This window comes from Sparus aurata, chromosome 7 (genome assembly GCF_900880675.1).
Source record: "Sparus aurata chromosome 7, fSpaAur1.1, whole genome shotgun sequence".
Taxonomy (NCBI): Eukaryota; Metazoa; Chordata; class Actinopteri; order Spariformes; family Sparidae; genus Sparus; species Sparus aurata.
Window position 1 is genome coordinate 25,935,232 of NC_044193.1, and position 121,997 is coordinate 26,057,228.

The 121,997-nt window shown below is 42.9% G+C and overlaps 2 protein-coding genes across 5 annotated transcripts; both read right to left on the bottom strand.

Moving 5' to 3' along the window:
• Positions 1-20,509: 20,509 nt before the first annotated feature.
• Positions 20,510-28,322, bottom strand: LOC115584549 (uncharacterized). 3 transcript variants are annotated; one of them, XM_030422035.1, is made up of 26 exons: positions 28,207-28,322; positions 27,744-27,986; positions 27,230-27,418; positions 26,944-27,125; positions 26,708-26,831; positions 26,461-26,571; positions 26,238-26,318; positions 26,019-26,146; positions 25,717-25,915; positions 25,203-25,391; positions 24,928-25,109; positions 24,692-24,815; positions 24,445-24,555; positions 24,222-24,302; positions 24,003-24,130; positions 23,699-23,897; positions 23,183-23,371; positions 22,907-23,088; positions 22,671-22,794; positions 22,424-22,534; positions 22,201-22,281; positions 21,982-22,109; positions 21,632-21,859; positions 21,318-21,434; positions 21,105-21,166; positions 20,510-21,017 (listed from the first exon to the last, which is right to left on the bottom strand). In XM_030422035.1, exons 1-26 carry the CDS (start codon positions 28,300-28,302, stop codon positions 20,914-20,916), a joined length of 3,693 nt encoding a protein of 1,230 aa, XP_030277895.1. In that variant the 5' UTR covers positions 28,303-28,322; the 3' UTR covers positions 20,510-20,913. The 3 variants fall into 3 exon arrangements, with proteins under 3 accessions (XP_030277895.1, XP_030277894.1, XP_030277896.1); XM_030422034.1 differs by having other exon boundaries at positions 20,510-21,020; XM_030422036.1 differs by having other exon boundaries at positions 20,510-21,020; positions 27,731-27,986.
• A 13,251-nt stretch (positions 28,323-41,573) lies between these two features.
• tafa5l (TAFA chemokine like family member 5, like) lies at positions 41,574-104,037 on the bottom strand. Of its 2 annotated transcripts, none has more exons than XM_030423644.1 (5): positions 102,602-104,037; positions 86,233-86,382; positions 67,856-67,983; positions 47,157-47,204; positions 41,574-43,392 (listed from the first exon to the last, which is right to left on the bottom strand). In XM_030423644.1, exons 1-4 carry the CDS (start codon positions 102,696-102,698, stop codon positions 47,181-47,183), a joined length of 399 nt encoding a protein of 132 aa, XP_030279504.1. In that variant the 5' UTR covers positions 102,699-104,037; the 3' UTR covers positions 41,574-43,392; positions 47,157-47,180. The 2 variants fall into 2 exon arrangements, with proteins under 2 accessions (XP_030279504.1, XP_030279503.1); XM_030423643.1 differs by having other exon boundaries at positions 47,161-47,204; positions 102,602-104,032.
• Between the last annotated feature and the right edge of the window lie 17,960 nt (positions 104,038-121,997).

Genomic DNA, 121,997 nt, shown 5'->3' on the forward strand with positions numbered 1-121,997 from the left:
ACAAATATATTTCTGACTCCACATTCCATCTCTGGTGTCCTCCACTACAATGCAAATGAATGGGTATGGGTAACATGATCAGTTAGTTTACACAACTTGGTTAGGGCTTCATATTCTGATATTCATTCATATAAATTGATCATGCATAAAGTAGTCCCATACACTGGGGAAAAAAAGGAAGATGGTGAGAAGAATTGGGAATCTGGGAGGGTTGGAGGGAGGCGAAAGATAAGAACATGAGTAGACATTACATGCCTGAGACCCTTAAAATTATGATTTACTAATATAACATTTAATTAAGCAGTGATACGCGCTGTTGGCTGTTTAGGACAAATAAACAAGAAAGGTAAGCACAATAAATGATTCCCTGTGCATTACTTTTTGAATGATATGGCGAGCCTCTATGAAGTTGTGATTTATGGTGGCATGGTATGAGTAGCATACGGGAAAAAAAAAAGAAATCACTTTTGTGTCCCCTCCGAATCCTGACATCGGATCTGCACCCCTGATTGGGATAAGCAGATATTCAAATTTAGGTACCGGGAAAAAAGCAGATCTTACCGTACTGGTTGCAAGATAGTAAAGTCTATGGGATTATCATTTGAAATTGAGTAACTACATTACTACACTGTGTTGTGGTATATTTAAAGTTGCCTCACATCGTGTGGGAAGGTGGGAGAGTGCATTTGCAAAATCAACCAATTAGTCCTCGTGCGTGAAGTCTTCTCACTTATGAAAGAGAAAAACAGCCACTTCCGCTGTGGTTCTCTCGGACCGCCACAAACCAGCAAGTGTTTTCTGTCCTCAAGCTTCAGATAACTGTAATGACACAATTGTGGTTCGGCCCGCCTCAGTAAGGACAAGACAAGCAGGAGACTAATGACTTAAGTTATTCTATTAAGTAATTGCTTTTTGAAATGTGATTGCACTATGGTATAGTATTGACTATAAAGTGATAGCGTTTTTCAAGTAACTTTCTCAACTCTGACAGACGAAGAAACATCTTGAATCTCTCTCGCTCGCACACATACACACACCACGTAACCTCATGTAGACACAAACACAGAGCAACAGGAAGCTTGTCTGAGTCTGGAGGAAGACCTGCCATGACTGCTGGGGGCTTTAATCAGCGTCTGACAGGAGGAGGTGAAGCAGCTCCTCTAATTGACTATAGACAGCATCTCTGCATTCAGGGCTGCTGCTGCTGCGGCCTCCAACACGCAGCATTGATCTGATGGAGAACATTGTCTGTCTCTTACTTACCCTCTTTCTTCATCCATCTGTTCTTCATTCCTCTCGGTTCCCCCTCCTCTCTCTTTCTTTCATGCAGTGCCCCTCCTCTCTTCCTCCTTTCACTCTGCTAATCACTCCTTCCCTCCGTCTCCCTCGCTGCCGTCCTTTCTCTCCTCCTCATCAACATATTCCACTATGAGGGATCTGAGCCAAGCCTTAAAGACAGATGGATGATGATGAATGGCGAGGCGAACCAGAGCTCTCTCCCTCCGTCTTATTCTTTCTCTCTTTCCTCCTTTTCTTTTCACATGGTCTTGACTTTGTTTTCTTTGATGCGCTTTTGAAGCTAATGAGAACGCGCCTATGGGACGGAGATGATGTGCTTTCAAATGATTAGGGCCAAAAGCTACTTCCTTAGCCATCGAACATCAATAGAACAAAGCCAGCCGGACCCAAACAGCATTGGGATTGAAAAAAAGGAGAAAAAAAAATGTTCCACTCAGATGTCGGTTAAGAACCCTCTTGTGGAAAACCAATGAGGGGCAGTCGCCTACTTGTTAGAGTGTCCACCCCTCCAGTCCTCTTTACTTCCTTATGATAACGATGTGATTCTGCTTGGATTCAAGGGGTTGTGGAGGATAAAGATCTGTGAGAAGAGTGACATGTAGCTTTTGCCTTTGAAGGAACACAGATGAGGCCTTTTGGGAAATCCCCCAAGGACCCAAGATGGACTCCCCTTGGTCTCAATTATACCAGCCTCCACTTCGTTCCCCCTCTACAGTCTCTATCTTTCCCTGCATGACATTGCGGTGCTCCCTTGTAGCACCGCAGGACAGTTCTGTCCTTCACCTTTTGATCCAGGCCAGATCAAACGCCAGCTGCTCTTTGATGATAGCGGAGATGGTGGTAGTGCTAAGGATCCCGGGGCATCGGCTCCCCCTTGGTTTATCACTGGAAAACCCTAACAACCTGTAGCAGCAGGCCTGCAGTTATGCTGTTGACAGGTCCTGGCGGGAGGCACCATAAATAATGTCTGTCTAGCTGTGTTGATGCAAGATGGGAATGTACATTTCGCTTGCTGTTACACTTCCAGGCATGTTTGAGGAGTTGCTCTGCTGGGCTCTGCTGTTTTGTTGGTGGTGGAGCCATGCCGTTTATGATTTTCTAATGAGTGCCCAAGGTTTGAGCCGAACCCATGGAATCTCACAGAGTAAAGTCCTGGCTAATGCAGTAGGTCTGAAAAGTCCTGTTTGTACTTTGAGGTAACAATAGCCTTTTTAGATAGAAAAGGCGGCACATTTGCTCCAAGGTAAGGACGGCAATGTGCGGCCCCGTCTTTCTAAAACGGAGGCGCAATATTCCTCCTTTTTCAAAAGCCGCCTCTGAGGTAGGCGTAAACATGTGACATGACGTGAAGCTCGAAGTTGGGCTGTGAGCCGTGACAATGAATGTGTCTTCAAAATAAGAGCTTTACATTGCACACCATTGGAGTTTAGAATTGGGTTCAGCGGGGGACTTTTAATTTGAAAGTAGCGACCGTTCCTAGCTTGTCGCTACAACAACAAGCGGACAACAAAGACAGCTACAGAGACCGAGGAGACACTAGCGGATCTCAGTGGCTGTCCAGTTACTCATCTTAATGTCTGCAGATGAAGTAATGGACTGACTGTTGTGATCAGCTGTTTCTTGATTTTAAAACTCCCCGGCTGTGGGTCGCACAACAGTGCAGGTCATAGACACCTCCGCCTATCTTATGAAGAGGCCGGCACATTGACGCCTCTGATTTAGATAGCACGCGAGGCGGAAATAAGTGTACCCTCCGAGGCGGAAAATCAGCGGACCAAAACAGACCCCCAATTTGCCGGCCTCTGTCTAAAACCGCGGACCTAGCCGCCAAAAGGACGGGCAAATTGGCGGCTTGCTGCCCTGTCTAAAAACGGCTAATGGCTTCTGCACGCATGAACCAGCCTGATATTCTGAGGAGTACAGCTGCGACTAACGATGATTGTCATTTTTAATTCATGCATTCCTCTTTTTAGCCAAATTAGTGGCGTTCTTTTATGGATGTCAATATCTTTCAGTTGGTCGGTCGGCCAGCCTGGGACTTCGGTCCTGACAGAAATAACTGAAAAACTATTGGATGCATTGTCCTGAAATGTTCCTCAATGGATGAATCCTACTGACTTTGCTGACTCCCAGGCCCTTTTTCCTCTCACACCACCATGAGGTGGCTTTAAAGGGGATAGATGGGGTCTTTTGATGTGGGGTTGTATGAGGTACTTATCCCTAGTCGGTGTATTACCCACTGTAGATGATCATCAGCTCTTCCCCTGTGTGGAGAAGCCGCAGGTTGCGCCGGCAGGAAGCTGAGCATTGTACTGTGTAAACTGAACCAGCAGCAACAAATACGACGTTGGTAATCCTACACATAAGCACAGCTGTGTGTGTGGTATCATACAGTGCGCCAGTGCAGTGGTTGAGGGAATGCGGTGCCAAGGCTGCTTGACGACATAAATCACCAAAAATATTCACTTAAACGGATATATGTTTCTCAGGTAAAATACGTGTTGCTGCTGGTAGAGTTTTACAGCAGTACAATGCTCAGTTTCCGTCCGGGGCAATGCGCTGCTTCTCCACACAGGGGAAGGGCTGACGATCATCTACTGCAGGTAATACACTGACTAGGGATAAATGCCTCATACAATTGCACATCAGGAGAACTGAACTATCCCTTCAAATTAAAATGCAACAGCTAATACAACTGAGTTTATGATGGCAATGTTGATCAGTCCACAACTGTTGGACGGACTGCCATGTAATCTTGTACAGATAATCCCTCTGATGAGGATGAATGATGAATCAGTGTGACTCTTTGGTGATCACCTGATATCTAATATGCGCAATAATATATGTGCAACCTGTCAACCTGTACTAGATGGTAGACATTCATGATTCCCAGATGCCACACCCTAATGACTTAGTGGCCCCCTGACATTTCCTCAGTACCACCAGTGGATTGAGATACAGTAGGATGTCTTGGCGAAATGTCTCAACAACTGTTGGAAGGATTACCACGTATTGTTGTAGAGATATTCATGCTCCAGTCAGGATATATTTTAATAATTTTATCCCAGGCACATCGTCATGGCAGAATTTTAATTTGTTCAACACATTGATCTATAAAATATGCACAACTTGCCAACCTAATGATTCACATCAGCTTCAGATGTAGTGTTCTCAAAAATGTTAAAATATTGATGCATATTGATTCACAGTATTTGAAACCGTTTCAATGCTCATTTTTTTAAGTATCAGTACACCAGTACTGGCTTCGTTTTTTTTTCTGCTCTCCTCACAATGTCCTCACAGCTCCACCTCCTCCTGCAGTAAGATGACTTAGGTGGTTATAAGTTATATTTATCTTTTGATTGTAATCCAAAATGTTACACCCTCAATGTTATGTCAACATTTACCTGTTTTTATTGAACATGGTATCGAATATCAATATTTTTAACATATCAAAGTTAAAAAAATATAGTGACCACAGTACTCAGATGTACGTATATTGTTCAGTCCTAACGTGCTAAATCAAGATGTTGAACACTATACTGGCTAAACACTATAAGTACAGCCTCACAGAGCTGATGCCTTAGCTGTATAGCCTTTTTCTAAATTGACCTAAAAAGAGAACCAGCTGATCGAAATCTGTAAATGTTCGGCATGTTTGCTCGACAAATGAAACATTTAGTCAGCTATTAAAATTGTTGATTTTCTGTTGATCTAGTAATTGATTCAGTAGAAAAAAATAAATGAATAAATAAATCAAAAACAGCTCAGTCATTGACTTATCCGTTCTCCATATACAGTGGATGAAGTAAAATTTTTCTTGCCTTATAGTTGTTTGGGACTCTCATTATAAAGTGCTTTAAATTCCAAGGTGTCAAGTTTCAACAGGCTTAGGGCAAACACAACAACAGAAAAAAGTAATTTATGGCATTCAGAAGTGGATGTTTTTATGTTAGTTTTTCGGCTTTAAAAAAGGATCAAAGGATCCAAAGGATGTATTTGAGGATCCAGTGTATGAAAGCCTTTCTGAACCTCGGGACTACAGAATGAGAGTAAGCAGGTTGTCTAAGCTCCTCTAGCTCTTCTTGCTACACACTGCACCTTATCCATACCAGAACTAGAAGTGATATTTTATATACCTATATCACCTGTATTACTGCTGGAAACTAACCATTAATCACCTAAATTACAATGTATTAACCCTCCTGACAAATTGAGGAAGAGATTAGAACGAGCAGTCCGGCTTTCTCACGCAACACACTGAGAGATTTATGACTATTATCCTCATCTAGTCAGACCTTTTCATCACCTCGGGTGCTTACCTTCTCAAGTCCAACTAATACAGCCCTGGATGGTGATATAAAATGATTACGGCTGATATGGACATTTATGGTGCCCACATTCATACACAGAAGAGACACAGATACCTGAAGGTCAAGTGGAAGGAGGGGGGGCAGTCAATTTCAAAGGACCTTTTGTCAAGTCCTTATTGAAATTCATCAATAAAAATGGGCCGCCCTAAGCCTTTTCAGAAATAAAATTGTCATGCTAATTCATTTTGATTGCCACATTGGAATGGCTAAACAAAATGAATGGCGGGGGCCAGATGCGCCCACTGAGGCGTAACTCTGGATATTTCATAGTGAATTACCCTTGATCGACTTGCCCATTGGATCTTGGTGCAAATTCTGATCAAATGCCCAAACGTGTGGAATTCCAATCCCCGCTTTGCTAACTCATTGATTTGCATGCCAAAGAAGAACACATTAGGACCTCGGTGGAAAGCAGCGCTGCTGACTTTTTTTTTTTTTTTTTTTAAATAATCAAAGAACGAAGAGAATTGAAATTTTCATCCAAAGCTTGCACTGCCTTGATAATGTAAATGGAGAAAATTATTCATCCATTTGTGAACCAAACAATGAATATTCCCCCTTATCATTTGCAGAGACCTGCAAACCAAAGCAAAGAGTGATATATTTCATTAGGTTGTTATTCGTGCTGACATTTGTGCTCAAACATATCATTTCAAATATCAATGCGGCAGAGATTCTTAGCTGCTTTCCTGGTTGGGATCGAGTTCAGTGCAAAGTGCATCAAATACATGACGGGTTCTGTCGATTTAAGACCACAGACCGCAGTGCTGAGGAACAGCGAGGAAGGAATAACAAGCGCTCTGTGTTGCATGAGAGACAGGACTCTAGTGGGTGAAGGGGGAGGACACTTTCCAATGAGCCATCTGGACATGGGCCCCCAGGGGACAACGAGCAAAACATGCTGGATCTGTCTGCCTCCATCCTCTCTCTCTATCTATGCATCCATCCATCCATCCATTTCTTTTTATATTTTACTGAGCCATTTGTAGCTACAGAGTCGAATCCCCAAATACCATTTAAGCTGCTTTTTTGTTTTTCCCCATATTGTTTATTTTTCGTGGACCAGGTTTACTGAAAGTGAGCACATTTTCAATGTGCCATTTGTAAAACATGGCCGGAATTGAAAGAACATCAGGGGCAGCATATCACTGGAGTTGCCGAGTCAGTGACTGTAGTAGTTGTGTCAGCAGTTGAGGTAAAAATGCGTGTAGAGCCGGAATATTTTCTGATCCTACTCTGTAAATTAAGGATTTATTATGATCAAAACGGAGGTAATTGTGGAAAGACAAGCCGAGAGTTGAGTGTGAACAAAGCGTTTTTTTTATGATGAGTTAAAAGCTTGTCCTAGTTCTTCCTTCTGTTTCTTCACATTCTGTTGAACATGTTTTGTTTGATGTTTTAAACTTAAATTCTGGTCTTATCTTTCAAACTGCTCTTTTAAGTGATGCCTATTTGCACATTTCGCGAATACGGAGCAACTTTAGCATTCATTTTTAGTAGCACCAGTCCAATATTCAGTCTCTTTTAACTCAGGTTTTGGGCTGCACCAACTCCTGAGGGAAATACATGTGTCTGTAGTAACCCAATGATCTGTTCTGTTGATCAGCTCGTCGCTGACTGTGTCTGTCTGCCGTCTGGTGCTGTAACACACACAGTGATTTTTCTTTTAGAGCTTATGGGCTGAAAAGTAAAGCCGCCTGCTGAGTCACCTCTCTTTATTAATGGAAATACTGAACTGCTTTTGCAGTCAAACAAACAAACAGCCGAGTGTACAGATATCAGCTGTAGCTTACTAGCAATTCAAATATTTACAAAGTGTGTGTCTGACAGCTTAAGTTAAGTTATTTTCCTCTCTCCTTTCTTCTTAATGTCTATATATGTTCAGGTTCTGGATTCACAAAGCCTCAGGAAAGCATCAGTTATCACTCAAATGAAAAAATATTTCTACTTGAGAGCAAGAGTTTAAAGGTGAAACATTTTTCAACCTGAGCAGGAGTGTGTTCACTCCAATCTGTGACCGATACGCACACTGTTCACACCCACTTGCATGGATCTGATTTTCTTAAAGAACTCCAGCAGACCGAAATGCATTGTTTCATTTTCACGAGGAACCAGAAGCTAGTGACAATGAGAAGGTGCGTTCAGGCATTGCGAGAAGAAGACCAGGACATGCCACAGTCGCTCTGGTGCTTCTCAATCCTGAGAGCACTGTTCGCTGCGTAGCCAGAGGGAAGGCCTGGCACCCAGGCTTGATGGAGCACACCACGGCAAAAAAAATACAACCACCAGCAAAGGAGCTTCATTCAGGGCTGGTACGAGCAGGGACTCCTTTTGGGGAGGCATTTTCTGTTGTGCCTTCGTGTGTTTCTTGTTTGTTGAGATGTGAGCTGTATTGCTTCTCTGATATTCTGTCTATATCATTTTTCTCTCAGTTGTCAGTGTTTTCCCAAAAGTTAAACTTGAGGTCTGAAAAGGATGAGGGAAGCTCTGTCAGCAGTGTCCGTAGTTTAAGAGAAGAAATGTCTTCCTTTATCTGTTTAAAACAAACCCGCTCTCAAACCAAAGGCATTTATACCACTGGTGGGAACAAATGACCCTTGTAGAAGAGGGACATCTGGTCATATGATAATTCCGCAGAGGAAACATTAATTAATGTGTCTTTGTGAAGTTGTGTGTCCAAGGTTGGCTTGTTCTGGGATGACCGCTCGGCCTCCTTTGTTCTTTCTGCATGAGTCTAAAAGACGACCAGTGTGGAAGAGATCACTTGAATCACAGTTGAAAGTGAAATCACTCTCAACGGAAGGGTTTTACATTTGGGGGGGGGGGGGGGGGGGGGGGGGTTTGGATTGGGGCGGGGTGGGGCGGTGTGAAGCTTCTGCTGATTGGACTCTCTTGCAGGTCGAGATGATCCGCTGGGTCCTGGTTTTCTTGTGCATGTGGTCCTTTGTTTTCCGAGTCATATATATCTTATTTCTATGATCATTTTCTGTATTGCATTTGTGTTTTCTTCAGATTGGTTTGTAGCTTGTGTTGACATTTGTGAGTCCTGATCAATGGCTGAGAAGTCAGCTCCAAGACCTCGATGAGGTCAAGGAAGGAACATTTATTAATTCATAACATCTTATCATTTAACAGTGTTCTCATCTGATTAACCAGAAGTTGGAACTATTTGAATGCACAAGCCTCTAGGAACCCTTTTGTTTCTCCATCTTCTCCTTGCATGGAGTTTCTTACAAAGACAGTCTTTCAAGTTTAACTTTCAGATCTTTTTTTCGTCATGTGAAATCTGACCAAGAAATGCCTCCTGAAAATGAAATGACACACTTCAGAGAGTTGGTTAACCACTGATTTCTTTACAAATGATTGACGCGGCTAATAACATCTTGACTAAACTGGGCAGGTCCAACCAAATATCACAGAAGAGACTGCAATCCAACTGTGAACAGATGCTTTTTTCCAAACAAATTGAGGGATGAATAACGTGCCTATTAAAAAAAATGACTTTAACCTCCTCTCTGAAGTGTGTTCTTTCATTTCTTTCTGGGAGGAATTTTCTTCAGAAGTCATACGCCGTAGATATGTTGGGTTTTGGTCAGGCATGTGATTTTTTGCGACCCTCCCTCATGCAAATCCGCTTTTTTTGGGGGGGGGGGTAGGACTGCCGGACCGCCATTAACCACCAATAGGTTTTAACAGACCAGGTGTTTATTTGGGACAGGCGTTTAATTCCCTCCTCACAAAAATCCTGGATGAAAATGTCATGAACTCCAGCTTCTCTGTGAAATCTCTGGCACCCTTCTGGGCAATAGTAGTCTTCTGCCAGTGAAGTTGTTGCAGCGGAGGAAACGATTCAGCCAACCAGCACTCGCTGCAAACTCCTCATCTCTGCTGTCACTCACGGTGGCGTACATTTGTTTCACCATCGCCCTGATCATTTTACGGGACACGGGCGTGTCCGTTTGCTGATAACTCATTCCCACATGTTTATCTGAAGCTCCTCGCCAGCCTTCTTCCTCCCTCGAGCAGGCAGCCTGGCCCTGTTGCTGTCCTCCTCGGACAGACGCTGAAGCTCTGTTTTATTTTTTTGCCAATCTCTCACTCTCTTGGGGTCGACAGAGAAACATCTAGCGGCTGCTTCTCCTGAGTTTTCCTCTGCATATTTTAAGACAGAAAGTTTGCTGCACCGGAGTCATGGCGATCATCAGTGTGATGACTGACAGAAAGCAAGCACGATACGAGAAAAAGGCGAAGAAAAAAATTGTGCAGTGTCAGTGGTCACGTCTTCTTCCTTGATGTTTTTAAAAAAAAATAAATTAGACTCGGCATTAATTTGGAACCGGCGGTTATTTACCGAAATAAACACCTGCACCCGGTGCTTAAAGGGGACCACATGATGTGTTTTATAATGTTTTTATGTGTTTAAAGCTGCTTATGTATGTAACGCTGTTACTGTGATGACACATGACAGTTAAATATTGAATCTGTCTATAATAACCACATCCTGACATGTAACTGTGATTTTTGATAATCTAATAATAATAGCAATCATGACAAAAAATTTACAAAGACTGCAGATCAAGATAAGAAGCTGCAACTGGCAGTGAGCTGCTTTCTTTTCTGTTAGCAGTGAAGTGATGTACTCCATGACAGAACATTATAAAATATGATAATGTATAAAATAACATTTAATGGTAAAAAATAAGTACAGTTGCAGTAGACTTCTATTATAAATATGCAGCATATGCAGCATATATAACACATTTACATGTCAGGGTGTAGTTATTATAGACACAGATTCAATATTTAAGAGTCATTTATCATCACAGTAACAGCGTTACATACCAGCCCCCCCCCCCCCCTTTTTTTATCTTTGTCCAATCACATCCCTGTTTAGTGCGTTTCTCCCATGGACTTCAATACAGCTGACGCTACAGTCTGGCACCAAAGCCAGATTCAGCGACGTAATGATCCTTCTGTCCTTTTCCAATGTTCCTTGTTTAGGGACAGGCTCTAGAAGACATCTTGTTAAGATCCAACCAAATTTTTATCACCATTTTTATCACCATATCTATCTTGCTATTGTAGCCTTATTTTGACTATGTACATTTTGACCAACATATTAAATGTTGTTTCTGCATTTGATTTAAGAGATTGTTTATTGTTTTTATTGTAGGCCCATGGTGCCATGAAGTGATTATATACAGTTAATGTGTATTTATGTTGTTTGATGATGAGTGATGTCAGTCTGTAATGTAACACGATGAGTCCACGTGGGTGAGACAACCTAATCGAAATGATTTCCCGTCTTGCTTTGTAGAATAAACCGATGGAGGACTGAAATGGAACATTTTTAGATTCTCCCGATTGCAAGTTAGGAGAGCAGTGTCGTGAAGTTTTAATTTTCCCGATTTTGTCAACTATTCATCTTCTCCTATGCGACTGCGGGTGTGCAAAAGTTTTGATCTGCCAATTAGGACTCACACACCATCTGACTGTGTGAGTTCACTGTGAGGACAGAAATGAGACCAGAGACGCTTCAGCTGCAGTGCGAACACAGCGTCGGACTCGCCGCTCTTATCCATCATTTTACAAGCCATTTCTCCATCACACTCTCTTTGTCTCCCCCTTTCACCCTGTCTCGGTCACCCTCAGGTGTGTCTGTCTCTCTCTGTGTCGTTCAGTTGCAGGATTGGAGGCCCTCGGGATATTGATCGGGCTCAGCTTAATGCTGTCAGACTGATGGGAGACATGTGATTCACAGACGAGATCCTGGCCCTCGTGCACTCAGCCCTCCAACCACACACAAACCAACACGCATGGCATACGTACACACACACCGATACACATTAGGTCACACACAAAGGCAAAAATGTGCACACACTTAAACCACACACATGCACGAATGCACACACACACACACACACACACACACACACACACACACACTCTAAAATCTCATGTTCAGTGGTTAGAGTCAGAGTGGAAATTCTAAAGCATATGGACCAAGTTTTGGTCACTTACACACATACATTTAAAGTATTATGCACACACAGACACACATTCATGCAAATACTGGAAACACACACACACAGACACACAAACCTTTATCCAGGAACAGTTTAGTGCTGTATGTATGTATGTATGTATGTATGTATGTATGTATATATATGTTGTGTTTATATACAAAGAAGTAGCAGGTAGCACAAACAAACACATTTACAGTGTAAACTAACTGTCGTCTCACATCACAGTGTACAATCACACATGCATGGATGACCGCACACACACACATGTTAGGGAGTCAGTAGCCTCTTTCACACTGCTGTTTGCATGCGGGGATCCTGCGCCAATTCTCCGCACCCTCCTCTGTGTGAAAGTTTCGGATGCGGAGAGGGGGGAAATTTCGCTCCGGCGCTGATCCGCCTCTGGAGGTAGTATCAGGGCCGCATTATTGGTGAGCGGTCCCAGTGTGAACGGATAAGCCGGAGGCGCAGAGCAAGGGCGTGTTGGTCGTGCAGTCTAATAACTACACAGGTCCTTCACAGTACTAAATACAGAGGAATGTCCCACAAAGCAACGTTACAGGACCGAACAAAAGTAACGTAGTAACTGTAACTGTCTTTGGCAACTTATATGAGGAAAACAAATACCACAGTTGTCCGTGGAGAAACATCCGTCCTCCTGTCTGTCCTACTGACTCTTCCTCATATTTCTGCTCAAAAAACAGCGTCTGTCACCGGCAAAAATCTTTAACTCACCGAGTGTTTGTGACGAAAATAAATCACCACGACGTCAGCTCTCCAGACCGAGACTTCAGGGAACTTTCCCCCAGAAAACAGCCTCCGTCCCCGCGAGTGAGGGAGTCAGACAGCGTCCTGTTTACTGATGGTGATTATGTATAATTATGTAATTTAGCGCGAAAAACTTAACTCTGTCACTTTCCAGGATGTTTGGTGGGTCAGGATCTCAATCACTACACATTATAACAGCATCCATATGATTATAAACTGTCCGCGGGTTTAGATAGACAAGGGGAACACCTGGGGAAACACCGATGTCATCAACATTACGTGTACCGTCACGCCTCTTTAGGAGCCGCAGCGATGGCTTTCTGTGTGAATTACACACGTGAAGGCGGAGATGCTTCGCTCTGTGTGAATCACCATTGGCGGAGAATTGGCGAACCACCGCTCCAGAGACAATGCGGAGACGCTGTGTAAAAAGGGCTACTGTGTAGCTGTGGTGACTGATCTGACATCATAAGCACATGTGGCCAATAAAAAACCACAGAGACAGAAAGAGATGGGAAATCCGTCACTCTCTCTCTTTCTGTCCCTTGAAGTTTCTCGCTCGGTCTCTCTCTTAATCACTCTCTTTCTCTCTCTCTCTCCGACTCATTTCCTCTGTCTCGCCCTGTGTTTATTTCTGGAGCTTTTATAGTTCCTCTGTGTCCGTTGCCATACGCATCTTTAAAGGTCCCTTATTATGAAAAACACGTTTTCTCTGGTCTCTACATATATAAGCTGGTCCTCCCTGAGCCAACCAACTCCCAGAATGAGGAAAGCAAACAATTCCTGCATGGTCTCTGCAGCCCACCCACTGGTAAAACGGCGCTCCTACAGGCTGTTCAGATTCAGCCCCTGACGTTACGTAACGATAGGAGTCATTATCATAGGCCGGCCTCCTCTGCGCCATGATAGGAGATCCGAGAGGGGGGCGTCCATCCCCGAGGTGAAGTTCGGTGTGTGCAGCGGTAAGCTAGCAGTGTTTCGCAATGTTTTTAGCCTTTATGCTTTTATGTTTTAGTCCCTCATGTTCTTAGCTTCTATGCTTTTTGCCTTATTTTACTGTTTTAGTCTATCAGTTTTTAATCTCCAGTGTTTCCTCATGGGGGCCTGCCAGACTGGGAGTGGTCTCTGGTCTGGCCGCGGGAGGTGCTGTACCGTGGACAGTTCCGGCCCGGGTGACTAGAGGGCTCTGCACCTTGGTGTGGGGCCTCCTGTCTGCCCGGGTTGGGACGGTCTCTGTGGCGGTGCTCCCTGCGGCCTTGGACCAGGATCTCTCCTAGTGTGGTTGGCCCCCCAAAGGTAGCTTCCTCCACGCAACAGGTCTCGCTGCCCAGCCATGTCTCTTTAGTGTCAGCTACTGTATTAGTGGATGTGAGTGTGTGTGTCTGTGTGTCTGCGTGCGTATGTGTGAGTGTGTGTATAAGTGTGTATGTCTCTGTGCATGTCTGTGGGGGTGGGTGGGTTGGGTTCTTTTAATTTTCTTCTCTTGATTTTATTTTGCTGTTTCTCTTTTTCTGCTGTTGTTCGTAAATTTCTGAGGCACTTTGAGATACTTTTTTGTATGAAAAGCGGCATATAAATAAAGATTTATTTGATTTGATTGATTTGAATGTTGTCTAGAGCTAGCTAGACACGCAAATTGCTCTGTTATTGGTTGTATAAATCAACACCAGTGCCTATATTCTATCCCAGTTACAGAACAACAGAAGAGACAGTGGTTGCGTTTCATTTTTAATGACAACAAGCCGGCTACACTTCCTGTTAGCTTGTATGTGTGTGCTAACCACTTTATGTCGACTGCTTCAGTAACGAGGGTCAGTACAAAGCTGGCTTTGCCTCGACACTGACCCTCGTAAAGGATCAGTTCCAACCATACAGGACCCAGCAACTGCACCCGAGCCACAGGTAAGTGTTGCCACGTTTTGATAGTATTTACAGTTGCCTATGAGTATGGTGAAGTCAGCTGGAAATTGGCTAACTAATTAGCTCTGCTTCGGTTCCGCTATGTAATGGCGTTTAAAGCTAGTTTGATATTAATGACATTATGAGGGAACTTGGTTGTCACAGTAAAAAGTCTGGAAACGTGCAGACTGGCAGTCTGGTTGAACTACAGCATCTCGACGAGCCATAGATCCATCCACCGTAAACATTAGCGTATGCTACTACTAGCGTAAGCAGCATCCTCTCCCTGAGAGGGGTGTGTAGCAGGCAAGGCAGGCGTTAACAGACGGAGCTCATTAGCATTTTAAAGGTGCAGGCACAGAAACAGCCTGCTCTCAGTAGAGCTCACTTGAGTGACTTTTAGACAGCTGAAATTCAGGACCACGGATGGGTTTGGGGCAATACATTTCAAATACAGTGATGTTGGACCTCTGAAAGCTGTGTGAAATTGATGAAAAACAGTTTAATATTGGACCTTTAATGTGTGTCTCCAGGTCTGTCTGTTGTTCTCACCAAGTAAGTGTCTCCATCACTCATTTAGGAAAGAGCCACGCAGACATAGTTGGCCACTTGGGCGAAAATGAGAAACAATGTTTCTATTTTTTCAATGCTTAAATATGACCTTGTCTGTGGTTTGGCATGTGAGAATTTAATTGAACACAATATCCAACCGCATTGCAAAAGTACTTAGTGCCTCCTACAGCTAATGTGCATTTTACATCTTTCTTTCAGACTCATATGATATAAGCTATGTGGCAAAGACTTTAAGAAAGGGTAAATGTAGTCCGTACTGGAATCGTAGGTATGACATGTATGAGTCCAGGGAATAATGTCCAGTGACAAAGTACAGAGTACAGAGGGCTGATAGACAGTTTTGTGATATAGTGCATGTCAAACACCTAAAGCTCACTATCTGCAAGGCGTTGTGTCCCTAATTTGAAGAAATTCCCCCCATGTGTTCCTCAGATATAGCAGTCATGAGAATGAAACAGACCTGAGCTCTCTGTGACCATTGACCACCACATTGGAATCAGCTCATCCACCAGTCCGAGTCGATATTTGTGCCAAGGCCGAAGAAAATTGCCACCAGGTGTTCCTGATATATCACGTTCATGAGAATGGGACAGCCGTGACCTTTTGACCTTTGGCCTCCAAATTCAAATCAGTTTATCTTTGTAAATGTTTGTGCCAAATTTGGAGAGATTTCCTGAATGTATTTTTCTGAGATATTGTGTCCACAAGAATGGGATGCACAGACGGATGACTCGAAAATATAATGCCACAGCAATCGCTGGTGTGGAGCCATAGGGACTAAAATGACGAAGGTTTCACAAAAAAAAAAATGTGATCCGGAACACAGAACCTCAAGATGAGGTGCTTAAGCATGAAGACATGATGCAGCTATTGTAATGTGAACACTTCCTCCCCTCCATCTTTACATGTGTCCTTCTTTTCTACTTTCATTCAATTCCCCTTTCCATTCTGCCCTCTATATCTCCTTGCAAAGTCTCGTTTTGGATGGTCTTACAGATTGTTCAAGATGTGTTTGGTCCTGAGTCCACGTAATATTTTTTATTTTCCTAGCAGAGAAGTGCTGGTAGCGCTCTTGGGAACACTTGACAGAAGCTCCCATGCAGCTGCTTAAAACATGCTTTCAATATGTAGAGCGATAAAAGCACGACTCTAAGCAGCAACATTCACACACCTTCTCCCACAAAGGGCTTTTCTGTTTGTGTTATGAAGCTCAGGATAGACAGACACTATCAGACCAAGCTTCTCCTCTGTTTTCTTAGGTACCAGGGTGAAGGGTCCCACCCTACCTTACCCTACTTTACGCTACCTACCACGACACCAGTGCTTCTGATAATTTCAGAGAACTGAGGCGCAACATTGGTGGAGCGTCCTGAAAAAAGGCGCTGTATGCAGCGTTTTGTCTCTACGCTCTGTTCTCATTTGAAGGAAGTGAAGGAAGACGCTCAGAAAGAAAATACGTTATGTGGACACAGGGCCTTAGGAGGAAACTCTAATGTTCTCATAACCAAACAGGTATGTGTGGTGACTGATTACACAGAGCACTGAACCAACAGAGAGAGAGAGCAATATAGTGTGCTTTAAGAAACAAAGGCTAAAAAACAGCACAATTCTTCTTCAAATCAAATCAAATCAATTTTTATTTATACAGCCAAAAATCCCAATCACATTGCCTCGGTGGGCTTTTCAATCTGTGCAGTGAACGACCCCCTCTGTCCTAAGACCCTCAATTTGAGTGAGGAAAATCTTGCCATGTTGAGAAAAAAACCCTTTTAACAGGGGAGAAAAAACCACGGAAGAAACCTCAGGAAGAGCCACAGAGGAGGGATACAGATACAAAAGGACACTAAACACCTCAACCATGCAGCATTCATCCTTCAACATGAATGCTGCATGGCTGAGGTGTTTAGTGTTTGAAGATGTTAAAAGAAGCAAGGGAGGTGAAAAGGAGGCAGATGGTCATTTAGTTATCACTGCTGCCTTCAATGGCTCCTCCTTGAACCGGCACCTTATCGTGGTGGAGGGGTTTGAGCACCCGAATGATCCTAGGAGCTATGTTGTCCGGGGCTTAATGCCCCTGGTAGGGTCTCCCAAGGCAAACAGGTCCTAGGTGACGGGTCAGACTAAGATCGGTTAACTCGCCCCTAATGACAGAAAGAACAACAAGGACGTGCACGTCGCCCGGATTGGTGTCACCGGGGCCCCACCCTGGAGCCAGGCCTGGGGTTGGGGTTCGCAGGCGAGCGCCTGGTGGCGGGACCTGGCCGGGCACAGCCCGTACGAGCAACATGGGCCCGCCCTCCCGTGGGCTCACCACTCACGGGAGGGTTCAGAAGGGGCCGGTGCAGTGGGATATGGGTGGCAGTCGTGGGCGGGGGCCCCGGCGGCCCAATCCCCGGATGGTGACTCTAGCCATGGGGACATGGAATGTCACCTCGCTGGGGGGGAAAGAGCCTGAGCTGGTGCGGGAGGTTGAGCGGTACCGGCTAGAAATAGTCGGGCTCACCTCCACGCACAGTCTGGGCTCTGGAACCCAACTCCTTGAGAGAGCCTGGACTCTCTTCTACTCTGGAGTTGCCCGCGGTGAGAGGCGGCGAGCTGGTGTGGGCTTGCTTATAGCCCCCCAGCTCAGCCGCCATGTGTTGGAGTTCCCCCCGGTGAACGAGAGGGTCGTTTCCCTGCGCCTTCGGGTCGGGGATAGGACTCTCACCGTTGTCTCGGCTTATGGGCCGAACAGCGGTGCAGAGTACCCGGCCTTCTTGGAGTCCCTGGGAGGGGTACTGGAGAGTGCTTCAACCGGGGACTCCGTCGTTCTCCTGGGGGACTTCAACGCCCACGTGGGCGACGACAGTGTTACCTGGAGGGGTGTGATTGGGAGGAACGGCCTCCCCGATCTGAACCCGAGTGGTGTTTTGTTACTGGACTTCTGTGCTAGTCACAGTTTGTCCATAACGAACACCATGTTCAAGCATAAGGGTGTCCATATGTGCACGTGGCACCAGGACACCCTAGGCCGGAGATCAATGATCGACTTTGTGGTCGTGTCATCTGACCTCCGGCCGTATGTCTTGGACACTCGGGTGAAGAGAGGGGCTGAGCTGTCAACTGATCACCACCTGGTGGTGAGTTGGATCCGCTGGCAGGGGAGGAAGCCGGACAGACCTGGCAGACCCAAACGTATCGTGAGGGTCTGCTGGGAACGTCTGGCAGAACCCTCTGCCGGGGAGATCTTTAACTCCCACCTCCGGGAGAGCTTTGACCAGATCCCGAGGGAGGCTGGGGACATTGAGTCCGAATGGACCATGTTCTCCACTTCCATTGTTGACGCGGCTGTCCGGAGCTGTGGCCATAAGGTCTCCGGTGCCTGTCGTGGTGGCAATCCCCGAACCCGGTGGTGGACCCCGGAAGTAAGGGTTGCTGTCAAGCTGAAGAAGGAATCCTACCGAGCCTGGCTGGCCCGGGGGACTCCTGAGGAAGCTGACGGGTACTGGCAGGCCAAGCTTGCGGCAGCACGGGCAGTCTCGGAAGCAAAAACTCGGGTCTGGGAAGAGTTCGGGGAGGCCATGGAGGAGGACTACCGGTCGGCCTCGAAGAAATTCTGGCAAACCATCCGGCGCCTCAGGAGGGGGAAGCAGTCCTCCACCAACACTGTTTACAGTGGAGGTGGGGAGCTGTTGACCTCGACTGGGGACATCGTCGGGCGGTGGAAGGAATACTTCGAGGATCTCCTCAATCCCACTGACACACCTTCCATAGAGGAAGCAGAGGCTGGAGACTCAGAGGTTGACCCATCCATCACCCAAGCCGAAGTCACTGAGGTAGTCCGGAAGCTCCTCGGTGGCAAAGCACCGGGGGTGGATGAGATCCGCCCTGAGTGCCTCAAATCTCTGGATGTTGTGGGGCTGTCTTGGCTGACACGTCTCTGCAGCATCGCGTGGCAGTCGGGGACAGTGCCTCTGGACTGGCAGACTGGGGTAGTGGTCCCCCTATTTAAAAAGGGGGACCGGAGGGTGTGTTCCAACTATCGGGGGATCACACTCCTCAGCCTCCCTGGGAAAGTCTATTCCAGGGTACTGGAGAGGAGAATTTGGCCGATAGTCGAACCTCGGATTCAGGAGGAACAATGCGGTTTTCGTCCTGGCCGTGGAACACTGGACCAGCTTTATACCCTCCGCAGGGTGCGTGAGGGTTCATGGGAGTTTGCCCAACCAGTCCACATGTGTTTTGTGGACTTGGAGAAGGCATTTGACCGTGTCCCTCGTGGCATTCTGTGGGAGGTGCTCCGGGAGTACGGGGTCGGAGGCCCTCTGTCAAGGGCTGTACGGTCCCTGTACAACCGGAGCAGAAGCTTGGTTCGCATTGCCGGCAGTAAGTCAGACCTGTTCCCAGTGCATGTTGGACTCCAGCAGGGCTGCCCTTTGTCACCGGTTCTGTTCATTATTTTTATGGACAGAATTTCTAGGCGCAGCCACGGGCCGGAGGGGATCTGGTTCGGGAGCCACTGGATCTCATCTCTGCTTTTCGCGGATGATGTGGTCTTGTTGGCTCCTTCGAGCCAGGACCTCCAGCATGTCCTGGGGCGGTTTGCAGCCGAGTGTGAAGCGGCTGGGATGTGAATCAGCACCTCCAAATCCGAGGCCATGGTTCTCGACCGGAAAAAGGTGGCTTGCTCCCTCCAGGTGGGAGGAGAGTTCCTGCCTCAAGTGGAGGAGTTTAAGTATCTTGGGGTCTTGTTCACGAGTGAGGGAAGGATGGAGCGTGAGATTGACAGGCGGATCGGTGCAGCGGCCGCAGTAATGCGGTCGTTGTATCGGTCTGTCGTGGTGAAGAGAGAGCTGAGCCGAAAGGCGAAGCTCTCGATTTACCAGTCAATCTACATTCCGACCCTCACCTATGGCCATGAACTTTGGGTCATGACCGAAAGAATAAGATCCCGGATACAAGCGGCCGAAATGAGTTTCCTCCGCAGGGTGGCGGGGCGCTCCCTTAGAGATAGGGTGAAGAGCTCTGTCACCCGGGAGGAGCTCGGAGTAGAGCCGCTGCTCCTCCACATCCAGGGGAGCCAGCTGAGGTGGCTAGGGTATCTGTTTCGGATGCCCCCGGGACGCCTCCCTCGGGAGGTGTTCCTGGCATGTCCCGCTGGGAGGAGACCCCGAGGAAGACCCAGGACACGCTGGTGTGACTATGTCACTCAGCTGGCCTGGGAACGCCTTGGGATCCTCCCGGAAGAGCTGGAGGCAGTGTCTGGGGAGAGGGAAGTCTGGGTGTCCCTGCTTAGGCAGCTGCCCCCGCGACCCGGCCCCGGATAAGCGGACGAAAATGGATGGATGGATGGATGGGCCTTCAATGGACTGGTTAACTTTTTTTTCAGTGTTACAAATGTAACGTCAGGGGAACCAGAGCAACCCGAAGAAAACCTGTTCCAGCCTAGAGAAGACAGAGGAGGACAGAGGAAAACAGAACAGAACTTCTTTTCTGAAGGGAAAAGGAAGGAGATCTTAATTTTGTAAATGCTGCTCCCATAAATGGACTGGTTGGCTTTTTTTTTCAATGTTACAAATGTAACGTCAGGGGAACCACAGCAACCCGGAGAAAACCTGTTCCAGCCTAGAGAAGACAGAGGAGGACTGAGGAAAACAGAACAGAACTTCTTTTCTTTTCAGAACAACCCGGAGAAAACCTGTTCCAGCCTAGAGAGGACAGAAGAAAACAGAACAGAACTTCTGTTCTGCAGAAGGTCTTCCTCATCCAAGGGAAGAAGCATCAAACGTAATTCTTCATCTTCGTCCTGATGTCGTCTGAAAATCAAACGTGAATGAAAAGACATGAAAAGAAGCGAGGGGAAGGTAAAAGGAAGGAGATGTTAATTTTGTAATTGCTGATTCTTTGAGCTGCCTGTTGACCTTTTTTTCATATTACAAATGTAATGACAGGCGAACCAGAGCAACCTGGAGAAAACCTGATGGAAAATTCACACTTCCCTAATCATCATCGTCATCAACACAGCAGAGAAAGGTCTTCCTCATCCAAGACAGGGGCTGTTGGATGCAATTCTTCTTCTTCTTCTTCTGCTTTGTCCCAAGGTCTTCTGAAAATCAAAGGACAGTAAATACAACTCAGCCATAATAAATGCACAACAATTCAGACACAGGTGGAGGAGACTGTTACTTACCATGTGTGATTGACTCTTCAGATATCAAAGACTCTGACGCCTTGTCCAGCCCAGACTGAAAACTAAAGACACACAAAAAGTTAGACGGTTATTTCTCTTATAATCATCACATCTCAAAAGCTGAAAACTAGCTCTAGCTTGTGTGTAGATTTGATTTGGAATTGAGTAAAAGGAAAAGGCAACAGATTTTGATACTATTTTTTATCATCTCACCTAACTGCACTCTCCTGATCTTCATGCAGTGCTGCGTTTTCAGCTGTCTCAGGCTGAACCAGGATCTCGTCTGATGGGAGAATATCAACTGATACCTTGACCTCATCAGTCTGGAATCTAAACGTTCACACACACACACACACACACACACACACACACACACACACACACACAATTATTTTGTTATTGTCATGACATCTTAAGTAATCATATAAACTTCCTCTCATATTTGCTATAATTTCTAGCGAACTGATCAATTTTATCATTTGAGAAATGAGTAATGACCAGAGGAAATATCGCACAGGATATCTCACCTAAATGCACAGTCCCAGTCTTCAAGCTCCAGTGTGTTTTCGGCTAATGCAGGTTTAACCAGGATAACGTCTGATGGGAAAATATGGAAAGCTGGAGTGCTGTCGTCTGGTTGGACGTTAATGCTGGCATCATCCTTCAGAGGCATGGCAGGAGGCTCACGTTCAGATGTCTCATTTAAAGATGTGAAGCTGGAGCTTCCTGATGTCTCGACCTCATCAGTCTGGAAACTAATTGGCGCGCACACACACACACACACACACACATCAAATGATAAGTCATTGCAACAAAGTACCGCCTACAGGACCCACATCACACATCACACATCTCACACGTACACACACACACTTACTTCAGATCGGATTCGGTGATGAATGGGTGTTTGAGGACTTCACTGGGAGTGATCCTATCACCTGGATCCGTTGTCAACAGGGCACGCAAGAGTGCAAGACATGGCTCATACTCATCATCAAAATCCACCTAGTTCAGACAACAAGGGTCAAATCCACCATCAGTCAACTTACATTGATGAGCATGAAAAAAGTCATTGTAACAATAAAAGCTAATTTACAGGTACTATTTTGTAGCTCTCGCCGATCTTGCAGTTGTTGTCGTCTCCCATGCAGCTATCACGAATGAATTCTGCTGGTGTCTAAAAGAATGTTCAAAGTGTTTGTTAATAATGTTCCTCTGAGTCAATTTGAATGATTAATTGTTAAATATTGGGAAATGTTAACATGTTATCCTAACTAGAAAATGTTTTGATAAAAGATTAAATAACTTCACTGTGGTACCTTGAACTCCCAGGTGTTGGACTCAGTCCTGTAGAAGTAAAACTCTGCCAATGGAGAATTATCGATGAGATGGTCCTCTGGCATACCCCTGATATTAATAATGCTCCTTATCTGTAGATTAAACAAAGCATTACATCAAAATATGCAAGAGGAAGCAAATCAGTAATACTGATTGGATAAAAACCAGAAGCACAAGTGAAGAAATACAAGTAACTGACAAATTGTCTGACTGTTGTGGATGACTTACTATTTCATAGGGACAGTGTCCATTGAACGGTCTTTGGCCGAAGAGCATCTCAAACAGCACACAGCCCAGGGCCCACATATCAATGGCCTCAGTAAATGGAAGCCCCAGTGCAACTTCTGGAGACCTGAATGTGGAGGAGAAACATTACACAGCATGTTTACAGCTGCTTCTTCAGGATAAAACTGGTCAACTGCTAACTTATACCAGTATAATGATAATACAAAAAACAGACTTACAATATATGAAGTGGTTGCACGATACGTTCCAGTGTTTCCTCTGTACTGGGGATGGACCCACCGAAGTCTATCAGCTTGACTTTGAGGGGTTGTGTTTGATGATTGATCATCATTATGTTCCCGAGGTGGAGATCACCATGGATCACCTGGATCCCCTTCAGCGCTTCAAGTGCTGTGGCAATCTGAAAGTACAAAGGTCAGTAAGAATGCACCAAAACCGGAAACTGACAGAGTGTGAAGTGTTTTGCTTTACAGCTGATAGTGCTGTGGTCGTACCTGTTTGGTGATGGATCTGATGTCAGCCAGAGGGAGGCGTTCATCTAAATTGGCAAGGTATTCATGTAGGTCTATATCCAGCTGTTCAAACACAAGTGCAGTTCCAAATCTGGTTGGGAAAGAATCGATAAACTCGATGATGTTGTCGTGCTTATCGATTTTGCTCTTGATTCTCCTCAGCATGGAAACCTGGAGACACATGGCCAGTTTGACATGATTAGTTTGGTATAGTTAGTTAATGTGTGAACATGTGTGAAGTCAGGTGAAACTGCTGAAGCTGTTTGAGTGCTGAAAGGCAGAGATTCATATCGTGGTGCTTAAACTGTGTTTAAACTGTGTTACTACAGTGTACACACAAATCCCTGTATCTCTACATAGTAACCTTTGTAACTGTTAAGGTTATTTTTCATTGCACATAATAAAAGGAATTGCCTTTTTGCACCTGGCACTTACTGCACCTTTGACTATACAATATCTTTTACAACTGTGACCACCAAAATCACAGAAGAATCCCACCTCATTGTCGTCTTCTTGGCCTAAGGGGAACTTTATTGCCACAATCTGCCCGGTGTCCACTTTCTGACATTTCACCACAACTCCAAAGCCACCCTTTCCCAGACATTCCAGGAGCTCATACGTGTCTGGGAGATCGATCGTGATTGGCGAGTTAGCTGAACAGGTTTCATCAGATGTCTCGACCTCATCAGTCTGGAAACTAATTGGCACATACAAACACACATCAAATGATAAATCATCATAACAAAGTACCGCCTACAGGACCCACATCACACATCTCACACGTGCACACACACACACTTACTTCAGATTGGATTCGGTGATGAATAAGTGTTTGAGGACTTCACTGGGAGTGATCCTATCATCTGGATCCATTGTCAACAGGGCCCACAAGAGTGCAAGACACGGCTCATACTCATCATCAAAATCCACCTAGTTCAGACAACAAGGGTCAAATCCACCATCAGTCAAGTCGCATTGATGAGCATGAAAAAAGTCATTGTAACAATAAAAGCTAATTTACATGTACTAATTTGTGGCTCTCGCCGATCTTGCAGTTGTTGTCGTCTCCCATGCAGCTATCACGAATGAATTCTGCTGGTGTCTAAAAGAATGTTCAAAGTGTTTGTTAATACTGTTCCTCTGAGTCAATTTGAATGATTAATTGTTAAATATTGGGAAATGTTAACATGTTATCCTAACTAGAAAATGTTTTGATAAAAGATTTAATAATTTCACTGTGGTACCTTGAACTCCCAGGTGTTGGACTCAGTCCTGTTGAAGTAAAACTCTGCCAATGGAGAATTATCGAGGAGATAGTCCTCTGGCATACCCCTGATATTAATAATGCTCCTTATCTGTAGATTAAACAAAGCATTACATCAAAATATGCAAGAGGAAGCAAATCAGTAATACTGATTGGATAAAAACCAGAAGCACAAGTGAAGAAATACAAGTAACTGACAAATTGTCTGACTGTAGTGGATGACTTACTATTTCATAGGGACAGTGTCCATTGACCGGTCTTTGGCCAAAGAGCATCTCAAACAGCACACAGCCCAGGGCCCACATATCAATGGCCTCAGTAAATGGAAGCCCCAGTGCAACTTCTGGAGACCTGAATGTGGAGGAGAAACATTACACAGCATGTTTACAGCTGCTTCTTCATGATAAAACTGGTCAACTGTTAACTTATACCAGTATAATGATAATACAGAAAATAGACTTACCAAATATGGAGTGGTTGCATGATACATTCCAGCGTTTCCTCTGTTCTGAGGATGGACCCACCAAAGTCTATCAGCTTGACTTTGAGGGGTTGTGTTAGGTGATTCACCATCATTATGTTCCCGAGGTGGAGATCACCATGGATCACCCGGATCCCCTTCAGCACGTCAAGTGCTGTGGCAATCTGAAAGTACAAAGGTCAGTAAGAATGTACCAAAACCGGAAACTCACAGAGTGTGCAGTGTTTTGCTTTAAACTGATGGTGCTGTGGTCGTACCTGTTTGGTGATGGATCTGATGTCAGCCAGAGGGAGGCGTTCATCTAACTTGGCAAGGTATTCATGTAGGTTTATATCCAGCTGTTCAAACACAAGTGCAGTTCCACATCTGGTTGGAAACGAATCGATAAACTCGATGATGTTGTCATGCTTATCGATTTTGCTCTTGATTCTCCTCAGCATGGAAACCTGGAGACACATGGCCAGTTTGACATGATTAGTTTGGTATAGTTAGTTAATGTGTGAACATGTGTGAAGTAAGGGGAAACTGCTGAAGCTGTTTGCTGAAAGGCAGAGATTCATATCGTGGTGCTTAAAATGTATTCAAACTGTGTTACAACAGTGTACACACAAATCCCTATATATATACATAGTAACCTTTGTAACTGTTAAGGTAGCATTTCATTGCATTAAATAAAAGAAATTGCCTTTTTGCACCTGGCATTTACTGCACCATTGACTATACAATATCTTTTACAACTGTGACCACCAAAATCAAAGAAGTATCCCCCACCTCATTGTCGTCCCCTCGGCCTAAGGGGAACTTTATTGCCACAATCTGCCCGGTGTCCACTTTCTGACATTTCGTCACAACTCCAAAGCAACCCTTTCCCAGACATTCCAGGAGCTCATACGTGTCTGGGAGATCGATCTTCATCGCTGCGTTAGCTGAATAGGTTTCATCAGATGTCTCAACCTCATCAGTCTGGAAACTAATTGGCACATACAAACACACATCAAATGATAAATCATCGTAACAAAGTACCGCCTACAGGACCCACATCACACATCTCACGCTTACACACACACACTTACTTCAGATCGGATTCGGTGATGAATGGGTGTTTGAGGACTTCACTGGGAGTGATCCTATCATCTGGATCCGTTGTCAACAGGGCCCGCAAGAGTGCAAGACACGGCTCATACTCATCATCAAAATCCACCTAGTTCAGACAACAAGGGTCAAATTCACCATCAGTCAACTTACATTGATGAGCATGAAAAAAATCTATGTAACAATAAAAGCTAATTTACAGGTACTATTTTGTAGCTCTCGCCGATCTTGCAGTTGTTGTCGTCTCCCATGCAGCTATCACGAATGAATTCTGCTGGTGTCTAAAAGAATGTTCAAAGTGTTTGTTAATAATGTTCCTCTGAGTCAATTTGAATGATTAATTGTTAAATATTGGGAAATGTTAACATGTTATCCTAACTAGAAAATGTTTTGATAAAAGATTTAATAATTTCACTGTGGTACCTTGAACTTCCAGGTGTTGGACTCAGTCCTGTTGAAGTAAAACTCTGCCAATGGAGAATTATCGATGAGATGGTCCTCTGGCATACCCCTGATATTAATAATGCTCCTTATCTGTAGATTAAACAAAGCATTACATCAAAATATGCAAGAGGAAGCAAATCAGTAGCACTGATTGGATAAAAACCAGAAGCACAAGTGAAGAAATACAAGTAACTGACAAATTGTCTGACTGTAGTGGATGACTTACTATTTCATAGGGACAGTGTCCATTGACCGGTCTTTGGCCGAAGAGCATCTCAAACAGCACACAGCCTAGGGCCCACATATCAATGGCCTCAGTAAATGGAAGCCCCAGTGCAACTTCTGGGGACCTGAATGTTGAGGAGAAACATTACACAGCATGTTTACAGCTGCTTCTTCATGATAAAACTGGTCAACTGCTAACTTATACCAGTATAATGATATTACAGAAAATAGACTTACCAAATATGGAGTGGTTGCATGATACGTTCCAGTGTTTCCTCTGTTCTGAGGATGGACCCACCGAAGTCTATCAGCTTGACTTTGAGGGGTTGTGTTTGGTGATTCACCATCATTATGTTCCCGAGGTGGAGATCACCATGGATCACCCGGATCCCCTTTAGCGCGTCAAGTGCTGTGGCAATCTGAAAGTACAAAGGTCAGTAAGAATGTACCAAAACCGGAAACTAACAGTGTGTAACAGAGTGTGAAGTGTTTTGCTTTAAAGCTGATAGTGCTGTGGTCGTACCTGTTGGGTGATGGATCTGATGTCAGCCAGAGGGAGGCGTTCATCTAACTTGGCAAGGTATTCATGTAGGTCTATATCCAGCTGTTCAAACACAAGTGCAGTTCCACATCTGGTTGGGAACGAATCGATAAACTCGATGATGTTGTCGTGCTTATCGATTTTGCTCTTGATGCTCCTCAGCATGGAAACCTGGAGACACATGGCCAGTTTGACATGATTAGTTTGGTATAGTTAGTTAATGTGTGAACATGTGTGAAGTAAGGGGAAACTGCTGAAGCTGTTTGAGTGCTGAAAGGCAGAGATTCATATCGTGGTGCTTAAAATGTGTTTAAACTGTATTACAACAGTGTACACACAAATCCCTATATCTCTACATAGTAACCTTTGTAACTGTTAAGGTAATATCACTAAATAAAAGAAATTGCCTTTTTGCACCTGGCATTTAACTTACTGCACCTTTGACTATACAATATCTTTTACAACTGTGACCAACAAACTCACAGAAGTATCCCACCTCATTGTCGTTTTCTCGGCCGAAGGGGAACTTTATTGCCACAATCTGCCCGGTGTCCACTTTCTGACATTTCGCCACAACTCCAAAGCAACCCTCTCCCAGACATTCCAGGAGCTCATACGTGTCTGGGAGATCGAGCTTCATCTGTGCGTTAGTTGAACAGGATTCATCAGCTGACATTTTTCTCTCAGATACTTTCTGTCCTTTTGAGGGAACATAACAATTGCTACCATCCCATGGTTTCTGTCAACAATAAGATTTCACAAATTACATTGACAATCATGTACTGTTTTCGTATTCCACATTGCAGTGATCAACTGATTGTCTAAGATCTTATTAAAATTAAATGTATTTCCTCTGGGAGTTAATGTTCAGTAACGAGTTTTTAAAATCCTGGCTGTACTTTGATTCACATTAACTGAACATACAGATTCCCAAGTAGAAACGTTCGAGGGTGACTTACTTGTTCCGCAGTGTTTGAATTCATCTCTCCTCTTCGAATCAACCAAAAGATTTGTCTGTAAACCTGACTTAAATTAAGCTGAATACTACCTCTCATAGTGAGATCAGTTCTAGAACAGCTTTGGATCAAAGTCACAAGTGTTCCATAAAGTTCAGATCAGGAGGAAAACATTCTCCTAGCAACGTCAGTTTGAATGTTAACACATTTTTAAACATTATTTCTACTTCTTGCACAATATGATTCAAATTATTACATTATTACATCTTTATTTAATAACTATAGTGATGACTGTGTATGTATATTGTCTAATAAAGACCACATTATTTTTGTTTTTTTACTTATTCTGCAAGAAAAGTGTAAAGTTTAGAAGTACATTTAGTTCATATTTAATTCATTCTCAAGTTAATTTATTAAAACATGTTAATGTTTACACAGTTAACATAACTTTTTTTATGTTTACAGTTTAATATTTACATATTTTTATGTTGAAATCTTTTCAGCTACCGTAAATGTGTTGAATGTACCTTTTGGGTTGCTGTACATTTATCTCAGTCCTTCTAGCTTCTGATTGGTTAGTTCAGTCACATGTGAGTCAGAATCAGGAATTTTTTTGTATTTATTTTTTTTTTAAACAGGGAGTGAAGTTGTCATTGTTGTTAAGCTGAAGTGCAGTCAAACAGTAAATTGCTTCTTAAGTAAATTATCTGTCTCCAATCTGGTCTTTCTGTCATTAAGATTGCACAAACCATCACACACCGAACTCTCACGTTACAAAAGTATGGCTTATTACATGTTATTAGTGTCATTCCTGAACTGATTCTCAACACAGGACAAATCTCCCATTCAGCCAAGTCTAGTAACTGTGACTAAGTACCATATAGCTCTGTTTACCAGAAAGGAGCAAACGTTTTGCATGTGACTCTGAATCTGTATTAGTTTTAGCAGATATCATAGCTTTGGCTACATCTAAGATAATACAAAGCTTTATTTTAAAATGGCAAAATCATGTAGATTTGTCATTGTATTGTATAGCTGTATACATACTTCTTTGATATTTTTTAATATTTAGATGTTGCTGTACATAGATTTGACTCTGACAGCCCCAAAACAATGAAGTGAATGTGCTCCCACTTCCATTTACTCTGTGTGTGTGGTCTTGCTTCCATTCTGAACAACTTTACACTGCTTTAAACTTAAAACATCCCAATGTCCCCAATGTGTTTCCTCAACGTTGTGTGTCTATTTTGGGGCCTTTCTTTTTTCAGAGGTGTAGATTGTCAGTTCATGCCCTGAGTGTAAAGTCAATCGGGATTGTTCTGCAAAAATTTACTGACGCCTTTTTCAGCCACGCAGGGTACGATTGATTTTCCTTGGTTTTCCGCTGAACATATCTGTCCTTCTCTGACCACAGGAAGTGCCCCAAAGTTGCCCCTAAAATTCAGGAGTGTGACCGAGTCTGACACAGTATGGACCGCTGTCCGTGTTGCTTGCTGCAGCCTAAAGACCCATTAGCCTATCTACAGTTGAAGTAGTAATTTTGGTGTGCAAAGCTGACTTTTGTCAACCTCTGTCAACTGAGGTTCAGATGTGGAGTAACAGCCACTTTTTAGATAATACATCTTTTATACATGGACAGAAAAATAAGACAAGGAATTACAGTAATACATTTAACAATATACATTGAATAAATTATCAAAACAAACAAACAAAAAAACAACAACAACTGAACACAGCATCCAGGGACATTAAGCTACATATGGTTTATTTTACCCCAAAAGTAATCACATAAATTAATGACATACAGACAGTACATGACTTTAATTCAGGGAAGGCATACCATTGTTTTAGAATCATTCCAATGTTGACTGAGTCACACGCTTTCATGCACACACACAATTACACGCACACACACACACACACACACACACACACACACACACACACACACACGCTTTCATGCACACAGACACCATTGGGAGTTCCTCCTGACACCCTCAATCTGTCACAGCTAAAACCCAGAGGACCTCGTCTTCGAGTCAGGAGGGCCGGGACAGTACACTGAGCTCAGCAGTGTTTGAGCTAATCAAGACTGGCAATGACAGACTGCCTGCAATGACAGACATTTTTTTCCCTTTTTACATATTTCACAGTTGAGGGTATCTCGTTTCTTTGGTTGGAGGCATGAAAAAGGGAGTTTGTCCTGTTGGTCAAATATGGATCGTGTTTAATCACCCGTCATGATACACTGACTGGATAGACAGCTTGAGGTTATTCAGCCATACTTGCTGAGAATAGCTCCATGAACAGTCGAGATCTTTATGAATAACTGCATTCGTGCAGGTTTGACTGTCACACTGCGGGGCGATAAGTTGTCAATTTAATGGTAAGGAAATATGATAAATAATGAATTCATCTCTGATAATCACAAGGCTGAAGAACAGAAGAATTGAGGCCAATCAGTGTGCATTCAGAAAATCATTAATTCATTTAGTCTGTTATTTAAAAGGCTGAAGGGTTATATTTCAAAACATAACCTAGATAAACAATTGTAGCACATTTCCATGATAAATATACATATTTATGAAAGGTGAGGATGTTGAACTGTCTCTCAATAGTTTCCACCCTCCCTGTGGCTCTCAATTAAGAGCCCATTTGCTCTTACTGAAGAATGCTTTAAAGATAAAGTCTCAAAAATATCATATATTATGATTTGTAATAACAATGTTTTCTAAGCAATTTCCTCAAACAGCTCAGTAGTGTTACGTTACCAGGGGCGCCGCCAGGGATTTTGGGCCCCATTAAAGAAATCTAATTGGGCCCTTGTCTAGGCCGGCAAAAAAATGTGATGCTGTTTTATATAAAACGATGCATTTTAATGATATTTTTGATTTTTATCATTCCCATATTTGTGAAAAGAACAACATGACAGTTACATGGTTACTGCTCATGGTCTAATTTATCTCCACAACTGTAGACTCACAGGTGGTGGCATTGGATCTGGGGTGAATAAATACATATATGAGGCTATATGGTTGTTGCGATCTAATCTTCTGATTTCCAGAAAATATAAAGATTTCTCTGATTGTACTGAGAGTTGTATTGTCACACAGTCTGCACGCACCAGAAATGTTCTCCTCTGTTCCTACTGCAAAGCAGGAAGGTGAGAGTCCCAAACTACTGACCAAACCTTCTACTTTAGTGATAGCTGAATTTGAACTACTCTCTTTTAGCCCTCTGAAAATTATATTGAAATCTTAAAATCTTGAAATTGAAATGAATCCGCTGATACCAAACATGTCATGCTTGCTTACTGGGAAAGGAGCTAAATATCGCTCGAAATTTGAGCAATTTCTTTTACTGCGAGGTCCGCAACCTCAACGTGAAATGATTACTTGTAAAAATAACTTTGAGTCAGCACTTAATGAGGGATGAGATGAGGATGAGATGAGGATGAGGAACCTGCGGCTGCTCAAACTGAGAAACTAGATTCATGGCTGTCTGGCTGCCTTCAATCTTTACAGCTGCTGATATTATTATCAGCTTTAACTCTTCTTAAACTGTTTGTGTTGTGAACTATGCTCACCTTTTTTTTGAAAGAAATGTGTGAGGAGTTGTCTTCCCTCTCCTTGCTCTCTTTCCCTTTCGTTTAAGGCTCCCTGATTTTGCTTTCTTTTAAAGATTTTTTTTCAGCATAGACACCTTTATTAAGCAGCAGACAGAGTGGAAATGTGGGAGAGAGAGGGATGTGACATGCAGCAAAGGACCTCCAGCCGGAATCGAACCGGGGTCGGCGGCGCATATGGCATGCGCTCTAACCACTCGACCACCTGCGCGCCCTAATTTTGCTTTCTTTGGTAAAGACATGTTGATGAGCAGCAGCCACTCCGCTCCTGAAGCTGTTTGGAGACGCATCCTCGCGCACCTGCAGCTGCAGGGGTGGACTGAACCATTCTGTATTGTGCGGGGTGAGAGGGGCCTCAGACAGCCTCCACTATTTTCTATTTATACAGAGCCAATTTTAAGTTAGTTATGACAACAGTTACTTAGAAATAAAAAAATAAAATAAAAACAACATTTCATTTAAGGCCTTTCGAGGGCCCCCTCCCCCATTGGGGCCCTGGTAATCAGTCCCAATTTTCCCCTCAGTTCGACGCCCCTGAACGTTACTGAAACAGGAGTAAATGGTTCATTTGTTCAGGAGAATTTTCCGCTGCATATTAACACTCATCTGGCATGGCAGCAAGTCTATGTGTGTTGGATTCAGTCACAATAAACTGCAGTTCATGGTCATGAAAGAGCATATCACCTGGTTCAACAGTGTGGCTCGCTTATGTGATTTTAATATGTTTTAGAATGTTTAAAACAACAGACTGTCTATGGGACAGAGAAAGAAAGGGAACACTTAATCGTCACAGTATAACACCAACTCAGGTAAACTTAAGGGATATTATTCTGTCCATTTAGAAAGCACAAGGGACGTCGATACGTGCCGTCACCAGAAATTTGCTGTGTCCGAGCACAGTCTCATAAGTCATGAGGAGATACCAGGAGTCTGGCCTGGACAGGGCCATAGAAGGGCATCGACCCAGCAGCAGGACCGGTATCAGCTCCTTTGTGTGAGAAGAAACAGGAGGAATGATGCTGGAGCCCTTCGATATGACCTCCGGCAGGCTGCCGGGGTGCATGTTTCTGATCAAACTGTCAGAAACAGACTCCATCAAGGTGGCATGAGGACCCCACATCCTATAGCAGAACCGTCATAGCCAACGGTACCCTGACTCCTGTTAGGTACCGGGATGAAATCCTCAGAGTGATTCTCAGGACTTACCAAGGTTCCTCTTGGTGCAGGACAATGCCCAACCTCATATGGCCGGAGTGTGTTGGCAGTTCCTTGATGACGAAGGCTCTAATGCTACTGAGTGGCCTTCTCATTCCCCTGACCTAAAATCCAATTGAGCACCTATGGGACGTTATGCATTGGTGCATCCGATGCTGCCAGGTACTGCCACAGACTGTCCAGAAGCACACTGATCTCAGTTAGGGATAACCCTAACCCTCCAGGTCTGAGATCCAGGAGATCTCCCTGGACCATATCTGCCTAGATGTTGTTGGAAAGGCATACAGGCACCCGGGGGCCATACACACTACTGAGTGTCACTATGACCTGCTGTGATAACATTCACACAAGCTGGCTCAGCCTGTGACTTCAATTTTTTTACTTTGATTTTCAGTGTGATTTTGAACTCAGCCTTCAGTGGGTTGATGATTTTGCATTCTGATTGTTGTCACGCCATTTCGGTCTCAACAAATGATAGCATGTATATCAGTAAAGATTTTCAACCTGAATAATTTGTTCATTAAAATCTCTGGCAATTGGTTTTGTTTATTAACTTTATATTATTCCACTACCCATCCCTGTTTGATTTGTGGTTATAAAATATGGGCAAAAACACTGAGTATACAGTGCTGGTATGTCTGACTTTGAGCCTGCCATGTCTCTGTTGTTGCCTGAATAAAATGTACATTCGCCTTTTCCCTTACATGAGTACCCAAATAAACAACTCAGTCCTCTGCAGCAGGCCTGTTAATTGTCTGCATGCAGAGCTGGGGATCAGTGAGACAGATGTGGCAGGAAGCGATCATGTGATGAATCGACCCCGGTGTTAAATGGTGCCACTCAACCCTTTAAAATTCGATAAACAAGTCAGTAGGCCTGTGTGGAGATCCATACCCTCATCACAGTGAATTTCCTGCTGCGTAAATGGGTCAATGGTAAAATGTGACCCCCGACTCTGCTTTGGCAGGACTGTCCCAGAGACGGTGTGTCACTTAAAGGGATAATTCACCATTATCTTCCAGCAGCTGCACTCATACCAGTTCTTTCTGTTGTAAAAAATACTAAATTAGTAAATTGTCTTAAAAGATAATAGTTAATCCTAATCATAATGTGTTTGTTAATGTTTATGTTAGTTCAGATTAAATTTTGCAAAAGGGTGAGTTTCCAGGTAAAATGTATTCTGGTTTTTTCATCATAAAGCTTGTAATTTAATCATAAATTATCATTACTGAGAATACTAGGACACTAGACACTTATTTCGAAAGATTCTTCTCAGATTATGGCAGAGGTGAAATAATGGTAATGTGCATGAACACAGGCATTTTTTTTGTTTTTTTTTGACAATGTCATGTATACAAAGAAGAGGAGACAGTTCACTTTGACAACATTTATACACAGACCATCTCTACCAGGGGAATTTCCTGAGGACTGAAGTCTTTTAAGGCTTGATGTATCTCACTTTCTGAAATATTGGCTTCTAGAGCTGGTGTTTCATACCCTTTAAGAAAGGAAAGTTTAAGTCAGGGAAAAATATTAAAATTTTCTACAATATTCAACCCACATTCTGAGGATATATATATATATATATATATATATATATGTATATATATATACCTGCCAGATGAGTGCCAGATGAGTGTTAATATATACCTGGTATACCGGTACCTGGTTCAGAGACCATTGTACAACCACTGTAAAGCGAAGCCATGCTAGCAGCTTTGTGAGGTGTTTCTTCGTTGGGGAACGAACAATCATGACCAGTTATCAGGGTTGAAATTCAGCATTCTTCCGATTACGGTAGCTTATGTCTGATAGCCAAAAAGATTGATTTATTTAAAAATGGGCTACTTTGGCTCTGACACAACATCCTTTATCTGTAGTCACCACTCTGCTGTCTCATACTGCCCTGCCTATCAATACTGAAAAATCTGAATCTGCAGAGTCATTTGAACTAAAGTTATCAAATACATGTAGTGGAGTGAAAGAATAAAGTAGAAGAAAAAATAAATAATCAAGTACTTGAAGAAGGTAGTGAAGTACTTTACTTGCATTAACTGTACTGACATTCCATCACTGGTTGTTCATCATTTTTATTTTCACTGCAAATACATATATGGCTTCCAATTTTTGTGATCCTTCTCCTTGATTACTTACAATATCATTATCGTCCTGGGCAGGATCCAGGCACATGCCTAAGGCCTCCTTGCCAGAAGAGGGCCCCAGTAGAGAAAAAAAGAACATCAGTCACATTAAAAAAGGTTACACGCACACACACACACACACACACACACACACATATATAATATGTTAATAATAATAATAATAATAATAATATTAATTCATTCATTTTGTAAACATACACAATGTTAGCTATAATTCTATAAATACCTAAGTAACCGATTGCTTTTGAATACCGAAATATGAAAACCTAAGCTAGAATATATACCTGACAAAATTAATTAGCTTAATAATAATTATGTGGCATTTCAGTAATTTCAATTTTTCTTCTTCTTCTTCTTTTTTTTTTTTTTTTTTTTACAAAAGTATCAAAATGTGAAAAAAAAACATTGCATCTAATGGTATTGCCTGGTGTTGACCCTGAAAAAATCATACTCTTCCCCAGTACTCAGACACAGCAGTGCTATGAGCTAAATGCTAACATCAGGATGCTAGCATTCTTAAAATGACAGTGCTAGCATGTTGATATTGAGCAGGCATAATGTTAGCCATGTTAGCATGCTACCATTTGATAATTAGCAATAAAGCAAAGTACAGCTGAGGGGGTCAACACTCATTCATCCTGACTGTCTGCACCACATTTAATGCCAATCAATCAAATAGTTGTCAAGACAATTCACAATTCAAACCGGAGACGTCAACTTGCTGGTGGCTTGTTAGCATCATCATCTTTGTTAGAAGAAGAGGAATCTTTATTTGATCCCATATTGTACAATCGTCAACATAGTGAAATTGGTACTTTACATTTCACCCAACCTCGAGGGGGCAGTGACCAACATATTCGACACCAACTCGAGATCTTAGTCAGTGCCTTGGTCAAGGCCATTGACTGGAAATCCAACCTGTTTTGATGGTGGGGGAAACTGTAGTACCTAAAGGTAAGTAACCCACACAAGCATGGGGAGAACATGCAAATGACAACAGAAAGGCTCTACCCCAGTGGGATTTGAAAGTCACCCCTGCTGTAAAAATGGCTTGGCAAGTCATTTAGCACTTACTGAGATATGTTGCTGTATAATTGAAAGTGATGACATGTTGGTGGCCCTCAAGGAAGTCAGAAGATCACCTAAGTCATTGAGTTTTATCCTTTTCTAAATTTCATGGCAGTTATTCCGTTCCGTACCAAAGTAGCAAAGCAGTCAGCTGACCAACATCTATAGTTTCATGCTAAAAACAACCAGAAAGAATTTGAAAACAAGGAGAATTTATGTCATAAGACTAAAGTTATGACGAATTAACAGATTTTGCCCGATTCTGATACGGTATATAACACTAAATGATTAAATGCCTGCAGCAAAGTATTGACATCACTGTTGAGGTATTACTTCATCTGAGTCATGAGCACTATTATCTAGCATGCCCAATCTGACACTGCAGCATGGATCTTCATAAAACATGTGAATGACAACAATTAATTTTCCAATACCTTCAGTATTTCACCTTACTGTGTCCTATTAGTGTAAGAAAATGATGACTCTATTGGTTAAATTTGGCTCTGGCCCCTCTCTCCTTGACTCACTAAATGAGCCGAGTGAAGGATGTTGTGCTCTTCTGCATAAACGCTCCCAGCAAAATAGAGTTTATTAAGACCCATAAAAAACAACATTAAAATTCACAACCAAGGGAGCGTCGCCTGACCCCTGGAGAATGATAAATTAGCTTGTGTTGCTCTAGCGAAACGACCATTTTATACCTTCATCTTACCCCCTGGAGCCGACTCCCCTTCAGCGTGGAAGCGCCGCAGAGAGCTCTGGACTGAGCAGCTCTGGCAGCGAGGAAACATTTTCAGATACCGCTGATATCATTCTGCCTGCTTTCCCCTCCTCATAGGAAATCACTCTGTAGTGTGAATGACATTTAATTCAGCTGCTTGTCTGCCTTTCACATTCACTGGTGTCGAGTGGATGTGATGCGGTGCCGCGCTGCACATAGCTTCACCTAAGCAGGCCTGCGTTTGACATCGAAGTGTCTGTTGTAATGATAGAGAGCAAGGCCAAGAAAATAAAAGTCAGCGATGTCTGAAAAAATCTCTTTGTCAGTATTAACTGCCTAGCGCTCGGCCCATTGGTACCTTTGATTACATTCTACCTCTTACCGACAGTGTTTTAAGTGTCTCTGCAGCCAGTGCTGCTCTGCTTATCTGGGACAGGTTGTAATTGTTGCGTGCAGCCACCTCCTCATCGTTCGTTTGAGGGATGGCACAACAGATTTCATGTGACAGCCGCATTTTCATTTCCCATAAGCCCGGCATGCATGCAGGTGTCGGGGCGGCGTCTGAGAGGAGATGAAAGAAAAGATATAGAACTGGCCAAAATGATAAAACAATTAGAAAAAGGACGGGTCAATACTCATGAAAAGGTTCTAGTATTCTGCAGGCCATGCGCTTTACATGTTTGGAGCTGTTGCCCCGTGACTGTCTACCTCTAATGACGCTTCGCCTGCTAACCAAAGTCCCTTGCGAGTCATCACCGGCAGCTCATTAGCACTATGCTAAGCTAATGGATCAGTAAATGGATTTTTATGTGGGCATAAATGCTAATTCGCTACACTGCGGCGCTGTTCAACAACGCTGTGTTTAGCAAGTCAGCCCGAGCCTCGGGGGTGTGTTTGTGTCTCATTAGGCTCGGCCGGGGATCTATTGTGGATGTTGAGGACTCAGCGGCGAAACAGAAATAAACGACGAAGGCCCACGGTGATGAAACACTGTACACTTGTCCGCCCAGCACCTGGAGGCTTTGGCGAAGTGCGGAAAAAAAAGATCCCACAAGTGTGCAGACGCAATTACTTTTTCGGAAAAAACAGAGAGGGGAGACCAGAAGCGCTCGAGTGTCGGGTGTTATTATGTGGCGTGATGGGTGATGCTATCTGGGACTGACACTGACACAAACCGAAGCCACTTGACGAGAAGGTGTGAAGCTCAGAAATAAAGCAATAATAGCCCCTCTCCTGTTCCCGCACCAACATTTGCTGTATGACTGTCCATCCAAAATACATATCCAAACATTTAAATTCGTGACTTACGGGACACATTTCCAATTTCAAGTGCTAATTGGTGATCGTATCATATTGTTCCACTAGTCCTGTGATCATGATCTGAATAGAGAGGTCATTTCATCACATTAGAAATGATGAGGTTTGACGAACACTATAGTTCTACCTTGCAATCACAGAATGTGGCCACAGACGCTACAACATGGCAGCTCGTTGTCGGATTCTGGTAAAGTAAGGGGTTTTCTCACATCTTGTGTACATACTGTACTGTACCACGGATGGCAGGGGGCACCTTCATACCATTTGTTGATTCCTGACAGCAGCCCACTTAAAAAAACCCTGAGACAGCGAGGCAGACATTCAAAATGGAAGGAAGCAGCAGCAGGGCCTCGCTGAAAGAACATCTCTAGCTGAGTGGGAGTTGAGTGGGAACACTGGCTCGGCAGCAAATACAGAAGCCACACGTCTCCCATTTTCTACAGGCAACTGGAACATATAGTATTCTCGATGATACTGTCTATCGGGGTATTACATTTTCACATTGCTTACAGCGGACAATACCTACAGTACTTTTATTATGCGGTAAAGACAGTGTGGCGACCATGAAACACACGCCATCAAAAATGGTTACAGAAAGCACGGCAACACTCCATTTTACAGGTCTGTTGTTTCTTAATGAATTCTTTAAGATATTTGTAAGAAGCTTGGCACCAAATACAAACAGAATAGAGAAAGTTGTTAAAGTCTAGTTTGTCAGAGTTGATTTTATCAGCAGTTGTTGGTTTCAAGAGGGATTATTTTGTGAGAGAACTGAGAATGATAAAAACCCAAGGAAGAATGGATTTAGAATTTCTGTGAAGCCCAGGTCCATAATGCAGCGTTATGATATTCATAAGCACAAATAATGCTTGCAATGTCCACATAAGCAGTCATACATATTCAAAATGCTTAATAACAATAAGCACAACACATTATAAAGCGTTCCATAATGATTCAAGAGTCATGTATCGATACTTGATGGGGCGCCGTTTAGCTAGGTGGGTATAGCGGGCGTCCCATGTACAGAGGCTTTGTCCTCGCTGCAGCGGCCCCGAGTTCAAGCCTCAGCCTGGGGCCCTTCGCTGCGTGTGATCCCCCCCCCCCATCCTGTTTCCTGTCATGTCTCCAAGCTGTTCTGTCAATAAAAAGCCAAAAGTCCCCAAAAAAAATACTCCAAAAAAAAAAAAACTATCAATACTTGATAATTGCAAGGATCATAGTGTATTGAAATCATCTTGCAATATGTTGCAATCATTTCATAACACATTATAATTACTATTAAAGTGCATATAATGTAATTATAAGTAACTGTAAGTGGACATTGGGTGCTTTAATATCCTTCAGCCAAAGACAAGAACATATTTCTTGCATAGCAGGAGGAGCCAGCAGTTAAAACTCTCACTCCTTCAGACTTCCTGTAACAAGTCTCTGTCTTAGGGGCAGATATAATACATTACAGGATGGTTATGAGTCACTATCAGTGGTCACTGTTTGCTTATTACAATTACACACGTTAATGGATTGCTCCCGATTATAACTATGAATATATAGGCACATTATAGTGAATCTATGCAAGAATGTTCAAAATGCGTTGTGGGTATAAAACATTAAAGACATGGGCTTCAAAGAAACTGTGAACACATTTCTTTGTCACTGGAAACCTTACGCTCCATATTTTCATAGTTGTATGCTTGAATTCTGAGAATTTTGATGGATAGTAATTTTCAGTCTTTTAGGATTAATTCACTAAAAATGTTCCAATTGTCTTTATTTTCCCGTGCAGTTTCCCAATTTACATACCAGGAAGTTATCAGGACATATTTCCTGAAGCCCTCTTCTCAATGTGGAAGCATCGCAGAGGGCTCTGGACCTTGCTCGCAGAGAAATGAGACATTTTTGAGTAATTGTCTTCAACTGATTAGGATTAATTAACTGAAAGTGTTTCAACTGTCTTCCTTTTTTCAGTGCTGTCTTCCAAGAAAACACCAGGAAAAGATTAGGACTTGTAACATTACTGAAGGTGACATCAATTTGAAAAACCTTTCATTTTAACAAGAGGGATTAAGGGATTACAAGCAGTTATAACTACATCCAATATTTAAATAATTAAAAACATTTTATTACATTACAGTCTAGTAAATTTTAATGATTTGTTGTGTGAGAGGTTACCACACACCATCCTCTCCTACTTTAAAAGGTTGACCAAGATTGCAGTGATACAACTTTGTCAGTATAAGAACATTATATCCTACAGAAAACAGAATACTACAAAATATTTGGTATATATTTTTATTCACGTGTGTACTTTCCTACCTCTTTTTGAGAATTTCTTTATTTAATATGTTGTATAGGTTGTTGTGGTACAGGTCCGATCTTTCTTTTTTTTTGTTGTTCTTGACTTTATTTTGAAAGCTTTTATTTTTTTGCCACACGTCTCCCATTTTTATGTTATATTTCAATACCTGCGCTTAGTTTGTTGTACTGTGGATTGTCCCTCATGTGAAGGCAACTTTTGTAATGTAATGTTATAATGCATTATGCAGTAGTCTTCATCATTATACATGACGTATAATGGGCGTCATATAAAGTGTTACCTAGTTTTATTTTAGCCTTTTCAATAAAACTTTTCTTTCTTTTTTATTGTTCCAGTTGCTCTCAGATACTGTTCCTGTGTCATGTTTGGGGGAAGATGTAGTTTTGTAGTTCTCAACCAAAGCCTCTTTCAAAACATGGACAAAGTGGAATGTACATATAAAATATTTATAAATAGACATTCGAGGACCACAAAAGGCATTTCTATGCCTGACAATTTAAGGACACTCACTCATCTCGTGGCCCCAGATAGTCCCTCCACCACATTGCACCGGAGCTTGAGAGCTCAGCGGTAGATGATGCAGTTTGATGTGTGCTGCTGTAAACGCCTGCCTACTGTCGCATTTTGTTTTTTTCAAACATATTTCGACCTGTTTACAAGAAGAGGAGGTCCAGATATTTGTCATCTTTGTTCTTTATTAATCCAATTGAGTTTTTGCTCGAATCCAGATCTACTCCGGCGCCGCCCTGCTGTGTGCGACTGCAGCAGCTGTTCCTGCGTTGACAGCGACTCAAATCAAAGGGACAATTTGTTTACGGTGAGTGCAAACCAAAGAAGCGATAAATAAAGGCAGCATGAAATCAAAGGTATGGGATCAGGTGGAAATTGGTATTTTCTCACTACACAGACCACTGTTGACCTGGAAAACACTCACACGCACACGTCAAATACACACTCCACAGCTCCCGGGAGCGGACGCTCTCTTTATATCCTCAAATGCATACATTAAGATGGAGATGTACAAGATTTTTTTAGTACAAAGAAATGAAAAAACAGCATGTTGACACATTAACAGGAACACCTGTACAATATATTACAATCTATTGCAATCGCCCTGCAACAAACACGACCTCTGTGAAGATGATTTTGCGGCAGCTTGTTGTACTGTGGCATTTGGACTAAGTTTTTTTTTACTGTGTTCTGTGGGTTTTTTTTTTGAATATCTTACTGGTGTTCTTGTTATTGTGTCCACCTCTACCCTCAGAGGAATGCCTCTTGTGCCCCCTCCTGTTCTTCATCTTCTCTTGGAACGAGACCCACACAACATAAAAGACATTAATTGAATATATACATACATCATTTCAAATATATCAAGCGTCTAAAATCAGCGAATAGCACTTCCAGCTGGCCAAAACATTTCATATCAAAATATAGTCAATTTAGACAAGTATTCTGAAGACATTTAATCACACATGAATCGATTTTTAATTACAGAATTTAACTTATGCGACATATCGTAGATCTGTCCCCAGTTTCAATAATATATCATCCCCCAATATAAATATCTCTATGTACTAAAGAAAAGACAAGAAAGAAAAAAGACAACTCCAGGATTCATCCGTGAGGATTCAAAGGAGATCCAACATCTGTTAAATCACAAATGCTTCTTTTTGCCAGATGGTGAGCTCTGGTCTGGGCGTGTCCCAAAAATATACAAGAGTATGAATAATGTATCGGATATGACTAATTTCACAGTGTATCTCTGGATGTGTACGCACACACGCACACGCACACACACACACACACACACACACACACACACAGTATAGACATGAGCCAGGGGTCCACATCTGCTAAATGCTCCCGGTGGTGTGTACAGGATGCGTGAGGTTCATTGACAAAAACTACTCTTCTAGTCTATGTTGGCACCACATAAAAAAACATAAGTTATAAGCTAAGTTGTCAAAAATGTCCACGTTTTCACCACCACGACCGCCGTTCGCAGAGGAAAGGCGGTCAGTCATCTCCATCATCTCGTCTGGAACAATCCAGTACAATTTTTTTGTTTCCACATCGTCCTTCCTGTGTATGTTTGTAGAGATTTTGTCAGCTGCAGCCTTGTAAAGTTCCACCCAGCCAAATGAAAGAAAGGTGTTGAAGGCTAGAATCCAATGGACAATATGGCCTGGCTCAACCTCTGTAAAGTCACGACTCTTCAGCAGCGAGCTGTCGTTAAAGAAACTTGGCTGGAGTGTAACCCTGGCCGGCTTCATAGCGGGGATAGTAAAGAAGATGAAGGGGCTGACTTTTGAAAGACCTTCTGATAAGTCTAAATCAAGCCACAAAGGTCCAAAAACTCTTCAAGGAGCCGTCCCCTGCAGACCTGACGTTTGATGACAGAGATGGGGGAAAAAAAGGTAATGTAGTTCAATGAATATTCCACTGCCCGGTTGATAATAGTTCCTTCACAGGGATTTTGTTCTATGATGTGTCTGTGAATTTGGCTGCGGTGAAGATTTTAATGCCGATGGTGTACCATGCTGCTCAGCTAAGACTTCTCAGAGTTCTCAGAAGTGTCTGCCGAGAGTCTTTCGCTCGCTGTGGTGACTGGAGAAGCTCTGGGTTCTTGTTTTTTTTTGTTCGTTTTTTTTTTTTTAACTGAAGGTCAAGCCTGGTGTAAAGTTTGGGAGCCTTGGTGGTGAATGAACACAATATTCTGGTGTAGTGATTAGCCTCTGTTCCTTCCGTAGCATGGATGTCAATGAACCTGCGGAGGAACGGAAGAGAAAAGACAGGGAAGAGATTGTTTCGTGAGTCTCTTTCAGACATGCACCTTGTTATCTGAATGTGTTGTTGGTCCAACACTGGAGTAGGCACTTTCAAGTAACAGTCGTGATCTCACTAGGTTAGCAAAACAAATCCGATACTATCACATTAGGGAGTATAGGTCACAGCCTGATTTATGGTTGGGTACTTGCCATGCTTGAGATGGATGGATGGATGGATGGATGGATGGATGGATGGATAGATAGATAGATAGATAGATAGATAGATAGATAGATAGATAGATAGATAGATAGATAGATAGATAGATAGACAAAATTGAGTGTCAGTTATCAGAAATGATGATATTCTTTGAAAAAGTATAGCACAGTGCAAATGGAAAGCTACTTTAGCGGTTGGTGGATAGCGTCTGGTTACCATGGAGCAACACTGTACCAGGCCAAACCCATGGATGGGCCCAGTGTGTCACATGAAGTAATTACAATGTTTGGCCACTACAGAAGCCGGATTCAAGTCTACCATGTCAGCAGCTGAACTCTAGTGGATTGTCAGGTTTATACATTTTTTGGCGTGAAACTCAAGAAGCGTGGTGACGACTAAAAACTTTTGCCAAAGCATAAATTGTAAATGAGCCGCAGATGTTTAATTTCTGTCGACTGACACTGACAAAAATGTTCAGCAGCTTAAGCTTTATAGTTGAAAATGCACTGAGAATAGTTTATATGTATATCTTCCACCTTCTTGAGAGGAATGTAAGACATTTTGCATGCACAAAAAATTATAAATAAATAAATAAATAAATAAATAATTTAGCCACAAGGATTTTTCTGAGCAGCTCTACTTTTTTGGGAGCTAATCCCTTTTTTGTTAGACGCAGATTGCCCACCTGTTCCACAGCAGCACCTGCATTGGGTCACATTGCTGTAGCACTTTCTCATTTGTTTTCTACATCAAAAATAAAATCTGTCTAATGAGCCGCAAATCACCGAATGAGCCATTTTTAATCTGTTGAGGATATTATTCTGTTACCCTCACAGTGCAGAGAAAGAAAAGAAAAAAACCCCACAATAATAATCAGACCAGCACCCCCTCCCTGTTTTTTCAATTCCATCTGTGCCAGCTCCAGCAAAACACTTTACATACAGCATGTGAGCTAATTAAGACTTAAATGAGAGCTCCAATTTAATGTCTTGTCATTCTAGCCTTGTGCACTTTAGGATATTATAAAACAGGCAACAAGGCTCCATACTCATTTCACCCCTTGTAATTTTAAATTTAACTAATAAATGATGGAATTGAGCCTGAACTGTGAGGCGGTGGTGAGCGTCACTCACGCTCAAGACGGTCATTTATTAAGGCTCGAGTAACAAAATTGTTTCTAATATCCATCAGTGATGTGAAGTGATGCTATTTTTCAACTCACCGCTGTTTGTAGGAGCGCCAGTTGCTACCTATTAGTGTGGGAGGTGCCAAATATGGCGCTAGCACCTGGCTCCTTTTCGTTGGAACAATGCAGAACATTTACATAACAGACTCACGCCTGATCGACGGATCATAGTTACATGAACAGATATAGAACCTGCAATTTTACATATTCCATATTTGAAGGCCGTTTGCTTTGACGCCAGTCCTCTCGCGTCAGCAAAATTTGAATGTCTTTGTGTGCAAGAATTTGGAAGAATGATTCTGTGAGGAGGAGGATTCATACGTGTCTGCACTCATACATTCCTTTCAGCATGGAATAGATTTCAGCTCCAGTGAAATTCTGCAGTTAATGACTTAATTTGGCCAATCATTTGATCAAGAAATCCATTTGAATGATAATACAACTCTGCCATGAATATGTTAGATGGATAAATCCATAAATGTTAATATATAAATGATCCAGGGTGACAATGGACAAATGTGACACCCAGGGCTGCCCATATAAATCATTCAGACACTTAAATATGAGTTGGCAAATCCACACAGAATTGCACAAATTCCCAGGGCTGGCAAATAAATATTTATGACGCCCCCAATTCCCCCTTTCTCCCCGTCCTTGGTAATTGTGCGTGATTCATTTTGTTTTCTCGGTGGAAGAGGGAAAATCAATCTTAGAATATTGTCTAGGAGACATAAAGCATGCAGATTCCAAATGCCCATGGTTTCGCGGGATATAAAAGCTTTTGGAGATACTCAGTCAATGTTCTTGGGAGAGAAATTCAGTTCAATCTTTCATACATTTCCTTGTTTTTCAGAGAAAAAGCAAATTGTTTGTGGAAGTGAAGTTAACCTGCGAGCAGAGTCGGGCTAACCTGCTCCTGGCTCTAGTTTACCTGCTGACTTTTAATAAGCGGATATCGACTCGGAGGAATGAAAGGTGGGCATCCCAGGAATCTGTTAGTGATTTTTTAAAAATGTTGCTTTTTCCTCCAGTTATTGCTTCTTTCAAGAACATCCTTGGTTTCCTTCTCCCTCTATCCTATAAAGAAGCCTGGGCACTTGAAGTAGCCTCTCCCTTTGATGTAACAACACTGGGGCTTTTTAGTTTCCATCCTTATGCATTTCAAAAACTTCCAATAACCCCCTTTGATTTCACCTTACTCTCTTGCATAGATACATCAAAGCTGCTGCATCCAGAGAAATGGGGGATTCCATTGTGTCTTCTCCAGGTCCTGGGTGATCTTGATTTAAGCTCAGCGGTGAGAGCAGCACTGGAGAAAATACATGATGAATGGATACTAATGGCTGATTCATTCCAGGTCCGAGGTGCACTGAACCTTGCCACAACTTAGAATTGAGGCCTGGCCTCCGCTGTTCATTAAGTTTCCCATGAAAGTTATCATTTCTGGGCTTGGTAAAACGTGTGTCCCGTGAGGCTGTGTCCTCACTGCAGCAAGCCAGGTCGGAATCCAACCTTCTTAGTGAGCCAACCTTAATTGGTGAGCTGTCCTCACAATTAAAGCCATAAAAAGGTCAAAAATAATTGAAAAAACCAAATGTATAGAAGACCTTGTCCTCGCTGCAGCTGTCCAGGTTCGATTCCAACCACGGGCCCTTTGCTGCATGTCATCCCCTTTTCTCTCATCCCATTCCCTCAGATGTCCTCACCAGTGAATCCATGAAAAAGCCAACCAATAGAAATGGCAGGCCCTACTAGCTCAGTTGGTCAGGCATGTGCCTGATATACAGAGGCTGTGTCTTTGCTGAGGCAATTCGAATCCAACCTGTGGCCCACTGTGCTGTATGTCCGCCCCCCCCCCCCCCCCCCCTCTCTCTTCCCATTTCCTGTCATCTCTCTGACCTGTCCTCACTAATTAAATCAGCTCTGTTGGTAGAGCTTGGCCCCTTGTACAGAGGTATTGTTCTCGCTGCAGGTGGCCCAGGTTCGAATGCAACCTTAGCTGCATGTCATCCCCCTTCTCTCTTGGCCCATTACTTGTCCTCGCTAATTGAGCCGAAGGCCCCCAAAACAATTTAAAAAACCCAAAACAAAACAAAGATTTGTTCAGTTGGGTGAGCCAGTGCCCCATGTACAGAGGCTGTGTCCCTTTGCTTCATGTAACAGTCCCTTTCTTTCCTGTCATAATCTCAAGCTATCATTGTCATAATAAATGCACAGATCCGCCCCCCCCCCCCGCCAATTTTTTTTTTTTTTTTTTTAAGTAAAGTTATTGATTTTTCTTCCTCCAAGATTCAGCAATTAAAATGTTTTTGGCAGGTCTACACATGCAAATTAGATTAAAGAAATTCTATAAAACTCACTTACTTGCTGTTTTCTTCTGCATCCTACGACGGCTCCTTGGGCAAAGGCTGGAAAAAGAAGAAAAGTAGAAGGTCAGCATCGGGGGAACAGAGGGCCAGCCTTCACTAAGGTTTATTCAACTTTCCCTCTGCACATAGGCCTCGGACGCAGAGCAGCATATGTCCGTTTAAAAGCACAGATGGCGCGTCGTCCAATTATATCTAAGGCAAGTCGACGGAAGCTGAAGGTTATTTTGTTCTCTCTCGGTTTTTATGACCTCTGAGGACGCCACTTCTCTCCTCGACCAGAAAATACGAGCCAGTAATGGGCACCTCATCATCCGCGTTAACGAGTGAGGGACCTTTCCTTTCTTCCATCAACGGCATCACACGGATAGGAACATTTTATCGCATTAGCTGAGGGGCAGGGCTATTAAAAACAGTGTTCCACTTTGTTTCTCTGTGAACAACAACTTCCTGCCTCCCACATTCATCTTTAGGAGAACACATGAAAACATGCAGTTTTCCCCTTGACCAGAGGAGGAAAACAGCTCCCTCGCCTTCTTAATATTGGTGAATGAGTCACTTTTGTGTAGATAATGACTCGGCTAATCATAATCAGGAAGCTAATGGTCTGTTTAGCCAATCAGAGGAGCCAAGGCGAGACGGCTGTCTGGGCAGCGCATTGGCATTCCCAGCAGCCTCTGCGCTCCCCTCGGCTGTGCCAGGCTATCTGCAGCGGCGAGGCGGACTTGGTATTCCGCTGCCCGCACGGCCTGTCGTCCCGCGCTCTGTCGCTCTCTGTCTGTCCGACCGACCGACCGACTGGCCCCGGCCCCGTCGAAGAAATTCAGTCCTCTGAAGAGGCGCTGATCCATCACACCTCTCTAGCAGCATGTCATCTAAATGCTAAGTACTTCCACTGCATCTTTAAATCAAAACAAGAAAAGAAATGAGCGCGAGGGGCGAGTGGCTGGAAGGGATAAAAGCTTATGAGGGCACAATAGAATCCGCAGAGCAAACCCTTAGCTTTTTGATTACATTCATTTTCGGAAGGGAGAGGAAATGCTGCAGAGGAGGAATGTGCACGAGGAACCCAGAGACCTTGTTATCCCTTCAACTGTACGAGGGGAAAAAAAAGAGAAAGAACAGTTATTGATACACCCACCCCAAAGGTTCCTTCAAAGAAAATAGCACGTTGTTTGATTTCTCTCCAAAAACCATCATGAATGTACAAGCTGCTCCCACAATAGGACCCCCCCCCCTCCAATCCCTCCTCTCCCCCGTCTCAGTCCGACTCTTTGCTATCGATCGGAGGGATTCTTGAAGTCGGAGCAGAGTGCTGAGGCGGCAGAAGCGGGCAGCACTATTAACTGCTCTTACTAATTAAAAGGGTAACAAGGTGAGTTCGGCCCCACGGGACGGAGCGGTGCAAGAGACACAGCCGGCTGTTTGCCCGCCATGCACATCGGTAAACAGTGCTCACCGCCTATGGTGTTTACAAGACAGGAATCCAAGGACATCGAAGACATATTCATCTCCCGCTGGCACGAGGGATGAAGGAGATTCACAGATAAGGAGGGGTGGTTGGTGGTGGTTGGGGGGGAGAGTGGGAGACAGAAACGGGCAGCACACCACTAAGCGCTCTGCTAATTACTTTTGTTGCGGTGAAACTGAAACGTTTGGACCTCGTTTCTGAGCTCGGGGTGCCCTCGCTTCATCGCCACTTGTAAACACCGAGCACTGTGCATAAATGATAAAGTTTCACAGTTCAGATGAGGTGCGCAGCCCGGAATCTTTGAGAAAGCGCCAGTGGAGATTGGCAAAAAATATTAAGGGATTCAATTAACTTCCTTCCTTATCATCAACCCAACATATTTGAGGATCAAAGTAATTTTTTTTGAAGATGGAGTGCGCCTCACATTACACAAATAAAATCCTCAGCCAAGGTAGCATTTACAACTCCCAGAAATCTTTGTAGCCGAAGCCACTGCAGGTACGGCAGACAGCTTGTTTGCTCGGCGCTCGGGGGGGAAACAAAGCAGAGACTGCATATTTGGTGGCACTTCAAGCCGCAAAATTCTCACCGGCAGCCCACCCAGCCATTACGGGGACAGGCGCTGTGCCATCAATGCAGTAACTCGAAATCTCTCCCTGGGGTCCTTCCTAACAAGTGGACTCCTGCTGCAGGACTTAGCCGGTTTCATCAACTGGAGACTCATGGAGGTCCCAGTCGGTGCCAGCCGCTAGGACTGCCGTTGTTATTAGGCTAACAAGTACCAAACTACAGTCCACTGAAGACCCTGAGTGGATGCTTCTTGCACAGAGTACGAGCCTGGTGTACAAAAGCAGCAGAGGAGCAGAGCCGCACTCTTCTCAGAGTAGCAAAACCAGCATCAGTGACAAAGCATCCCATTGCGTTTGCTACTTTACAGTCACAGAAAAAAACCCATCTTCTGTCCCGAACTCACTTTTACTGAAGTCAAAGTAGCAGTAACGTAAAAATCCTGCATGGAAAATCATACCTCGCAGTGTTTCGGAAAGTTTGAGCTCTTTGAATCTGCATCCATTAATTTTTAGTTTTCACACTTGAGGGCAGCGCAACAAGCTGTAAACACAACACTGACGTATCGTATTATAACACATCCAGCGGACGAGGAACTACATTAGCATTCACAGTGTCTGGCTCTCTGGCTGATAAATGCTGCATTCTGGGAACTCTGTGTGTCTGCTGTTTGTTGCCAGGCGTGTGGCGTACAGCGAGTTTAACAGGGAGCCAAGGGAGTTTAAAATGAGGCTAAAGGCTGATAGCTGAGGGGGCGTTCACTGGTAAATTCCTACAAGTCGTCCATTCGATCCACTGGTAGTAGAAAGCGTTTCATGTAGTGCAGCTTCTAACTGTTGATCATGTCGGCCTTAAAAGTTTTGCTGGCCCTTTGCTGATGTTTGTGTTCCACACTGACACTGCTTTAATTTCTGTACGGTACCAAAATCAATAAGCAGGCCCGAGGTGTGTGATCATTACATCGAACAGCAAGTCTGCATTCATTTTGTAAGAGTTACATAACCGCTGCATAATAATGCAGTTTCAGTGCAGATTAATTTGCAAAGTCAGCAGTGCAAAATAATAACATAACTTTGTCAAAAACAAATGCGGACCTGGTGCTCATTGTGATGGATAACACAAATCAAGCAAGTTTCCAAGAGCCCGCATATTGATTTTCACCGACTGTAATAATTGGAAAGCAAAGGATGACTGGAATGGAAAGAAAAACACCTTCACATTTGTGAAGGCGCGGTGTGCAGGATGATTAGCTGAGATGTATATGTATGTGACTTGTAGTAAATCAGACAAAACATACAAAACCACTTGTGCTAAAAAGTCTGTTAAATACAAGTGGTTTTGAGACATTATGCTCATTTTCTGGTTCATCATTTTTATTTTGGGTTATTAATAGAATATGTTTACATTCTTTAATGCTAAAAAAAATCCCACATCAGTTTCCTCATACTGTCCAGTGCTGCAGCTCTGTATCCCCCCTCTGTCTGAAACGCTCTCTTTAGCTCTCTGTGATTGGTCAGCTCACACTTGCCTGAGACAGCACTGTCAACAGAGAAGCTGTGCTTAACTAGCTCTTTCGTGCCAAAGTAGCCTCTAGGCATGATGTCGTAGTGTGATGTTATGGAAGTCACGCAACTGACCACTGACGAGGCGTTTCGTGAGCAGAGTTTTTTTTGTGGGAGAGGTCAAAGTCTGTTGGTGCAGTTCTTGACCTGTTTAACTTATAGAACCTATATAAAGCACCGAAGGACAGGAGAAGAAACAAAAACAGCACTATTCCTTTAAGTGTGTTTACAGGCGCTGCCGAGGGCTTCTACACACGTTAAAAAAAGTAGTGTAAAGCCTCTTGTAGCTCTAGCGGAAGCTACAGGTAACAGCCTAAACTGCCTCCAGTGATGGATTGCATTGTGGGTAATGTAGGTGCCAGGTTTTGAAAAGCTTGTCTTGCACAATCCCATAACACTGCTGGACTCACCACGGACAGTTTCAAAACACATGATCCAAACCGATACTGCAGAACCAGAGATATCCCTTTTTTTTTAATCCCACACTTCCTTTTCAAAACCCACCTACATTACCCATAATGCAACTTAGCCACTGAGTGACACCACTGGAAGCAGTATTTCAAGTTGGTGCAGCTTCCTTTTGGAGCCACAAAATACTTTATACTACTTTTTTCATATATGCAGCCACACTCCTCAAGACACACACAGCACACATTAATGTATAAAACTGGTGGTGTTGAATTATTATATAATTATATATTAGTAATAAGCCCTTACATTTCTAAAGCACAAATACTCTTTATATATACTGTTGTATTATCATAAATATAATTCTGAATAACCATCACTGATGTGTTTGATCATTGAACAGCATTTAAATATTGCAGCTGGTCAAAGTGAAGTAAACACACTGCAGTTGGATGCAAAACAATGCTTCATATTTTACAGGTTGATCATATATTTCTTCATGAGGTCTTAATCTGCAAAGTAAAAGGTAATTATAACTGCCAAATAAATGTTGTGGAGTGAAGAGAACTTGCTACAATAAAATTTGATGTAGTTTAAGAATACAGCGGCGAAATACTGAGGGAATTCAGAACAGAAGGGCCAGAATATCAACATCATACTTTTCTTTATACACCTTTTTGTTTTTTCAGTGAGGTGACAAAAACACGACGGCATCTTAAATGAGCACAAACGACAGACTGTGGCTGGCTGATTCATTTGCAGCAGTGCTAAATTATTTATTAAAAAACCCCATGAACAAAAGATCCAAAGGGCACAACAGGCATCGGAGCTTTGAACAGGATGTTGTTGAGCATGCATGAATGTGTCCAGTCAATAGACAGGCTTTCTGCATTACTTGTTAGAAGAAAAAAAAGAAAAAAAGAACGACCTGTGTTGAAATGTGGCCTATGGCTCTGACAATTTCACACCAGACGGAGCTCTGGAGACAAGCATTGTGCAGGGTAAAACACAAATGGCAGTTCAAAGCCTGGCAATGACAGAACTTCAAACACGGGAGTGGGATAAAGCGTGCTGAAAGTGACAGCAGAGGGGACCACATTCACTCCGGGTCTCAGCCAGAGAGGGGAGGAGGGCAACGTACGCCCGGCGAAGGCAAGCTGAAAAAAGCAGAATTCTTTTAATGGATGATGGCAGCACCAGAGGAAACAAAAACAAAGAAACAGTGCGTTGCCTCTCCATAATGGAAACATTAGACACCGTAAATGCATTCATGAAGCTTCCTTGAGTATGTTCCACGATGCAACACCTATGATAACACAAATGGAAAAGAGGGGACGGGAAGTGGGCTCTCTCTCCTTCCCGAACATCTCTATCAATCTAACCTATTTCAATATATTTCCTGCATCAGTCCACACGCTATCTCCGCAAGACGAATGATCACGCCGTGCCAGCCGACAAACAGATGAGTTGAAACCGAAGGAGTATATTTTTCTTCCACGCTTGATGAATTGAAGATCTGTCAATGAGAGCGAAATAAAGAGTGTATTTGCTTATCGAGCGTAAACCTCTGTGTGCTCCGCTGTAGGCGAGGCGGCATCGCTACAGTATGCTAGCTGTGGGGATCTGCAGAGAGGCTGTCAGAAAAAGTATGACGGGAGTGCTTTAAGTTGAAGGTGAGCCAGTGAAACACACCGCGCTCTTTTGTCTGATGCATGTATCAAAGAGTGGACGGCGGTGCATTCAAGTCACTCCATGAGCGATGGAAGAAAAAAGTCTCAGTTAATCGCAGATTTTTTCCCTGCTGTAAAACTCTGTTTCTTCAACTCAACCATGCAGGAACAGATTCTATTTGTCGTGTGCGATTGTTGGATTTTTACTCGCTGGTGCACGGAATTTAATAATTTCAACTGCAAATGAGACTGAAAGTCAGCAGAGCATTGAAGGACATGGTGCAGAGCATGCATATCTAATATTTGAAAATGCTCTCGCCTGGTTTTTCAATGCATTTTCAAGATGCAAACATTTCTCTAATGACCTCCAGTCCTGATTTACACACTAATATTCACCCGCTGTATTAGAAATAAGACTGGCTTTAGCCCATAATTAAACTCAGGGTCTAGTTTTAATGTCTGTGTCCTTCGCAGCCTCGTGTATAAGAAGTCGCTATTCGAGAAACAACCTACTTTACTCCTCTCGTTATGCATTTTATTTAGGCTAAGTGAATGCTGCTGGTCACAGCGCCACAGCACCTAATCAAAGCGGTTTCACCGTCACAGACCACCTTTATCTAAAGGAGGCTTTCAGGCGGAGAATACTAATGTGCTGGGTTCAGAAGGCAGCTCTGTGACAAACACAACAGTCCTGAGAGAACAAAAAGCAAGAATTTACATTACCTTAAATAAATTCACTCAAATCATATAAAGTGCAAAGTCACACACTGTAACAGCAAATAAGGCTGGAAGCTAAAAGAGCACTGAAGGACATGCTGAAAAATAGATTTTACTCTCAGTGGGATGAGCTGTTTTGTGGCATCACAAGGAAAAATGTGTCTATACAAATGAAATCACATTCACAGCTGAGAGATTGGAAGCCAGAGTGACCTGTCACCACCGGCAGAAAGCAGCCATTCAGCTGAATTAGATCTTTTGAAAACATTGTCTTCACAATCGACTGCAGGATTATCATTTCTCATGAGCGTGGAGCCAAAACAGTGGTCACAGGTTGCTTCAAACGCTGCTGTGTGATACACCCACTTTGTGCAAAATGCTGCGTGTGGCGCACACATGAAGCAGATGTGAATCACGGCATGCAGACGAGTGGTTTAAATATAACATACATGTATTCTTTCAGAGATAAAGCACCTTGTGAGATAATACATCTCAGAGGCACCTCTGTGTTCCTGGTTGACGAAAGCTGTATTTGATCCCAGCTGGCTGTGTGCATCGACTACAAGAGAACAATATGAGCAAAGTGTTTGCATCTGGGCCATTTTAGTAACATATGAAGAAAGTTGAAATTGAAGTGGCATGTCCTACTTTACTTAAGGCTTACTTAAATTTATATTATATCCTAAATTATCATTTTTCTTAAGGTCATATCCTATATTTTTCTGACTGGGAACAAATCCCATGAAAAGACCAAAACCATAAATGTCCTACTCCGTCTCTTGATACTTTCTGGCCTCCGTAGGCCAGGGTCACACACGTGAATACAGGTGAAAGCAAATTGCCTCCTGCTGCTGAATGTGGGCAGAGCCGGATGCGAGCTTGAGGGATGAAGCACACCTACGTCTTTGCTGTTGGTTGTGGCTGTGACCTCGCCCGGTCAAAGTTCACCAAAGTTGAAGCCAGGATGCAGATTCACCTTGCCACAGGATGTGAATGTGTTTTTCTTAACCCCCTCACGTGTATAGAATGGAAATGAACAGGAAGGGTATGTGTGTGACCGCGGGCGTACCCTGTCGTTAGCCTCAGCCACAAGCCCACTGGCTCCTACTGATGATGTAAATCACAAATAAATAAGTATTATTAAAAAAAACAAAACAAACAACACACACACACACACAAATAGGTCAATAACATCCTGTAACAGCGGGAACATTACTCAGACATGACTAAATAGTCCATATGTTGGGGACTATTTTCAGCCGTGGATTAATACACATTTGCTGTGGCTTCGGGGCGGTGTAAGGAGGACTCCTTAAAACTAACATGGCCTACAGTGTGTGTGTGTGTGTGTGTGTGTGTGCGTGTGCGCGCGCCCCTTCATACTAATGAAGGAACATTGTGCAAAAGTGCAACAGTGTGATGTTTTTAACAGTCTTTGGAAAACAACAGAGGTCAGAATAACAAAAACTAGCTCCGGGCAGAACTTGTTAGTGTGATGAATTCATTGTCAGTTGTCTTTTCATAAGATTTGTGCAATATTTCGTTATTCCTGTTTCTCATACCATTTCAAATGACTCATTAAAAAATTTGATTAATTCAAGTAATTATTTAGACGGATACTGCGGTTGCGTTATGAGTCACAATTTTAGTGTGAATAGTCGTTTTTGCTTTTGATTTTCATGGGAAAATACAAAAATGATAATGATGTAATTAGTAGGATTCCTGGGTATGTTCCCTAATGTCTGTAGATTATGATTTTTAATCTGGGGCACCTCTATAGCACCACATTGCTTCATTTGTATGCTGCGACTCATTTTTACCTTTTATCAAAAAAAATTGCAGCTCCTGTGATTTGGATACCGCACCAAGCTATATTACGATTTTGGTAACATTTCGATTAATTTGTCAGCCCTGAATCTTACTGCTTACTCTTTAATATTACTCGGACACCACTTCCTTTTCCATCCTTCACACAAAAAAATACAGCGCCGACCAGAAATCTGTCCCCCCGACATGAATGAACATGAATCTCTAACCCCACCAGCTAATCAACAATTCATCTCGAGGAGCCGCACACAAACAGTTGTGTTGCCGACAGAGCCTGGGAGTGTGCAGCGTTGCCTCCGAGAAGCGAGCTCATTAGAAGTCTGTCTCTGGTCAGACTGGTTGCCAGCACGGCAGTGACCATGGCGACACATGACTTGGCTGCCTGGTCTTTTGTCGTGGACATTGAAGCCTTTATAAGTGAGGTGCTAGCGAGTGTTACATAACGACACTGTGGAATAATGATCTGTCCATGTCATTTTCTCACCTCTTTCATAAGAGCTGAGAATTTCAAAAACTCCTTCATAGCCGAACGGGAACATTCGCAGTAAACCCAGCTTTTCTGTGCTTTGTTTAGATGTAACATTTTTAGAATCAAACACCTGTTTTCCCTTTTCCCTCTATTTCTCATGCAGGTATACCTTGCACTACCTGGCACGAATCAAGGTTTTGTGTCGTATGGCATCCTCTCAAAGAGCCTGCAGAGCTAAGTGGTTATGATGTCTTCATGTTTGCAGCGGCACTGGCAGGAATACACACACTCCACTAGCTTTTCGCCCCGGCTGACGCTGGAACAAAGAGCACATAGCTGGAGGAGGGCCACCAGAGCAGAAAAAAAAGAGAAAATGCTAAAAAACATGATGCAAGCCTCTCTGACCTACTGGGTCGCGCCGTGTGTGTGTGTGTACGCTGCTCTTCGTTTGGCAAAAAAACCCGCCCGACTGCAACTGTTCTGTTTTCTCTCCAGGCCACACACTAGCTGAGCAGTGGCATTTGTTGTGTGGGTGTACGAAGACTTTTACATTTTTTTTCTTTCTCCCAGCTACTGTCGAGTATTGTCTAAGGGAGGGAGTACACATGAAACCGCAGTCTGACTACCATCAAATCAGGATGTCGAGCACTTTGCATTTCATAATTTAAGCTCCCTCAAGCCTATGAAGCAATGCTCGCAGCCTGGAACGTAACATTTAGGGAAATAGCCACACATTTTCGAACGTGGTTTCAATTTGAGCCGATCACTTGATTAGGAGAGGCTGATAATAGAGCTCAGCAGTGCTCTCAACAGAGCTCTCACCAAGCAGGGAGCAAGTGATGCAATCTCACAGCCCTCTTGCTTGCCTGAAAGGAGAAAAAATCATTTTCCCGTCCTGAATTCAGCCCGTCTCTCTTGTCAATTTTCCACCTGACAGCTACTTCCAGCCCTCCGTACATTTGCACACACCCCTCACACAACCGTGCTCCTGCGTAACCCAGCCCCACCCCGCTGTCAAGTGTATGAAACCGACCTCGTAGCACCCCGCCCCACCCCTCCAGAATTGCGCTCTCCACCTCGGCGAATATCATATGTAGACCTTTCAGCGGCGCGCTAGTGAAGACAAATTGCTCGCTTGTTTGGGAGGGGGGCCTCCAGAGAGTGATTCATATTAATGGCTAGCTGGCAGTGGAGAGCGGCCTGCATATGCAAACTCCATTAGCAGGTTAGGCTGGAGTGTGTGACCTGGCAGTGCCACCGTGAGCTGTGTTTAGAAAGAGCTGCAGGTGCATTGCTTCTTCAGTACCAAGTGTGTGTGTACTGTGAACTTAGACTGGTATATCACTTCATCAGTATACCACGTTGATGTCGTTGATGTAATATTATTGCAGAATTGGTTGTCTCACAAACACGAAGCCTTTCACCTTTTGTTCAATATGCGGCTTTGATATACTAGTTTGTTTCGCCTCATTTGATGTTTTTCCCAATGGACAACAAGAAGAGTCATTGTTATTTGCATAAAATTGATCTAATTAATCATTTAACACACAATGGACTTTTTAAAAAAATCATCACAACCTTTCGTGGGTTTTGAAGTGTTGAAGGATTCTTTGTTTGTCTGCCTGAGTGGCTTGAAGGTAGGGAGAAGGATGCGGAGGGGACGGCTGTGGCTCAGGTGTAGAGCCAGCATCTTGTTGTCGGAAAGTTGCTAGTTCGATTCAAGGAAGTGTCCTTGGGCAAGATACAAAACCCGCGATGCTCCTGATGTGCTTGTGAGCACCTTGCGTGGCAGCCACCCCCATCAGTGTATGAATGTATGTATGAATTACTGGAAATCGCTTTGGCCGAAAGCGTCTGCTAAAATGTAAATGAGACACCATTTTTTAGAGGTTTAATTTGTACTTCTGGTTATCTATTAGGACAGAAATATCAAAGTCCAGTCTATTGACACTCCGTTAATATTCATATAACTTTTAATTGTGCCAGCAGTCTGTGAAAGTTATTCAGGCTGAGATGTGGGTGGCTCATGATTAAAAAATCACACATTTTGGCACAATGCATCTGCAATCAGCTGCTAATAATAATCAAGAGAAAAGTGTAAAGCACTTCTCGCAACAAGTGCTGGACTAACTAAAAAAAAAAAAACATAGATGATTATGTTATTCATAAAGGAAGTCTATAATTGAGTAAAAGGCCAAGGGGGTTGTTAAAATCAGAGACACCCATACTCACACAAGTTCACCTTAAAGGTCCCATATTATGAAAAACATGTTTCTCTGGTGTCTACATATATAAGCTGGTCCTCCCTGAGCCTGCCAACTCCCAGAATGAGGAAAGCAAACAAGTCCTGCATGGTCTCTGCAGCCCACCCACTGGTAAAGCGGCACTCTTACAGGCTGTTCAGATTCAGCTCCTGACGTTACGTAACGAAAGGAGTCATTATCATAGGCCGGCCTCCTCTGTGCGGTGAGAGGAGATCCAAGAGGGGGGCGTCCATCCCTGAGGTGAAGTTTGGTGTGTCCAGCGGTAAGCTAGCAGTGTTTCGCAATGTCGTCGCTCAGTGTTAGACCTGCAAATTGCTCTGTTGTTGGTTGTATAAACCAACAACAGTGCCTATATTCTGTCCCAGCTACAGAACAACAGAAGAGACAGTGGTTGCGTTTCATTTTTAAAGACAACGTGCCGGCTACGCTTCCTTTTAGCTTGTATGTGTGTGCTAACCACTTCACATTGGACTGCTTCAGTAACGAGGGTCAGTACAAAGCTGGCTTTGCCTCGACACTGACATTCGTAAAGGATCAGTTCCAACCATACCGGACCCAGCAACTGCACCCTAGCTACAGGTAAGAGTTGCCACGTTTTGATAGTATTTACAGTTGCCTACGAGTATGGTGAAGTCGGCTGGAAATTGGCTAACTAGTTAGCTCCGCTTCGGTCAGCTATGCAATAGTGTTTGAAGCGAGTTTAATGTTAATAATATTACGATGGAGCTTGGTTGTCACAGTAAAAAGTCTTGAAATGTGCAGACTGGAGACAGAGACGATGCGAACATCGTCCAAGAGTTTGGAGACTGTGTTGGAGACAAACACAGCCTTCGCTAGCTGTTAGCCATTGGCTCCATGGTAGTTTATGTAACAACACATACGAACAAACTAAGTAACATATTCAGACACACTAACCATTCTGAAACATCCTGCTGCAGCCGCAGAGTCTGAATTTCTTCAGGAGCCTCTCCTTCTGGGTCCAATTCTGGGTCAAACTGATATGGTTGAATGACAGCATCTCGGCGAGCCATAGCATTACATCCACCGTAAACATTAGCACATGCTACCACTAGCGTAAGCGGCATCCTCTCCCTGAGAGGGGCGTGTAGCAGGCAAGGCAGGTGGAGCTCATTAGCATTTAAAGGTGCAGGCACAGAAACAGCCTGCTCTCAGTAGAGCTCACGTGAGCGACTTTTAGACAGCTGAAATTCAGGACCACAGATTGGTTTGGGGCAATACATTTCAAATACAGTATTGTTGGACCTCTGACAGCTGTGTGAAATTGATGAAAAACAGTATAATATGGGACCTTTAAACACAGACTTTAGGTTTTAAATGACATTTAAATTAAAAGCAAAGTGTCATATTTGATGCAAAGTCTTTCCATCATGTTGAGTCAATGTGTATAAATGTAATGATTAATCTGACTACATTAAATTATTGCAGACTCATACGTTAATCTCATGCGTTTTTGCAATTATTACACATAAGGGGGACTACTGCAGTACATAGATATAATGTGTTTCTTCAGTGTTTGTTATACAAGTCTTAAACATAAAAGTAATGCATTCAAGCTGGTTATTCTGTCTCCTAATAACTCACACATCCAGTTATTTCATTTATACACATTGACTCAACATGATGGAGACACTCTGCATTAAATGTGAGACTTAACTTTGAAGTTATGTGACCGAACTAGATGGAAAGTGTTAATGTAATTAAGATAAAAGACACTATTTGAGGCAAATTATTTTCTGCAGTAGACTGTGCATTCTTACTAGTCATTGAAATTTGTCTCTTTGATAGTACTTTTTTATGGTATGTGTGAGGAAAGAGTTGTGGGTCACTAAAATCAGGGAATCACATCAGGAGTCAGCCAGTGAGGGCAACAGGTGTCCAAATCAAGGTTAATGGCCCGTCCATTCATTGATTAGTTAACGGTGCAATATGTGATAAATATAGTTTGAAAAATAAATGAAATTACTAAAATTATCAACAGACTGTGAAGAAATTACAGTTTTGACAATATTTTGTGTTGCAAAGATATCTGCTGAAGTTATCATGCTAACTAGCCTAAACACCTTTTTCTCCCAGCAGTCCAAAGCTCCTGTGCTAGCGGTGTAAACGCCTACACTCCCCTTGGTAATCCAGCAAGCTGACAATTAGTGTTTTCAGACCGGGGGAAACTTTTCATTGTTCTAAGAACTTAGTTCTAAGAACTGTTCTTTTTTTTTATTGTATTCGCACCACAAGAACTGTTAATATTTATAGCTCTTAGAACTGCATTTTGAGGTTCTATCTTAGCTTAGGTCCTCTCCAAGCACCATAGCAACTTTGGGTGACATTATTGTGCTTTGATTGGTCAGCAACCGCCAATTTTTAAAACCCTGTCAGCTCTGTAAACAACAGACAGCACAACAAGCACACAAACAACAGCTCATAAAGAAAAAGCCGGCTGGCGTATGTCATTTCAGGGCTCCTCTTGGCAGTGCGAAAGCCATCAGAATAAAAGCCATGAAGACGGTTCATGGTTCCTGAGAGAAAGATACATATAGTATGTGTACGAGTTTTTACTTACACAGCACAACTGCTCAATTAAGAAACATTGTTTTAAAACGTATAAGCAAATGTTTTTTAATCTCCCATCCTAAATGACTGGTTACACAATGTCAAAAATTCAATCCATATTTTCAGATTCAGTCCCAGTGTTGACTGATGTTACCTTGCTGTCTTCTCCATCATATTCCCAGGTGAAGGTTCCAACACATCATGTCATCTTAATGAGGGAAACATGAACTTCATAGCTCGGAATTTGCTTGTGAACATTTGAAAGCATTTTCTTGCTGCGTCACATTCATTTTTATCAACATCTCATATCTTCGGCTCATCTCATTTTCAGGCTCAGGTTGTGAGCATTAATTAAGGTGCTACTCAAACCTGAAGTGTTTCTGCCGTCTCAGCTGAAAAAAATACAGATCTCACTTGAATCTTTAAGGCATGTTTTTACTTTGGTTACCTTCTGAAGGCTTTGATAAGCAAATTCAACACAGGATTTAAAAAAAAAAAAAAAAAAGCCATGCAACCCCAATGCTTTGCTTAAATATAAGCAGTGAACTATATGTTCAGATGCATGATCCGCCACCATCAGGTGCATTTGTCACTTCATTTAGTGGCTAACTCCACCCACGACAAGCCTACACACCAAAACATGAATAATGAGTGCAGCCGTTATCACCTCTCAGAAACCCACATTGTCACACCGAATGCTGCTCTGTAATGTGATTATGTACACATGCAGACAGAGTCGCTCACAGTTCAGACTCCCTCTGTGCACTCTACACTTTCTCACAGATACTTGCACACAGATGTGGACGGACAGAGCTTGGCCGGTGGCCGAAAGAGCGGCAGCCTGGCCCTCTATCCCGCTATCCCTCCCTCCCTCCATCCCTCCTCTCCACACTCCAGCCTGATCAATCCTCTTTATAGATTTCTCATTTTCATTTATCTTCCAGAAGGTGCTTTCCCCCCCCTTTCCCAGGTCTTACAACAAATACCTCTGGATAACTCCTCTCTTCTACTGCCAAATCCTCCCCATCCCCGCCCCCTCAAACAAAACACACCGGCATCACTTGCGATTAACTTCTGCGATGAAACTCTCCTCGGCTGCGGCTAATTGGGAATTTGCAGTGGAGCACACAATCTGCATTTTTGTAAATGTATGTACTAAAAGCAAAACACTAACCTAAGTGTGCTGTCAGGGTAGGTTACAGCACGATGGGAATGCGTGCGTGAAATCTGACGCAGCTGCCCAGGGCTGCTGGACGGGAGGAGGAGGAGGAGGAGGAGGAGGCGGAGGAGCAGTGGGGGGTGAAGAGGAAGCAAGTGAGATAGAGGGATAAAAGAAAGAGAGAGTGAAAATCAACAGAGCCAGTCACAGGCCGACCTCTGGCCCTGTGTACCTGGCGACGATCAGCAGTCTCTCCTGTTCAGTCCGTCCTGTCATCTCTTGCTGACATCAACATGCTGTATTGTGCTGTTTCGCTGGCTCTGTCTGTCTGAGTTACATCCCTCTGCTTCTTCTTTAGGTCCGTCTCTCTCTCACTTTGACATCTTCACGCCTGAGGCACATATTTGTGTATTTGCTGCTGTTTGACCAGATTTTTTACACTTTATTGACACTAAGGTAGAAAATTACAATCAAAGCAGTCTTTTGGTCTCTAAATCGGCTGGGATAACATACATTATGAGCTAACAATTTAACTAATGGCAAATGAGATATCTATCTGCTAAATATATGTGTGGGGTAGCTTAGAAACATCTTGCCACTTGGTCAGTTTAAGCCCCATGATACCTCGTGCAAATTACGGGCCTGACTTTTGGTGCGTGTTGTCATTAGAACCAACGTTTTCCACGGTAACAGGATGCTAATCCTCTTTCTTAGAGCGATCTTTTCATATCTTTCATCCACAAAGACGACTTTGAATACAACTAACACTATTGATATTGCTTAGCTCACTCAGCTTATGATTTATTATTGTTTATCACCCTCAGTTTACAATTTCTTATTGTTTATCACCCTCAGCTTACGATTTATTATTTTTTAGCACCCTCAGCTAATGATTTATTACTGCTTATCTCAGTAACTGCCAAAGATGCCACATATGATAGCCTCCTATCTTACTTAGCTGATTTGGACAACCTCTCTGTTATAAAAATGTTTACATTTTAACCAATTTGAGCATACAATGTAGTAAATAAAAGTCAATATTGGCTCAAATATTTATCAATAATATTTTTATTATACTTTTGAAAACATTTTGTGTTGTTCTTTAAATCCAGTTTGTGTGGGGTACACAGTAAAGCAAGCTTATGTACATTTTACTAAAGGGAATGGTAATTATGATCATTGAAATGACATGGTGTAGCATTAGAATAAGCTTAGAAGTCATAAAGCCGAATGTTAAAGTTGCAAGCATTAGCTAACATTAGCAAGAATGAGTTACCGGACAAAATAGGGCAAAATATGCATCGTTTTTTTTTCTTCTCCTCAGTGGTTTATATATCTTACTGTGCATGTAAAAGATCTCGAAATTTAAAGGGTCAAAGTCTGCACAGAAGCGTTTACATAATTTATGCCTAGTCGCTAGTTTGCCTCATAAGAATTGATTTAACACAGCTGCTCAGTTGTTGTTAGTGGTGCTGGTTCAGGTTTGCGTGAGCTGACCAATCAGAGGAGACTGGATATTCGGGAGGGGGAGCTTAAAGAGACACGAGCTAAAACGCAGCATTTCAGAAAGACGGTAAATACAGCACTGGACAGTATTAGAAAACTGATGTTTTTTTTCAGCATTAAAGCATGTAACCCTATTTTGGTACTCATCCACGATTAAATAATGAACCCTTAAATGAGCATGATATGTCTCCTTTAAAATGGACCATGGAGGATTTCTAATTCTGATTCTACTTCCGAGAAAGCCACGGGCGATATCAACCCAAAGTCTACTCTATTAACTCCTGACTATATTAAATGTGTTTGTACTCTTCATTACAGAAATGAGAGCATTTCTTTTTGTTGAAAGCTGCTATCTGTAATGGAATGTGAAAGGAGCTGCTCCTTCTTGGTACCACCTGAACTCTCAGCTTTCAAGTCTTCTGAGTGTCAGCACAGTGGTTTCATTTTCTGGCAACTTTGGCCACACCAGGCAGCTGTTTCCTGCCACAAAGCTCTAATAAAGAAACTACTGTATGCTATCTCCTCGGCACCAAACAGCAGACGGGCAAAATTAGCAACTAGCTGGTGAACATAGTGGATCATTTAGCAGCTCGAGAAGAGATATTTCCCTCGGGAGTTGGCAGAGACAAAAACAAAAGGAGAGGGAATATTGGACTTCCATTCACCTGGTGCCCAGAAACACAACTTAACAACAACAAAAAACAAATATTAACGTTGCTCTGTATCTGCTGGATGTACATTTACTAACAAGACCACCATATCAATTTAAGAAATTATAATCTGTGGTTGTGTTTACAGCTTGTTTCTGATGCACATAAAATGGCCAAACCCTATTGTGGCTCATTTAAGCTTTTACTGTTAAGTCAGAGGGATAACTTGTTAAACAGATGTTCAGATTGGGCAAATTCAGATTTTAGCCTTTGGCTTACCAGATCCTGTAGCTTGATCATGGATGCATAATGAGACCTGGAGACAGCGATGGAGGGAGAGCCCTGTTCATTCCCTGTTCAGCCAAAAAAGCTTGACTTCTTGGGTATGAAAATACCCTAACCTTTATCTCCCATGTTTAGCGCCAAGCTAACTTTAATAGAGGTTAAATGATTCCATCTTGTGGCTCATTTAGACTTTCGCAAATTTTATTGGACCGAATGGATTTAATTATGACACTGAAATGAGTCAGTTTGGGGGGTTGTGACTGAAAAAAATGTATCCACCGTTTTACAGCTTTCACAGTGTAAGCTTATGGGGGAAAATGGATCAACTAAATGAGAAATGTTCTTGTTTTGCTCTAATATAATCTACTGTAGCCGTGTAGAGAGTTGAGATACTCTGCACCCCCATACGTATGGTTTTTATGGGGGAACCATTGTTTTTGCTAGAATGCAGTTCCAATATACAGTTAGCAGGTTGATGATGATTTTCTTGTTCCAACACGGTGAACATCACAAAATAAAACTCCTCAAAACCTGACTATCTGCATGGCTGTATACTGGTGAGATAACGTGATGTAATCTGAAATCAGACCGCAACATAAGCAGTTAGTAACTGTTTCCAGAGGTCAAGCTACAAGCGGTTACAGAAAGAAACATTATTAAAATGAACTTGTGCAGTGCTGAATATTGAACAGACATATACATACATACAGTAGTAGAGCCAGGGTTAAAAGAAAAGGGGGTTGAACTCGGACGGAAATGTAATTGTCCCTATTGGGCATTTTATAACATAGATTTCCTCTAAATACCCCTGTCACTGAAGATAACTGGTGGAAGACGTTACCCAGAGAAAAAACTAGTCTGAATGTTATAAAAAGAACACTATACTCCTCCGTTTACATTGAGCTTAAAGTTGCATAGTGTGAGATTACAAAGTGGCATATACTGTGAACCACGGTGAGCCAGTGAGGACTGTATCCATGGTGACTCTGCTGCTGACCAGGCAAGCGTTATATTGTTCAAACACAATCAAGATGAGGCTTCCTTTATAATGGCTATCATAATAAAAACTGAAAGATCAAGTAAACCCCCCTCTTTGACTGATAGGGTATCGTGTCTTTGCGCTTCCCTGTGCATTGTTTCACTGCTGAATCAAATGAGCGCTGATCACACACGGCCAAGCCTCAGTCAGCACTGCAGCACTGGCAGCTCTGAGGCATTGGATGCATGCTGCACTGAGAGTGGAGCCTACAGAGGACCAGATGACACCATATTGAAGCTTTTAATAATTTAACATGTTTTCTGTTCATTTACATCCCTCACAAAGTCAAAGGGAGGTCACAGACTGTTGTGAACACTATCCTCCTCAGCGCAACAGTCACATGTGAAATGTCTGATCTCTTGTTTGAGCATTACTTATTCATCAGTTATGTAATTAGCTGCTCATATTCACATTTGCATCCACACTTTGTCTGCATGAGTCAGAAGTTTTACAATAGATGTTAGGGGTAAAACAACTCTGCTAACTGCCATCACAGGTTTGTTTGATCATTAGGTGAATCAACATGGAATCAAATGAAACGGAAAACTGTTGCTGAACTGGTACTGATTAAAAATATTCAGGCATGTTGGGTTTGTAGCTGCACCCCAATTAGTGAGGATTTTTTTCAGACATTGTTGTTTTCTATTTTCTGATACCCATTTGCATCAGTCACTCGTGTCCCCGCGGTCCATACACGCAATGTGGAATATAAAATACAACAAAAAAACAAGAATTACATGAACACAAACTAAGACTGAAGACCGAATCGTACATTACACAAACACTTTCAAAGTGATCTCGACATGTCTGTTAATTTCAAGCTTTTAGCTGAAAGCATTAGTTGGTTACAGGCTCACATCTGAAACTGTCTGTACAGAATAGTTTTTTTTTAGGCTTTGGAGGAGGTACTGTATTTGAGCCTACTCAGTATTCCTAGTATGCTGGTGTTTCTCGCTCCTGTAATTGGGCTGGTCTGACAAGAATTCAGAAATATTTTTCTTGAGCAGAATACTATGCATTTAGAAGCTGTAACAAATCCTTCTGGACAGCTGAAAGCAAGAGCGCAGCATTAGAGCGGGTTAAAATCCAATGATGATAAGATGTATCCATAATCAGAACGGATTGGGGTGGGACTTAAACTGGAAGTAGGTGGGGTTAACCAGCCAGAAATCAAAAAGAATTCAGCAGAAATTGCTATATTTATTAATTATTAGAAAACCATTTACAAAGCAGCCTCAGAATTGAGCTTCAGAACGTTTTTGATCAAATATGTAAATTTGCTTGAATATGGTATTGAATTTTACTGTATCAGTGTTATTGTGAAATATATATATTTCAAGTTTAATGTCAACAAATGTAGTTTTGGGGGGTATACTAATAAAATGTTTGTTCATCCTATATGTTGAGATCGGTAATATAAGTACGGTGTCTTTGGCAACTGGACTTGTTTCAAGCTCCTTGAAGACGTTTGAAGGCTTCTTCAGTTCTAATCAACTGGAGGGAGGTTGCAACTCCCCTCCAACTACATAGATACAGCAGTTAGAATAAATCTTTTATGTATTGTTATACATGACAATTACAGTAAAGTATTTTTCTCTTGATAGTAGTGATGAAAAAAAATATTGTTTCGTTGCAACTCAATATTTTGGTTTGCTGTGATATACTTTGTAATATGAGAAAACACAGGAATTTTCACCAGATAACTTGAATAGTACTATTTTATTCAAAAATGATTGTAATGACATTGTAGGGGAGTTTGTTTTATAAAACAACCTAAGTAGGCTGTGCTTCATCTAAAAAATCAATCAAGACGTGTTGTGATTGGAGTCTCAATGTCACCACCAGGCAACAGAGTCTCTCCACGACGTAAGGTAAGCTACGTTATTATTAAGTCTGACTTAATTATGTATGTTAGACAGACGTCTCTTAATTAGTCATGGCAAATTAAATCCGTGCAAGTTTTCCATTTGTATGAAGCAGCACAAACATTATAGCAGGATGTGCTTTGAGTTAATTTGCCTCGGGCGACATTGCACATCCTGACGATTGCTCATGTTTACATTGAGATATCGATGCTGAAATGATATATTGCGCAGCCCTTCTTGCAATCCACTTACCCACTAAAGATTTTTTTCTTTATCACAGGTACGAATATTGAGTTGTTTCACTCACATTTGTGGAAAGAACAGAGAAGTTTGGTTTCTCTGACTTATTTTAACAGGGCGTAGCTCAATGGCAGGTTAAACTGTAGATTTTAATCAAACCACTGGACACCTGCTGTGTTCAGAGTAAGGCAGAAATAGAGGGTTTGAAAGTTTCAGCCACAGAGAGCAGTTCAGCATCAGTTTTCAACCCTTTGTACCCTTTGAAATCCTTGGAGCTGCATGCTGTGCAACTGAGGTGAGCTGCCTCTTGCCCTGGGCTGCGACTTCACACACCATCAGCTGCTGGGGGGTTATCCACGCTGAGAAAGCGGGCGTGATGCTGTTAAGTGCATATGGCGTATATTAATGTCATGTCTTGTAAATTACCGTGACGGTCTTGATGCGACCGCTGCCCCTGGTGCAGGTCCAGCCGGATCGGTTGAACAGGAGGCTGCAGACCTCCCCCTCCAGGCAGGGAGCCATCTCACACCACTGACGGCTCCGCACGATCCGCGCTGGGAGGACCAAAGACAAGAGGGCAGGGAGACAAATTAGACAGACAGATTGAGAGAGAGACTTCAAAATGTCAAAAACTTTCTCTCTGGAAAAGACAATTAAACCGTCCTTTTTATGATCACCAGTCAGGAAAGCATCTTCATATGTGGATGTGTCTACAAGCTTGTAGTATTTTAATGAGGTTCTTGTTGAACCACCATGTCTGAATTGCCTGTGGTAGTAACCTTTACAGACCAGCTGGCGGTCCATAAATTACTCTCCTGCTAGTGCTAACTTTCACTGCAGCTGCACAGAAAGATTGCTTGTTTTAACTGACATTTTGTTTAGCTTCCTCCTTAAAGGGATTTTAGATAATTCTGATGAGGTAAAAAGTAATTTGTACCAATTGACAAGATTTCTTTTGTTGAAGTTAAACGGGGCTTTTAAAATAAATAAATGAATACATCTTTTTTTTTTTTTTTTTTTTTAATTTGCACTCACTGAACAATACACTATGTAATTTCCCAGAGTGGTTTTCATTCTGCCTTTGTTTTCACAATCAAGACCAGAAATGTTGTATATCCGAAGAATCTTGGACATCAGTTGGGCACCAGAAGTAAAAGAGTTACAGTGAATTGCAGGAATAGCAGTAGCTCAGGTTCATTGTTGGTTCGCCACAACGGCTGAGAAGGCCCAAGCTACCTCATCCACCAAGGTCAAAAGAGGCTCTCTACAAAAATTAAAAAGATAAACATTTGCACAAGAACCGTACTGCTTTGCAGAGCCATAATATTTCAATTAAGTAACAGGGAGGAAAGAGAGAGGAATATGCAACAAAATGCAACAAAGGCCCCAGATCGGAGGTAAAACAAGGATGTTGCTGTTCACAGCCTAGCACTGCTGGTTATAACCGCCAAAGACGTCATGTTTTCACCCATGTCCATTGGTTGGTTTGGTTGGTTTTGTAGATTGTAAGTTTCTTGGTTGTTTTGTAAGTTGGTTAGTTTGTTGGTTGGTTAGTTTGTAAGTTGGTTGGTTTATAAGTTGGTTGGTTGGTTGGTTGGTTTGTAAGTTTGCTGGTGGGTTGGTTGGTTTCCAAGATTTTTTCTCACTTTCTTTAACATTGTGAGGTAATTTTCTCAGGGAATTATGCATGGATTCTGATGCATATATATGAGTGACTTCTAGCAGATATACATATGTTTTCATTGAGGGTTGTTCTTTTCAGCCACTATATGGTAACAAATAAGATATTGGATTAGCCTTGAATAATAATAATTTAATTTCTACTTCAGCTAAACCTGTTTGGTGTGCGACATGTCAGCTGGGATTTGCCCCTGCAAACCTTCAAAGATAAGCAGGTATAGTGAGTGGATGCATGGATGGATTCCTTATTTCATACAGTTGTATGCTACACTGGACATTAAACTGTCACCAGGCATTAGACAATTAACCTAAGAAAGATTTCAGGAATGAGAATTATTTCTTTTTTTTCTCTTTTGACTTTGGATGGAGATATAGTAGGTGGAAAGATATGATATCCTGGTAACAACAACAACAACAACAAAATGTTAATATTTCTCTTAAGCATATATTCTGTGAATGCATGTGCACAAATCATGACTACAATAGCAGGAACTACTCATACTTTAACACATATATTAGAGGGAGTGGATTACAGATAGAAAGGCAATGAAAAGTCTTCTTAAAGTTAATTGTCTGCCGGAGACATCAGGCTGACAGAGTGAAAGCCAGTGATGCTCTCATTCTCCCTCTGCAGTCTGTCTGCATGACATTGAATTAGCATTCGCCTGTAGTCGACGCTGATAAGCACTGATTGTTCTTTACACAGCGCGCTAAAGCCACACTGAAAGGTTATCGGCTCTCTGCGGACCTGGCCAGGGCCGCTGCTCCTGCCTACCCACAATCCCCTCGGGGCAGCACATTGTGGAACGAGGTAACACGGTCGGCAAATTGAAAGAGAGGAACTACAATTCGTTGAATGTCCACAGGAGAGCTGAGGGCTGAACAGAGAGGGGGGAGAGTAAGGAGGTGTGGAGAGGGAGGCCTGGTGACATTTTGCTGTGAGGTATTCCTGGTCCAGGCCTTGTTAACGGTCTGAAATTGGTCTTTGGAGTGTCAGACCCCGACTGCTGCTCTGCAATAAAGATCTGTCATCTCGCGGTGTTTATCAAGCCAGCTGAACAGCACCCTTATGTATGTAAGCACACACACACATGGAAAATTACCGCTCTGTAGATATAAAGCCATTCTCCCTCAGCAAATAATAGATATTGTTGACACATCAGAAGAGGGGCTGGCTTTTTTTTTTTTTTTTTTTCAGGCTACCCTCGCAGGAGACACAGTGGTGGAACAAAACAATCCACCAACCTGTCATCTCATTGAACTGAACAAGCTTAAGAAAATATTAAAGCTTTGCATCTCCAATCTGAGACTGAGCGGTCATTTCGGCTTCACCCCGAGCAGAGAATCCTCAGCGAGCTGGGGCGGGGGGGAATCTAAAGTGACCTTCCTCCTGACACAGCAACATGCCGTGGTGAATTTTCATTTTCACAGCCATCCGTCAGGCGCAACAAAGCGTAGATTTATCAGTCAGTTGCAGATGTAGTTTTGAGTACATTACAGGGCCAGCAAAACTCAATTTCCAGGGCACGGAATAAAAGCTGAGCTGGCAAAGCGGCGGGAGTGCTGACTAACCGTGGAGTGCATCAGCCCAAGCCAGCCCAGAGTCGCGGAGGTTGGCTAAAATAAATGCATTTTTCAGCTGCTGCCACAGGATCCAGGCACTCGATAGCTTGCCCTTGTTACTTTTTTCAATGCCATCCGTGACAGTGTGACTTGATCTATGATGACTTGATGAATCTCCTGGTGCTGCAAGCCGTGGAGCGGTCGCACAGCGCCGGTCGGGATTAGAGCGTCGCTGTGATAACTTCATCAGCATCATGAATAACATCAGCGGCAACAAAGAGGCACGGCTGCGGTTCGGCTCCAGCTTTTCTTTATCCATCAAAACTATCCGTCCAACATGCTGGCAAATGCAATTGTAGACGTATATGAAAGCTTATATGGAACAGCCACCCACACACACACACACACACACACATTAACAGTATCCTGAGCAGACTGCAAAAATATGTCTGCTGCTATATTACATTTTAAAGGATCTTTCACACGCTGCTCTTATAATAACCCTGGCTCGTTGGATCACTCAACTGGTGCAAATGTCTAGGATGATTGTGTCTACCCCCAGCATGACGGCTCCATCGTGACAGGTATCTGTTTTGGGTTGTGTTTGAACGTGTTTTCCTGTTTGTGATGGTGGCAGTGTGCGGCAGCAGCAGCAGCAGCAGAAGCAGCAGCAGAGTTGAAACAGCTGGCTGTGGTGGTTGAAAGCGAGCGAGAGAGAGGAAGAGAGAGAGTCTGTGCGTCTGGCCGACACCTGGGTGGCCCGTCCTGTTGCCGTCATCGTCTGAGTCCCACCCGGGGACCGCGGACGTCGGGCCAGGCTTGTCATCTGCCAGGGTCCCTGCTGGGGTACCGCTCTGGACCTCCAACTAGATCACATGTAAGACCATCTGTCCCCCTGTGCACAGTGCCAAGCCCTGCCCAGCCCAGCACAACACAGCACTGCCAGACGAGGCTCAGAGTGGGGCAGGAGGCACAACAGTGAGTCCTTAAAACCACTGTTATTCTGATGAAATTCTGCCTCTGCAGAAGTAAAAAATAACATCAAATTTTTACAAAAGCCACAGGCAGCTCATTTAAAATGTATTCAGATGAGGTACAAGAAACAAAAAAAAGCACAGTTTTAGTGACAGCTTCTCGAACGCTGGAAAGGAAAACTACCAAGCATGTGCTCACTGCATTGAAAAGACGAGATAAAGGGAAGCACAAATCGCCAAACAATAAAACTGTGCCTCTCTTCTGCTGATTTAATAAACAAAAAGATTAGCTAACTAGCTTAGCTAGGCCCCGAAAACACTGTAACAGGCTTTTATAATCTTTCAGGCTGATGTTAATTAAGCTTCAATCATGGATCAATTTGTAGCAGCCAGACTTTCAGCCCTCTGTCCTCTGAGCAGCGCAACCTGCTACCAGAGCCCCGACGGTCTCTCACTTCTAATTATGACAACAGAACAATCAACACAGTTAAAACGCAACCAAGCTACAAATGACTCTTCAGTTGTGTGGTTTGTTGCAGGCTGTTGCTTTGAATTAGTGGTACATTTGTTAGGGTCTTTTTCAATCCAGGAAGTGACCCGCTGTAGCGGCATTTTGATGTCACGGATGTTTCATGTCCGTCTTCATGCTGACTTATATATGTCGCTTTAGGGAAAACAATGTTGTCGCAAACACATTCACAGCCAGAGATATAGATTTTTCTTTTTGGGACTAGAAAACATCTCCACTGTTGTCTACAGGGATGAAAAATGTGGGCCTCATTGATTAGAAAACTGAGAGGCAATTTTTTAATGTTGAGCTGGGGATCTATTTGGTATTGTACAAGAAGGATACTGTAAATTCTCAAATATGACTTCAGTAATTTCCAATAGTTTCACTTTTCCACTAAGAGATATAATATTAAGGATTTCTACATTCAACTGTAAGAAAAAATGACTTTCCCAATTGCAGCACCAATTTCTTTCTTTTTTTACATTTTTGCCTGAGTCCCGTTAGATTTTAATAGGTAATGGTGGATGTTTACAATAAGGACAACAATTCCCATGTTGACTCTCAGGTCGTATAGCTAACATAGCCTATTTGTTTAGACAAATTATTAAAAATAATATAAATAATAATACATCTACAGAGCTTGTTGAAAGGTACAGAATAAAAGTAAAGTAAAAATAACCTTGTTTCCTTAAAAACATCAATATGACTTTAGAATCTTTGTCGGGTCAAAAATGACTTTTGTTCATCTCTGCTCAAAAATCCTGAAGGCTGGTTCCGTCTGCTACCAAGGTTTGTGAGACAATAGCATAACTCTGTTGGTATCACATGCTATCTGTGTTCTGGAACTAAAAATGGCTGAATTCTACAGTATACTGCCCTAATGTTCCCTAGCTAGCATCAGCAACGTTCTCGTCAGCTAGCATTAGCAACACTGGCGTTTGCGCGCCAGCATTTGCTAAGTTTTAATTGTTAGTGTGATGCCCACTAATGTGCGCCCACATTTGTGAATTTATATACTTGGTTTTATAGTGTTTCATAATTTGATATTATACCTGTGATGTCTCTTACTTGAAAATAGTTATTTTCTACGAGTTATGTGGTTTCCTGGACCAAAACAGTTCAGTTGATATAGCAGGTTATGACAGTAGGGGGCAGTGTGAGGCCGTGGTTTTCCCTGCGGAGTGTCGTCAGGAGAGGACGTATCGCTGTTTTTCTCATAACTGCAGAAGACTCAGACAAAGCAAGAAACGTCCCCCCTCGTCATCCTTCTACTCCTGTTTTCAGGAGCTGTGTATGAGTGCTGCAGTTTAGTACCTGTTATATTAGCACTGGCCACTTGAGGGGGTGGCTTATTCAAACAATAGCAGGGTTGTAACATGAATGCAATGGAAAATAGGGAGATGGGACACCCTGAGGTCGACTGACGCACCGGCCCTCCAAAATCACGTGACCAATTTAAGATGACGTAGCAGCGAGACAGAGCCTCAGTCTCGGTTCCGACTCATGTGTTGGAGTGGCCTTCAAACTATATACCAGTTTTTAAATTGTCTTGGAAGGCCAAGTAAAACCGGACTTATGATAAATAATGTCCGCCATGCTTTTTCGCTAACACTGCCGCCACGTTTGCTGCGCATTTAGTGCCCGAAGAAACGATAAAAACAGGCTTTTCTCACTAAAGTGTCCCAAAGCGGGAAGTGTTTGCAAGCGAAAAAAACGGTGACACCCCCTTTCCTATATAGTGGAAAAAGGCACCACACCAACCAATCACAAAATTATATGGCAAACCACATGATTTGGTTGCTGAGTAACAGGGAAGTTGTGGGAGGGACGGCGGCGAAAGAGTGACGGTGACAGAGACAGCGATAGAGATAGCGAGTTTTGAGAGTTGAAAGATTTGTGACATTTAGCATGTTTGTAGTGTATAGTTAGTGCGTTATGTAGTGTTTGGTGTAGTGTGTTTAGTGTGTAGTGGAGTCGTTTTTTTGTTTAATGAGTCAAAACAATGAGGAGACTGCTGAATGTGGAGCAGGCAGTCCAGCTCTACATTGAGCTGGAGGGAGCTGAGGGAGACCTGAGCCTGAGGCATTGCCTGCATTTGAACGTAAACAGTTACATATAACTTTGTATATTTCAAAAACATATGCACAAATTTAGCAAACAACTATTTATGTTTGCATTATGTTATACAAATGGTTCGTTAAACATATTTGTGGTTTTCACAGTAAAATAACTAACTTTTTCCTACTCTGATTTTATGGGTTTTTTTTGCGATTTTAGGTCCATTGTGTTAATACCTTATGTCAAAATGAAAAAAACTAACTGTAAAGTCACACATGTGAGGTTGTGCTGAAAATAATGACACCAAACAAGGCAAGGTAAATAGTTTGAAAGGTGAAATATAATGGTAAAATAAAAAGTAGTCAAAAACGGCCAATTATACCCCAGACCCCAGAGGGTTTTGGCTAAATGTTATCATTAACACCTTTAAGGCTTTTGACTTGATTAGGAGACCCCTAGTTGCAGGAATTTTATACTGTGCATTTAAGCTACTGTCACTGAAACTCTACTCTGAATATTGTACAAATTAAAAGCCAGACGTTATGTAATTTTAGCCTCTGGTTTTATTTTATTTTTTATTGTGGAACATCTGGGCAGGAAGTGTTGTGAGCTTTTAAAAAAAGAGGGAAAATTAGAAGCATTATGGATAAGTAGTGAATGAAAGAGTATTTCTGTTATAAAAATGGATCTAACAAATAAGTGAGAATTAGAATTAGTATTAGTGCTGTGAAATGTTTATTACACAGCACATTGTAAGCAAAGCTGGAGCAGGTCAGAAAAACAGGAAATATGATCAAATATGCTTGAATTCGTTGTCTTTTTTTTTAAGGTCTTTAATATAAGCTCGTTTCAAATCAAGGCCTGGTTATCGCCGCAGCTGAAGTAAATAAACAGTGCACAGATCTTCTCAATTTTGGGTCTGCATTATAAATCTGAAGAAAAGCTTTAAGTTTGCCTCATCTCCTTTCAGCATCACTTTTTCGCTCATTAAGTGTCAATAATCATTTCCAAGAGTGTGAAGGCAGCAGCAGCTTGCAGCCAGCAAATAAACCATCTCCCCGCAGCCTGCACAGTCTTATCATGGTGGCCATCAAGCTTCATACGATTACAGTGTGATGTGGTGGCATGGCAACAACGGGCCAAGCAGAGAAAGGGAGAGGCAGCGGGAGGGAGCCGGGTAGCAGATTAGAGCGAGAGCAGGGAGACAAGCAAGGAAAGGCACATAATCCTCCTGTGTACAGTGTGCAGACTAAACCTTCACAACAGTGACACACAGCAGCACAAAAAGAGGGCAAAAAAGCTTGAAATGTGTCCCGAAAAAGACTAACAAAAGAAGTTACATTGCAGAAGAACCACTCTGCACTTGTCGCATAGTGAGGAATTGTTCAGTGAATTAAAACAAATATGGAACAACGGAGTAAACATGTCACACTGCGCGAACGAGGCAGCCGCCATCTGGGCTATTCAGCTGATAAATTCTTGGGTAGCTCCCATATAATAAACTTTATTCACTGCGGAGCTTAGGTAAGCTCGTTGGTATGTCATTACGGAAGAGCAGGATGGTGAGGGAGATAAAAATATTTGTCCAATCGTCTCCTCTAAGCTACCAGCTGCATACTGTTGGAAATGTGAAAAAGTCCCAAAGGCGACATCATACATAAGCCTTGGATTTGAGTTTTTTTTATTTTATTTCCAGAAACAGCAAAGACAACACAAATCCGTGAGCTTTCGCTGATGATTATAAGATGAGTTTCTCCAGTCTTAACTCACTGCAAGGTTGCTTGGATACACTCAACTGCAGACATGGTCAAATATCAAACTGTGATCAGTGTTAAAAGCAGCATTAGCATTGTTCTGTTCACGGAAAACCAAGCTGACGCAGTAGCCTCTGTTCCCTTGCTGCTGGGGCAGTATTGAAAATTGTAGGAAATCCGATCAGACATAAACCGATGGTGTTTGAGCTAAGTTTGAGATGCAAGAAGGGCGGCGTGCACTAAATTCAGCATCAGTCAAACCTGCTGGGTACGACAGTATGTTTATTAAAGTTTCAGCTCTGTCTTGTAACCCCCCCCCCCCCCCCCCCCCACCACCACACCACACCACCAACATGCCAATCACCATAACTGGCAGTGGAAATGCTTGAACACCGTGTTAAGATGTGTCATATTCTGAGAGTTTCATTAAAAATCCATGCAGCAGCACCTGAGACATCGCGCGTGAAGGGGTGAACAAACACATGCAGGAACAGGCTGATCCATTACTGCCCACTGCTTTCATTTAGAATTCAGGGAGGTCTGCTAAGGGCAGCAGCCGAGGGCAAAATAAAAATAGTGTGTTCAAAATCACGTTACTAAGGATACACCACATACCAACCTTCATAGTCCACTGTTTCTGCAGTGAGTATAGAGGACACGAATGTACCAAGAGGAAAAGACATGAGACATGTGCAAAATGATGTCAAGTGCAACACTATTGCCAAAATAGGATTTGGAAAAAGACAAAGTAAAAATGCAACCATTTAAAGTGAGTCACTTTTGAGAGAAGACATACAGCAGAACATTAAGTCCCTCACAGATTAAAAGCTGAAATCCTGAGCTTCTCGGCCCAATGCATTCTGCTACAGCCTTACTTGGACTGATATGACCAGCAGCTTATGCTGGCTATGTTAGTTACTGTGCGAGCTAAACCAACGAGAAAGATATCAAGATTGACTGTAACTGACTGAGTTAGTTTGATGACTTTATGACTCTTCCATGCTTGCGCTACTGTTACATTCATGTTTACACGGCTCTTCTTAATGCTGTAGAATGCTCCATTCACTTGAATGGGCCTTCCTCAAGTTCGGCGGTCAATTATTTTTCGTATAATTGACCGTTGCTAAGCATATTTGACCGTTGTCAAGGAAAGTGGCCTTTTTTGCCTCTGATTCATGTATTTCGTAGCACTCCGCGTTCTAAAATCTTTGCTCCGCAAGTAGTTCGGTCACTTTTCACCCCAGCGGCTGAGTTGTCGTCACCGGTCAAGAAAAGAAAAAGAGAGGAAAGCAGCGAAGAGAGAGAAGCGAAACGGCGTCGGTTTGGCGAACTATATTTCTCTGCTGAAAAACACTAACAGTAACAAATAAATTGTAAAAAGACACCCTGTGTCAAGTTTTCTTTCGTGTTGGCAAGTAACCGTGTAATAAGTGGGAAAATGTATAGAACGGCGGTCACTATTGGGAAAATAAGTCCCTTCAGGACGAATCAGACCAGGGTCCAGTTCATCCTGTCGGGACTTATTTTCCCGATAGTGAGCGCCGTTCTGTACATTATCCCTTACTTATACTTTAAACACATTATAAGTTGACCAGAGGTCTATTCTTCAGCCTAGGTCCAGAGAATGATAACTTCTATGTGCCATTTTCTTTAGTTGCTTGTAAAGTACAAATATTATGCTAATTTTCAGGTCTGAAATGCTCTATTAAAGCTCCTGTCTCTTTAAGGACCCCCCACTGGGATACTCTGATTGGTCAGCTCACGCACGCCTGACCCAGCACTGCTAACAACAGCAGAGCAGCTGTGCTACATCAATTCTTACAAGCCAAACTAGACACTATGCATAAATCATGCAACTGTTTGACATGGTGACGTGATGTCACATAGTCACAGAATTGAAGGCGGGACTACTGACGAGGCATTTTAGGAGCAGTGTTTCCCGTAGGAGAGGGGAGATTCTGTTGCTGCAGCCTTTCATCTTTTTGACCTCAAAATCCTTTACATGCACGTGAACATATATGACACACTGAAGGAAAGGAATGAAACGAAAAAGCGTAACAGGTTTCCTTTAATAATCTTTGCAGTCTCCGATATAAGACATACTGAGTTTATACTGGGAAGATCGAACATGTAGGATTCTTGATTAGGAAATCTGTCTATTTGTCTTTTCCTCTGACTGTTGTCTCTTGTCTTTGTGACACAATACACAGATTTGATTGGCTGATTAGTGCCCCATGAGTGATTTGGTCTGTAACTGGTCTGTGAGTTTCCTGGACTATTAGCGCTGTAAAGGCTGGAAAAGCTATTAATGTAATATATTTTACTAATTGATCAGTTATAGGTTTGGGTCCGAACAGGACGGTGTCTGGGTCTGGACGCCGAAAGCAGTCCACCCATAAGAGATCTTGGGGAGGATGGAGAGACATAGCAAGTTGACAAGGGAGATGCATTTTGGTAATTTCACTCGTCCTCACTCAAATCACCTACTGAGAGTGCTTTACGCTTTATCTTTTCCTTTTTTTCGAGATGTTCCTAAGGCTGTCTAAACATCATCCGCAGTTAGTTGTTTTTTTCCTTCGTACAAACATTGTGGAACTAGGACCGTCAACACAGCATTCAAAAAATCAACTGATGTTAGTATGCATGTGGACACTTTTAGTTGTACCTAACTGGGTCGCTATTCCGGTGTGAGCTAACTACATTCATAAATCCAGTCAGAATAATGCAGTATGTATGTACTGTATGTCGTAAGAAACTAGGACACATCTCAAGTCTTTCCAAGAAAATGAATAAATCTGTTTTGACCGCTGTCCATGGTGCTGATTCTGGAGCGTGGAGCATTCGTGCTGGCAGGCGACAATCCCACTGCTGGGGAGTGACGGCCAATTGGTTGCCTTGACTGATCACTATCATCTTATTGCCTCACCTGTTAAGCCTACCATACTGTGTCGTATTGATTCAGCTCACAGCTCCCGAGTCTCGGGGAGTAGGTCTTTTTGCAATAAGAAAAATGAATTTGTTAGTATAAGCTTGGTTGCCTTATATTTGCAGCAAGTTCAGTTATTTCTTCACGCCCACTCCAGCACAAGCCGCGTGTCTGTGCTTGCTTTGACTTCTCTACACTTAGCTCCTATTTTGCAATGTCACAGTTACTGTATAGCCAACAGATTTCCCATCCACAAACAACATACCATGTCATTAGCGACCTCATCACACCATTGCAAAGATAAGACTGTGCAGAACAGATTGTGAAATGTTTTATTGTCTCTGGCATTGTTTCACCTGTGAATCATAACTTTAAAAATACGGTTATTAATTTATCATTAATAACATTAATTTGCAAGATCAGTGTGCTGTCTCTAGGTTCTTTTCATTTAAATGCATTATCATTTAAAACTTAAAACAAATCAGGCAGTCAGGCAAGCTCCGACACTCGACACTTTTTTAGAGCGTTTGTTTATTAGATTGCCAGAGTGAAGTCACAGACAGGAAGCGTGGGGAGCGAGAGAGGGCCAGCATGCACAAAAAAGATCCCCCGCCAGAATTAAACCAGGGACGCTGCGGTTAACATTTACGCTAAACAAAAGGCAAATAAATAACTGAGACTTAAGATACTGTTGTTTGCATGCATGGTCTTTCTACGCCTTTTGAAATAGTGGCAACAAGAGTTATGTATGTAACAGGAATCCTATGATGTCTGATGATTTCTTTTCGTATGTGTGTATCGATAGTTTGGCCTCGCAAGCATCAGAGCGAAGGTTCATCATTTTGTAATTTTGGGGTGTGGAGTACGCATCACCATTTTTTTTTTTTTTTTCCAATTTATTTTTATCTTGAGGACAGAAAGGACAGATATACATTTCTCTGGAGAAGGGAGAAGCACTGTCACTGCAAAGAGCAATATAGACTTCAAAGGTTGTCTGTTGGGAAATGTTAAACTATTGCACCAAAGGCTTAACATTTATATATAGTACATATATGAAACATTTGTTATAAATGTCAAAAAAACAGTCCCTCAAGAACTGCGAATGCAAACGAATTACAAGACAGCATGAGTGGAAGCCAGTTCATGTTTATGCATGAAAATAGTTGGGTTATAAGTAACTCGACTCGTACGTAGGATACCGAGAAAGTTCAAGCTCCACCTGCAAGTCGCGTCAAATGAGTGCTGAGCCCTGCTCGCAAATCACTGTCATCCCCAGAGCTTACGCCAAGCATGACTGGCTGGAAAGACGTCAAGTGAGACGAAGGATCCTCGGTCCCGTGCTGATCGCGTCAGGAGAAGAATTGAAAGGTGAAAGTGTAGATAAAAAACAGTTCATTTTAGCAGCGTCACAAAGTGGTCAAATGATCATATATTATGGAAATTTGGGCATGATTGATCGTACATGGTACAGAGGGCAAAACGATCTACAATTGCGATAATCATCGCTCAACACTGACAGACTTGGACCAGAGTATTTTGATGAAATCTAACAGGGTTTGTATCTACATGTGTGTTGTGAGGGATTAACCAGATTACAAAGTTCATGTAAGCACACAATATGAGGACAGAGTTCCTGGCCTTGGTTTGCTCGGAGTCAGTCAGTCAGTCAGTCAGTGGCTCTGCTTCCTTACAGGGTAACTATTTCTTCACCACACATTTCTTTAAAGCACTGATCCACCCCTGCTGCTTCGCTGAAAGAGTTCTATATTAAATTGACCCAGAGGACAGTGAGCCCTTGCTGCGTTAATAACAGCTCAGTGGAAAAGCATGGCCAAGCCTCAGTGAGAGATACAAATGAATAAACATGTTTATAAGTCTGTAAATTGGTTTATGTGCTTAGAAGGGCAAAGGGGCATTTATGGGAATTCACATCAAAAGCCAGTGTAACTGAGTACGCTCTGAGTTAAAGGTCAGAGAGGACATCTGAACAGTCGCAGCATTAGACGGATCGCATTCTCATGCAATATGCAGAAATTCCACTTGATGATGGGCGCCATTTCCGCTGACAGCAGAAAGCCTTTAAATGAGCCTGCGAGCAACAGGTTCTACCTTTAATGCACTGGCTATTAATGGAGTGTAGGGTGTGGTGCAGCGGGAAGCCAGTAATAATCAATTTCCTGCTGCTGTAATCATAGTTCTCTGTAAGTTAATTAGCATCTGTTGGGTGGTGCGGAGAGGCGTCTGCAGGGGGAGGAGGTGGTTGAAATCCTTGTGGGGAGCGTGACACGGGCTGTGGGACCGCAGTCTAGTGTCAGGACTATTAGATTAAGGCTAACATGAGTCATGGCGTGATAGAATTAATGGTGCATCTGATCCATGTGATTGTGATATTGTGAGACCCAAACGGCATCGCAGATGGACTGTGTCCCCCCCCTCCTCTGACCCTGTCCTCTCATCTGTCTTATCACGCTCCTCTAGATATTGCCCAATAACGCAGCGAGGGCTCCGAAGTATAAAAATCTTATCTGCAAAGTGGATGAACACCACACATTCTCGATTACAAGAGATCTTTATTCAGCGGGAGCATATTAAAAACACCGGAGGGGGAGGAAAATTCGGCATAATACAGACTGAGGACGACCAAAGTGATTACTAATTTGCTGATGTCACACCGGCTCACCGGAGGAGGCCTGATGCAGACAGCCAATCACGTAGTTAGGAGTCAAGATGTCTAAGAGGCATCCAAAAAGGAGACAAGTGAAGTGATTATCGATTGGCTGGTTAAACAACCAAATTACATCGGCAGTTGCTTTTAATGGAGAAAGAAGGAAGCCCAGACATTTTCTCCTATTGTGGCTTTTTCTGTGGTTGCTGACTTCTGTCTGCCACGAGGAAGAGTGCTACGGCCTTACATATGGGATTCATTTCATCAGAGTTTTCATGACAATATGAAATACTGATAAATTCATAGCTTCATACAATTTTTATTATTTGTCACTTCTGCCAAGGAGGTTATGTTTTCACCCATGATGGTTTGGCTGTCTTTCACTGGTTTGTCGGCAAGTTTTCACAACAACTACAGGTTGAGCGCACAGTCCCGAAACTTGGATGGAGGATGGGTCTCGGCCCGGAATAGACCCCATTCACTTTTGGTGCAGATCCGGACAAAGCGAGAGATACGGACATTTTCTCTCACTTTCTTTAAAGGGGCGATATGTAACACCTCTTTCTCACAGCAGTCCAAAGCTCATGTACTAGGTGAACACTCCAGTGGTAGCCCGGCGAGCTGCATGGCTAACTGAGCTAACAAGCTAACGGTAGCTATGGCCATTGCTCTATAAACAGAGCACAGTTTGTAGCAGTTAGAAGTTCGCTGAATGATATGCTGCCCTTATTTGGTGGGAGTATGAAATAAAGGTGGCCAATTCTTAAGTATAGTACTTTCAACACTGCAAAATAGGCAATTTTTAATCAATTTTTGTGAATTTCTGAGGACATGACAAAAAATCTGCCGTATTTAGGTGGCAGGTATCTACCAGTGAGTATAATTTGATGCAGATTATTTTATTATTCTTCTGAAACACAATGGAGAATATGATTCTATCTGCATTGTTTTGTTGTCCTAGTGGTCAGCTGTTACAGATTGGATGAGTTTAAATCAGAGTTATGGGTGGTAAAATTTAGAATCACACAGGGCTATTAATTTAATATTGGATCACTCTTGATTGAATTGCAGGGAATTGTTGGGCCTTGGCGTAGGTATGCACTCTACTGAGTGCCATTCTAGTTTACTAAATTATCAAAGCAACTTACCAATGATTTGGCTCGGTTCTAGCAATAACATTGTATGATTTCTGCCTCTCTTTAGAGTCCAACAGCAGCTTCTGTGCCAGAGGTGAAATAAGTTGTGTTGCCACTTTTTGTAACTACTTTTATGAAAAACCTTCGCCACACTACTCGACTGACTCCCTTCTTTGAAACTTTCTCCTCCATAGTGGAGTGTTTAGCAATGTTAATTCCACTTTCTGCCATGTTTGTTGCCACTGTGTGGGTGTGTAAGGTTACACCAGGTCGTTGTAGCACACTGAACAGCACTCTTTTTTAATAGAGGAATATATATATACTGACATTGATGAAATTCAAATGTATTCCAAAGCTGTTAGGTTAACTGTAGGTTAAGCTGACTTCACATGCACACAGGTGTAGAAGTGCAAATTGCTATGGTAACTCTTCTAATGTTGTTAAAAACTTGGCTATATCAAGCTCTCAGCAATGCATTATCAACTAGTAGTGAGTAGATTTTAATACCTGAGCGCAAAAGCAACAAGATAATTTCAAAAAGTCAGTACGTGGACTGTTGATGACAATACTGGACACCTGTACTGTGCAGTATCTTAACCCAATACTGATTCAGTCCCAAATTATTAATAAGTATAATACATTTTCAATCTCCACACCGGGGTTCCTGCCCTGCTGTTACAACAGAGGGATAAGAAAAAGGTTCAAAAAGAAGCTAGTCCTGTTACAGACCTCTCTCACAGTACTGTGGCATGTAACATTCTAATTTGAAAGCACAGATTTATTTAATTAAACACAGTGTTAGTTCCGGCAGAGCACTGAAGTCACACTTATGTAGGCTGACTGGCACCAGTTTGCATTATGCTTACGACGATTGGCTCATTCACAGCTGTACACCTAGTAACATCCAATCATATTGATGCAGGTGACGCTCCTCACTGCCGCAGCTCCCTGCACCCACCCAACCTGCTCCTTATGTGTGTGACTTAACTAAAACTTCATGCTCATGTATCAGTTGATTGAGAGGGATGCAGGGACTGTAAATGATATACTCCTTGACATAAATGCCTCTGACTGAAATAACATTAATAATGACTACATTGCGCTCAGGTGTGCCAGATGCAGGGGCCTGGTATATTGTGCATGCTGATTCACTGGATTGGGTCACATAATGGACGGGACCTATCATTATTGTTAATAGTTACACCTGTGCTTTTCCTGCTATGATTTTTCATGATGTTCCTGTTATGTCAAAACGTCCGCTGTGAAAAAGGCCTATGGACGCCGCTGCAGCAGAGTTAATGATTCCACATGCCATTACCTGCCATTATCGCTGTTTGTTTCACGTATTTTTAGTCACTGCTGAATATTTTCACTGTAAAGTTGTTTACTATTTGATTTTTTAAAATCTCATTTGTGTGTTGTATAAGCACCTTCTGTGACGCCCTTGCAGATTTGAGTTGTGCACCCAACAAGATCATTACCAGTCTGCTGTATCCTCTCCCCGTGGTGTCTGATCTATAATAAGATCTGTTGCATTCCTTCAGTGATTTTGTTTGAGTGGTTAAAAATGTATTTTAAATATGTTAGAAAGAACTTCCAATCACGAAATGCAAATGTGAATACATTGGCTGTAATTTTGTTAAGCACACCACAGCATTGATCAGTTTACTAGCTTGTTTGTGTTTATGACTCGTGTAGCTTCACTGATATGTCTACAGTGTGGCTCGCTAATCAGCAGTTAGCTACCGCTTATTTCTTTCTTTGTTTTTTAAGTACTTGGAGCTCATTATTACAAAGCCAGCTGAAGGAAACCGGTTAAAGAGGTTATCTTTTTCATGGTTTGGGATTTTGGTTAGTTTCTGTTTTATTTCGTAGTTATATCCACTTGCGTCATGTTGTCACTTCCTACTTCCTGCTCACCTGTGTTCCAAGTGTTCTGCTTCCCTCCTTCTGTGTTCTTGTGCTCCTCCCCACATTTGTCTTACATCAGCCTTGTTAGCACTGCCCTGCTCCCAGTGTCTCTCCACCTGCACCTCATCCCCTCGTTAATTTAGATTGCATTTAAGCTCGTCTTGTTTCCTCTGTCTTGGTCGGTTCATCTGTTTGCCTCCATCTGTCTCCTGTGCCTATTCGCCCGTCGGTCCTCGTGGGTTCCCTCTGTTCTTGAATGGTTCCACGTGGTCCTCAGTTTTGTGTTTCTCTTTAGTTATTCCTTTGACTTTCCTTTACCTGTCTTTTGTTACTTGCTTTTTGGATTTTTGAAGTTTAGCTACTTCAAAGGGCTGGCTTGACATTTTGAGAAATACCCTAATTCGCTTTCTTGCCAAGAATTAGGTGACAAGACTGATACCACTCTCATATCAGTCAGTCAGTTAAATGTGGAGCTTGTGCGAGGAGCTGGCTAGCCAAGCTTAGCATGAAAGCAGTAAACAGGGGGAAACAGTTAGCCTGGGCTCTGTCCAATAGTAACACAATCTGCCTACAAGCACCTCTAAAGCTCACTTATTTACATTTCATATCTAATCTGTTTAATTTTTACCGACAACCATGTGTATAAATGAGAATTCACCTTTTTTTGCGGGTTATGTGTCAAACTTTTTCGTTGCTTGGACAAGTGGCTTCCTGGAGTCTCCGCTGGTGACTTGGCAACTGGTCTGAGGCCAGTTTACAGTGTAAATGCTAAGCTGAGATTGTCATGATTTGTGTTTTTTTGATTTCCTGTTCCATGTTAAAGATCCTTTTATCCTGTCATGTCTTACTTCCCACTTCCTGTCTTTGTTTGTTTTCCTGCCCTTTTTCCGTGTGTCTCAAAATCACTCCCTGTGTATTCAAGCCTGTGTTTTCCCTTCGCTCCCTGTTGGTTTGTCTGTTATCGCCCTGTGTTCCTGTGTCTGTTCCCCGGTCCTTGTGTGTCAAACTATTCTTTTAACTAACATAAATATTAAGAATATAATTTAACAGTACTGTATTATGAAGTTCTTAATCGTCAAAAATCATACATTAAAGCCATGAATCAAACATACATCCATTGGTGCACATAAAGGCCAATCTCTCATTTCAATCAATAAATGCTCAGAGAGTAATTCTAGTTCAATCACAACACCGCTGTGCAAGTAATTAAGTGGTCTAAGGCAACGATTAGTGCAATGGACCCCATATAGACAATTATTAGAGGGTTCTGTCCCACTGCCATGTTGCTCATTTAGTAATAAATCATATGGTTACTACAGGTTAGACAAAGGTGCCTATGATGGGAATAATAATGGCTGTACTAAATAAATGGGCTAACTTCAATTGAATTAAATTAAAGTAAAATTTAATCTGTTCCTCATGCTGCTAAGGACCATCTGGGGAACATTTTTTCATTAATTCAACATTCATTTATCCACAGATTGTTGCTGCTTTCCAGCCACCACAATGATTCACATTCAGGCTTGCTGGGTCAGCACCAACTTCCCTAACCATTCAGCCTGTTGTTGTGACTCACTCCGACTAAAATCTGTCCTGCGTCAGGCTACAAGGGTCATTCAACTCACCGTCTACACATGCCGGCCTCGCCCTGGTGGTCCCGGCGATCTGGCCTCTCCGGCAGGCGCAGCGGGCCGTCTGCCTAGCGATGGTCCGTCTGGGAACGCTGCTGTCTCTGTTGAGCATCACGATCTCACAGGTTCCCACCGCCAACTGGCCTGCCAAACAGCAGCGAGAAACAAAGTACATCACATTAGCATAATGAGACTTTAATGAACATATTACAGAGGAGCAACTGGTGTTTGAAGGTACAAACAACAGGCAGCCTGGACACAGGGCTCCTTATTTGGTCTGTGTGGCGCTGAACAGTTTAATACTCTCATATGAAGCCTCAAATAGAAAAATGAAAAACGGATTTCAGCACTTTAAATCAGCAGGTTGAAGCTTCTTCAGCTGTAAAACAGTAAGGCTGTTTAAATATCTTATAGTGTTCATGTAAAAATAATCTGTTAAAAGGACATTTTTCTGTGTGGCCAGTCATAACAGCAAAAAAAGCCTGCAAGTTAAAGGCTTGAAGATATCAAAGCGCTAAAAGGCAAAGGCAGTCAGTGTGTCATTTCTAACATTGCCTGGTTTGCTTTAATCAGAGCGTTAGAAGTAGCCTGAAATCAAAAGTGTTTTTCTGATTGACCTGACAAGGTCACTGTAAGAGCCGACCAAGACTTTTGTTTGTCAGAAACAAAGGTGGCACTGTCTGACATTGTTTTAGCGCAGTAAAATTCCCTGGAGAAGAGATTGTGGAAGATGGTTAGGTCGACGTAAAGTGTGACTTTGACAAAGGAACCTGCTTTTTGTTTCATGTGAACAAACCATGTGGATGACCAGGTACTATTCTTAGCCTTAATCTAATCCAATCCTCACCATAATGTTGGCAAGCCGGAAGACGTCCTATGAATTATTCTGTAATCTTATATCAATTTGGAAGGCACTGACAAACAATGCCATCTGAGCAATAGGGGCATCGATTCAGATATTGGTAGTTTGGTCATGCAAAGATAAACCACATACTTCAGTGTGCAGTTTGGAGGACTCATTAAGGATATTATGTGTGCACAGGGGATAATTAGAGCTGAGTGTGGTGTGAGAGGAAAACTCATGGGGGAAAATATCCTCTGGAACACATCGATGTGCATGGCAATCTGTTCAATAGATTTTCATGTTTTCGGGATGGTGGGTGCAAGCAGGAAGGTCAGAAGAGTCCAAAATGTTGGACATCATTTTTACATTCGTCCTTGGAGCAACAGAATTGTATTTTTAAATATTTAAGGTTCAGAGTCTGTATTCTAAATCTGACCACTCAACTATTAAATGTAACATGGAGCACTGGCTGAAATTGTACGTGACTCAGATCAGTTGGTATTGGCTGCTGGTCACTGGGCTACTACAACAGACCCATTTTCAAGCAGAGTTAAGCTCTACTGAGATGGCAAATGGACAGAAAGTCTTAAGGTGATGATTACCCTGCTGAGAAATCTCTGTCGTGTGGGAGTGCTATTCTTACACCTCTATCCAAGCACAGAGAATTACTTCAGAGTTCTCCAGGCATTACAAATTGATGGATGGCTCCCAGGCCAGGGCTCTGTGGTTTAGCAGCCTTTTCTTGAGAATCAAGTTAGTCAGAATGTGATTTCTAAATTAATTACACAAACCCGAGAAACCTGCAATCCACGAGGCTGTTTCAGCTGCAAATGGACTTCTTGTGAGAGAGGAAAATATAACTTAAATAAATGTTCTTCATCATCTTGACTTTCTTTCCACGTCAGGGGAGTTAAAAGAGTTGATAGAGCACTTTCAAAACTTTTACGTGGCAAGTTGCCTGATGAAATTACTCCAATCTGAATCTTGTTGTTTTTTATTGAGTACGTCTGGATGAATCTATTCAAGACTTTCTGATAGCAAGAGATGAATTTCTAACAGCATTTAAACATTCAGGACACCCGTTTTAACTATTATCTAGGTGAAGAGTTGAGATCGGAGCATGATGATTATTTATAATGAGTCACGCTGAAAGCAGGGCAAACAAAAGACGAGCTGTAACAATGATGTTTGCGATGTTAAGATTTATTAAATGAACCCTCTGCATGGCCTTTTGTTGCTGACAGTTTGCTTGAGCACTTACTGTTGAAGACAGCAGTTTTGTTTGGGTAAATTGTTCCGAAACCTGAGGGAACATATTTAATTGTCTTTTATTTAGGCCTTCCTGGTGTGTTTGAGGGAAATTATTAACTGTTAATAGTCTTGTGTTTGATGGATAAACAAACTTTAATCACAGTAAATTGCTTCAGGGTGTCTGCTGCTTTCAAAAACTTGTTTGGAAGAACACATTTTAGAAGACATGTTCTCCGAATCACCTTTGTCACTTAAACTCAAAGGCAGCTTTGTTGCAGCTTCAAATGAGAACTAAAAAACAAATCAATAACCTGCTGAATCGCACTTGAACAATACTAATGTGTGAGTACATCAAATCTGACTCAGCGTGAGCTCAGCACATTTCTTAATAAGCGCAATATAAATGTAAAGTTAAATAACTGTATAGCAACTTATCTGCTCTCGGCTGAAGGGTAAGGCTCAGAAAAGTTGGGGAAACTCACTTCACCTCTACAATCATGTGGGGAAAGTAACACTGTTCCTTTCTTCTTTTCTTTATTGAATGGAAGGCTGCCAGTGGAAGCCATTCAGGCAGACACTGAAATAAAATCAGCTCAGCAGAGGTAGATTAGAGAAGAGTCTGTGCTGCAGTTCCTGTGAGGTCAATCCCTGGCATTCACCAACCATCACTCCTTTATACTGCTGTTTCCTGTTCTTCCTAACACCCTCAAAGGTTCATTAAGTGAGACGCTAACTGCTCGATAGCATGAAATGGCTATAATAATGGCAAAGGTTGAAAGGGTTGTTGATCAACACAAATGACTCATAAAATTACCTCAGCAGGTGCTGAGACTTCCAAGTTTTTGAAGTGACGAACTTTCAGAGCGAGACATCTTGGAAATATTCCAGATTCCTTCTCATCGTGCTGACCTTGTGACCTTCCTTCCTTTTAGACACAAAATGTCTCCTGGCCAAGGATGGATAAACCATTTTGTTGGCCCGGGGGCAAAAATTAACTTTGGGTCCCAGTGCCCGCCCCCGAGTCAATAATTCCAAGTCTCTGTGCACAAGGGTTGGATTCTGAGATTGGTACTTTCAAGGGTATTGACCAAATTAGATTGGTGCTACTGAATACATTAAATAAATGGTGCCAATTTTCAGAACTTGAGAGCACATCTTCAGAATACAATTTAGTGAGTAAGGACAATACTTACAGACAGAAAGCTGACCAGGGAAACCTATCTGACCTGCGGAAACACCTAGTAAAACATCAAATGTATCTAAAAGCACAAGATTGTACGTGTTTGATTGCACAAAAGCTAGGTCCCCTGCAGCGGCTGTAGCTAACGTTAGCCTAACTCCAACCAGTGCTGCGCTTGTTCTCGTCGAGTTGAACCCTCCTATATGATTGCCGAGGTGTAAATATTGTCATCAATATCTCTACGCAATTACTGAGCTAGCTGTAGAAGGTTTTGTTGACAATAACTTTTTTCACTATCTCGTTTGATGCTAGCTTAGCATTTTTGCTAGCGTAACTAGTGCCTGAACCTTTTGTGTGAAACCAAAAGTACATGATTTCATAGAATTTATAGGGAAATATTACAGCATGCAAAAACCGCTGTAGTGACAACAACTCAACATACAATTCCGGGGCGCCTTCGTCTCCTTTGGCTCATGCAGGCTAAATTGCTGCCCTTTGTTATCAACTCTCCTTTTGACAGTTGTTTTTATTTTCATACAGTCCAATACTGTGCTGGTATTTCATCAGTTCCTTTATTTTATTTTATTTTATTATATTTTATCTGGGTTGAGTAAAGGGTACATGGTAAAAATGAGTTGCTCCTGCTGATTCCAGGTTTTTGAACAGCTTCCGCCAACAAATTATACTAAAATGTTGTCATTGGTAGAGGTACTGAATTCCAGGTACCAGTACAGATACTGAGAAGCGTTTAAATGTGAACCCCACTGTACACTGATAATGCAAAATAAGTGTCCATCAGCTAAAGGACAGGTTAAATCCTCGTTCATTGTACGTCAGTGTATTTGTGGTAATCATTTGGCATAATTTTTTTCACCTAATTAGCAAGAAATCAAATTACTGTTCATCCAAAAACACTTTAGCTCATATTGATACAGTGACTAAGAAACAAACTCATTAAGATTGTTAATATGTCTAGCAAGATCGCAGTTCAATAATTACACAGTATGTCATGCTTTTGTAAAACCAGAGCGGCAGTTAAAGGCCGGACAATCCTCAGTGATGTATCACAACCTCTCTTTGGTGAGTATGAGGTTCGGGGTACCACCTCTGTATAGCTTTATCAAACACATCCTTGCTGTGTGGTGATGGGAAGCACTTTGTTGTTAAATCTGTCTTTGATTGTAGATGTTGTAATATTTTGTGTTTTACAACTGCCTCAGACTTTAAAAAGAATTTCTAAAAGGATAAAAAATTAAACCAACTAACTTTTGTTGAGGATCCCTGTCCCACATATCAATAAATACAATTATCTTGAGTCAGGAAGCCCTATTTTCACTCTTTCCCCTCATAATCGAGCCCATTTCTCCACAAGATTCAGATTCAGATTCAGATTCAGACCACTTTATTTATCCCAAATGGGCAATTCAGTTGCAGCTTTTCCAGACGTCAAACATAAAAAACATAAAATCATTACAACGATCATTCAGTCATTCAGAAAACAATTTAAGAGGCACATGGGTACCTCATTAAATCAAAAAATAAATAAATAATTAAATGAGTGAATAAACAAATAGGTTAAATTCTTCTAAAATTAGAGGGGTCTGTGTTTAGGAGTTTAATGGCAGATGGAATAAAAGGCTTTGCGTATTGATTTGATTGAGATGAGCCCTATTTCACTGTCACAGCTCTGTGAGTTTTCCTCCAATCCCTTCGCCTCAAAAACTGCAGCATTTAAGGTCTCTGCTGACCAGGTTTAACACTTTAAATGAAGTATTTTTCCCTCAACACCAAACCTTGGCAGCCACACTTTGTGATTTAGCCTGATATGATTGGTGTATTTTGTTCATCAAATTATTACATGGGCCAGTCTTGGGAGTCATAAAATCATCTCTACGAAGAGCTGCTATGCACATTTCATTTCATAGCATCAGCCCTCACTCCCCACCCTCCCCCCACCCGCCACCCACCACTACGCCCACCCTCCGCTCTCTTTTTGCTGAGGCGTCTCCCTGTATACTTGGTGGTCGCTCGGAGGACAGAGGTGCCATCACATATCAGTGCTCTCTGCCATGTTTCAACACTGAACAGATGAATGGGCTTCATGCAATAAGCCTGAAGGATAGCGCAGCGGAGGGAGCAGTTGAAGTGGAGAGTCGTGTGTGGGTGTGTGGGTGTGTGGGTGGGGGTACTTTGTAAAGTGCCCTGAGCTCCGCAGGCAGAGCGCCGTCACACATACAGGAGTTAATTCATATGACAGGGGGTTCCTGTCACTCAGCAGCACGAAGACGCTCGGCCTCGTCTCCATTTCACATGATGGAATGCGCATACACCACGGTGGCGTGGAGCGTGCCGCGTGAAGGACGGCGCAACGTCGCCGTCCAAGCTCCGCATCCTGTCAGGAACGACGTCTAGAGGGCCACAGGAAGCAGACACGGAGCACAGATACTGGCTCTCAGCGCTGACTGGCAGCCTGATGACCTTATCACTGAATCATAACATTATACAGTACAAGTGAGAGACTGGCAGCGTGCACACACACACACACACACACACACAGGGGTTCAAACACACACAGCTTAAAGCAAAGATGTGAGTCTGAGCTCTACCTATCAGCACTTTGATCAGACACAGCGCAGATCACCAAAGTACAGGAGCACAAATATCTTAATATCTCCGCCTGAAATAGGCTGCCAGGAGTCCACACTCGCTCTCACAATGTTCCCCTGATTCAACGTGCGTCACTGCAGGATTGAGCACCGGTGGGCATGATGAGCTTATTCAACCCTGGATACATTACACTGGCAGACCTCGGCAAAACGCTGCAAATAAAAAAAGGCCACGGTTATCATCTCTGCCGCTGACATCTCGCCATCTATTCCAGTCGCTTATTGTTCCTTATTTAGACACTTGCACTTATCATTTCACTTCATTCTGGCTTATCTTGCCTTCTTGTTTGTGCCTTTTAATTAAGGCTCCGCACACACATCAGTAGTTAGTCCAAACCGATAAAAACACCTTTATCAGATTTAAGAGACAAACACAACAGTCGCACACTCTGCACCGCTCCCGTACGAGTGACACCAGACCGGGAGCTGCTCTGCTTCTCCTCGGGGGAATTTGCCATAAAATTATATGACAGGCTGCACTGAATGAACTATGACAAGGATTCCATTTCCATATTAAAACAATCTCCCCTTTATAGATTGTAATTACTTGCGGGGCTGCTAAAGATGGAAGTGAGGTCTTACGATGTTTTATTGCAAGAGAGCGCCTCAGCAAACTCAACCATATTTATTAAAAATTCCACTTCTTGTAAAGCTAGTGCAGTTAATTATTCATGACAATATGTATTGTATTTGGTATTATTTCCCATAAAGACGCAGCTATAGCACAAGAGCCACCCGGTGCCGGCTTGGCTTTGACTTCCTGGCACTGAATCTAACCTGTTTTCCCTGAGAGAGCCAATCAGACTCTAATCACTACACTGGCACACAATAATAAGTCTGAGTGATTATCTTCGTTCCATTGTATGTTCCTGTCTCCATAGAAGTGCCGCTCTTGAGGATGAAAACGGGGGCTGCCAGCACAGAGCCAGTTTAGAGAGCATGACAATCATATTAACATGCATCAGTTCAGATATGAATTCAACGGCTCTTTTATGGAAGGCTTAAAACATTGTGTGAGATGTCATAAATATTAACGTTGCAGGTAATCAGTCAAAGTTGATTTGCAGTGGCGGCTGTTCTCACATTTTAACGCGCAACGAGCTCTCACGGCCGTATCTCCTCAAATCTCGTGTCATACAAGCGAGCGCATGCTGCTTAGATTTACGCTTTTCTCTCAGACAGCCTTGTGTTTCGGGGCTGCAACTCGATCGATAACCTCCCACCTGAACCAAATATCAAACGACAAACAGTGAAAAGTTATTTCTTTGGTTCGACCAACAGTCCAAAACACAAAAATGTCCAATACATGGCAGCAAATCCTCACAGATGAAGAGAATGAACCGAAGAATGAGCCTCATGTAAGAGCCACTTGTACAAACAGAGGCGTGAGTGATTTAAAAGACACCTATTATGCTGTTCCTTTCATTCCTTCCCTGTCCTTCGCTGCTTTATATATCTTCTCGCGCAAGTAAAAGATCTTGAAAGCTAAGAAGGTCAAAGTCGACGCTAACAGAAGCTCCTCTCTCCCGCAGAGAGCACCGCTCCCTGTCGGCCGTCCCGCCTTTAATTTAACACGACTTGTTACATTCACAAAATTTCCATTAGTGTGGAATGCGTCGCGTACAGGCAGGCTTTTTTTTCTGCACCGGAGGTTAGCAGTGATCGACTTTGGAAAATTGTTATGTTAAATTGTAGGCCTGTCGTTATAATTACATCATCGCCTTATCACGCATCTCTCTTTTTTGGCCTTTTAAGCTTTATTTATAGAACAGCTCAAGAGACGACAGGAAACAGGATGAGAGAGAGAAAGCGAGTGACATGCAGCAAAAGGGCCCCGGGCCGGGACTCAAACCCAGGGCCGCTGCAGCGAGGACAAAGCCTCTGTACATGGGAAGCCCGCTCTACCAACCGAGCTAAACGGGGCCATTTTTGACTCATCTCAGCATTGCCTGTTGGGTTTACAGGCATCTTCTTGTTCTGCGTGAGGGTTTCATTTGATTTATTTGATTTAGTTATGACATTTTAATACTTCTTCCCATCCTAATTACAGTGTCTGACTATTCTGAAGAATTAACTGTCATGGACTTCTTTGCTCTCTGAAAAGAGTGTAGTTACATTATGATCCAACTATATTGTCATTGTGTCGGCGGCATAAAAAGGCCTTAAAATGATGGACGGCGTTAATCAAAATGATTTCTCAAACAATATATCTTCTGACAAAAATGCCTAACTGTAATGCCGTCATCTGAATGAACTCTGAGTTTGAATATGTCTGTAATGAAATGTATTCTTGTCACATCTCTTACTCGTACATCTTCTGTTTCTGTCGTGGACGTCTTTGCTTTAGCCGACATCAGATATTTCTTTTTGCATCTGACTTTTCTGTCAGACCATTCCCTCTTCATTTTCGGGCACAATACGGCTCTGCAAGGACACCATGTTGACAGTAATACAGCCGCTGACACTCCTACACTTGTTATGTTTTCATCTGCCGATGTCCAACAGCAGGACTTCAAGCTCTGAGAGCTGAAATTCTTGTTTGAACTTGGATGACTTTTTTGTCTGAACGACACCCACAAACAAGAGCAGAAGTGGCCTTATAAAGCTATTCTGAGGTGTCAGATGAGTTAATGGTGCAAATGTGCAGCCGATTCATGAATAGGCAGTTTTCATCAAGTTAAAACCAGCAATTTAAGACAGATTTGTGCAGACAAAAAGGGTTTGCTGGATCTGACTGGAACATTCTTATGAGCAAAGCTCACAGAAAAAGCAGAGAGGTTTAAAATTAGATTATTACATAAGCCCTAAACGGTCAAACATATTATTTCCTCTGTCTCCTTGAGATCTCAAGTTATTAATGTCATTATGACAGAATAACAATAACATCTTATGAATGTTAAGCTAGAAGTAATGGGAGGGAATGACCTTTTGTTTTCTGATAACGGGTTAAAGCAACATTATGCAGAAATTGGCATTTTTTGCCATTTTGCGCCCCCAACAGTTTCTGAGCGATACACCACTGTCGTAAATTCAGCTCTGTAACAATTTGTGATTGGACATAACGTAGCTGCTGACTACAGACAAAAGTCATTACATCATAACAATGTTATGTGTTGAAAACTTTTATCTTTAAAGCAAAATTATGTAGATATTTTTGTGCTGTTTGTTATCTTGGGAAAACAAAGCTCATTTCCTCGAGATCTGGAGAAAATGGTCCCGTTAGTTCAGGAAAACAACATTTTCGTGTTCCATGATGTTGATTAGATAATTATAATTAATCTGGCTTTATTTTTCTCAATTCAATAAGTCATCACCCTTGTTTTTAAAATGTCAATTAAATTGCCTGTTTTGTCTCGTCAACCCAAAACCAATAAAATTTTTGCTCATGCGCAGATTTGACAAATAAAAAGCTGCAAATCTGTGATTGAGAATCTACTTGGAGCGAATGTTTTTCCTTGATAACGTGTTACATTTTATTCATTTTCTAATTCAACATCTAATACATTTACAGCTATTGGTGATGAAATCGAATGACTTTTGTGTTTTTATGATAACGGAGTCATTTATCTCGTTATCTCAGAAAAACAGCAGTTGTTAATCCTTGATAATGACATAACTCGTGATCTGGAGAGAACAAGTAACATTTAATTCGTCATCACAGAATTTAATATGTTTGACCGTTTCAGCCTTAGGCCTCCGATTATTACTTATTAACATGATCTCCTTATTATTTCCTCAATTCAGCGATGAATATCTTCGTCTTTAAAGTGTCCTAAAGCCAAACGATCGACGATGTTAAACTGCTTGTTTTGTCCCACCAACACTCACAAGCACATTTGACAAACAAAACAGCAAATCTTAACGGTTTAGGAACTACGACCAGTAAGTGTGGTATATTTCTGCTTCAGATATGAGTCATCAAAAAGGTTCCTCATTATTTTTCCGATGGACTTAAGGACCACTTGTTTCAGCCCTGACAAGAATACAAACAATCAATTAATTGATTATCAGAATGTCCATTTTCCCGTCACCGCCGCTCTCACTCTGATTGCAGTGCTCAGGTTTAATCTCCCCGTCGAGCCCGTCCTGATGTTATTAACAACTCAGGACGACATCAAACAGAAATCCTATTCAGCTGAGCATATGCTAGTCATGGCGGCCACAGCCAAGTGCATCTCATTATCTTAACACTGTTTGACGCGCGCAGCGCAGTAGGTGGCGTGTAATGGGACGGCAGGTGAGCGAGGCAGATGTTTGACTGACCCCGTGCTACACGCTTCCCGACACCGCCATGATCCTCTGCTGCTAAACAAGTAGGGCAGCGAGGCAGTGGAGCGGAAACATGCGCTTTATATTAATGTGCTTGCTTTAAAGGGAATACCAGCGCTTGATTTCTGCTATTTGAATACTCTACAGCGGCCCGATCAATATTTATGCAAGCGAACAACTCTCTGCTCAAGTCGGAGGACCTGTAATGGTTCCTAAGTATGCAATTTAATCTGAAGCTGACAGAAATGAATCAGGGACGCCGGTGGAGGGAAGCGGCCGCGGCGACTTCCGGAGATGAGGGGTTTCTCATGCAATTACGGGATGAAGCTGATTTTCCTGCGAGCAGTAAAACAGGCACAGCGTTGGCCCACAGTCAGTCCGCCTTTTATTGTTCCAGCTCTCATATCCCGATGACAGCACAGGTTGGAGTTTCTGCTCTCAAAAGCTCGTCGGATCCATAAATGTGTACCTGCGATGTCTTCGAACACGGGGATGTTTAAAGCTGCACCGAGTGGGATTTTCTTTTGTGCAATCACGAGCACCCAGTGGGGCTGCGGGGAATGAGAGAGAAAAGCACCGCACCCCTGCCGGCCGAGACTCCGGAGATGTGTTGTATTTGCCCATATTTAATTCTCGTGTCAGGTGTGTGCACTGCTCCACCCACGGGGGATGACAAATTGAAACTTTCCGGAGCAGCGGTGGGATGGCGCTCCCTCGGGGGAAAGCCGGTCTTAGCGGTGTTAGATTGTTTCCTTTTCTCACTGGAAAGCAGGAGAGGACTTTCACTTTACAAGACTTCCAGGTCCTTGCAGTTAATTTTGTGGGGTTTTTTTTTTTGTTTTTTTTACCGCTCTCTAACATTCAGCCCCGCCATTGTGTGACATTGCCAAGGGGCTGCTTTAAAATAGAAAAATATTCCCCTTACATACATCCCCCCTGCTAGCACTGACACTGTAATTTAGGTCTGGACTGCGACATGTCTCGCACGGCACACATGATGACGGAGGCTTATGATAGATTTGTGTTGCAGTGATGCAGCACAATCTGGGCTGCGGAGATATAACAATGTGGAGTGCACTCAGACAATCGGTTGTGGATGAATACAGGCTCGAGGCATGAGGAGTGAACGTGCAATACGCCCCTTGCAAAAGCAAACAGTAACTCCGCCGAATGTAATGCGGAGAGCACTGTAAAGACACGGTGACTCACTTCAAATTGCGCTCAAATAGCCCTCTAGGATCCTTCTGTAACGCAAACACAGGGGGAACGGTGAGCATCGCAGGGCTATTTTGACCTCACAAGTGCCTAACAGCGCTGCCTGATTGCACAAACCACAGCTTCAATATTCGAAGCCTTTTTCAGCCCCCTCTTAGAAAAAATCATGAACACGGCATCAGGCAGAAAATAGAACAGGACACAAGACTGAAGGAACATAACTCAAATCATTTGCACTGCTCTGCCAATGATGGAGCAGTTTCAAGCCCAGAGCTTTCCGCAGAGAAAATAACAATGCAGGAGTACAGTGAGCGGCGCACCACACTCAACCACAAGGGAGGTCAAAGCCGACGGCGAGGAAGAATTCATATTCAGGCGGCAATGAAATATGAGCTTTGTGTGCTGCCAAATTGATTTAGCTGTAAAAAAATTCCTTTCATTTTGCTCCGTAAAGATGCCCACACTTTTTTTACAGCTCCGCCGCCTATAGAAGCGGGCCTCGATGATTTGCTTAGAATTTACAACCAAGGTCATAATCAAAGCGGGGTCCCCCTTTGCATGCCTAATGCCGCCTTGAAGAAGAGCGGAATGGAAATCACCCTTTTCACTCCCAAAAAGTCAGTAATTCTCTGCTACCCTGATGAGTTTAATGCTTGGATGGGTAGGAGCTGAACCCTGAGTTTAAAGAGAATACGAGCCAAAGATTTTTTTAAATTCATCATTCCGGTGAACCGTGAACACTTGATGTCTCCCCGCGCAGGAGCTGATTTTCTTTTTTTTTTTTTTTTTTAAAAAAGAAGGAGAAAATAAGCGTGATAGCATCAGGAATAATTCAGGATAAAAATCAGCCTGGTTCCTGAATGACATTTGGACACATTGCGGAGTCCACAGCACAAAGAGAGGACTGACCGTGTGAGTCCATCATCAATGGAGCTCTGTGCTGATTGTAAAGCCACAGTGAGTCGCTTGAAAATTTAGTGACCCGGCCTGTAGACGTTATCTCGTAAACTGTGCGCTGTCATCCCCATCGACAGCTCGTACTACGGAGCGGGATGACAGGATGGATTGTTGTTTCTGCTCCCTGGCTGCAGGAGACTGTAATTTGTGTTGAGAAGCACTGATTGAATTATTCAAACAAATCAAAGTGACACCTCAGTCGTGACACGTGACATGTGCTGCGGAAAAAAAAAAAAAGCATTGCCGTCTGTTGCACTAATGACTCCACCTATAGGATACATCTCTCATGGGTCCGTCCGTGGTTTCTTTTTTATATTCATCACATTCGCGGTTTCCCATATTGTAAATTAAAGTCTGATTTGCTGAACATGGAGTGATGTTTGCAAAAAGCAGAGAAAGGGCAGGTAGAAGGCTTCGGAACAGATGGCTGAGCATACAAACAAAACGACAACTAACAGAATCCTAAAGGAGGAAAATTCAGTCATTATCTACTCACCGCCGTGCCAATAAAATGTCGGGTGAAGTTTCATAGTCAATAAAACATTTCTGGAGCCGTACGGCAAAAACAGCGCCGCTGAATTCTTCTAAGCAACAGAAGCAGATAAGAGTCTTATATAAATATGTAAATAATAAAAATGTATCCATACAGCTTGTCTGTTATCCAAGTCTCTGGAAGCCTCAAGATGCCAGAATGGATTCAAAAATACGTTATTTACACCCTTAAGACATCATTGAGCTTGTGCACCCACTTCAGACTTGGTGGGCGATAACGCCGTTAGCTTAGCATCTAGGGTGAAGATGTGAGCTTTAAAATTGGGTTTAAATAACATCTTCTTGAATCGTTTTAGGATCTCGAGGCTTCCACAGACTTGGATTACTTGGAGGAACTAAGCTTTCTCCCTATAATAAGTCCCCATCTGTTGCAGTTGTTCAGGAGCCTGCTGGAGCGCTGTTCTGCTGTGAAGCTCCAGAGATGTTTTGTGGGCTATGAAACTCCACCCGACATTCCATTTGCATGAGGGTGAGCAGATAATGACTGAATTTAAATCATGATTTTCATTTTTATCCTTTAAAGCTGCATTTAAGAATTATTGGCCACTTGGGGGCAGCAGATCACGCTAAAAACACAACACGGGTTAGTGAAATAATTGCCTCTTTACTCATTCAGTGGGCATGAGGCAATGTTAACATCCATTTGCACCAAGTCCAATTTTCCCTCTTCCCTGTGTTTTGATCTATTGGACGTTGCACAGCATTTTGCTTAATGAAGCTCAGCGTAAGATGTTGATTAATTCACAACTCTCTCTTATTAATCAGCTGACTTCGTGTGATCACTCTTTCAATCAAGCCAACCGGATTTTGCCACAATTAAATCCACCAACACATCAGGCCGTTGGCGCCAAACTTCAAAACTGTTCTCTTCTCTGCTGTCGTTTTTGAGCTAAATCGTCGCAGCCCCCCTTCAACCCGTTTATCATATCCAGTGCCCAGGTCCAGCTCACCAGAGTTCGCCTCATCGCATCCAGAGCCAACTGAACTTCTCTGAATTGTCTGATTGGTTATAGGAAGGTTAGTGTGTCTGAAAACAACGAGAGAAGAGTATTTAAAAAGCACTGAACTGAAGGGAACTTTGGAGAGGGGTGATAATTCTGCGTGAGTTCGTCCCTACAATCCTTTCAGAGAATAATCTGATCCAGTTTTGTTGTAAAAATACTTATTTGTGAAGCTTTCAACTTCTTCAACAGGCGATTAGGGAAAAAAGAGATGTTAAACTGCTATACAAGCGGTTTGATTGACAGGTGGAAGTGCCTTGAAGAAGCACAGCGAGGAATCTTGCTCTGGCATCAAAGACACTCAAAGATCTTGAGGATTCCTCTTTTGAAATGCACAATGCACTCATTTGATTACACTTTGGAGGGAAGGTCTTTTCATGTTCCTGCTTTAAGCTGAAATGTATTCTTGCTGTTTGAATTCACCGAGCTGAGTCGGAGCAAAGGCCAACTGTCCGTCCACCTCCGACTTACAAATGCGAGTAAGATCGCTCCGCCCCCTCCTCCTCTCCACGAACACGCACGCATCGACCCAAAGGTTGGCGGTTGACGAAGCAGGGAGGAGTTGCCACTGCTCTCTGACTGCACCACTGAACCGGAATGTGGTCCGGCGGGGAAATCCAGACATTTCCAAATTTATCGTTGAATAAACTGGCAACGTTGAAAGCGGCTGACAGGCCATTCATCGTGGTGGGCGCTGGCCCAACGGCATGCGTGGACAGGGCTGCTGCGCTTTGATTTCCTGTCCCGGGCCGCCATGACAGATGAGTTACAGAGAGGGTGGAGGCGACGCAGCCTCTCAACACCACAAGGCTTGCACCTCCCTGCCCACCAGTTCAACCACACTGGTCGCTGTTTCCAAAAGCCCTCAGGCCGTGGAGGTGTAGGTGGCGCTGAGGTGGTCACAGAAAGTGTTTTGACTCCATCAGTGGTGGGCGGTCATAAAAAAAGGAGAAAACATTCTGTAAACTCAAGCTGGTGAAATGCCACAAAAGCAGCGGTGGTCGGGACTCAGTGACTGGAGAAAGCAGCCAGTTTCAAAGGAGGACTTTAGCAGGATTTGAAGATACAAGAAGGGATTAAAAAGAACTCTACGTGCTCGATTCTTAAAATTCAGCTCAGAATTGAGTGAGTGACACACAGAGAATGTCAAAACCCTCGGATCACATCCACAGGTTTGAACCACCGGAGCGAACCCAGGAGAATCTATTTACTCGAGAAATATCGGCGGCAGGGAAAGTTCACAAGAGATTGATTGAGCGATTTTGTACAATAACGCGCTAATGAGATCATTTTCGGACGAAAATGAGTCAATAATAAATGGCTGAGGGGAAGGGGAGGGCTGCTGTAGCTCCTCAGATAACACGCAGAGGCTTGAGAGACGGCTCAGGCACGGCAGAGGGAGGCTGGTGACGGCAGCATTTTGGGAGAAAGGGCGCTGCAAATGAGAGGCAAAGGGAGCACGTTTCAGTCCACAGGCAGTTCATTTTTCACATCAGTGTCTCCTTTTGTTCCTGGCGAGCTGCCAGAGACATTGATGTAGGCTCTATCCCTCCTCCACAGCGGTAATTATGCTGCTGGCCACTGCTTGATTAAAAGATCTAATCTGTAAAACTTAGTGTTCAACATCTCCCAACAAGTTCCAATGCTTTAAGCCTCCTCTCCGTGCCTTTGACGGGAGCTGGGATCCGAAGTGTTTTGTCAGTGACGGTGAGCCGATGAAGTGCAGGGGGAGGAAACATCCTTTTGCTTTCCATCCCATGTCAGTGTGACGGTGTAATTGCACCGGCGGATGTATTATTCACGAGGAAAGCATGGCCTGGATGGATACAGACCTAACCTGAGTGAGACTGTCAAGCTCTGAAGGCAGCACTGCCCCCGCCCCCCCCCCGCCTGCACCAAGAACTAAAACAAGCAAACTGTGGTGCCTTTTTCACCTGAAGGAGCGAGGGATGAGAGGCTGCATCAGAATCCGGAAATGTATGAGTGGAATGTGGCAGCGAGGCTGCATCAATTCCAAAACGCCGTTCAGTTTAAACTTTGAAACAGTCCTTTAGGGTTACTGCTGTGGACAAAAAATGGTCACCACGGGCTCCTAGAGATACCGAAATGCTGCCACACAAATTTAAAAACGGTGTTGTGTCCGGTGATGGCACGAGATTGTAGTCAGTTTTACCACCGGGGCACCGAGTCAGATTGTAAAAACAGCCGAAACCACAACACAAGGTCATCACAAATTGACTGCTGATGAGAACAGACACATTACAGCTCCCTGCAGGGATGTTTCATTGGACATTATGGGATGGAGCCCAGGATCTGACCAAGGCACCATATGCATCTGCACCCCAGTAGGGAGGCAGCAGCAGCAGCAGCAGCCCTCAGAGACAACGGTGCTGCTGACAAAGTAATAAACAGCTTTAAGTGTCCTTACCCTCTCTGAGCAGATGGGAGTAGATGAGCCAGAGGAGCAGCAGGCAGCAGAGTGACGCACCTCCACCTGCGGAGAGCGTCTTCACTCCAGACTGCATCCTACACCTTCAGCCTTGTTAGATTATCCCCCAAACTTTGAACGCTCGTCGCCGCTCAGATGCCAAGCAGACCGGCGGAAGGGTGGCTAATCCAGTGGCGTCTCCACAGCCTGTCGTCGGCATCCATTTTGAGGTTATAATAGGAGAGGGACTGATAGTAATCCCCCCTTGCTTTTCAAATTCCCTCGGTGAGCCGCATATCCATCCAGGCTGCTAGACACACACACACACACTCACACTCTCTCTCACACACACGCACAGAGAGAGAGATAGAGGGGGAGAGAGAGGAGGTACAATGTCACCAGATCTGGCCAAGTTTACGCAGCTGTGGCTTCAGGAGCTGGGATTCACTGGCCGGGCTTCTGGAAGTGTGTGGAGGGAGAGGAGTGAGCGGCAGCGGCAGTCCCCCGCAGTTTTTTTTTTTTTTTGGGTCCTCGGATGCTGATGATGCTGGTTGTGAATTCAAGCCGCTCAACATTCCCCCCTTGAACGAAGCCGTCACCTTCTCCTTCCCTCTCCGTCCTCCGCGCTCCGCACTCCTCTTGTTGTTATTACTCTTATTCTTATCAGGATTGTTATTCCCAGGCAACTTCAGCGCCGGTCTCTCCCCCCTCCGCTCTGTGCGCGACTTCTACAGAGAGAGGCGCAAGTTAACCCGGGCGGACATGACGAACATACCAATCAGCGGCGGGAGGGGAGGGTGGGGGTGAGGGAGAGAAACTTGTCCGAAAACGCGTCACACGCCCAGAAAAAAAAAAGAAAGAAAAAGAAAAGAAAAAAGCCCCGGTGTTCGGAAAACAGCTAAAGGCGCAAATGCGTCATACTGTGGCCACATATGCACACAGCAGCGGCGGCGGAGGGCGAAATGTCACGTCAAAACAAGAGAGGAGGGTGACACGGTGCGCACACGGCCGCTGGACCAGACGCACTCCGGGCGCGTTGCGGTGAAGTTGGGCGCACTTGTCGACCTGTGCGAGCCCCGCGTGGAAAACTGTCAGTGATGATGTTCTGACGAAAAGCTCCCCCTCGGTTGTGTGTGTGTGTGAGAGAGAGAGAAAGAGAGAGAGAGAGAGAGAGAGAGAGAGAGAGTGTGTTAAGTCAGCCTTCAGCGTGTCCCGCTCGGCTCCATCTGCACGCAGGCGACGCCGAAGACGAGGAGTTTCTCTCTCCAGACCAGGGAAGGAGACGCTGCTGCTGCTGCTGCTGCACCCTGAGTTGCCTTGAGTTACAATGTTTCCATCTGCTCTGTCTCCCTCTCTCTCTCCCTCACACACACACACACACACGCAGACACACAGACACACTCAGTGGCCTAATTCCCTCCGCAAAGTGAGAAAAAACTTTGCTCTCCCAGGCTATAAATCCCAAACTGTAGATGATGATGCTTATTTATACACAGTGAGATCTCCCATCTGACCCCACAGGGAGGAACACTGAAGCAGCACCGGCCCTCCTCCTCCTCCTCCTCCTCCCCCTACTCCTCTTCCTCCTCCACATTCTGACATGTTACTTTTCTCCATGTCTTTTCACCCTCTTTCATAGGTGGAAAACGCCCTTGAGGCCTGCACGCTCCGAGGACTAGAGTTAACATTTAGCACACTGGCATTCTGGGAGAATGTGAGAGGTCTGCTCCTTCAAAGGACTGCCGGCGTAGCATGTGGAGCAGCACACAGCTCTTTATAGCAGAAGTTATTATATATTGCCTAATATCACATCAGGTTTCAAGTGTGCACACATGTGGGCCCATGCTTCCCCAAGCGTGTGTGTGCGCGTGTGTGTTTGTGTGTGTGTGTGAGAGCTAAAGCCCTGCAGATGCCAGTCTATCTTCTGAGAGAGCACCATTTAAGACTCCCTTGCCACTCGAGGACCATTACAATAACTCACCACCCCTCATACACACACACACACACACACACACACACATCCACCATTTTTCCATGACCAGTGAATGTGCACTTTATTAGCAGATGGAGAAGTCCCCCCTGTGTGCTGCTGTGCTATCAGCCTTTCACTGAATGGCTTTTATGATGACATATCGGTGCAGGCCAAGGCCTGTCACATCATCACTGTAATATATGAAAAATGACTGGAACTCACTGCGTAGACTCTGCGTTTGTCGAGCATTAAAGGGATACTTTGCCCGATTTCCAAGCTAACCACCACATCAGGGGGTCGCGTCTCGAAACCTGCAGATTTCCCCCCCGCGTCGCTGTAACCAGCAGCATTACGGGGAGAGTTTGTTTTCCTCCCCCGTCTGCAGCTCTGATCAGCCACTTCAGAGTTAAAAACCGCATTTCAGCCTGTCACAGTGACGCCCCAGCAGGGGTTGCAGTGTAATTAATCATAATAAATCACTGGGACTGACATCCTTGTGGGAAAAAAACAAAAAAATCTGCCGGTTTATTTTCACCCATCATATTTATATTCATGTTTACAGATAAAATACAGTCTCATGTTTAATTACCTCTGAGGGCAACTGTGGTCACTGACACAGCACTGTGCTCAATAAAAAAGGACTGAAGATGGTGATTTGTTCACGCCGGCTGCTTGTGCACATGCTTTATAACTTTCCACCGCATGTGATGATCATGTTGTACTAAAGACGGTCATTAGTACCAGTGGGTTAACAGGCTGCCATCTTCAGTGGGAACAAAGGTGTCAAAGATGTTTGTGTGTATTTTTTATTTTTAGTGCATGTGCTCAAAGTCTGTAGTTATTTAAGTATTTAACTTGAGTATTCCTGATATATAATGCCACATACTTATACTGCACTACATATATCTGACAGTTTTAGCTAATATGATATCAAATTTTTACATGCAAAACATGTTATACACCTTAGAAAATATGGCTGCATTTTATGTTACTCCAAAACAAGTTTTTCAGCTGCTTTACTTTGTCATTCTGGAGTAAATACTGATGACACAGTATAATGAGTGTAGAAACATGACACCATCCGTATGTTAATTGGTTGTTTGCTAACCTCGCTTTCACTGTGCCTTTCAGTCTGCCATTTGTTTCTTTCCCCTGAAAACTGAAGGTGGAATTACAGCACTTCAAGGGGAACGCTTGTCTTTTTTTTTAAACCTGCGCCGTATTTACATGTTTTGTTGTTTAAATGATTCAAACATAGCACAAGTTTTGAGATCAGTCCAGCAGATCGCCTCAGCTGGCAGCCACAACACAGCTGCGATGGCCGCAGTGTAATCCTCCGGGGAGAACTGCGACCGTCGAAGTCACGTCTGACTACATGAAGGAAAACGATTCCATAGATTACACCTTTTTGTTAAATAAAGAGATCCTCTCTGTAATCCAGAAACACAAGTCTCATTTAAGGAGAAAATCTTGCTCCGAAATCTCAAAGGTGAGTCAGATCTTCTGGACTGCGATGTCGGATGTGAGGTTGGAAATAAATTCTTGCTGGCAATTCCTCTAAATGTAAACTTTAAACTCCTTCCTCTAACTCTTTCCACCGTCGCCTCCCTGCGAAAAAAAACTCATATCTCGGAAGATTTAAGAGCAAGATTTCTCCTTGAGCGAGACTTGTGTTTCTGGTTAAAGAAAAAAGCTCTTATCATTTAAAGAAAAAGGTGTATCTCTCAAGGAAACATTTCTGTAGTTGTGTCAAACACTAAGAATAACAATCTCAGCCTGTCAGTGGTCAAAACAAGCACTTTCAGTGGTCAACACATTGGCGCTCTCAGTTGCCCCAAAGGATTATGTTACAGCCATTTCAGTGTGTCGCAGCTGCCTCCTGAGGCGACCTACTGAACCGATTCCAAATCTTTGAGTATGAATCATTCACCCAACCGAAACATGTTTAACATATATCCTCGGTTTAAATATGCAGAACTTCCCCTTTAAGATATCGGCATGCTCTTTTATTGCAGCTCTGTGGTCTACGCTTGTCACTTGTGTGACTGGCTGCCTGCACAGTTGTTTAGTTCCACCAGTCAAGAAAGACTAAATAACACAAACACATAGTGACTTGCTCGTTTGGTTCAGTAGCTGTGAGGCTGCTCATTAGCTCACGTCATGTTAGGTTTCTCAGTCTGCTTGTTTGCAGGAAGAGTTTTGGCTATGATACAACTTGTTGTTCCGCTCACTGTAAGACTGTTTGACACGTCGCAGTAGGGCACGTGCAGGCGCAATTAATGAAATCAAGATTGAGTGAACTCCATCGAATGTCCTTGTGCGATCCTGCTGGGCCAGCAATTTTGAGATCTGTCAAAATTAGGAATGGAATTTTATCTGTCAGTGCTTTCTGCATTTAGGATGTCAAAGTTGTATATCTCAGCCAAGAGGATGCGCACAGTATACTGTGTGTGCAGATAATAATAATTATAATGATAGAGATCTCACAACAACTTGTTGAGGCCAAGGCAGATTTATATGAATATCGAAGGCAGGAACAGCAAAGCAGCTAACCAGGTGTTTCCGTCACCTGATTACATTTCAGTGTGTTATTTGAGGCACAATCCAAGTCACAGTGGATCAAGGAACGGCCCTGAAAACAAGCGCTGTGACACTCTGTTCAACCTGACGGAAGTACAGCAAGGTTGCGGGTGCATAAAGTAACATCGTCAATGACATGGTTTTAAAAAGAGTGAGAGAGAGAGAGAGAGACGGAGACAGAAGGGGAGATGATGATGTTCACCGTTCCATTTTGTCATGTGGCGCTTCTCAACCACACAAAACACAGTCTTTGTTCAGCTGCTATGTGTTACAGGACACTACATACCTGTTGTGTTTCTACCGTGCAAGCTTTGCAGTATCACATGCTGTTATAGGCAGATTTGTCCCTGTGTGTCTGGAGCTCAAGCGTAGATATGGAGGATCTAGATAGAGAGGTTGAGGGCACAAGTCAGCTACGAAACAGCAGCCATTTCTTGTGTTATTGAACGTCTTCCTCAAGGACACTTCAGCAGGGACATAAGGGTTTGAACCGAAGACTGAAACTTAGAAATGACACTCAAAGTACAAATCTCGTTGATTCTAAGTGCCGTATCGTAGGCAACCGGCGGTGTTTCAGTTTATTCCGCGCCAAAGCCACTAATCTGCTTACACCTATGAGAGACTCAGATGAGATCCTACCAGCAGCTACAAAAACAAGGTTATAGAATATCTGCAAAAAATGGAACAGGACAAAGCCATTGACAGGACAATATATTACAGACTGCACCCCGGGGAAGCCATACCACGTATCTATGGACTCCCCAGGATACACAAGGAAGGATCACCACTCAGACCCATCAGCAGCACCACTAACTTAGTTACCTATAACATATCCAAGCACTTAACCAGTATCCTAGCTCCTTTGGATCTATCTCACAGGATTTCGCAAACAAAGTGGGAGAAATAACACTGGACCGAGACAGAACAATGTTTTTTTATGACCCTCACCCCCACCCTCCCGCTGCTGATTGGTATGTGGTCACCTCAATTTACATGCATTCCCACTCGAGAAGCAGTAAATACTGTCGAAACAGGTGCTACAGGACAGCACTCTGTCCAGCAGAACCAACTTGACCACATTTGTGCCTTACGTGACCTTTGTCTGATGACCACCTACTTCCAGCACAGTGAAGGTTTCTACAGACAGCGGTGTCCCCAATAGTGGCCAACCTCTATATGGCATAAACAGAGTAATGTAGTGTTTGCTGTTCACTGCAGACAGGACTGCACAGATTTGTACATTGGGGAAACAGAACAATGTCTCTATTCTTTCTTTCTTTTCTCTTTTACTTTATGAATGGCGATATGTTGTGGCTTCTTTCTTGTGACAAATGTACTAACTGTAAGTCGCTTTGGACAAAAGCGTCTGCTAAACGCCCTCAATGTAAAAATGTCTCCATAAACGGAACGGCACAGCACAGGAGGGCCATGGGTCAGGTCAAGACTCTGCTGACGGAGAGAAATCATTCCTTTAAGGACATCAATGTGAACACCTTGGCCAGAGAAGACTGATAGTTTGAAAGAGGAGTAAAAGTATCCATCTATGTCAAATTGGAATGACTTTGAACAGAGGAGGTGGTCTAGGACATTACTTATCACACACCTACAATGCAGTACTGAGTTTCCTCCCCAGACATCTTAACAACCATTCACACCTGGGCTCACCTAGCTGTAGCAACCCACATGAAGGCCGGTCGGGTCGACGACCCACAAGTGGCCCTAACTATTCTGTAAGGACACTCCCACACAGAGTTTAAAAGCCTGCAGCTCCCCTCCAGTTGGTCAGAACTGAAGAAGCCTCTTGGATGAGAGGTGAAACTTCTTCGAGAAACTTGAACACCTATGATACATGACCTGGATGACTCAGAACCTTCATCAACAAATCTTGTTGTTATCATTTGCTACAAGCTGCCTTTGCATACTGTGGCACATTTAGTGTTTTGTTAATTATTCAAGTTTTCACATAAACTTTGTTTTATTGGAGCAGGTGGAACATTTGTTTCAGTTAATTTGCAACATTTGTCAAATCACTGGGGGGGAAAAAAAAGCAAATTACGAAACTCCAAATTTATGAGCATGTTGGGATACGCAGGTATCTAAGGAATGGAATTTGTTTGCTTATATCAAACCGAGACACGCCACAGCCACACGCATCCTTGTTTTCCAGCCACCGGCTGTTCACAGGCTCTGCTTACATGGCGGTGAACACCATATGGTGCCTCAAAGCATCTGTTCAAATGGCCCTTTCTTCTGCAAAACACTGGAACACTCTTCAAAATACTTTGATAATATGTAGTTATATGTTTTTACACCAGCACAAACCAAAATTCATACGCTGGGGGGGTTGCTGCCAACTTTGGTAACTTCATACTACATACAACACTACACTACACTACACTTCATACTACATTTAGTGACTATTCAGACCCTCTTAGCAACTTCATTTCTGAAAAGCAACTGTCAAAAATTCTGCAATTTATTCTGACGATCAGGGAAAAGTCTAAAATATACCCTTGTGAAAAAAAATATACTAAGTATATCAAATCTTAGCATACAGATATGTTAATTAGTTAGCTTAAAGTTTATTATTCTTAAACAACTATGTTGCTGAGGTGTATTTAGTGCACTTGTATGTGCTTAAGTTGAACAACTTCAAGTATACTTAGTACACTTGAAGTATTTTGCTGTGTATGTACTAATGTACCTTACATCTGAATAAGTTCTAACCTATTTGCGGTATAATGGAATGGTTGAATTCCATTGGTTGGAACAATGGTTGAATTAATGAGCAAATGTATTGTGAGTGTCTTGCAAATATACAAGCAATACACTATTAGTATATTTCTATTTTAGTAATAGTATACTCAGTTACACTTCTGTTTTATTACAATCACTAAAAAGGACACTTTGCAGTTAATTATCAATATACTTCATCATTACTTTGCTGTATTACGCTGTAAATTACAAAGTTGCAAATGTATTTCCGATATACTGAAGTCTGCAAGGCTTATGGGACTGTTTCCCGATGCTAAAATATATTATATTGAAGATAACTTCTCAAATTTTTGACAACTTACTGAAAAATTTAAACCGACAAACATAACTTACTCAAATACTTTCAGGCTCGACACTGCGTCTGCAACTCCTATACAGACTTTTCACATATCCCTCCAGAATCCCTGTTTGAAAAGCATTTTCTTAGTGAAGCCTTGAACACCACAAAGGGTCTGATGACTTCTGTCTAAACAATTCTAGATTTTAACTCGCCGGTTGCTGGTCTGATTGATAAAAACAATAAATGGGAGATCTTGAATGATGATGACGACCTCATATATATGAGCTTCAGAAAACATAGAGCATATTACTTTTGGGCACAGCTGGGAAGAGGAGTATTCTCCAAAACTGGAAACCAGAACTTCCTCTTTAATAGAGGAAATAGTTGAATTAATGAACGGCCTATAGTACACCTGACAAGGATATTGTTTAGTGTGAGGAGAACAGCAATGTATGAGAAAATATGGGGCTATTTCCTCGCCTTACTACTATCTTTACACCTCACTGACTAATGAGACCTGTCCCCTGTGCTCTCATTGTCTACTAACTGTTGTAATATATACTCTATTAATACACATTAAGACCTCGAAGCTTGCTTGATTGTATTCTATTTTCATTTTTCAGCCATGAATAAGGTAGAAATTTGAGGTGAACCAGGACTGTGGCTGGGGGCACTCTGTGTGTTCCTCTGTGTTTGTCTTACTCGTGTGTATTTGTTTATAGGAAAATTGCTTTCTTGCTTCAATAAAAACATCTTTTTTTTTTTTTTTTTTTTTTTTTTTTTAAAGCTGTACTGTAATGTATTCCCATGCATGCTGCTCAGAGTAAGCAGAAGGAGCTGAGGTCTCGTTTTCTTCTCCTGCCCCTTGTGCAGGCTTTCACTTGCTGCAGGAGTGGGAGTGCGGCTGTGGTGAGCTTCTATGGTTATGTGATGCTCTCGCTCTGACACTTGCTCTGTGATGGTGCTTGTAACATTGTTTTGTTTCAAGCTTTCCTCTCGTTCTTCGTCTCTGGATATCTGAATTGGGGTGTTCTATAGCTCGAATATATGTAAATAGCTTGTTTGATCTTATATGCTAAATATTTAAATAGATCTTTTGATCCTCGTCCCTTTGCTCATTTTCTTTTACTTCAAATAGGCCCGTATGACGTCCCTGGAGTCAGTTTGCGATTATTGGCTAAAATGTTTCTCTGGCTACCCTTTTATATGGCTTAAAGTGATCCCTCACTGCAACCAGCACAACCACTATGTCATCGATGTGCAAATGAGGGCGTCATCCTGTGACTTTCTTGACACTATCGCTCGCTACTTTCACTGAGAACTGTTTCCGAGCTGGTGCGGTTTGATGATTTATTAACACGAAAAGGTACAAAGACATAAGGGATGGTGAGGCGAGCGAGATCAAGACCAGATAAAGAAGTCCAAACGAGCATACAGATCCAGCAAGGAGCGGGCGAGAATCGAAATCCAAAATCAGGCGAGGTTCAGGTGAAACAAGGCAAAGACCCAGAAAGAACAGAGAGTGATCCGCCGTAGGGAAAAGGCCAGACGCTTGGCACACAAGGTACAATATGAACTGGCAAAGCGTAGGAACACATACACTGAATACATTAGAGAGGGGACTGTCGGTGGTAGACTAAACACAAACTCAGGAATTGAAGTTACTGGAAAAAAAGAAGGTGAGTTAATCAAAAGATGACAGGAAACAAAGAAAATAAAAACTTGGCAGCAGATTATCTAAATGTGTGTATAGTAAATATGTGAAAAGAATTTTCATCTCACATCATTCACTGAAACATCTCGGCTCACAGTTTATACAATCTGCGTTGAGCCACTCCAGCTAACGTAGCGACCATATAGCAAGGCATTTAAGCTAGGTAGCAATGGATAAAGTCTTTCTGTCCTTAAAAAATGTTTTCCTTCAAGTTAAAACATTTTTAATTGACATCCAGTCCCGACTCTTGCATACAATAGATTCAATATTTTTTTTATTCAGATTTACCATTAAACCTCAGCTTGGAGTATTTTGAATGATTTTTCCCGAAAATGAAAAATCCGATTCTGACAAAGTTTTGTAGTCCGCAAAAATTTTTTGGAGCGTCCCAGCTGATAAGCATGGCAGCATTCTTCTAAACAACTGATGTCGGTGGGGACTTGTTTTTAAAATGTTAAAATAAATAACGAAGATTAAATGGCTTCATACTGTACAGCCCATCTGGTGTAATCTAAGAAGCCCAGAGATGTTAAATTATTTTGAAAAGACATTTTTCATCCTTTTTTAAACCAGAAAGCCAGCTGCTGAGCTGAAAGCGTAGCGAGCACTCTCCATCTCATCTCAGTTGTTATTTAAATTTTAAAACAGTTCCCCATCAACTTCAATCGCTCAGGAGAATGCAGGAATGTTTTGTGGACCACAAAACTTGCTGCCTTTAATCGGCATTGGGGTAAGAAGATGATGACTGAAATTTCTTTTTTAAGATGAATTTATCCTTTAAAATTGAACGAGGGTAATATTAAATAAATGAATAATATAGTGACTAAAATGAGTGTCATGGCTGTCGTCTGTTGCCGTGCTAAGTGTTGCATGAGCATACACCTCCATGACTAGCCTCTAGCTGTGGTATCCATATCTCAGTATGATCAAAATGCAAAGCAGGTGGGCCCTCAGGGTGCCGGCAGTATTATACTGTCTTGACCCGTAGATGGTCACAGCAGCCACCAGCTCTGCCTCCTGAAATAACTCTCTATGTTCCACACAGGTTTTCTGCTTGTTTTTTTTTTTTACAAGCAAAGCTCCCTCCTCGCTCCTTCCACGCGGACAATGTGAGCGACATGCCAGTCAGACGGGACATGGACTTGACCCCTTTTTCTGCTCCGGTGGACAGAGAGTCGTGTTGACAAGCTGCTGCAGAAAGGCAAAGCAGCGTCTGTCCTTTTGAGGCGCAGCGGACCTTGAAAGAACAGCACAAACAAATTCGAGTGCAACAGCGAGGTCCCTCACGTAATTACTGAAGATGCAACGTGCTCGTCATGACGATTCGGATCGAAGAGTTTTCCTTCGTTATAACTTCTTCCCAAGGCTCATCATTGGTGGGCTTCAAGAAAAACACCACTCTGCGGCATTCGTGCGTCCGGACATACCTAACGAGACAATCACAGGCTTTATTAATAATGGCATTGTCACATAAAAGATGTCTGTTCTGCTCATCCTATGCGCTGACAGTACAAAAGAATTCAGCGTTCAGCCAGTTTGTGAGGGCGTTTACATTTCCTGTTGTGAGCACCCAAGGCCTATAATCTTTTCAGCACACCACAAAAGCCTAGCTGGGCTCCATAGATTTGCATATGACAACATGCATTCAAATATTTCTTGTAGTTAATGTGGGAATAAGAAGAATGCAGAGTGAGTCATTCATTATACATGTGATGAATCAGTCAGATATGATGATTAAAAACAACATTAATTAATGCAACAGTCCTCATCAACAAAACAATGTCACAACACCCAGATGATTTGACTGATAGCTGATCTCTGAGGGGCGTCTAATAATTATTGAATAATAGGATTTATTTATACACCACGTGTCAAAACCATTATAAAGCGTTTTACCAGAAACAGTAAAGAATGCTCGAAGATATTGGAGTCACAAGAATTAGGACTTCATCACGCACAATTAATCTGCCTGATTCCATTTCAGCGCCACATAAACAGTCTATAAGGCTCAAGCAGGGGCCAAACAGGGCCTGACCCACCAACTTCATATGAGTTGTCGTAATGCTGGAGCCGGATCGATAGCGCCAAGTCAATAGGAGGGCAGTGATTTCCAATAACCACACCATAGCCGCTATTAGTGATTTACTGACCTGTTTGCATGTGGAATGGAGCCTCTGAGAACGTTTCAATTACAAAGTGTTTTTCTTGTCTGTCCCCTCTCAGCTGTTTGGATCAAAACACTAACTTGGGAAATTCAATATGGTGCCATGCCCTGAGAAATTCAGCCTATTTTCTGCCCTGTCAAACTCTGAACTGTTGGCACTGATAGCCCAATAATAAAAACAAACACCAACCCCATAGACGAGAATAGATGCAGAGCCTTTTTTTTCCCCCTTTCCCCTCAACAAACACACTTCCATGTTGTTGTATCTTATTGTTCTGCAGGAACTGTGGCTTTGGAGTGTTTGTTTTTGATTAGGAATGTTTAATGGCCTCTACACATTCAATTATCAGCAGGCTGCTCCGCCAGTCGATAGTCATCCTCACATTAATGGCCCAGAACTGATTACCTAGGACAGCGAGAGAAATGGATGAAATGTTATTAATTCAAAGCGCTAATTAAATCCTCCTAGGTGGGACTTTCAATCCCACTAGAAACTTTGCAAACATTTTACTAAGTACCACTTATGGTGATAGTGTGCCTAAAATTAACCCTGATCATGGACCAACATGCTCGCGGATTTCTCTGTAGCCTAGCTGTTCAAAAAATACTTTGTGTTGCTGCTGATGATTGAATTGAAAATATTAATAATACATAATACTAAGTTGTTGGATTTTTGTCATCGCTCATTTGAACACATGTGATCTCCCCTGGATAGACTGGATTATTAAAAGAACTCATAGCTGAAGAACATTGATCATCTCATTGCAATGCAAAGTTCCTCTGGGCATCATTCATGTGGAGGCTGCAGACCAAGGACAACCAGTAATGGCAATGATTAAAACTTGGAATTAAAAAAATTATGGTTTGTCCTTTAAATACCTGTTTTGTGGTCACCATCACAGATGGAGATGGTCCAACTTTCCCTGAAAAAGGTTTGATTTTGCTGTGAGAATAGGCAGCCTTGTTGTCTTGAACCACCATCCCTTCCACATTCCACCACCATCCCCATATCGCCATTAACATGATAAGCCATGTTTGGTAAAAATTTCAACCATCGACGTATCAGTGGTTTGCTGAAACATTAACGAGTAACATTATATCCTTAAGACTTGGTTGTCCAAATTGCCCAAAACTCAATCCGATCGAACACTGCTGGGACTTGCCCCCATTGACAAGTTCATGGGGGCAAGTCCCAAAGAGAACTCGAAGGATCTGCCACCAAGCCCCTGGTGCCTGACACCAGAGAACACCACCAGAGGTCCATGCCCTGTCCTGTCGAAGCCAAATCTGATCCACATTTGGGCCTCGAGGGATCCGATTTGTTCCTGCAACTCCCACAGATGGGACTGGGATACAGGAAAAGTGGAGGCAAGGTCGACACCTTGGGCACTTTGACACATTCCTCAGGCCTGTGCAGTTTTTGCGTTGTGGCAGGGTACATTTCCCAGTTGGGAGGACCACTGCCATCAGAGAGTGCAGTTGTCATGAGAGAGTGTACTTTATCTGCAGCCGTGTTTGTGTGGGTGGTCCGTGTCCAAGTGACATCCACATGAACCCAATGTTTCCCAGAAGAACATGAGAGCACGACATGATCAATGTTACTAACTTCAACTGTCAGTGGATTTAATGTTGTGGCTGGTGTACAAAACTTAAGTAAGATGGCTCTAATTCTTGCCTTGTGCAGGAAAAGAGCAGAACAGTATCTGACAGATATTGATGTCTTGTCAAAACTTTGGTCTGCTTGTGTTTCTTTTTGTTGAAAACAGCATGGAGTTATAACAACCGGAAGAGATTTTTCTGCCTCTTACTTTTGTAGTCAAGGGTGTGGAGCTCCTTCATCTTCCTATTCACATTGAGTGGAATTAATTATCTGGCCGCCAAACAAGCTGAAGGACCTCCTCTTGATGGCACACTTTCCTCTGTCGTTTGGATCAAATGATAGCCTTCATATCTTCATGCAGCATATTGTCAGTGCTGCAAGGAACCATTCAGTGAAACACTTTCAATGGCTGGGCTAGGCGCGCTGCCAACGATCTATTGTTCCTGTTTTTGGTGTGAGCTCCCCCACCAGCACTGGGAGGAGGAGATTCAGATTGGTAAAGTTTTTGTGTCCAAATAACACCTCATACTTCTTAACCCCAATTTGCCTCTGCTGCCACAACACTTCAGCAATAAAAGGAATATTTCCTAGGGTCATTCCTCCTCTTTCTCTTGATCCGCTTCCTCCTTTTTCTGCGCTTGTTCGTCTTGTCTCCTTTATTTAACTAAGTTAAAGCTCCTGTATCTGCTGAAACATGGTACAGTATCTAACAACAACTAAATAGTTTTGCATGTTCGGTTAGATTATTTGGACAGTGAGTAATCTAATATGCAGTCTTTGAAATCATTTTAGCCCTTTTAAAAACTGAGATACAAAGAGCTTCACAAAGGGGTAAAAGGACAATAATCTGAGTAAATGTTGAAAATGATACTGAAATGAGTCAGATTAATGTGATCAGTAAACGTCCCTGAATCGGGTTTCCCTGGGTGCTTATTCCTCCAGAAGATCTGGCTCCAGAGCTTGCCAGTCCAGTGGGCATCGGAGCAGCAGCTCTGCCCTGCTGTTCCACCTGACCTTCCCTACACAACACTCAGCAGATGTCTTTTGTTTTGTGTTGATAAAGAGACCCCTCATGGCAGAAATGACATTTTGAGCATTTAAATAATAATAAGGTAATCTCATCCGATAAGTAAATAATACTTATCAAATAATAACAATTACTCAACTAAAAAAGTATTTTTGCTTTTTATTGCTTATGAATAGGAAGATTGCAATTTCATCATCCAATTAGCTTCACTTTAAAATACAACATTTGAGTGATGTTAGGACATTAACAACAATAGCTTTTTATAGGCCAGGCTTACGCAGAGGACACTTGTGAGGCTTTTCTACTTGCACTTTTGGCCGTGCTGAGTCAAGATGTGCTGCCCTGATTTGCCTTTACATCACCAGTTTTACCGCCCTCAGCTGAACCAAGCCACAACCGAGATGGACCATCTCTGGATTGGAGCCAAAGCGTGCCCGCCCCACCTCCAAGAAGTCTGCGGTGATGTCTGGTGACCGCGGCCACCCCTCTGACGGCCCCTCGTCTCTCCTTCAAACAAGCCTGTGTTGTGCTACCCAACTCATGTCTGTGTCGGAAAGCTTGAGAGAAATGCATTTCTAAAGTCTCCAGGCTGCCAGTACTTTTGTAGCTCCTACTAACTGAATCTTTGTGGTTCATAATTTAGTTTCTCTGAGGACGTCTGTTGTATTTCACTGTTTGATCGTGTTCACCTGTTTGTGTTCAGTTACGGTTGGTGAAAACTCAACATTTCCTGATTCTTTGATGCTTTATAACAAAGCTTTTATATGAGTATATAACAGGGGACCTTTATTGTGGAAAATGTAAAGGAAATGAAACATGTTTATAACCGAATTAGCAGTGCTTTGTTGGTGGCTATGCTTTGATAGAACTGCGGGAGCCCTGTTGCAATGGAAATGAGAATCCCTGCTGCACTGGGCCGATGCGTCGAGTCAAGCCGAGCCAGCGCATGTGTATGGAACAGCCCCATTGGTTCGGCATCTTATCACTGGAGGCAAAATATCCAAACATCAACATTCTCTCTTTCTTGCAAGCGTTGGAAGCAGCGGGTTTCCTTTAAGCTTTAGAATTACCATGCACTTAACAACCTCAGCTGAGAAATCAACCATAATTTATACACTTTAACGCTTCATCCGACCAAACTGCAGTCGTGCCTTATCTGCTTTGGAGGTAGCGGACATGACAGTCAGCAGTAGCTGCTACTGCATATGTCCCACTATCACTAACGCTTAACCCGAGAACATTTACTGCCTTATGTCTACAAGGCGGCCGTGAATGCATCCTCTGCCCATCTCCTCCCCATAGCGATGTGCCCCTTTGCATTTCCATCAAGGCTGCTTTTAATGGGAGCTGTTGTAATCACGGCTTGTAGGCCTTCGGGCATCTCTGGTTTAATCTTGGTTCCAAACTCCCCGGGCCCCGGGCTCTCTCATGTGTCAGGCCCGGTTTCATCACGAGGGGAAAACTCAACATGGAAGAATACCTTCAAAAACCACTGAAATATGTATGGGCGCACCCCGAAACCGACAAAAGTGTGCAGTTTGTGCTGGTTGAGTGGGTGACTTGGGTGCCTTGAATTTCACCACAGCGCAACAGCACATACACGCTGTGCTCCTCTTTGGTCTTCACCTCCAACAGAAGGGGGAAAGAGATGTGTGACAGGGCTTACTGTCACAGCCAAGAACAGCAACAGGGACAATCAAGAGTGCAACAGTATAGTAACAAAGTATCTCCTCGCCTTGTTTCCCCCCCCCCCCGCTCTCCCTCTCTCTCTCTCTCTCTCTCTCTCTCTCTCTCTCTCTCTCTCTCTCTCTCTCTCTCTCTCTCTCTCTCTCTCTCTTCTCTCATCTCTCGTCTCTCTCTCGATTTCTGTCTGTCTTTCAGCCGCTTTGATGCGTTTCCATGAGAACAGCGAGACAGAGCAGGTAGGTGTTGTTGCCCCTGGTGTAGGAACAACCAAACCGAACAGAGAGGAAGCAGTGCTGGAAGATTTTTTTGTTATCTGTGTCTCTCCAGCCCAAGCACTGCGAGCCAATTCGAGGCAGGGCTTTATCTGTGAACACATGTGGCCTTGCACATGTACAGACAGATAACTACGGCATACGCCACCTATGCCGTCACGCACTTACACTCTTTGAGAAACATGATAATGCATATCAGAGCTGGCTTACAGACAGTAATGATGCAGATTTGCCCTCGATTATCATATCCAACTCGCAAATGTGACTTGAAAAATCCGTGTATTCGAAGAAAGGCAACAGCAACCCACAAGAGATTTGAAGTCCCCTGGGAATGTTTGCATCAGACAACTTTTAAGATTCAGCCTGTTCCGCGCATACAAGGTTACAGAGGGCCGCAGAGATCCCATTTGTGCAAGGCTGAGAGTCTCTCAATGCCATTTAGAGCCTTCTTGGACACCATGACAAAGTGGAGTGGTGCAGCACTATTCATCTTCCAGCTGTGGCCAGGAGCCTCTGACACCCCAGTAGACAGAGGGAAATGAAAAGAGGGTGCAGCAGCCAACGGCGCCATACTTTATCTGCTGAGAGACTTGGCTTATCCTCCAGCTGTGTGGGCACTGCCTTTGAATGCAAACAATATGGCTGCAGAATGTAGGGCAGGAGAGAAAAGAGGCTTGCATGGTTAAGTTGCGGCTGCAGGAGCTATCAACGAACTTTCCCTGCCGAGGATTTAGAAGTTGTGATGTCTTTAAGGGGGGGGGGGGGATTTGCATGACTGTGAACTTATTGCTAGTGTCAGGCTGTTAAAGGATAAATCTGGTTTATTACAACTTGGGGTCTTATTTCTGCAGCTTTGGCCATCACTCATGTGGTTATTGTACACACATCGTGCTGACAAAAGTCATTGTTGAGATCTGGGAGCATAGCGACATTCAACAGAGTTCAATTGGGCATGAAACAACAGCTGTCAGACCAGCACACAGGTTGTCAACAAGTAGATTATCTAAATGATCAGGTGAAACTGAAAGTGAGTGGAACCAAATCTTACCAGCAAAACTATGAAATGATGGATTTGGACGGTAATTAGAGTGACACAAACTCTCTACAAACTGTGATGGATGCTTACAACGGGAAGTTACGCATATGCGAATGAAAGGTCGGGCAGTAGAGGGTTCAGAGCAGATGCCTGTTGGTAGAAAGCAGCTTTTCTGAACAAGAGAAACACTGTCATCATAGTCATGACATGCTTAATTAAGACCTTTTTTAGCATCCACAATAGCTCCACGGTTGCTGTTGCTGTTGCTGTTCCTGTTCCTGTAGTGATTTCAGAATTAACTAAATAGTGACACCTTTGAGCGCCACCGTGCAAACCTCTCACGTTCTCCGGCGTGCCCTTTAGTGGAATCCTTCTGTAACATGCAAAGGTCGTAGGCAAGAACGTGTGCAATTATTTTCCAGGGCACGGTCGGTTGTCTACACAAACACGCGGCTGGAGGCTAACAGGGTAACAAGTGAGGAAGACTGACTCCAGGCCAGCTACCAGCAGTGGGCCAAGCTCTCCACAGTCCTACAGGACAAGACTGGCTGCTACTCTGTCTCTCTGCACCATATCATCAAACCATCAGACCCATTTCTGCAATTCCCCAGACTTGTTTTCTTCATGAGAAAATAAAACAAAAGCAATTTAGTATTTGTGTGTGCAACCCTCAGACCAGCTGCCCTCGCCAGGTATTTATGGGCCAGGCCCGCCTTGGATGAGCTCTGTGCCTCTTCTGCTGCAGCCTGTCCCCTCCCCTCTAGTAGCTGCCAAAAATAATTATTTTAATAATACATTTGTGTATTCATTTATTATAATTTGCAGTAGTTAGCAGCATAGTAATCTAATATTTTTCAATTTAAAAATAGTTCAGAAACTGGCCCAATATAACTCTTCAGAGCCAGCCGACAGTGTATTTTAGCCCGGCTGTAATACAAGGCTGTAGCTGCATCAGTGTGAGGACGTAGGCAGATACACTACACATAACACACTACACGTAAAGTGATGTAAATGTTGTCATGGATACTGGCTTAAAGACCCTACAGAATTATACCAAGCAGCTAACTACTACTACCACTAGTACTACTCGTACTACAACAACTATTACTACAAATAATGAATAATAATCAGTAGGTTTGTTGTTTTTAACAGGGGGGTGGGGGAGCGGGTCTCTTGTCTGTGTATCTGTCTGACTCAAATCCCAAAGCTTAACACAATGCACAAATTAATTGGCTGAGTAGCACCAGGGATTTGACAACACATGCAATGGGTTGTGAGTTTTACTGGGCCGCTATTGCTGTACAGGCTGGAAAATCTGCCCCGGTTAAAATAGAATCACTCTGTCAAAATGTAATATTTTCAATAATTTATCAGCTATAGGACTGGGTCCTGACCCAGAAGGCGGTCGGCCTATTAGCGATCTCTGGGGGGGTGGAGAGTGATGGCAGGTAAGCGAGGGGGACGCATTCTGGCCACTTTGTTTACAAGTGGGTAAACAAGTTGATTTCTGACGGTGAAGCAGCGTGCACTCCGGCTAAACAACAGGATCTGGATTTCAGAGCAGGACACGGTCGATGAGAGACGTTAGGTGTACGAGATCCAACCTCATTGCTGGGTAAGTTACATCGGGGAGGGGATGTTACCTTTGTCAAAGTAATATAACGAGTAACATACCTTATTACTTTTGATACCAAGTTAAAAGTAAAGTAAGATCACTTTTATAGCCGAGTTATAAGTTATACGAGTAACTTTTTACAGTTGGGAGTAACTTGCCCAACACTGGATGACACACAGAAAAACACAGACACACACACACACACTCACAAGGGTAAAAACACCACCATCCGGCTGGCAATAATAGCCTAGACTCTGAGTCCCCAACTCGAGAACTCCAGACACATCGACCTGCCCATCGTCCAGTTCTCTCTGCTCTGGCACCTCTGAACCAGCTGATGCTCAAGCCTTCATCCAACAATGATGAGTTGCATCAGGTGTGTCCAAAACATTACCTGGAACTGCCTTTGCTGTGTTGTTGAATTATTTATTTATTTTTTTATTATTGGAAGTGCCCCCCCCCCCCCCTTCTGTTGCTATGAGACCGCTGGGTCCAGATTAGATGTGTATATAGAACACAAAACCCTCTGCCATGATGGAACAGGAATGAAAATGGAAATGCCCAGCCGGTCACCTGAGGTAATTGGTGCTGGAGCCGCTTTTGATATTTACACACGCACAAACTCACAAAGACACGAAGCCTTACTGTGTAGTTAGTCTTTAAAAACTTTCAAAG

Excerpts from the sequence above, each read along its gene's own strand:
- LOC115584549 (XM_030422034.1), bottom strand. The coding sequence starts at position 28,302 with ATGAGAGGTAGTATTCAGCTTAATTTAAGTCAGGTTTACAGACAAATC. Across the intron at positions 25,110-25,202 it reads TCAGATCCATCACCAAACAG|ATTGCCACAGCACTTGACGT; the intron begins GTACGACCACAG and ends TTGTACTTTCAG. Across the intron at positions 23,898-24,002 it reads ATCACCGAATCCAATCTGAA|TTTCCAGACTGATGAGGTCG; the intron begins GTAAGTGTGTGT and ends TGTGCCAATTAG.
- tafa5l (XM_030423644.1), bottom strand. The coding sequence starts at position 102,698 with ATGCAGTCTGGAGTGAAGACGCTCTCCGCAGGTGGAGGTGCGTCACTC. Across the intron at positions 67,984-86,232 it reads GAGGCCGGCATGTGTAGACG|CGCGGATCGTGCGGAGCCGT; the intron begins GTGAGTTGAATG and ends TGGTCCTCCCAG. Across the intron at positions 47,205-67,855 it reads GTCGCATCAAGACCGTCACG|CCTTTGCCCAAGGAGCCGTC; the intron begins GTAATTTACAAG and ends TTCTTTTTCCAG.